The sequence below is a fragment of the Equus przewalskii genome, chromosome 9, assembly GCF_037783145.1.
Source record: "Equus przewalskii isolate Varuska chromosome 9, EquPr2, whole genome shotgun sequence".
Classification (NCBI taxonomy): domain Eukaryota; kingdom Metazoa; phylum Chordata; class Mammalia; order Perissodactyla; family Equidae; genus Equus; species Equus przewalskii.
The window spans coordinates 14,022,417-14,158,407 of record NC_091839.1 but is presented as its reverse complement, the minus strand read 5'-3'; the positions used below and the strand labels follow the sequence as shown (position 1 = coordinate 14,158,407).

The 135,991-nt window shown below is 53.0% G+C and overlaps 9 protein-coding genes and 2 long non-coding RNA genes across 29 annotated transcripts; 6 read left to right on the top strand and 5 right to left on the bottom strand.

Annotated features, from left to right (window-relative positions):
- Nucleotides 1–20,497: 20,497 nt before the first annotated feature.
- Nucleotides 20,498–34,048, top strand: PLAUR (plasminogen activator, urokinase receptor). The gene is made up of 7 exons (XM_008520069.2): nt 20,498–20,722; nt 22,602–22,712; nt 24,144–24,287; nt 29,861–30,013; nt 30,583–30,717; nt 32,520–32,666; nt 33,489–34,048. Exons 1-7 carry the CDS (start codon nt 20,653–20,655, stop codon nt 33,731–33,733), a joined length of 1,005 nt encoding a protein of 334 aa, XP_008518291.2. The 5' UTR covers nt 20,498–20,652; the 3' UTR covers nt 33,734–34,048.
- A 7,738-nt stretch (nt 34,049–41,786) lies between these two features.
- Nucleotides 41,787–56,993, top strand: CADM4 (cell adhesion molecule 4). 2 transcript variants are annotated; one of them, XM_070632805.1, is made up of 9 exons: nt 41,787–41,942; nt 52,083–52,229; nt 52,626–52,778; nt 53,048–53,182; nt 53,564–53,728; nt 53,854–53,944; nt 54,318–54,490; nt 55,282–55,410; nt 55,961–56,993. In XM_070632805.1, the coding sequence occupies exons 1-9, from the start codon at nt 41,879–41,881 to the stop codon at nt 56,068–56,070; spliced, it is 1,167 nt and encodes a 388-aa protein (XP_070488906.1). In that variant the 5' UTR covers nt 41,787–41,878; the 3' UTR covers nt 56,071–56,993. The 2 variants fall into 2 exon arrangements, with proteins under 2 accessions (XP_070488906.1, XP_070488907.1); XM_070632806.1 differs by lacking the exon at nt 41,787–41,942 and adding an exon at nt 47,768–47,905.
- On the bottom strand, nt 47,606–59,757 carry LOC139085468 (uncharacterized). Of its 2 annotated transcripts, XM_070632812.1 has the most exons (5): nt 59,348–59,757; nt 57,743–57,848; nt 49,239–49,345; nt 48,749–48,911; nt 47,606–48,305 (listed from the first exon to the last, which is right to left on the bottom strand). In XM_070632812.1, exons 1-5 carry the CDS (start codon nt 59,645–59,647, stop codon nt 48,241–48,243), a joined length of 741 nt encoding a protein of 246 aa, XP_070488913.1. In that variant the 5' UTR covers nt 59,648–59,757; the 3' UTR covers nt 47,606–48,240. The 2 variants fall into 2 exon arrangements, 1 of the variants encoding a protein (XP_070488913.1); XR_011543784.1 differs by lacking the exons at nt 57,743–57,848; nt 59,348–59,757 and adding an exon at nt 50,352–50,481.
- A 2,558-nt stretch (nt 59,758–62,315) lies between these two features.
- Nucleotides 62,316–68,232, top strand: ZNF428 (zinc finger protein 428). Its single transcript, XM_070632817.1, has 2 exons — nt 62,316–62,450; nt 67,555–68,232. Exons 1-2 carry the CDS (start codon nt 62,375–62,377, stop codon nt 68,058–68,060), a joined length of 582 nt encoding a protein of 193 aa, XP_070488918.1. The 5' UTR covers nt 62,316–62,374; the 3' UTR covers nt 68,061–68,232.
- Nucleotides 68,233–74,867: 6,635 nt separating this feature from the next.
- Nucleotides 74,868–78,344, bottom strand: ZNF576 (zinc finger protein 576). 5 transcript variants are annotated; one of them, XM_070632802.1, is made up of 3 exons: nt 78,141–78,344; nt 77,228–77,328; nt 74,868–75,598 (listed from the first exon to the last, which is right to left on the bottom strand). In XM_070632802.1, exons 1-3 carry the CDS (start codon nt 78,200–78,202, stop codon nt 75,171–75,173), a joined length of 591 nt encoding a protein of 196 aa, XP_070488903.1. In that variant the 5' UTR covers nt 78,203–78,344; the 3' UTR covers nt 74,868–75,170. The 5 variants fall into 5 exon arrangements, 4 of the variants coding, with proteins under 4 accessions (XP_070488903.1, XP_070488905.1, XP_008518285.2 ...); XM_070632804.1 differs by lacking the exon at nt 78,141–78,344 and adding an exon at nt 77,929–78,060; XM_008520063.2 differs by lacking the exon at nt 78,141–78,344 and adding an exon at nt 77,820–77,960.
- Nucleotides 78,345–78,347: 3 nt separating this feature from the next.
- Nucleotides 78,348–85,730, top strand: IRGQ (immunity related GTPase Q). The gene is made up of 3 exons (XM_070632801.1): nt 78,348–78,482; nt 78,781–79,312; nt 80,483–85,730. The coding sequence occupies exons 2-3, from the start codon at nt 78,783–78,785 to the stop codon at nt 81,816–81,818; spliced, it is 1,866 nt and encodes a 621-aa protein (XP_070488902.1). The 5' UTR covers nt 78,348–78,482; nt 78,781–78,782; the 3' UTR covers nt 81,819–85,730.
- A 1,995-nt stretch (nt 85,731–87,725) lies between these two features.
- On the bottom strand, nt 87,726–92,932 carry PINLYP (phospholipase A2 inhibitor and LY6/PLAUR domain containing). Of its 4 annotated transcripts, none has more exons than XM_070632816.1 (6): nt 92,008–92,932; nt 91,532–91,665; nt 90,401–90,517; nt 88,543–88,695; nt 88,155–88,298; nt 87,726–87,970 (listed from the first exon to the last, which is right to left on the bottom strand). In XM_070632816.1, the coding sequence occupies exons 2-6, from the start codon at nt 91,587–91,589 to the stop codon at nt 87,816–87,818; spliced, it is 627 nt and encodes a 208-aa protein (XP_070488917.1). In that variant the 5' UTR covers nt 91,590–91,665; nt 92,008–92,932; the 3' UTR covers nt 87,726–87,815. The 4 variants fall into 4 exon arrangements, with proteins under 4 accessions (XP_070488917.1, XP_070488915.1, XP_070488916.1 ...); XM_070632814.1 differs by having other exon boundaries at nt 88,089–88,298; nt 92,008–92,024; XM_070632815.1 differs by lacking the exon at nt 92,008–92,932 and adding an exon at nt 91,858–91,976.
- Nucleotides 92,788–119,428, top strand: XRCC1 (X-ray repair cross complementing 1). 4 transcript variants are annotated; one of them, XM_070632800.1, is made up of 17 exons: nt 92,788–92,922; nt 93,359–93,451; nt 101,663–101,773; nt 110,382–110,540; nt 111,487–111,561; nt 111,645–111,747; nt 112,165–112,274; nt 112,355–112,460; nt 112,933–113,191; nt 113,482–113,598; nt 115,962–116,055; nt 116,221–116,353; nt 117,152–117,203; nt 117,298–117,437; nt 118,549–118,639; nt 119,012–119,087; nt 119,192–119,428. In XM_070632800.1, exons 1-17 carry the CDS (start codon nt 92,872–92,874, stop codon nt 119,303–119,305), a joined length of 1,884 nt encoding a protein of 627 aa, XP_070488901.1. In that variant the 5' UTR covers nt 92,788–92,871; the 3' UTR covers nt 119,306–119,428. The 4 variants fall into 4 exon arrangements, with proteins under 4 accessions (XP_070488901.1, XP_070488899.1, XP_070488900.1 ...); XM_070632798.1 differs by having other exon boundaries at nt 112,349–112,460; XM_070632799.1 differs by having other exon boundaries at nt 111,642–111,747.
- Nucleotides 104,916–111,113, bottom strand: LOC139085471 (uncharacterized). Its single transcript, XR_011543786.1, has 2 exons — nt 111,036–111,113; nt 104,916–110,130 (listed from the first exon to the last, which is right to left on the bottom strand). It is a non-coding gene; the product is annotated as an uncharacterized lncRNA (long non-coding RNA).
- On the bottom strand, nt 118,436–126,203 carry ZNF575 (zinc finger protein 575). Of its 7 annotated transcripts, XR_011543783.1 has the most exons (5): nt 125,997–126,180; nt 125,643–125,752; nt 125,027–125,138; nt 118,746–118,822; nt 118,457–118,574 (listed from the first exon to the last, which is right to left on the bottom strand). XR_011543783.1 is itself a non-coding variant. In XM_070632808.1 (4 exons), exons 3-4 carry the CDS (start codon nt 125,106–125,108, stop codon nt 123,882–123,884), a joined length of 741 nt encoding a protein of 246 aa, XP_070488909.1. In that variant the 5' UTR covers nt 125,109–125,203; nt 125,643–125,752; nt 125,997–126,203; the 3' UTR covers nt 121,888–123,881. The 7 variants fall into 7 exon arrangements, 4 of the variants coding, with proteins under 4 accessions (XP_070488909.1, XP_070488908.1, XP_070488910.1 ...); XR_011543781.1 differs by lacking the exon at nt 118,746–118,822 and having other exon boundaries at nt 118,436–118,574; XR_011543782.1 differs by lacking the exon at nt 118,746–118,822 and having other exon boundaries at nt 118,436–118,574; nt 125,027–125,125.
- On the top strand, nt 120,781–122,464 carry LOC139085470 (uncharacterized). The gene is made up of 2 exons (XR_011543785.1): nt 120,781–120,898; nt 122,137–122,464. It is a non-coding gene; the product is annotated as an uncharacterized lncRNA (long non-coding RNA).
- Nucleotides 126,204–135,991: the final 9,788 nt, after the last annotated feature.

Below are 135,991 nucleotides of genomic sequence, written 5' to 3'. Positions count from 1 at the left end.
ACTCTTGGCCCCTAGAGGATTTCTACATGGCCCCCTCCAACTTCAAGCCAGCAATGTCACATCCTATCCTTTTCACGCTTCAAATCTGACTTCTCTTGCTACCAGCCAGAGAAAGCTCTCTGCTCTTCAAGGGCTTATCTTACCAAACACAGGTTCGTTTTTGCCTGTTGTCTGGAAAGCCAAACACAGAGACGACGAGATTGCAGCAGAGAGAGGGTTTAATTACAAGGCAGCCAAGTGAGGAAATGGGAGAATGAATCTCAAGTCCACCTCCTCGAAAATGGGGACTCAGGGGTATTTATGGGGTATGGGGCAAGGTGGTCTGAAATGTGGAGATGGATGATGGGAGGTGAGGTAATTGATGATCTGTGCAAGCATAGTCAAATCGTGCCTCTTCGTACGACGCATGTTCACAAAATGGTGGTGTTAGCACGATTTGAGTTTTTACCCTCTTGACATCAAAAGGTCATTTATCAGACATCTGCGAGGGCCCAGTTGATGGGTTGGTGGTCTCAACCAGCCTGAAGTGGACGAGGGGTTCTAATTCCTGAAAAACAGCTCAAACACCCATTGCCATGGTGACCCAGGCTCCAGGGAGCTGTTCCTATAGGAACCTAGTGGGGGTCAATAGCATATTGCCTAAACAGCACAATTACCAATGGCTGGATTAAACAGCAAAAAGCTATAATCAATAATTGCAAAAAGGAAAAAGAACTTTAGTTCCTATCTACTTGATCATCAATGGTTAACTCTTTACCAGTTTCACTTATGTGAGTAGATCAAGCTCACCCAGATAATCTCCCTTTTGATGATCTCAAAGTCACCTAACCAGTACCCTTAATTACATCTGCCAAATCCCTTTTGCTGTATAACATATCATCACGGATATCGTGTCTCATGGCATTCATGGTCCCAGGGACCAGGGTGGAAATCTTCAAGAGCCATTTTAGAATTCTGCCAACCATAAGCCAAAACCATGTGTCGTGAGGTGGTCCAAGTCATGCAGAGAAGCTCCCTATGAGTGTCCAGCTGTGGCCCCAGGAAAGGTCTCAGCCGTCACCCTGCATCACCTGTCAGACTTGCAAGCATATGAGCCTTCAGGTGGCTCCAGCCCATGCACCGGACATCATGGAGCACAGACCGCCATGCCCAAATTCCTACTCCTGAATTGTTTTGTGCCACTGGATGTTGGGGTGATTTGTTACACAGTCCCAGTAACTGTACCACACTCTCCTCTCTGCCCTCCAGCTCCCCTCCTTCCCTCCTCTGCTCTCCCAGCTGTTCCAACACAGTGGAAGCAATCCCCTGTATGAAACTCCTTCTGTTGAAACACCTGGGGTGCCTCTTCTTTTCCTGACTCATCCCTATGGATCTATTTCCCCTTCTTCTTTGCTAACAGAATCCCATTTTGACCAGAATTTGGGGCAACCATGTACTTTGTGAGAGGTTGGGGCATCTCTCAACCCCGGGGACTGAATCTTGATTTGGCAAAGTCAATCGGGATAATCCATCCCCTTGCCAGGGACTGGCCAGCTCAATTCTGTTCAGTGGGACATGAGGGAAGTCTGCTAGGGGGTGGGGTTTCTGGGAAGACAAGGATGGGAGGCCACTTCTTCCAGCTTTGAATGTGGTTGTAGGAGGGTACGATGCTGGAGCTCTGGCCATCATCATGCAAACACCAACATGCTGAGGATGGCAGGGCAGCAAGTTAGGTCCATGAGCCCTGGGTATCCCCTGCTCCCATTCCTTCTGTTTAGTTGTATAATATTAGCTGCTCTTTACTGGCCTCCAGCTCAGGGCCCTTGTGTTTGCAGCTCTCAATGCCTGGAACGCTCCCTCCCCTCCACCCCAGATACCTGCACGGCCCTCTCCCTTGCTCCCTTCAGGTCTTTACTCAGGTGTCACCCTACTGAGGACTTTGAACCCACCCTATATAAAAGTGCACCCCTTCCACAGTACGCCCCGTTCCTCTTCCCTGCACTGCATTCTCCCCAGAGCACTTGCCACTAGCTGGCATGTTATACGTGATGTTTATGATCTTCCTCCCCCACTAAAACATAACCCTCCTGAGAACAGGGAATTTTCTCTACTCTGCATCCTACAGTCTAGAACTGTGCTCGAGGCATGGGATGGGATGGACATTTGTTGAATGAGTGCTGAGTGAATTGTTTCAGTTCTTTTAGTTGGACTTCCTATTACTTTCGGCTGAAGGCAAATGCTTCCTGGCATTCTGCCTCCCGTGAGTTCCCCATTTTTACCTCTCTGCTCAATCCTATGGGTCCAATGCTTGCCCTAAAATGACGCTCACCTCAGACTGAGCGTTTGATCTTACGCCCACCCTGGCTCCCAGACGTTGTCATCTGCAGGTGCCCTCAGGTCCCAGAATCACCAGCCCAAGAGAGCCCTGGCTTCCCTTGGCCCCAGAGGAGAGAGTAGACCATATCGGGGCCCTCTTTGAGGCTGCAGCATCAGAAGAAGGAAACCCAAACCACTCGGCACTGTGGGATGCCATTCATTCCGATTTGGTGACAGCCGGGACAGTGAGCCCAGATTGCAGAGGGCCTGTGGAGGGGGTGGCAGTGATGCGGGGTCAGTGAGCCGAGGAATCAAAAGAAAGATTTCTTAGACTCTCAAGATCTGGCAGTAGTGCTCTTTTATTTAGAGAATAGTATAGAATAGCATGGGGACAGGACCCATGGGCAGTCAGAGCTTCTGCTGCCACCGCTTCTGCTGCCCCCGCTGGCATGGGGACAGGACCCACGGGCAGGCAGAGCTGGTGTGTGGGGAAAGGACCCACGGGCAGTCAGAGCTCCTGCTGCTGCCCCGAGTTGAGGGTTAGGGCTAAATTTAAGGCATGGGTATGTGAGTCATCTCTTTACGAGACAAAGGAAAAAAAGTTAAAATGGTACCAGTGCAGATAGGGTCCGGCCATTGGGCGGTCCCACAACTTTTTTTTTTTTTTTTTTTTTTTTTTTTTAAAGATTTTATTTTTCTCCTTTTTTCTCCCCAAAGCCCCCCGGTACATAGTTGTATATTTCGTTGTGGGTCCTTCTAGTTGTGGCATGTGGGACGCTGCCTCAGCGTGGTCTGATGAGCAGTGCCATGTCCACACCCAGGTTTCGAACCAACGAAACACTGGGCCGCCTGCAGCGGAGCGCGCGAACTTAACCACTCGGCCACGGGGCCAGCCCCCGGTCCCACAACTTTTAGATAAGAATCAAACCGGATTGAGTAAATGGCAGAAGTCACCACTCAAATATTATCTTCAACTAAAGACAAAGGAGGATTTTGGGGTGGGGGGTCAGTTACATGAGGTTGCCAGACAGTAAACAACTTAAGTTCTTGCCTTCCCCATCAAGAGTTTCCAGAGATAAGGCCATCCCCACTTCAGAGAGGGAGGCATGGAGATTTCCTTCACAAATGCAACTGTCTCTGATCAAAGGGCAAGCAAATTCCACTCCTCGGAACCTGCTTCTTATCTGTAGTTTTAAAAGTAACCAGCCTAAAAATCCTCATCAGCAGGGCCACTCTAGATGCCTGGGAAGGGGGTGAATTTTGTCCTCAAGCCCCACGTTGGCCGCACGGGACTCTGCTCGACCCTAAAGAGGGAGACAGGCAAAAGAGGATTTGCTTCCCAACGTTGGGAAGAAGACGCCGCCCTACTCTGAGGAGGCAGCCTGGAGTGGGGGACCCCTAGTTTGAGGAAGGAGGCTTAGTCTTTGAGGCCCCCAAACTGAAGGAGAATGTGGAACTGTGGAGGCGTCTCTGAGGAAGGAAGACACACAGCCTATCTGAGGAGGGAGGGACAGCCTCGGGGCCCCAGGGTGAGGACAGAGGCCGGCCTCGGGGAAGCCCTAGTCTGAGGGGGGAAGCTCCCTCCTGGTTCCTGACTCTCTCATCAGACGCTTCCAGGCCCCCCGCCCCTCGTAGAGGGACCAGGGCGCCACCTAGCGACGCGCGGAACAAGCCGGGGGTCCCCCGGGCGAGGGTGGTCGAGACGGGACAGCTCAAGAGAGAGCAGCGCGAGGCGGAGCCCCGGCGTCCCGCCCGAGTGGCACTTGGAGCCCCCGATGGCGCGCTGCCTGCGGCTGCCGTGCATCGTGCGCACTAGCGGGAGGCTGGGGGGGCGGCGCGGGGAGCCCTTCGTCCCCGCCGGGACACCGCACAGGTGGCCGAAGTCGCAGCCGCGCACGCTGCGTCCCGGCCGCCTCCGGAGACGGGTGGGGACCGGGACGCGAGGCCGCGCGCGGGCCGGTGTCACCCTGCAACGCGCTCCGGCGCATGCGCACGTCGGCACTGGCACCAGCCCCGCCTCCCCGGCCCTAAAACCGAGCAACTTTCCAGAAGCGGCCTCCAGACCCGCGGGGCCGCCTGTTTGGCCAGCTCAGAGCTTTGGGATCTGCCAGGCTCGCTGAGGTCTCGTAAAAGAAGAGATGTTGTCGCATAGAAAAGGAAACACGAGGAACAGCCAATCTCGGGGGGGGGGGGGGGGGCGGGGGCGGGGCCGGGGGTGGCAGTCCTGGAATTTATGTCCTTCGGGGAAAACTCTCCAGGAATCTTCTGACCCTTGAGCTGGGGCCTGGGGCCTGGCCAGGCTGTCCTTTCATTGTTTGTACCTTACATGTGTGTTACAGATGTCCTTTTACTTGTGTTCCATATTCATAAAAACTGACACCCGGAGGCTACTCTATTTCCCACACTCCTCCAACCGGTCTAGTGCACAATTTTCTCAACTAGTCCCTATACTTCCTCAGAGCCACATATAATATAATATAATAGGATACGATGTGATATATTTAGGCACGAATACTGTATAAACATAACCAGTTTATTGAGGACTCAATGGGTGCTATGAAAGTGAAGAGTCTTATTTTACCAACGAAAAATACCTCACCACAATTGTAGGTTATTTTTAAGTCTTTATCTTTTGTGTGTGTGTGTGTGTGTGTGTGTGTGTGTGTGTGTGAGGAAGGTTGGCCCTGAGATAACATCTGTTGCCAATCCTCCTCTTTTTTTTTTTCCTCCCCAAAAGCCCCAGTACATAGTTATGTATCCTAGTTGAAGGTCATTCTAGTTCTGCCATGTGGGCTGCCCCCTCAGCATGGTTTGATGAACGGTGCTAGGTCCACACCCAGGATTCGAACCAGCAAACCCCGAGCCACCAAAGCAGAGTGCGTGAACTTAACCACTCAGCCACAGGGCCAGCCCCCGGAAGGTTCTTTTTAATGGCGGTAAAAAACACATAATATAAAATTTACCCTCTTAGCCATTTTTAAGTGCACGGTTCAGTAGTGTCAACTATCTCCGCATTGCTGTGAACAGATCTCTGGAACTTTTTCATTCTGCAAAACTAAAACTCTATACCCGTCAGACAATGACTCCCTATTTCTCCCTCCCATGAGCCCTTGGGGACCACCCTCTACTTTGTTTTTCCATGAATTTCACTACTCTAGGTTCACTCTAAGTGGAATCACATTGTATTTGTCCTTATGTGACTGGTTAGGCCACTACGTCCTGAGGTGGCTTGTTATTCAACAATAAATAACTATAACAAAAGTGACATCAGATTTTAAACTCCCATCCTGCACTGCAAGCAGCCCCTGTCCTCCGGGGCCAGGAAAACGTTATGTGGCTGGAGTGGAGGCTGCAGACATGGGGAGGGCAAGGAGAGGCTTTGGTCTGTCGCAGGCACCGTTCCTGCCTCACCTTCCCAATCCTGTCTCTGGGGAAACTCACCTCTGATGCCCGCTGGCTGAAGGCAGGGGTCCCTATCTACCTGGCGGGGGAGGGGGTCATAATGGTAGATGTCTGAGCAGGTGAAACAGCTGGTGACCTCTGCCTTGGTGTGGGTCGCAGTTGCTTGGGGACTTGGGGAGAGAGGAAGATGAGCTGGCTGGAGGCCAACCTCTACCTGTGTGTGTGTGTGTGGGTGTGTGTGTACATTTCTGGGCACGTTGGTATGTGCCTGTGGCTGTGCAAATGTGTTACATGTGTGCACTTCTGCGATGATGCATTGTGTGTCCAAGCACGCAGACCTGTTTGTCTGTGTGCATGCATAGTTGTGCATGCCTGTGTTGAACTCTGCATTCTGGGACTGTCTGCGGAAGGGTGGGGCTGTTTGTGTGCACCTCTGTGGGCAGGTGTCTGTACATCTCTGTGAGAACAGAGTGCATGTTTGTGCATATGTGTCTAAGGCTGGTTCTGTGGGTCTCTGTGTGTTTCTATGTCTGGGTGTGTCTGTGTTTCCAGCAAGGAGTGGTGGGCTTGCATATATACATCAGCGTACAGATGAAACGCTCGTGGCTGTTAGTAAAGTGTTCCGGCATGTCTGTGTCTATTTTGTGCTTTTGTGTGTTTGTTTCTACCTGTCTCTTTCTCATTCCCATTTGTTCTATGGATCTGACAACCAAGGTGTCCTGCACAGATATGTTGTAAGTTCACAGGGATTGTACACACAAAAATTCCATGTCCCGTATTCCAGTTATTAGTAATCCTATTTGCCCTATTTTTCCTTTCCGTATTTTAAATGTTGAGATCCCAGTCCCCCTTTTTTTCTTCATTGTGATCATTAATTTAATCCACTGCTTGGTTTTGAAAAGTAAAACTCCTAGCAGCTGGCAATTGGAGGAAGTGAACGTAAGACTGTTCCCACTTCGCCTGCAGGCTCAGCAAACACACCCTCTTCACATCACAGGACTGTCCTCGCCGTGTGGTTTCTAATAAAAGTGTCTTCTATGTTGTCCCCCGAGCTGAGGGAAGGCTGCTCCATCCAGGTTTGAAAACTGCCTTTCTCATCTCTGAAACGTCCGTCATTCTGTTTAGTTGTCTCACTTAAAAAGCTGTTGGCCCAGTAAACACGATTTCCGTTAGCATCTCTCTCTTCTGGAGGACAAAAATCATCGCTAATGTTCTCTGTTAGGCCAGAAGACTGTTAGCAAACCTGTCTTCTTTCACAAGCAAGGAAGTGAAGAAAAGAAAGAAAAAGACCATCACATTTCTTATTTAAACCGAGTTTGGATCTCTAGTCTCACTTACACAACAGGATGTTCGTATTTAGAAATGCGTGCTCGGGGCCGGCCCCGTGGCCAACTGGTTAAGTTCGCTGCTCCGCTATGGCGGCCCAGGGTTTCGCGGGTTCAGATCCTGGGCGCGGACATGGCACCGCTCGTCAGGCCTCATTGAGGCGGCGTCCCACATGCCACAACTAGGAGGACCTGCAACTAAAATATACAACTATGTACCGGGGGGATTTGGGGAGATAAAGCAGGGAAAAAAAAAATAGATTGGTAACAGTTGTTAGCTCAGGTGCCAATCTTTAAAAAAAGAAAAGAAAAGAAATTCATGTTCCTCTGTAGGTGGATGTTGGGTGCTAGGATATAAATGTGGATGTGTGGATGTGTGCTTCCAGGGGTTTTCTGCTTCCAGGCGTGTCAGGGTGTGTGTGTGTGCATATGGGTAATTGCACTCCCTGGGAGCATGATGGTGGGAGAGAGGATATCCTGGGAACACATAGGATTGGGAAGGGCATGTGGGGTCCAGGGAGGGAAGAGAGGGGAGGGTCTCAGAAAGCACCTGACTGGGTGGGAGGAACCACGTAGTTGCATTCAGGTCTGGTAGTGAGATGAAATCCAGATGCTTCCGGGCCCAGAGTGGTGTTCGCTTGCAGCTGGCAGACCTCTGGCATAGCACAGCCCTTGAGGATTTGGGGGCCTCCTGCAGAAACAGGGGGACTCTGCAGGGGGCACTCAGAGCCTGAGCCTTACCACCTCGATGTCTTGTTTCCTTGTGCGTTTCATGGGCTCGGATTGTGAGCTCATGTTTGATTGATGTTAATCTGTGGGAGTCCTGGGGGCTTTTCCCTGGAGAGGATTTGCTTTTGCTTATACTGAGAGCCAGGAGGTGCTACCAACCTGAGATCAGTTCAGCCTCCTCTCAAGGCCCCTGGCTTATGTGGGAATCTGAGTCAGCTCCCCAGCCACCCCAGCTCTGCAGACACAAGATCTCATCATCCAAAGCAGGCTGTTATCAGCATTCACTCTCAGGGCCACTGTGCCTTCCATGTTTGTTCACTGCCCTCCTTCTGATTTCTGCTCACGTTTTTATTTTATAATTTTAAAATTTTTATTTTTTCCTATTTTCTGCGTTCTTTTTTTTAATTTTAATTTTTGTAGCAGTAACATTGGATTGTAACTTTATATAACTTTCAGATGGACACCATAATCTGTTTCGAACTCTGTGTAGCTGACATCATGTTCACCACCCAAAGACTAATTACAATCCATCACCACACACATGTGCCTAATTACGCCTTTCGCCCTCCTCCCTCCCCCCTTCCCCTCTGGTAACCACCAATCCAGTCTCTGTTGCTATGTGTTTGTTTGTGTTTGTTTTTATCTTCTACTTATGAGTGAGATCATATGGTATTTGACTTTGTCCCTCTGACTTATTTCACTTAGCATAATCCCCTCAATCCATGTTGTCACAAATGGCCAGATTTCATCATTTCTTATGGCTGAGAAGTATTCCGTTGTGTATAAATACCACACCTTCTTTATCCATTTGTCCCTTGATGGGCACCTAGGTTGCTTCCAAGCCTTGGCGATCGTGAATAATGCTGTAAGGAACATTCTGCTCCCGTTTTTATTTTGTTTGGGGACCCTTGGAAATTCCCCTAACTTCCTGTACACCCCAAAAAGCATGGAAAATATATTTGTACAGCATCTAGTTCATCTGTAAACAGTGGCATACCAAAGGGAGGTGGTGGGAGCAGTCCATCCTGGAAGCAGGCTCCTAAGGGGTATATTGCCTGTAGAACATTTAAAAACAATAATAAGATCAACTAAAAGTCAATCTGCTTTTTATTATCACCATATTCCAGCATTTCTGAAAAATGGCAGTGATAAAAGACGCCTCCCCACCAGGATGGACGACTCCCACCACTCCTCACCTTCCCAGCATGCCACTGTTTCTAGCAGGAAGACCCTTCAGATGATCTGTCCACCTGACTGCCAGGAGCAGAAGCCCAGACCACTCCTCTCTGGCACTCTGTTGGCTTCGTAGTAAGTCTATCCTCTGGTCGGTATGGTTCTCTTCTAAGCGTTTTGCTCAAAAAGCCTCTGCTCCAACCATTTGCAAACACATAATGGTGATTTTTTAAAATATCCACAAATTCTTCTACACACCAAGCGATGAGGGTCTATGCCTCCCCTCCTTGAAACCAGATATACTTCTGTGATCATTTCAACTACGAACGCATGGTAGAAATGACATGATGTGACTTCCAAGGTTAAGTCGTAAAAGACCATGCAGCTGACACTTTGTTGGGATATGCGTTCTTGAAGTCTTCAGCCGCCGTGGAAAGATGCTGGCAGCCATGACGTGAGGAAGTCCAATCTAACTGACGTAGAGAAACCACAGGGAGAGGCCCTGAGATTACATGAAGAGAGATAGAGAGATGCCCAGCCAGCCCCAGCTCTGCCTTGTTTGCTACACTCTTCCGTACAGAAGTCTTCAGCCTCCATTGAAAGAGCTCCAAGGTGGCCATGCTGTCTGGAAGTCCAGTCTAACCGACGTGGAGAGAACACATGGAAAGGCCCAGAGTCTGCATTGGTGAGATGCCGAGAAAGCTCCTAGTCGCTCTTGGCCCTGCAGTTTCAGCTCCAGGCGCCCTCTGACTGTAACCCCATGAGACCCAGAACTGTCCAGCTGAGCTCTTCCAAATTCCCAACCCACAGAGACTGTAAGAGTTGATGAAATGATTGTTGTTGCTTTAAGCCACTGTGTTTGCCAGTGATTTGTTAAATAGCAGTAGATAACCAGAACACACATGCAAGTGAACCTCAAAACTTCTATGTGCAGGTGGGAGGGAGGCCCACCATGCAAATGACCTCCTGGAGGAAACCTTACCTGCACTCCATGTCCAGTTGAGGGTGAGACACACAGTCTGGTTCCCGGTGACCAAAAGGGAGTCACATGGGGCCGACTTGTCCCAAGAACAGTAGTGACACTTCACCCCATTGGGCTGGGCTTTGGGCCCTGCCTCTGGTGGGAGTGGGTGTCATTGGTGGGATAGAGGCTGAGAAATGCCCCCTCTCAGCCATCCTTCCCTCATCAGTCCTCTGTTCTTGCTGCTTCCACCCACCACAATCCAGAGCATTATCCTCCAAAGTGAGACCACCTGGTCCCAGTCACCTCCTTCCCGGCCCTGAAGACTTATTCTGAGGAGCAGCGAACCGAGCCAAAGGGGGCGCTGGCCTCACCCTGTTCATTTGTCCTAAACAAACCTTTGGGCTGGAGCCTAAGGGTTCTTATATTCATTCCACAAACATTTTTTGAGCACCTACTGTGTGCCAGGCCTCGTTCTGGAGACACAGCCCTGACCACACAGACAAAAGCCCTCCCTTAAAGACCTCAAATTCCAAAAGTGATTAAAAGGTGATCCTGTTATTTCAGGATTTAAGATATTGTGGCATTCTGCCAAAGAGCTGGACCGTGGGTTTCCGGGTTCTTCACCATCTGATTAATTTTCAGAGCTTTCTCAGAGATCTGAGACATTTCAGAGGAAGCTGTTTAAGCAAACTTTTCTGAGTCAAAACTAAGCCATTGGGCTGGCCCAGTTGCGCAGCGGTTAAGTGCACACGTTGCCAGTTCAGATCCCGGGTGCGGACATGGCACCGCTCGGCAAGCCATGCTGTGGCAGGCGTCCCACATATAAAGTAGAGGAAGATGGGCACGGATGTTAGCTCAGGGCCAGTCTTCCTCAGCAAAAATATGAGGTTTGCCAGCAGATGTTAGCTCAAGGCTAATCTTCCTCAAAAAAAATACTAAACCATGGGGCCTGCCCTGTGGCCTGGTGGTTAAGTTTGGCATGCTCCACTCGGTTCCTGGGCACTGACCTACACCACTCATCAGTGGCTATGCTATGGCAGTGACCCACATACAAAATAGAGGCAGGTTGGCACAGATGTTAGCTCAGGGCGAATCTTCCTCAAGCAAAAAAAAAAAAAAAAACCCAAACCATGAATGTGTGTTTATACTGAAACATTGGCAGATACAGAAAAGTGGACTGAAGTGGCCACGGTCTCCGTGTGCCTATCGAGCACTTGAAACATGGCTGGTTCCCTTCAAGATGTGCTGTGGGTGTAAAATACGCCCCAGATTTCAGAGGCCTAGTTTGAAAAAAGAAAGTAAAATATCTCATTCATAATTTTATACTGATTATATACATGTTGAAATAATATTTTAGATATGTTCCCTTAAAGAATATATATGATTAAAATTAATTTCACCCATCTCTGTACTTTTTCATGTGGCTGCTAGAAAAGCTTTCACTCCATATACGGCTCACATTATATTTGTAATGGGCAGCGCTGCCAAGGATGGCCCACAAAAGACAATTACTCTAAGTATTCCGAGCTGGTCCCTCCGATCTTTCTTGACACACAGTTTCTTTATGTAATTATCATCATAACTGGCTTTTATATACTGAATAGCATGCCACCTCTCAGCTTGGACCTGGCTGTTTTATTTGGTTGAGGTGCACAATTTAGGGAAATCTGAGTTGTCTGGAAGGATGGCCAGTAGCCCTGAGTGTGGAGCTGTCACACACACACACACACACACAGAATTCAAGAACTGGACTCAGGGCTGGAGGTGGGAGGGCTGTTGGGAGAAGATCGAGGACCACTTTCCTGGAGGAGTGCGAATGACGTCCGGTGGGCACGGCAGCGTGGGCAGAGGTTCGGGGGCGGCCTCGGCATCTCCAGGCTGGCCGTGCTGGCCGCCTCCATCTACTCCACCAGTTCTCGCCACCGAACTCTTCCTCCAAACGGCTCCCTCTTGAGCCCAGAACTGAACAGATGAAAGTGGAACTTCCTCCTTAGGCTGGGCTGAGCAGACTCCGTCGGTCCCGCCGGTATTCTTGGACTCCGGAGACGCCCCTCAGGTTCTTGCAAGAAACCTCAAGGCTCTGAGAAGCACAGTTTGAAAAGTGCTGACCTTGTCTCATACCTTCCTCTTATGGACGAGGAGACTGATGGTCTTAGAGGCTCACCCGAGGTCACACAGTGAGACCCTGGCAAGGTTCTAGGCCACTTAGTTCCCAACCTGGGTCACAGGTGGCAGAATTAGAACCAAAGGGGAGATAGGCAGGTAAGGTAAAGGAATAATAATAACTCTCCTGGCTATGAATAAGAGCCCCCCCCCTCCCCTTCAGACTGGTCTACTTCTGGTCTGATACTGTTCTAAGCTCTTAAAAAGCTCCTCAAACATATTAATTCAATGAATGCCCCCAACAGCCCTCTGAGGCAGGGTCATTATCATCCTCATTTCACAGATGTGGAAACTGAGGCACAGAGAGGTTAAGTGGCTTACCCAAGGTCACACAGCTCAGAAGTGGCAGCACCGGGATTTGAACCCAGGCAGCCTGGCTCCAGAACTGTGCTCTCAAACACTCCCTTCAGCAGTCTCTGCCAGACAGAAAGCCGAGGTGGAAAGAGCTGGGCTCAGATTCTGAAGCCAGATTCCCACCACCCATATGAAGATGGGCTGATCCTCTCGCTCAGAGGGACCACCCCCCCGTGCACCGACCTGCTGGGGCCACCAGCGCTCCCAGGAGCACTAGAGCAGGGAGGAGTCGGAGCACGATCCCGGCTGGAGAGGAGGAAGCAGGACATAGGTGCCCTGGCTTTTCACTCAAGGGCCTTGTGAGGGTGACAGCCCGGGAGGAGGGAAAGCAAATAGGCTGGGGAGATAGCATCCCGCTCGCCGTCCTGGCCACTGGGACACCTGCCGGGGAGTGGACTTTGGGAACATGGAGATGGGGAAACTGAGTCCTGAGAGGCATATGGGAGGAGGCCGAGGCTACTCAGGGAAGCCAAAGGAGGGATGGACGCGTTGTTATTATTATTACTCCTATTATTAACAGGTTGCCTGGTCAGTCCACGGAGATGTCAACTCCCTGAACCCTTACAGCGCCCTGCAAGCCATTATCATTAACCCCATATGGGCTATTCAAAACACGGGAGCATCAGTCAGCAGAGGCCTGGAAACTCTGCCCCACGGTTAGAGCAGCTGCCTGGTAGCCTCCACTGACCTGGAGTTTCCCTTTAGACGCTAGGACATGTGGGTGTCTGGGAGGCCCCAGAGATGCCCTGGCAGGAACTCAGGTCAGCAGATTTTTACCAACCAAATCCAGAAGTATCTCCATATGTGAGCAGCTGGGGCAGCTGACATGAGGCCTGAGTCAGAGCTGCTGAGACCCTTGTCCAAAGCCACGAAGTGAGGACGTGGCACAACCAGGATCTGAACCCAGGCCTCTCTGACCTGACCCCTGGGCTTCACCAAGGGGGGAGGGGAGGACAGCCCCCCCCGGATGAGGCCGGCATTGCTCTCCTGCCCCTGCCTCTGACTGGGCTGCCTTGATTTGCACACCTGTTCAATGGGAACAAGGTCAATCTCAGCCACTCCATGAGGGGCCTTCCAGCCCCGATGCCCGGTCATCACTTCACGCACATTAACTCCCCACCTGCCTCTCCTTTGAGGTGTAGCTCCTGGGATGTCCCTCCTCCTGTTTTGGGCCCCAGTGTGTTCATCCACTAAATTGACATAACGCAGGGCAGCGCTCGATAAATGGCGGCTACCTTAGGGGAGAGGGGAATTCATACTAGTGATGGTCAGGCTTCAGGGAAACCACACGCCCGTCCGAGGAGGATGAGCACTTCAGAGACAGACAGCCTGGGTTCAAGTTCCAGTCCTGCCACTTCAAGCTGGGAAGGCATTTCCCCCATCTGAGCCTCAATTTCCTCATTTGTCAAACAGAGAAACTAGGAGGATGTACACCCAGGGACTGCGGTGAGGGTTGAGTGAGCTGAGGCCCACAGCGTGCTGAGAGGGTGGTCTGTCAATCCTCAAGCATCATTTGGCAGCGTGCCTGGCAAGACTGGGTGGGCCTCTCCCCTGGGCTCAGAGGAGAGATCCCGAGCAAGAGAAAGGACCAGTCTAAGTTCAGTCCGCAGGCCTGTGGGGCTTCCAGGACTCCCGGGCGGGGCCCTCAGTCAGCATGTACATCAATCAAGGAGTGAGCTCCTAAGGGAGAAAGGGGGCAGGTTTTCCTGACGGGGAGCTGTGGCAGGGAGAGGTTGGGGAAAAGGCCCACCTCCTTCCTGGGTGGATGCAGAGCCGCTTGGTCCAGGAGACGTGGGAAGAAGGGAGAGCCGGTCCCCCAGTCTGGAGTCTGGAGTCTGGAGTCGGGAAGAGGGGAGTGGCTCCCGGTGCTTCCTGACGAGAAGCAGCTGGTGTCCTCAAAGGTTAGCTGGTAACCTGGGCTGGGTAACAAACATGAGTCATTTTGGGTCAAAGAGTGTGAAGGGCAGGGAGGCGGGAAGGGACGTCCCCCTGCCCTTAATTTGAAACCTGGAGGCGAGAGGACATCTGAGGAGTTATTTAATGAAGGTACAAGTAAATATGGGCACATGCACCCCTCTTTGACGCACAAACAGCAGCATACCGCTATAAACTGTTTTGCCCCTAGATGTTTCCATTTGACAGTAAATAATGCAACCTGAATTACATAGTTTCCTCTTTCTCTTTTCCGTTGGATAAATGTACCTCTTGTCCAGTTAGGTATTTTCCCACCACTTGGTCTTACAAACCGTGGTGCAACCAACAACTCTGCGCCCCCATCATTTCATACTCGCATCAAGTTCCCCGAAGTGGTGAGTCGTTTTGCAATGCCAAAAGGTTTTTCTGTGTTCCCAATTTTGAGAGCAGTTGCAAAATGATCCTCCACGAGGTTGGACCAATTTACACTCACACCAGCATGAAGAGGAGTGTCTGTTTCTCTGCAGACTTGCCAACTCCTTGTATCATCAAATTGTTTTATTTTTGCCGACCTGCCAGTGAAGGGTGTGGTAGAACGCAAATAACCACGAAGTCTGTGCAATTCCTTCCATCAAGAGGTGGTGTCTTGGGGCCGGCCCCGTGGCCAAGTGGTTGGATTCTCATGCTCCTCTTCGGCAGCCCAGGGTTTCGCCGGTTCGGATCCTGGGCGCCAACATAGCATCGCTCGTCAGGCCACGTTGAGGCAGCATCCCACATGCCGCAACTAGAAGGACCCACAACTAAAATATCCAGCTACGTACTCAGGGGTTTTGGGGAGAAGAAGGAAAAAGGAAAAAAAAGAGAGAGAGAGATGGTGTCTATTTGCCTCTCCTCATTTCTGAGCCCGGCTTGGAACTCGCTTTGACCAATAGAATGGGGTGGAAGCGATGTCGCCTGCATCCTGAGCCCTGGCCTCAGGGGAACTCGGAGCTTCTACTCTACATTTCCGGCTGCTGGAAACCCTTTTGCCACCGTGTGAACAGGCTTGCCTCATGTCGGATGGGAAGTCGTTCGGAGAGAGGCTCCGGGCATCCCAGCCAACCCAGCTGAGGACCTTTGCGTGACGCCATCCAAGAAGAGCCAGGCCAGCCAAGCCAGCCTCCACCAGCTGGGCCCAGCCAACCTACAGAATCCGGAGGCATAATGTTTGTTATTTTAAGCCACTAAGTTTTGGGGTGGCATAAAACAGCAAAAGCTAACTGAGGCAAACAGTATTTTACTGTCATTTTTCTAAGAGCCATTTGTGTTTCTCCTCTGTCCTCTGCTAATTTTTTCTATTGATTCATAGAAGCCAAATTCGTTTCCTTTGGCTGCAGCAACAAAGGACCACAAACGGGGTGGGTTAAAACGACAGAAGCGTATTGTCGGGCAATCTGGAGGCTGGAAGTCCAAAATCAAGGTGTCAGCAGGACTGCGTCCTCTCTGAACCCTAGAGGGGAATCTTTCTTGTTCCTTGCCAGCTGCTGGTGGTTTGCTGGCCATCTTTAGCATTTTGGCTTTGCGTAACTCCAATCTCTGCGTTTGTCAACACATGGCCTTCTCCCTGTGTCTCTGTCTCACAAAGGCGTCTTATACAGACACCAGTCACGTTGGGTTAGGAGCCCACCCTGCTCCCTGTGACCTCATCTTAACTGATTACATCATCGGCAACAACCTTATTTCCAAATAAGGTCACGTTCTGAGTCTTGGGAGTTGGGACTTCAATATATCTCTTTCTTTCTTTCTTTTTTATGGAGAAAAGGGTAGGGGGACACAATTCAACCCCTAATGGGAGCTCTTTATATATCAGCATCACCAGCCCTTGGATTGCAATGATGATTATTATTATTTCTGCTATTAGAGCTACGTGGTGAAACTTGAGCTACAAAGTGCTAGAGACGGGGAAACCTGTCTTCTTTGCACAAACTCAGCACATTTTTTCTTCTCTGGACTCCCTCTTCTCCCCAGGTCACCCCTAACCCCGTGAGGCTAGAGAGAGGCATGCCCAAGGGAAGTGGCGGAGGACGGGATGGAAAGAGGCTGGGGGCTTCCAGCTCCTGGTCCTGTGCCCCCAGGGAAGCAACCCTCAGCTGGGTGGTTATGAACGGGGAGGGAGAGCCGGACTGCTGGAGTCCAAATCCTGACTCTACTCACAAGTTGTCATAGGCGAGTGACTTATCCTCTTGATTAATTTCCTTTTGTGGCTGTAACAAATTATCACAAACGTAGTGACTTGAAGCAACAGAAACTTGTTCTCTGACAGCACTGGCGGTCATAAATCTGAAAAGAGTCATAAGGGGCCCACATGGAGGTGTGAGCAGGGCAGGGCTCCCCGGGAGACTGGAGGGGCGCAGTGGTCTCCTTGCCTCGGCACCAGCTGGAGCCACACTCTTCGCCCACCTTTGTTCCGGCTCCTTCCTCCATCTTCAAAGCCGGCAGCAGAGCATTCTCTCTCTCCGCTTCCGTCTATTGTCAGATGTCCACCTGCCTGCCTCTGATAAGGACGCTTGCGATTACATTTAGGGCCCACCTGGAGCAGCAGGATAATTCTCCCCATCATATGATCCATGACTTAATCAAGTCTGCAAAGACCCTTTTTCACGTAAGGTGACAGTCACAGCTTCCTGGGCATAGGACCTGGATGTCTTTGGGGCTGTTATTCAGCCAACCACTCCTCTCTATGGCTCGGTTGCCTCGGCTGTAAACAGGATACTGTGAGGATCCACAAATTATACAGACAAAGCGCTCAGAATGGCACCCTGCCTAGCACGAGCACTCAGCATTTGAAGTGTCCCCTCTGGGCCTTAGTTTCTCAGCCTGGAAATTGGGGGAAGGGGGATGTGGACTTCAGGGACTTAGCAGCTCTTTCACTCCCAGGGCTGATTCCTCTTCTTTGCCCCTTTTTGGCAGAGGGAAAGCCGAGGCCCTGAGAGGGGATGTCCCTGCATCCAGGATGGGAAGGCCACATTGGCGCTGGCTGTTAGGGCCCCTGGGGGAGGGGAGGAAAAGGCCACAGCCTGCCCTCACCATCAGCCCAGGCCAGAGGCCGTCACTGCTTCAGGCAGGTGGCAAGAGGCTGAGGAGGTCCCAGCTGTGCGCTCACACCCGCACGTGCACACTCACACGCACACACGGCATGTGATCCTCTGTGTCTCTACTTTTCTCTCTTTGAAGGCAGTTGGGTACCATTCTCTCTAACTCCCTCTGTCCATCTCTCGCTGTCTCTCTGCCCTCTGTTTCTCACCGTCTCTGTCCTCATCTCTCGGATGCTGTTTTGTCAGTCTCTCTCTCTCTCCTTCTCTGATTTCCCGAGTCAGTCTGTCTGTGGTCTCTCCTCTCCCCTCACTCTCCTCCCCTCCCCACCCCATCTGAAATTCTATCTCTCTGTATGTCTCTCCTTCCTTGTCTGTCTCTCCCTCTCTGTGTCTCTGTCTCTCTCAATCTCTCTCCCACTCTGTCTCTGCACAAAACTCTCCTCTCGTCAGCCCGGGGAAGCCCCTGAAACCTGTGGCCTCAGCCAGGACTCAGCAGGCAGGCAGCAGCCGGGCGAGGCCCAGGTGAGTCACAGGGGAGGAAGGAGCTGACATTCCTGCCGCATTTCTGGGGTTGTGCACTGGCCCAGCCCCCTGCCTGCCCCGCCCCCGTGACTCGTAACTGGACCTCACAGGTATGTGTCACATGAGGGAGAGACAGAGAGAACAAGTCAGAGACAGAGAGAAAAGAGAGAAGCAGAGATAGAGAGAGAGAAAGAGATAGGAAAAAAGAAGGAGAGACATAGAAAGAGAGAGAGGTACAGAGAGCGTGAGAGGCAGGGATGGAGAGAGACAAAGAGACAAGGACAAAGAAAAAGGACAAAACAGAAAGATAGGAAAAGACAGGGAGGTCAGCCCAGTGGCGTAGTGGTTGAGTCTGTGTGCTTCGCTTCAGCGGCCTGGGGTTTGTGGGTTCGGATCCTGGGCACGGACCTACACATGGTTCATCAAGCCATGCTGTGGCGGCATCCCACATACAAAACAGAGGAAGGTGGGCACAGATGTTAGCTCAGCACCAATCTTCCTCACCAAAGGAAAAAAGAAAGAAAGAAAGAAAAAGACAGGGACAGAGATTTATAGAGACCAGAGCAGTCTGAGGTGGGAACGAGTGGGCTCCTTCTTTAAATAAAAGAGGAAACTGTGGCCCAGAGTGAGGTCATCTTGCCAGGAAGTGGCAGCCGCAGACAATACAGCTCCGAGTGACCCCCAAACCGGAGCTTTCCTTTCCCTGAGAGATGCCTCCCATCCCCCACAGACCCAGACCCCCTCACAGCTGGGAAAAGGAAGGACCATCGGAGTGAAGCCACCTGCCCAGGGTCACTCAGAAACAAGTGGCTGAACTGTTTATTTCCCCATCTCAGATGCATTAATGGCTCCTTCCAACCCCGAGAAGGGCCCCGTTTTCGCCTGAGGAAACTGAGGCTTGAAAGGAGGCTACGTGTTGGCCCAGAGTGACCTAGTCGACAGCATGACAACCGCTGACCTCAGACTCATGACATGTCCCAGCCTCCCTCCCCACCCCACGAAACCAGGGCCAGAGTCTAGAGTTGGGCGCGACAACAATGACGATGGCAGTTACCGTTTTTTATTGAGCACTTAACTATGAGCCAGGCACTGTGGCAAGCCCCTTGGGTGCATTCTTCTGTATTCTTAGCACACCAGCTGTGGGAGGGAGGCACTTGGTAGCTCTGCTTTCCAGACAAGGAACGTGAGGCACAGGAAGGTTAAGTCACCTGTCCAAAGCCACACAGCTGGTGTGTCACTGGAATTCTAACCCTCACAGTCAGGTGCCAGTCCCCACACTCTTAATCACTAGGCTATACTGCCTCTTAGGAGAGTGAATTTCTTTGGGACCTTTCTTACCTTATTTTAAAATTACCAGCCTAAGGTGTCAATGAATTAACAAGAATAATAACAGTGTAATCATTATTATAACGGTAGAGGCAGCTGCCACTTACTCATTGCCTACTACTCTCTCCCTTCCCAATTCTGTTCCAGTCACACTGGCCTCTCTGCTGTTCCTAGATCTCTTCAGGTAAGTTCCCACCCCAGGGCCTTTGCACTGGCTGTTTCCTCTTCCTGAAACTCTTCCCAGACCATCTACCCAACTTCTTCCCTCCCCACATTCAGCCCCTTCTCAGAAGCTGCCCGCTCAGGGAAGCCTTCCTGGATCTCCTCACCTAAAACCGACCACGCCTTGCCTGGACCCTCGTACCTCCTGCCAGGTTTGTTTTTCTCCATTTTACTTATCACTGCCCGACAGCAATTTATTGGATAAAACATATTTACTCCCCACTGTCACAAGGTCAGGGACTTTCTTTACTTTCCTGTGTGTCCCCAGCTCCTGGACCAGTGCCCGAGACAAGTTAGGTCTTCTGTAAATGTTGAGGGAATTTGTTGAGCCCTCCCTGTGGGCCAGCGACTGTCTCGGGCCTGTCACCAGCATTTGCTCTGATTGGTGAGAAGTATCCTGAAATGGAGAGAGTATCTTATCTTTTGCATTTGATTTGACTTTTTTAAAAAAACTTATTAGGAACCTTTACAAACACATAGAAAAGAAAACAGAATGGCATATATCTAAGCTATCTTGATATAATTAATACAAATACTTTGCTCTTTTGCCTTTCTTTTTTCCTAAAGCATTTTCAAGTAAATGCAGACATCAGGGACATTCTCTTCTAAATATTTCAGTGAGCATCTGTAAAAAATAATGATTTTTTCCACAGAACCACAAAACCATCGTCATAACAGCTTTTTGGCTGGTGCGTTTTAAGGCAAGTTAGAGATCCTAAATGATTTCACCCCCAAATATTTCAGCGTGCATCTCTGGATGATAGACACTTTCCCACCTAACCACAATCCCCTTATCCCTCCGAACAAAACTAACAATAACCCTAACATTCTCTAACAATCAGCCACGAATTTCCCATTGGGAGGAGTTTTCATCGGAGGGCTGGGGTCCCAGAGCAGGAAGAGAGAAAACTGGAGTTGGGACCCCAGCAGTCTGGGGACAAGAGCTGTGACCACAGCCACGTTGAGTCAGAGCGGAGCGAGCCCCCTCCTCCCGGCTGGCCACGCCCAGGTAAAGGAAGTTTTGGAGCAGGGAGGTGACGTGGGGGAGGCGGGGGAGGCGCCCACGCGTCTGAGGGTGACTCGCTCTTTCGCAAACCCTCTGGGAGGAGCCCCCGGGGCCACAAAACTGTCTCCTTCCCCGGGCCAGCCTGAGAGGGTCAGGGAGGCCTCGGACAGGAGCGCTGCAGACATGGGCCGCCCGCTGCCGCCGCCGCTGCTGCTGCTGCTGCTGCTTCTGCTGGTTCAGACCTACATTCCAGGTAAGGGTTGGGCGCCCGGACCTGCGCCGGGAAGCGGGTCTGCTGACCGGGAAACGGGGAGGGCAGCGGAGGGGGGCTCAGAGGCTGATGAGGTGCAGGAGGAAGGCTCGGTCCCCAGCTCCCCGGCTCCGATAGTAATCCTCCTGGTCTCTCCAGCCCCACGCGGCACAGCAGCTGGCACACGGTAGGTGCTCAGGAAATATTAGCTGAGCGAAAGCATTTGACAACAGTTCCCCTTTAGAGAGTGCGCTCTTTATTCCCAGCGCTTTTCTAAGCTCCTTCTTGCAATTTCAAACTGGGTGGGCAGGACTATTTTAACCCCCTTTCACAGAGAAGGAAACTGAGGCACAGAGAAGCTAAGTAACTGGTCCGAGGTCACACAGCCAGTCCTTGAAGAAGTGGGATTCTGACCCCGCGAGGGCGTCCCTCCAGTCTGTCGGATTCCCCCTTCTCCCGCTTGAAAGACAGAAGGACAGCGCCTCATTTTACACAAGTTGGAAAGAGAATCAGGCCAAGCATGGCAGAGCCAGGGGCTGGGGACCCAGGGCTCGTCCCCAGAGGACCCTTCCCTTTCACTACCCACTAGCCGTAACCCTCTCACCTCCTTTTTCCGGAGAATGTAGGGAAAGGGTAGGGAAACGAGAGGAAACTGAGAAGGAACTGAGTCAGGGTGGGGCGAGAGCGGGGGCTGGGGTTGGGAGGTGGTTCGGCAATGAATAACCCGGAAAGCTCTGCGGACCGCTGGAGGCCGGGGTGAGTAATGGCCCTGCAGGACTATGAACTCGCGGCGGGGCAGGGACTGCCAGGGAGCCTGGGGGCGGGGCCAGGCCATGGGCGGGGCCAGTGGGTGGAGCAATGGCCTCGGGGAGGCGCTGGCGGGCGGGGCTAGAGCGGGGAGGAGGGGCTGGCGGGCGGGGCTAGAGCGGCGAGGAGGCGCTGGTGGGAGGGGCTAGAGCGGGGAGGAGGGGCTGGCGGGCGGGGCTAGAGCGGCGAGGAGGCGCTGGTGGGAGGGGCTAGAGCGGCGAGGAGGCGCTGGCGGGCGGGGCTAGAGCGGGGAGGAGGGGCTGGCGGGCGGGGCTAGAGCGGCGAGGAGGCGCTGGTGGGAGGGGCTAGAGCGGCGAGGAGGCGCTGGCGGGCGGGGCTAGAGCGGCGAGGAGGGGCTGGTGGGCGGGGCTAGAGCGGCGAGGAGGGGCTGGTGGGCGGGGCTAGAGCGGCGAGGTGGGCGGGGAGAGAACCTCAGGGAGGGCTAGTGGGCGGGGCTAGAACCTCGGGAAAGATGTGGCAGGCGGGGCTAGAGCCTCTAGGAAGAGTTGGTGGGAGGGGCTAGGACATCGGGGAGGGTCTGCGGCAGTCCGGGTTACAGCACCCGCCCACTGGAGGGCGGGCTTAGAACTTCGAATGGACTGATGCGCGGGGAGAGGACGCTGGGGAGATGCTGCGGAGGGGGTAGAACCTGTGGGAGATAGTTAATTGGGGGGCACTGGGGTCCGGGGCAGAACGTAAAGATCCACTGGAGTCAGGGAGGATAAAGGAGAGCTTGCAGGAGGAATAGACCGCGGGCGGGCGGTGTGGGTTTCCGGACCAAGGTGGGATCGACAGAGGGGGTGGGCTAGGACTTTCAGGATAGGCGCGGCGCGGACAGAATTGAAGGCAAGACGAGCGAGGGCAAGACTTCTGGAAAGGACTGGTGGGCGGAGATAGAACGTGGGGCTAGAGATAGACCAGCGTGGAGCCCGGGGGCTGGCAGAACGTGGAGCACGAACCTGAGGGCACGGGGCCTGGAGACTTGGTCCTAGTATTGGAACATGAGGGGGCCAGAGGGGGATCCTGGCACGGAGCGATAACCACCTCTCCTCTTCTCTCCTCCCTCTCCCCCCAGCCTCCTGGGGCCTGCGGTGCATGCAGTGTGAGAAGACCGGGAAATGCCAGGTGGAAGAGTGTGCCCTCCGCCAGAACCTCTGCAGGACCACCGTCCTGCGCATATGGGAAGGTGAGCTCCCCAGCTCCAGCGCGACAGGAAAATGGAGGGACCAAGGAACCTTATCTCACCAGTAATCAGGGAAATCCAAGTGAAAAAGACCAGGAGACCCTGGTTCGAGGCCACCAGATGGACAAGCGCTTAAAAATCTGACTATCCTGGGGTCAATGAGAATGTGGAGCTGCAGACCCTGCTTTTAGGGGGCAAATTGGTGCACCCAACGGACAGAGTGATTCGGCAATATCTAGTGCGGATAAAGATTAGCATACCCATGGGGCCAGGCCGGTGGCGCAGCGGTTAAGTTTGCACGTTCCGCTTCTTGGCGGCCGGGGTTCACCGGTTGGATCCTGGCTGCAGACATGGCACCGCTTGGCAAAAGCCATGCTGTGGTAGGCGTCCCATGTATAAAGTAGAGGAAGATGGGCATGGATGTTAGCTCAGGGCCAGTCTTCCTCAGCAAAAAGAGGAGGGTTGGCAGCAGATGTTAGCTCAGAGCTAATCTTCCTCAAAAAAAAAAAAGATTAGCATACCCTGCAGACAGCAGTTCAACTCCTAGGAATACAGAAACCCCAAAGGACTTTGGTCACATGTGCCCGGGAACACATGTATAAGAATGTTCTTAGCGGTAATATTTGTGATATGGCAAATTGGAAACAACCTAAAGTCAGTCTTCAGCAGAGGAGAAACATTATGGTGTAATCGGGATGGAATGTTCCACAGCAGTTTAAATGAAGGAGCTAGAGTTGCAGGCATTAACGTGGATACATCTCAAAAACATAAGGTTGAGAGAAAAAAAGCAGGTTGCGGAGAATGATATCTTTTAAAATAAATAGTGTATAACAATATACGATCACTAATAAATATACAATATACAATAAATATACAAATAAACAATGGTGTATATTGTTATGCATACATAGTGTGGGAATTACCTACACCAGTGTTTACCTTTGGACGTTGTATAAGGGGAGTAAGATTAGGTGGGGCGGGGGAGGGGCGGTGAGCAGGAGGTTTTTAACTGTATCTTTTCAATTTAGTTTAGAAAAACATCTGAAACAAATATAGCTAAATGCTAATATTTTATAAAGTTGGGTGATGAATACACAGTATTTGTTATATCATTCTATTATACTTTTTGGTAAACTTGAAGGATTTTCCTTTAAAAATTTCTATCAGAGTCATCTTCCTGCTAAAATCACTAATCCGGGAGGGAGGGGGTACATGGATCCAGAAGGTCCCAGTGATGGTGTTGTCACTAAGAGAGAGTAGGCTCCTTGTGAGGGCAGATGGGGGAAGGGAGGATAATTTTAGAAAAGATAGTTGGACCCAAACAAGAGGGAAGGCAGGGATCAGCCTGGGAGTGGGTGAGCTTAAGATCAAGAACGTTAGAGGCTGGTTGGGCCCAGGGGAGCCTCTGGAGTTACCAAGAACCATTCCTCACAGGAGGCGAGGAGCTGGAGGTGGTGGAGAGAGGCTGTACCCACCCCGAGAAGACCAACAGGACCATGAGCTATCGAATAGGCATGCAGGTCATCACCCTCACAGAGACCGTGTGTGGCTCAGACTTGTGCAACAAGCCCCACCGTGGTGAGTAGGGCAGCCCTCGCCATGCCCAACCCCAGACCATCCTCAACTCACCCTCATCATCATCATCATCCCAGTTTTATCCCCAGTCCTATGCCGTGCCAACCCCAACTCCATAGCTTATCCCGGGACCTACCCCAACTCAAACCCTTTCTTATCCCAAACACATCTCCAGCCCCGCCCCATCCTCATCCCCAGCCCCAACTCAGCCTCACCTCCAATCCTATCCCCAACTTCATTTACCCCCAACACCCTCCAACTCAAACCCATCCTCATTCGGAACACATCTATAAACCACGCCCAAATCAACCCCATCTTATCTCAAACTGTCCCCAGTCCCGCCCCGAACTACAAGTTCATCCCCATCCCTAACCCTATTCCATCCCGTACGTGTGTTTGTTTTTATATTGGTTGTTATGTATAAGTTGTATGGTTGTTATGTATAAGATGCAACGCCTGCCCTTGAGAAGCTACACTCGCATACGCCTGCTTGAGAGCTAGAGGAGGAATCTCGCTGATGCTTTGCCATCTCATTTTTCCCATGGGGTAGGAGGTGGTTCAGGCAATAGGTGGTAAGGGACCAAGATACAAAGATCAGAGACACCAGAGACTCAAAGTTCTTAAGGGAAGACAAAAGAGGAGGGGACCAGACAGGCTGCAGTGGGCTTGGGAAGTTCTAGAAGAGACGGTTCTTGAGTTGGGCAGTGAAAAAGAATGTGAAGACACTTCCATAAGCCCTTTGGTTGAGTTTCACGGCTTTAGGATCTGGTCATTTTAAGAAAAAGACTTAGAAAGACTCCTATTCCCTGAGTTCCCCCCAGAGATGAAGGGTGGGGAAGGAATGGACCCATGTTGCATGATCGGGCAGAGATTCCTCTTTCTGGTGAGGAAGGAAACTGGTTCAGGCTGGTCTAGTCACAATGACGTCAGGAAGCAGAGCACCTGCGTTCGCACTGGGTTTTTCTGGTTCTTCGCCCCTCCTGCTTCTGCCTGATCGTCATCCATCCTGACCTCATTCATCTGTTGGCGGGAACTGAATCAGATGCTTATTTTCAAAGAAGTGACAAGAGAGAGGACGCTGGCTTCCCTTCTCCGTTAGATGTGCTTAAGGAAAGCACTAATAACTGAGTCTAAGTAATGCTTCCAATAAGAGATAAAATTCAAAATATTTAACACTATCGATCAGTGCTGAAGGCATTGATCAATCAGAACAGACCTCTGGAGGCCCCTGCTGGGCCTGGCGTTACCTCTTTAGCGGACGGATCTTGGGGACGTGAGGGTTCTATAGGGAGAGTTGGGAGGGGTCAGAGGTCCACCAGGGAGTCAATTCAGTTATTTAATAACTCATATGCCTATATCAGCCCCATTTCTATGCCATCTTACCCTGCTTGTGGTGACTAGAATAGTTGGTTAAACCACATCCTGTACTTACGTGATACTGGGACACGGCAGTGACCAGGACAGCCTTGGACCCTGCCCCCGTGGAGTCCAGTGGGGAGGTGACAGACCCATCACCGGACCGTCATTGCCCAGATCAGTCAGAGCCAGGATGGGGGAGCACAGGTAGAGGGTCAGGACCATGAGAGGGGAAACAGAGACCAGGGGGGTCCGAGCTGTAATGGGGAGGCCCAGTCTAGAATGGTCAGGGCCGAGATGGAGGAAACAGAGGCCAGAGCGATCAGGGCTGGGAGAGTGAAGAGTGGGGCTGTGAGACCCTAGAGGGGAAACTTGAATCAGGTCTGGGAAGGTTTCCCACAGGAAGTGGCAGCTAAGCTGGATCTTGAGGGATGAGTAGGAGTCAGACTTAAAAAGACAGTGGAAAGGGTTTTCCAGACAGAGGGAGCAACAGATACAAAGGCCCAGGGGTGAATGAAAGTAGTATGGCTGGAGGAAGGGAAAAGTGGGGCGAGAGGAGCTGGTGCAATTGGTAGGATCGTATTACTCAGGGTCTTCTGGGCTGGGGTGAGGAGTATAGACGTTATCCAGGGAACAGTGGGAAGTCATGAAAGGGTTTTAAGCAGAGAGTGTCACGATCGGATTTGTATTTTTAGCAAATTATTGTAACTTCAGAGTGGAAGAGAGATTGGATGGAAGCGAGAGTGGAGGAAGGGAGACCAACTCGGAGGTGGGTGAGGTTGTCCAGATGAAGAAGATGGTGGTTGGACCAGAGTGTCAGCCTGCAGATGGAGAGAAGTGGATGGATTTGAGAGCTGGTTAGCACGTCGATGAGCAGGACTTAGTGATGGGTTAGATGTGGGAGGTGGATTTGCAGTTCTTGCCACGGTGGAGTCGCTTGTATCAGACTAGCCCCCCTGCCAATGGCCGCTATAAAAGCTGGACAAATTGTAAACAATCATTTGAAGTTACTGGAGAGGAACAAATGAAGAGAGGAACTTGAGTGCTACAGTCTTCGAAATAAGGGAAGCACAAGAGTGGAGTCCCACAGACAAGCTGGCTTTTTTCTCGAGTGCACTTTCCAGTTCACTGTTGCGAAAAGGAAATAGAGCCAAAATAGAAAGAGATCATCGCTAGACTGGGAAGAGAGAGGTTGGCGTCTGGGGCTGCCAGAGTGTCTGGAAAATGAGAGGTGAGATCCTGGAATGCATGGAACCACAGAAAAGGGAGTCCCCAAATCTACAGATTTCCTTCAAGTCATTGGCAAGCTGTACATGCGTAGGGTGAGACGCCAAGAAGCTCAGCAGAAAATAGTATCTGGGAAGCTACAGAATTGAGCAAGGATTCCAGCGGGCATATGATGCTGGGGAGGCTGAAGTTGCCAAGTTGGAGAGAAGTCTGGACCCCCTCAAGCTTTCCGCTAAGACCACACCCTAGGAGGAAGGGCAGAACTGAAATAGACTAGCCCTAAAAATCCCTACATCTGGCCTTCAGGAAGAAAACTTAACCCTCTTTGGAAGAAATAACATCATTTAGAGGCTTTACAAATTTTCATCTATAATGTCTGGCATCTAATCAAAATTTACAAGGTATCCTGAAGAAAATTAAAAAGACCGATTGACTGGAAGCCAAGAGAAAAATCCAACAATAGAAACAAACTCATAATGATTCAGATACTTGGGTAATTAGACAGGGAACTTTAAAACAGCTATGATTAATATATTCAAGAAAGTAGAGGAAAGGAAAAATGTTAGCAGAGATCTGGAATCCATTTTTAAAATGAGTCAAACAGGAAATGTAGTACGATGACTGAAATTAAGAACTCAACAGATGTGCTTAATAGAAATCAGAAACAGGGGCTGGCCTGGTGGTGCAGTGGTAAAGTGTGCATGTTCCACTTCAGAGGCCTGGGGTTCGCCGGTTCAGATCCTGGGTGCGGACATGGCACCGCTTGGCAAGCCATGCTGTGGTAGGCGTCCCACATATAAAGTGGAGGAAGATGGGCACGGATGTTAGCTAAGGGCCAGTCTTCCTTGGCAAAAAGACGAGGGTTGGCAGCAGATGTTAGCTCAGGGCTAATCTTCCTCAAAAAAAAAGAAGAAGAAGAGCGACATAAGAAGAAGAGTCCACAAAGGAGACCCATGGGTGGTAAGAGACAGCTATCTTGGCAATGATGCCAATTCACGTTTTCATTTTCATGGAAGTTCATGTGTGAAGTCATGGGTTGTAGGCCTTTTAGTTATTTTCCTTTGTGGCTGAAGATTTGGCTTTTGATGTAATATGATTCACCTAATTACAGCAACTGGCCTGCCAGTTTGAGAGCCTTGGCGGGACAGCCTCTCACTTCTCTAAGACTTGGCCCAAACTCGACTCAGGTATCTGGGGTCAGGAAGAGGAGGGCGTGCCAGGCTTGGGAATGGTGTGAGCCAAGGCCTGGGCAGAGCAGTGAGTGACTCTGGTGAATCCAGAGAAAAGTAACTCCTCCGCTTGGCTTGGCCTGGAAGGTCCATGTGAGAGGCAAAGTTGACACAGATCAATCAAGCGAGGCTTCGACCCCTGACATAATTGGGTTGTTATTAATTAGCTATTGCTGCCTTACAGAGTGTCCCAAAACTTAAAACAAAAATAAGTATGCGTTATTTCGTGACATTCCTGAGGGTCAAGAATCCAGGATTGGCTTAGCTAGGTGGTTCTGGCTCTTTCATGAGGTTGCGTCAAGATGACACCTGGGCTGCAGTCAGCTGAAAGCTTCCAAGATAACTTCACTCACATGGAGGATCCACTCCATGGCCTTGGCAAAGGCCTCAGTTCCTCGCCAGACGGAGCTCACCATGGAGGCTGCTTGAGTGTCCTTACAACACGGCAGCTGGCTCCCCGCAGAGCAAGTGATTCAAGACAGAGCCAGGAAGAAGTTGCAATGTCTTTTCCACTCTAGCATAGAAGTTACACCCCGATATTTCCACAATACCCTATTGGCTACACAGGTCAACCCTATTCTTTTTTTTCCTCCCAAAGCCCCAGTACATTGTTGTGTATTCTAGTTGTAGGTCCTTCTAGTTCTTCTATGTGAGACGCCACCACAGCATGGCTACTGACAGACGAGTGGTGTGGTTCTGAGCCCGGGAACGGAACCCCAGGGCACCTAAGCAGAGCAGGCCAAACTTCAACCACTAGATCATCAGGGCTGGCTCAAGTCATCCCTATTCTTTATGGGAAAGGACTACACAAGGGCATGAATACTAGGAAGCAGGGATCATTGGGGGCCGTCTTGGAGATTGGCTGCCACAGGGAACAAAAGAAAGGCTTCATGCAGTTGTTCATTAATTCATTCATTTAGTAAATATTGATTGAATATCTTCTCTGGCCCTGACCCTGTGCTGGGTGGCGTTGAGACACAGTAGTGACCAAGACAATGCTGACCCTACCCTCCTGGGGCTCAGAGTCCCATGAAGGAAACAGACCTGTCACCAGGCAGGGACAACCCAGAGTGAGTGGCAGTGGGATTGGGGAGCCCAGAAGGGGTACCTGATCCAGCCTGGGAGGTCTGGAGGGGCTTCTTGGAGGAGGTGAAATTGGAGAAGATGATGCCTGAAGAATGAGTAGGAGATAGGGAAAGTGGGTGCGAGGGAAAATGCTCTAGGCAAAGGCAACAGCACACGAAAAGGCCCAGACGCCAGTCAGCATGTATCTTCGGGGACTGTGGGAAGTTGTGCGGAGGAGAGTCTGAGGGGCTGGTGGAGGGAGATGAGGCAGGAGAGGTGACCAGGACCCAGTCTTTGATGGGCCTTGAATGCCATGCTGAGGATCTTGGGGTTTATTCTAAGGGCAGTGGGGAGCCATGCTGGGGTTTTGAGCAGAGGAGAAGCAGGGTCAGATTTGAGTATGGGAAACATCCTTCTATGGCCCTATGGGGATGCACTGGTGGTGGGAGGGGGGGGGGGCGGTGGGACAAGAATGTAAACTAGAAGGCCAGGGAGGAAGCTGGTATTAAAGGAGATCTAAGCTGGACTTGGTCATGGAGCTGGAAAGGCAAAGATGGATTCCAGAAAGATCCAGAATGGCCAGGGCTTGATGGTTGGCTGAAGGCTGGCAGAAGGAGGAATTGATGTTGAGTCCTCAAGGGAGCTGGATCTCCAGGACTCTCCCCAAGGAGTCTCGCCCTCTTGCCCCTCCCCAAACAGGCCGGGCTTCCGTATTTCCCCGAAGCCGATACCTCGAATGTTCTTCCTGCGCCTCATCAGACCTGAGCTGTGAGAGAGGCTGGGACAAGAGCCTGCAATGCCGCAACCCTGGAGAACAGTGCGTGGAGGTGGTCACCCACCAGAACCTGGAAGGTGAGCCCCAACCTGCCAGGAATTCCTCCTCCCTCCTTTGCTTCTCCCCAAGGTTGCACTTAACAATGACCTCAAAATAGCAGTGATTTAAGCAAGGTAGAAAGTTAGTTCTCACACACAGAAAAAGTTCAGTGATAGGAAGTCCAGGGTCACTAGGACAGTTCCACAGTTACTAGAAACCCAGATGCCGTCTCATTTCTATCATTCTCAAGATTGCCTCATAGTCCAAGATGGCTGCCAGAGCTCCAGGGCTCATGTCCAAGTTCTGGGAAAGAGGAAGGGGAAAAGATGAGGCAAAAAAAGGGGCACCTCCCCTTTTGTAAGGGTTCTCCTTTCTGGAAGTCCCATAAAACCTTTCTACTCATATCACATTGGCTAGAATTTAGTCACACGACTATCCCTACGGAGGCTGCAAAATGTGAAATATCCTTTGGCTAGATATATGGCTGCCCTAAATAAAATGAGGGTCTTATAATGAAGCAGAGAATGGTCAGGTGACTGCCGTGGTGGGCAAACCCCAGTCTCAGCCTCTCATCAACAATCTGACCTCTCTCCTCTGCCCGCCACAGAGGGTCCGGGCGATGAGCGCTACACCCGCGGCTGCGGCACCCTTCCTGGCTGCCCAGGCCCCACCGGCTTCCACAACAACCACACCTTCCACTTCCTGCGGTGCTGCAACACCACCAGATGCAATGAGGGCCCAGGTAAGGGGCAGGGGACCCAGCGTGAGGCCCGCGATCAGGGCGGGGAGGTGCACTGGCTCACAGGCAAACCCCTCCTCTCTAGGTCTCTGTTTCTTCCTCTGAAAAAGGGACAGATCAAGCCCTTCCTCAAAGAAGGATTTTGTGAGACTTCAATGAGGTTATGAAACTATTAACTCGAAAAGCATCAAAATGAGTTTATTTGGGAGTAGCCAAAAGAATTACAACTCAGGATGTGTGTGGAGGGCAAAGCCTAGGCAAATCCAGCAGATGAAGGAGGGGAGCGGCTTTTATAGAGAAAAAGGGGGAGTAGGGAGGGGCTGTCCTAAAGGAAAGTCCATTGGGGGAAAGTAACAGTTCAGGGCAGCAACAGCTTCTCATTGGCTGAGCTGCAGCACTTCTCATTGGCTGAGCTGCAGCACTTCTCATTGGCTGAGCTGTGGCGTTTCTCATTGGCTGAGCTGTGGCGTTTCTCATTGGCTGAGCTGCAGCGCTTCTCATTGGCTGAGCTGCAGCACTTCTCATTGGCTGAGCTGTGGCGTTTCTCATTGGCTGAGCTGTGGCATTTCTCATTGGCTGAGCTGCAGCGCTTCTCATTGGCTGAGCTGCTGCTGGGTGGGGAGAGAAATCTTCCTTCAATGGTAAAGTTTTACTTCTGGAGGAAGATGCAGCTGACCGTCTCTTCCCGGTTGGTGTAACTGACACGTGTGATAGGGCGTGGGAGCTCGCCCTGAAGACCTTCCCCACTCCGGTTATTTAGGTTTCTCTTACCAGTTTCCACAAAACCTTCACCAAGACCCATGCTTTATGCTTCCTACATCCTCTTGAATCCTTCCACTGCTCCCGCCTCCTCTGCCCCCGCGCTGGTCCGAGCCACCATGACCTCTCGCCTAGATTGTTGCAGGATCACCCTCTGGAGGGTCCCCCTGCTTCACCTCCTGTCACCCTAAGGCCAACGTTCACTGCAGCAGCGAGAGCCATTTCTTAAAAATGTAAATCAGATCATGTCACTCTCCTTCCTTAGGCACTTTGACAACTTCCGCATGCTCTTAGAATAAAATCCAAAGGCCCTACTATGCCCTGTGTAATCCAGCACCCGTCTGCCTTAGTTTCTTCATTCAGTTTCTTTCTACAACTGCCTCCAACCATCCAGCCTCAACAGCAGTACCCTTCACCAGGAACACGTGTCCCCTAAAAGTTCACCTGGCTGGCTACTTCTCATTCCTTAGCATTAAAGTCTCGTCCTCAAGGACACTTTCCCTGTCCCTCCCCTCCAATAGAATCTAGATCCTATGTGTTATTCTGTCTCTATAAACCAGTACTGCCCAACAGAACTTTCCACACTGATGGAAATGTTCCATGTCTGTCCTGTTCAATATGGTAGCCACTGCCACATATGGCTATTGAGCCCTTGAAACGTGAACTGAATTTTGAATTTTATTTAATATTGATTAATTTCAACATAAACGTCAACAACCACATGTGGCTTACTGGCTACCAGATCGCACAGCCTAGCTTTAAATGGTAAGTTCTGTGAGGGTAGGGCCTGTTTCGTCTTACACAGCTGCTTACCCAGTGCCTGGTCGGCTGGGGGCTCATGGGGAGCCAGAAGCTGGCGTTTCTCTCCCAGGCCCCACAGAACCCCCAAAAAGAGAGTGCCGTTCCAATGCCTGACCACAAGGTGGCTCCATGACATCTCAGGCTGAGAGTTGGGAGTCCTGGAGGTAATGCAAGGAAAGAGGACACCCCCCATCCCCTCCCCCCCCCTTCGTGCTAATTTCCCCGGTTTCTTGTCTTCTCCCAAGTGCTGGAGCTGCAAAACCTGCCGCTGAACGGCCTCCAGTGTTACAGCTGTGAGGGGAACAGCACTCACGGGTGTTCCTCTGAAGACACTTCCCTCATCGCCTGCCGAGGCCCCATGAACCGATGTCTGGAAGCCACAGGCACTAAAGGTGAGGCCCTTCAGGAGGCTGGGAGAGGTGCTTATGGGCGGCTGGGGTTTGCAAGAGGTTGGCTGCCAGCTAAGCTGGACTTCCTTCATGAGGGTGCAAAGTGTCCTAAGGAATTAGGACTTGTTCACTAGGAAATGGATATTTTTGGGGCTTCCAATAAGTGGGTGGGACTTCCTATGGGCATCACTGGTTTCTATTCTGTGACATCCTGGGGAAGTCTCTCTATTCCCGTGGGTTCTCAAAATTTCTGGTCTCAGAATTCCTTCATGCTCTTAAAAGTTGCTGTCTATGTCAGTTGTATCTATAGATATTTACTGCATTAGAAATTAAAGCTGAAAAAATTTTGAAGATGTGTTATTAATCCATTTAAAAATAACAATTAAAAACTTGTGACGTGTGAAGATATTTTTAAGGGGAAAAAATGACATTTTCCAAAATGAAAAAATTTAATGAGAAGATGGGCATTGTTCTACAACTCTGCAAATCTCTTTAATGTCTGGTTTAATAAAAGACAGCTGGATCCTCATGTCGGCTTCTGCATCCAGTGTGATGCAACATGACTTGGTCCTGGGGTTTCTGGAAAACCCCATTGTACACTTATGAAAGCTAAAAGGCCAAATGATATCTTAGCATTATTATGAGATTAATTTTGACCTCACAGATCCCCTGGAAGGTCTGAGGGACCTCCAGGGATCCCTGGACCACGCTTAGAACTACTACTTGCTCCAAGTGGCACCCACCACAAGGGGGCGTGTCACCCAGTGAGAACTCCAGGCCCAGGGCCAAGAGCCGGGAGTCTCATCCAGTTTTCTCTCTCCGCAGGCCGGGGGAACTCAAGCTACACAGCAAGAGGCTGTGCAACTCCCTCATGGTGCCACAGCCTCCCCGTGGCTGAGGCCTTCAGCCTGACCCATGTCAACGTCTCGTGCCATCCCGGAAATGGCTCTAACTACGCATTCAAGTCCCACATGGGGGGTGCCCCTCGGCCTGGCCCTGCCTACTTCAGCCTCACCGTCACCCTGCTTATGACTGCCAGACTCTGGGGAGGCACTCTCCTCTGGACCTGAACTCCACACTCCCCCTGCCTTGGCTGGATCCAAGGGCCCCCTTTGCCCTTCCCTCAGCTCCCAGCCCTGCAGACTTGCTGTGTGACTTCAGGCCAGTGTGCTGCCCTCTCTGGGCCTCAGTTTTTCCAGCTGTCAAAACACCTATCTCGCAGAGTTGTGAGAAACAGGGGAGAAAAGTTGGAGAAAGGCTGCAGGCCAGCGAGAGAGCTCTTTTTATTAATGTTATTGCCGCTGTTGTTATTATTAATTAATATTTGAATATTTGTTTTATTTAATATTTTATACTTGAATAAAGATTTTTGTACCACTGAACAAGGCCAGATCTGCTCTTCTCCATAGTGTCTGTCTTTGGGATGGTGAATGGGGGCACCTTTCCACGGGCTTCTGGAATTAGGGGTCACATTGTAGGAGCCAGGCATTCAAGGTCCCAGCCTTGCGAGCAGTCCCACATGGGCTTTCACCCTAAGCTGCCTCCACGTCTATTTCTGGGCTCCAAATACAACCTTCCAACTTTCTCACCCAAGCACGAACCTTCCAGTCTCTTCTCCCAAACTCCAAATGTCAAGACCACTTTGTTGTTCTAGGAAGGCACGTCTACATTTCCTGAGGGATTCTGAGACAGGGAGATGAATAGGAGATAACGTGATGGCCAGAACTCCCTTCATGCACTGCAGTGAGGAATAAGGACAGGACTACATTTCCCCTGATGCTCTGGGACAGGAGATAAAGGCTGGGCTGTATTCTCTAGGATGCCCTCAGACTGATGGGGGAAAAGACAGAACTACGGTTTCATTGGCACGCTTGGAGCTCAACATTGAAGTTTCTCATGGTTCGCTGAGGGAAACCCATAGAGACAAAATTTCACTCTCCATGAAGCCCTACGGCTAATGAAGAAAAAGATGGGACATCTTCCATGGTATTTGGGGGCAGGTGAGGGACAGGGTTTCTTTTTTAGGACCTCCTCAAGTCACATATCACCAACTGTCATGGTGGTAGCTTAAAGAGGTGGGGTGTGTCCCCACCTCTTGAACATGAGTGGCTCTGTGACTTCTCTGACCAATAGAACGTGGTGGAAGTTACGCTGTGCCATGTTCTTTTGGAACAGGCTTTTGGCAACTGTCTGGCCCTGAGGACGCCAGCTGCCATGGAAAAGTCCTCCTGTACTGAGACTGCCATGCTCTGAGGTCCCCCAAGCTACTCAGGAACGGATGCCATATGGAGAGAGAGCCCCAGACGTTCCAGCCGTCTCAGCCCAGGTGCCGGACAAGTGGGACCTGCTCTGGACATTGCCACCCCAGCAGATGTCATGCGCAGGAGAACTAGGCAAGCCAGCTGTTTTCGTTTCGTAGGGCTGACGTAATAAATTACTACAAACATACCAACTAGGGGCCTTCCCCAATAAAAATGTATTCTCTCAGAGCCCTGGATGCTACAAGTCCGAAATGTCTCTGGGGAGGAATCCTTCCTGGTTTCTAGGGGTTGCTGACAATCCTTGGTGCTCCTTGGCTTAAGGCTGCATCAGGGGCCGACCCGGTGGCAGAGTGGTTAAGTTCGCACGTTCCACTTCTCAGTGGCCCAGGGTTGGCCGGTTCGGATCCCGGGTGTGGACATGGCACCGCTTGGCAAAAGCCATGCTGTGGTAGGCGTCCCATGTGTAAAGCAGAGGAAGATGGCCATGGATGTTAGCTCAGGGCCAGTCTTCCTCAGCAAAAAGAGGAGGATTGGCAGTAGTTAGCTCAGGGCTAATCTTCCTCAAAAAGAAAAAAAAAAAAAGGCTGCATCACTCTCATCTCTGCCTCTGTCGCCACGTGGCCTTCTTCTCTGTGACTGTGGCTATGCATCTCTGAACCTCTTTCTCTCCTTAGAAGGACACAGCCATTGGCTATGGGGGCCCACCCTAATCCAGTATGACCTCAGCTTACTCACATCAGCAAAGACCCTATTTCCCAATAAGCCCACATTCAGAGATCCTGGGGGTTAGGACTTCACCGTATATTTTGAGGGGACACGATTTACCCACACCACCAGCCAACAGTCAGAACCAAGGTTTCAGATATATCGCCCTGGATGAACCATTGCATCCATCTCCAGCTGTTCAAGCCAGCCCATTCCGGCCCCCGTCCATTGTGGAGTAGATACGCACTGATCCCGTTGTGTCTTGCTCAAATTCCTGACCCACAGAATCATAAGATGCAATGGCTGTGTTTTCACATCACTGAGTTTGGGGGCATTTTGTTACGCTGCAGTGGTTAACGGGAACAGTCTTTTTTTTTGCTAACTCTCGCCACTCTAACCTCCATCAAGGGCAAGGTCTTTTATTTGCTCACTACTGTATTCTTAGGACCTCGAATAGTCCTGGGGCAAAGCAGGTGTTGAAGCAAGAAAGGAGGGAGGGGAGGAAAAAAAGACTACATCTTACAACCAAAACTGGGCTAGGACTATCTCTGCCACGATGCCCGACAGCAGAGATGAAACTAAGGTGATGTTTTCTGAGATGCCCTCTGACTAAAATTAAGGATGGCTTCACCTTACCCATGATTCCCTACAGCAGAGATTGGAGGCTGGGAATAAATTCCCATGATGCCTCACAGCAGGAATTGAGGCTAGGACTGCATCTCCCAGGAGACTCTATGGCAGAGGTGGGAGGCTAGGATTACATCTCTCATGATGCCCTACAGTGGGGATCAGAGGATAGAAATACATGTCCCATGATGCCCTACAGCAGAAATTGAGGCTAGGAAGTAGCCAGCCCGGTGGCACAGCGGTTAAGTTCGCACATTCCGCTTCGATGGCCTGGGGTTCACCGGTTTGGATCCCAGGTGCGGACATGACACCACTTGGCAAGCCATACTGTGGCAGACGTCCCACATATAAAGTAGAGGAAGATGGGCATGGATGTTAGCTCAGGGCCAGTCTTCCTCAGCAAAAACAGGAGGATTGGCAGCAGATGTTAGCTCAGGGCTAATCTTCCTCAAAATAAATAAATAGATAAAGAGTACACAATGTATGATTCCAAAAGAAAAGAAAAGAAAAGAAATTGAGGCTAGGGATAAATTTCTCATAATGTTCTTCACCAGAGCTTGTGATCAGGACCTCATCCTTAATGGCTCTCAAGTTTTTGTTCAGGGATCTTGGTTGCAAGAAATAAAATCTGTTTCAGCTGACTCAAGCAAAAATGACAACATTATTGGAAGTTTAGGATCCAAGCAGGAGCTAGGTCTCCGGGCCTCACCAGGGACAAGAAACAGAACTGAAAAGCTGTATGAAATCAAGGTTGTCTCCCTTTTGCAAAATCTGGCTGTCTGTCTGTCTCTCTCTGAGTGCATGGTTTCCCTCGTGGTCTTCCACTTTATCTCTCTGTCTCTCCACAGACTACCTTCTTCTGCTTCACACAGAGTAACCAAATCTGCCCTCGAAATGTCAAGCACCAAGTGATGCAGGCTCAGCAAGCCGAGGAAAGAAAGAAAGATTTCTTGGACTCTCAAGGTCTCGCAGTAGTGCTCTTTTATTCAGAGAATAGCATGGAGTAGCATGGGGACAGGACCCACAGGCAGTAAGAGCCACAGGCATGGGGACAGGACACACGGGCAGTAAGAGCTGCAGGCATGGAGACAGGACCCATGGGCAGTAAGAGCCACAGGCGTGGGGACAGGACACACGAGCAGTAAGAGCTGCAGGCATGGGGACAGGGCCTATGGGCAGTGAAGAGCTGCAGGCTTGGGGACAGGACCTGTGGGCAGTGAAAAGCTGCAGGCGTGGGGACAGGACCCAGGGGCAGTGAAGAGCTGCAATGGGTTGAGGGTAGGGCTAAATTTAAGGCACAGGTATGTGAGTTATCTCTTTAAAAGACAGAGGAAAGATTATGTTAAAAAGTCATTAAAATGGTATCAACGTAGGTGGGGTCTGGTTATTGGGTGGTCCTATAGCTATAGATAAGAATCAGATCCGATCAGGTCAGGACGTCCTCTGCTGCCCGGAGGATGATATAGATCGGTATGTAGGGCAGGTCACCTTGGGCTTCTCTCCTTGGGGCAGCCTTGATCCTCTTCACCAAGAATTACTTGTGTCCCCTTGTTCTAAAATTTTAACGGACAGATTCTGACGGGGTCCAGATTGGGTCAGGGCTCTGCCTATGGCCCCCTCTGCTACAGCCAGGGAAGTTCACATCAAAGCCGCCACATACAGTTGTTCAGGTTGTAAACAGGCATCCATTGCTCCTGCAGTTCTTGCGGTATGCAGCCCACTCAGCCAGAGGTGGGAAAATAACCTGTGTGAAAGAGATCCTCCCACGAGGACGGGGGAGCAACTGAAAAAGAAAACTATCACTTAGAGTGCTTTAATCTGCAAGCAGGGCTGCCTCCATGTAGTCTATGCAAATCACAGGCAATATGGTGGCCAGGGCTGTAAGCAAGGGAATACCCAACTCGAAATGGTTGAAACAAAGAGGAAATTGATTATCTCACAGAACGAGAGATCATGAGTTAGGGCAGTTCCTGAGTTGACTAATTCAATGTTTCCACTATGTCCTAAAGGATCCATTCAGGCTTGTCCACCTCATGGCCTCAAGATGGCCGCTGCAGTTCCAGGCATCACACCCACATTCACAGGCCATAACAAAGGGCCATCTCTTCTTGGGTCTCTTTTTTAAAACAAAGAAAGCTTATCCCAAAACTTCCAGACTGACTTGCACTTACTTTTTATTCACCAGACTTGTTTCATACACCCATGCCTACAGCAGTTACTGGAAGGGGCCATGGAACCACATTATTTGGCAAAGTATACTCAGACCCCACTGCTGGGCTTCCTGCACATCATCTGAATATTAAAGAAAGGTGGATGCCTGAACAAAATCAGGGTTCTCTTAGGCAGGAACAAAGGGAGAGGAAATGTGTGTTAGAAAAAAAAAATACCCAATCTTCCTCCTGTACAGGGAAAAACCTAGTTCTTCCATACTATATTTTTCTCCTGTGTGTCTCCTTACCTTTCACACTACTACCACACTCACAACACTTCTGGTCACCAAATGTGTGTGTAGAGGGGTTTCCCACACCAAGCAATTCTCTGTGACACCAACTGGGTGTTCTACAATTTAACTCAATTCTGCCCCTATCTACCTGGAGAAAGCGTCAAATTCCACAGGTGAAGGGCTCAGTCCCACAAGACCACTCCCCACTTCAGATGACAGTCACCAAGTTCAGGTTGTCACCTGTGCTTCTGCCTGATCAGCTGTAAATCAGGGGTTCCCGTGACCCCCTCTGCAAGTTCAATTAATTTACTAGAGTGGCTCACAGAACTCAGGAAGACAGGAATGTACGTTTATTGGTTTATTATAAAAGGATATGACAAAGGATCCGGTGAACATCCAGATGGGAGGGATGCATAGGGCAAGGTATGCGGGCAGGGGCCGGAGCTTCCACACCCTCTCTGGGTACATCACTCTCCCAGCACCTGTACACGCTCACAACCCAGAAGCTCCCTGAACCCGGTACCACTGCGATTTTATGAAGGCTTCCTCACGCAGGCACGATGTATCATTAACTCCACGGCCAGCCCTTCTCCCTTCTCAAGAGAACGGGGGGTGGGGCTGAAAAGGTCAAGCTTCTAATCATGGCTTGGTCTTTCTGGTGACCAGCTCTCCTCCAGGAGTCATCCAGGAACCCACCCAGAGTCACCTCATTAGAACAAAAGACACTCCTATCACCCAGGAAATTACAAGGGTTTCAGGAGCCGTGTGTCAGGAACCGGGGACAGAGACCAAATATGTATTTCTATTATCTCACAGAATGATACTGAGAAAACAACTAGCAAAGTCCTCACCATCCCAAGACCAAAAAGTCAAGAATGGTCAACTCTTGGTGTGCAGCCCACTCCCTCCCCCCACCCCACCCCTCCCCACACAGCAGGCACAGCAGCTGTCTCCCCAATATCATGTCTGTTTCAGAAAGCTGATTTCTCCTCTGACTCAGGGATGGTGGGAGCCTGTGGTCCAAGTCTAATTTAAACAACATAATCTCATGCCCTGGCCATTGATATTGGTTCAGTGATAGGCAGCTGGCCTCCTCTGGACCAACAAGACACAATGGAAGGTTTTTGGGGGGGCTTCTGGGGAAAAATATTTCCCCACTCAGCTGAGGGAGCTTGTTAAAGTCCCTCTCTTCTCTTTCCTCCTCTCAGTTTCCCTCAGTCTGGCTCTTTCTGTCTTTCTCTCTGCTCCTCTCCAAATGTGAAGGAAAAGTGTGGCCCCAAGGGAATTTGCCAGCCGTTTTGCAACATGAGGGAAGCCATCTATCCTTAGGACAAGAGAGATAGACAGACTATCCCAAAGCCAGCCATGCCCAAGACTTTTTAAATATGAAACAATTCTCTTAAGGCAACTGAGTGAGATTTGCTGTCACTTGCATGAAACCCCTAATGGATAAGGTACTCTGGAGTAGGATGTGGATGGGACCACCTCTCTCGTGATGTCCCAAGGTGGAAGAAATGGTGGGACCCAAAGAAGGCAGATAAGAATCCAACCAACATCTCCCAGGGTGTCCTGCAGCTGGAGCAGGAGAAATTGGTTAGAGCCATGAGCAAGGGGATTTATAGGTTCCTGGGAGAAAGACCACCATTAGCTAGCCCCTAACCCAGTGTCTCAAATGCAGATTGGACACCTCTCTCCCACCTATCCTAACACACAGACTGTGAGCCCTGGAAGGATTAGAGGTTACCCAGCCTGACCACCTCTTTCCTCAGTTTACAGAAGGATAAACTGAGAATTGAAAAGGAAAGGAGTCACTCAGAGCTGTGGTTCTGGCGACACAGAAGTTGATGGGAGCTTCGGTCCTGAAGACAGAGAGGATGCTAGGAGCCATGGAGCTGGGGATAGAGGAGTTGATAAGAGTCTGGGTCCCGAGGACAGAGAGGATCCTGGGAGTAGTGGTCCTGGGAATACAGAGGTTGATGGAAGATTTGATACTGAGGACAGAGAGGATGTTGGGAACTGGGCATGAGGACAGACAGGGTGTTGGGATGATAGACTAAAGTCCCTTGGTGGACCTGGATGTAGAATTTTTTGGTGGTGATGGAGATAAAGAGCAAGGATTTTCATAGTTGGCATACCTCAGTTTACCTGATTGTCACAGTCATGGGAGAGGTTGAGGTCTCCTACCTTCCATGGTACTACTCTTCCTGCGTCCCAAAGGTGATAACCCTGCACCAGGCTACAAGGTCCCACAGAAGGGGGCTCAGGGAGACCCACTCCCCAGGAGGGAGAAGGGACCCAAGTCTTGAAGGGTGAGTCAGCACCAGCGATGGGAGGGAAGTGGGAACAGCACATAGAGAGACAGGGACACAAAGAGAGACCGAGGCAGGAAGAGTAGGGGGGTGAGGTGGGGAAGCTGGACCACAGGGCCCGGGAGGCGTCCACAGGAGCCCCTCTCTCCCACGGAATGATGCAGAAACCCAGCGTTTCCAGGTCAGGCCAGGAGGGAGGGTGGGACCTGACCCCATCTCAGCCCTGCCCTGCCCTGCCCTGGAGAGCCTGGACCTGCCCAGACACGCGGCTGCTGCCCTCCCTCTCAAGGTGGCTCAGCTCACGGCAGCTCACGTGACACTCTCACCCTCACACTCACCTTTCCCACGGGACACCCCCCTCCCTCCATGCTCACACCCTTACCCAACACTCTCCCCTGCACACACCCGCACACACACCCACCCCCTGACAGTTACCTGTCCCTCACACCCTTACCCTCCCGCGACACCCGCACCTCTTCATAGCCTTCCATCAACACCCTCACACACTCCCCTCTCACACCACACACTCACTCTCACACTCACGCTTTCACAGTGTTCTTGCCTTCACACACACCTGCACACTCTCACTTCTTTGCACGGCACCCACAACCTCTGCCGTCACCCAGCACGCTCGCCCACAGCCCCCGCCTCTCCCGCCTCTCCCCCCGCAGCCCTCGCCCGCCTAATCTCGGGCCCCTCTGGGCCCCCGGCCCCGCCTCCCAGCGCCGGCCCCGCCTCCAGGCCCCGCCCCACCTCAGCGCCCCGCCCCTCGGGCGGGCAAGGGGCGGGGCCGGGGGCGGGGCTGGCGGCGCGGGCGGTGCAGGTGCCGGGCCGGGAGCAAGCGGCGGCGGCGGCGGCGGCGGCGGCACCATGGGCCGGGCCCGGCGCTTCCAGTGGCCGCTGCTGCTGCTGTGGGCGGCCGCGGCGGGGCCAGGTAGGGTCGGGGGCCGGGGCCGGCCGGCCGGGCCGGGGCGGGGGGCGCGCCGCGGTGACAGCCCGGCCGCCGCGGGGCCGCAGAGGCCGAACAATGCGCGCGGGGCCGGGCCGGGCCCCCTCCCCGGGACAAAGCGCAGCGCGGGCCGGCGCCGGGAGCCGCGAGGGGGAGGGGGCGCGGGCCCCGGCCGCCGTGCCGCAGCCCCCCCACCCCGCGCAGGCCGGATCCCGGCGGGGACAAAGGGCCGGAGACCACCCCCCTCCCGAGCCCGCCTTCTCCAGGCCGGTCCTGCTGTCCTTCTGTCCGCTCTCTGCGTCCCTCTGTCCGCCTGCCTCTGAGTCCCTCAGTGTCTCTCCTTGTCCCCCTACCCTTGTCCTCTGTCCCTCAGTCTCGAAGTCCTGTCCCTCCCTCTGTCTGTCCCCCTTTCTCCTTGCCTCCCTGTCCCCCACCTCTCTATCCTGTCTTTGTCCCCCACCTCTGTCCCTTGGCCTCTGTCCCTTTTTACTGGGTCACTCTGTCCCTCCATCGTCCTCTCTGTTCCCCCTTCTCTGTCCCTCTATATTGCGCCCTCCCTCTCTGCCCCGGTTCCCCCTCTGTCTCGCTGTCACCCTTGCTTCTCTGTTCCCCATCTGTCTCATCCCCTTGTCTCTCTGTCCCCTGTCTTTCTGTCACGCCTGTTTCTCTAGCCCCCTCTGTCACCTGTCTCCCTCATCCCCCCCCCCCCGTCCCACTGTCTCCCTGTCCCCTGTCTGTCTGCCCCCCCTTACCCTTACCGCCTCCATCCCGGGATCCCCCATCCCCATCCTTCCTTCTTCCATCTCTCTATCCCTCTGCGCCCCTGGCGAGGAATCGAGTCAGGCAGGGCATCCTAAAGGGCCCTGGAGGGAAATGGATTGGTGTATGTGTGCGGGGAAGTGTGTGCGGAACCTCAGCGTGTGGGCACACACGTGGATTCAGCAAATGCCTGCCCAGTGCAGCCCCTCCTCACCCATTCCCACGCCCAGGCCATGACTGACACGGAAGCCCCCTCCAGAACAGCCAGGGAGCCGTCCACACACGCTGCTCCCACACTGCAAAAAGCTGGAGACCTCCAAGATAGGGTGACCCTGAGACTGGGGACAAGGTCAGGAAATGTCAGCCACACACACACACTCTCACACTGTGTGTGCCTGAAACCTGCCCCAGGTCACCCCGTCCCTGGTGGGGAAAGCCACTCTTGGGAGAAACGGATGATTGGGAGGTGGCTGGGCAGAAGTGGGAGGGCCGGGCATTCTGTAGATTTGGGGGAGCCGTGTAACCAGATGGCACCGGGCTGGGGGCCTGCCCGGCTTTAAATCCTGGCTCTTGCCGTTTACCACAGCAGCCAATGGCAAGCACCCTCTCCCTGGGCTTCTGTTTCCCTTTCTGTAGATGAGGATGTTGAACTCAGTGACCTGAAAGAAAAAGAACTCCAGCTGGGAACTCTGAAGGGCTTTCTGGCAAGCGGGGTGCAGTCACACCTTCCCCACCCCACGGCTGGAGGCAGAGCCCCTGTCTCCTTGGGACAAGGCGAGGGGCAAAGCTGACCCCCCACCCTCCACCTTGCTCTCTTCTATCGTCTTCTGCCATCGCCTCAGAACTTTCATCATGACTTCTTTTCTTTGCGGCAGACGTGGCACAATTTCCCAGATGAGCACTTTAGAACTTTAGCCACATTTCCATTCAATTTTATTTTTCCTTCTTTATTTTTTAGGCCCTAAAAACCAGGCTCATGGAACCCTAGAACCAGGGAATTCAGTAAATAAAGAGCCTGAGGGTATTTTAGAATGTTGACATCTTTCAGATTCTAGAATCCCAAAGTCTTTAGACTCTTGACCCCTTTAAAATTCTAGAACCTCGATGGCGTTAGCCTTCTAGCCTCTTGACATCTTTAAAATTCTGAAACCTTGACCTCCTGGAGATCCTGAATCTTGACACCTCTGACATCTAGAATATTGACAGCGTAGATTTGTAGGACTTTGGAGTCTCAGAATCAGAATATAGTCTAAGACGGCCACCTGCCCAGTTCAAGAATCTTTTCTCCATCCTTTCTGGGAGGTAGCTCGGCAGGCGTGTCGCTTGTTTGGTTTTAAAGTCACTGCTTCCTGGTACCCTAATCCCTTCTGTAAACTTCCCTGGAATTAAATGGCGTGGGGCTTTATAAGTTGGGAGAGAGCTAGGTGTCATGGGAAGCACTCTGCACTGGGAACGAGGGACCAGGCCTCTCCAGTGTAATTTTCTGTCAGCCACTATCCCTCTCTGTGCCTTGCTTTCTCCTTCTCTAAGGCATGGGGTAGGAAGCCGGAGTACATGGCCTCAGAGGGCCCTGCCTACTTTCCTCTTCTTTGGACATTTCCGAATGGCCTTGGCCACCAGATTTTAGGGGTCTCCATGGTCCCCACCTTTCCCTCTTAGTCACCCCCATCCTCTCTCACCTGGCCCAGCCAGCAGGAGTGGGGATGGACGATGGGGTCCATTTGTGCCCTTTCAAAAACGTGTTCTCTCTTTCCTGGCTCACTCATCTGCCAAGAATACCAGAAGAAGATGAGGAGGTTTATGAAAAGAAAGAAAGAAGGGTCCAGGATGGGCAGGCGAGAGGGAGTGAGAAAGAGAGAGAGATGGGTTGCCTGCCCAGAGACGCACACAGGCAGAAACCAAGACCCGCAGGCCAGGAATTGGATGGAACAGAAAGGAGCCGAGGAAACAGATATCCAGATCCGAAGAAAAGAGAGAGAGGCTGTTAAGAGTTGGGGGGCCTGGCGGAGGGGGAGGTGTGGATCCCGAATAATGTTTCCCTCCCAAGTGACTCACTTTCTTCTGCTGAAGTTCTGCCCGGCTACTCTGAGAATAGGGGACCTTCCCCCCCAGTGTGAGTCACCCCAGGGTACAGGTCTTAGGAGGTTTCTCTCACTGACCCCCACCCACCCAGGAGCCGGGGGCTTGAGTCCCCAGAGCGGAGGTCAGGTTCCGCCATGGATTCCAAGACCTTAGACGCAGCAGGGCTGGGGCCTGGGGTGGGTTAATGTCGTGCGAGCCTGGCCTGTCCCCGTCTTAGGGAACACAAAGGCAGCTTTCTCTCTCTGGGTGGGGTTGGGGGTGCTTGGAGACAGTCAGACTCGCCAGCGCCCAATGGCCTGTGGCACCAGGACCCAAGCACCCACTGGTTCCTGCCTGTGCAGACGCCAGATCCGTAGGTCCTCGGGAACCAGGTTGCAAGGCTCCTCCACTGGCACCCACTGGGGCAAGGGGACAGCGGCAGAGCCTGGGCTCCTCTGGGACCGGGTGAACAGGGCCCTGAGGGTGGAGGGTAGGACAGCGTGCACTCAGTGCAGGCCCGTACCCTTCCCGGAGCAGGAATTCCTTCCCTGACCCCACACCCAGGGGGAACCTTCTGAGGACTCCCCCACCCCCTGGCTGGGCCTGAGGCCCAGAATCCAGGGAGTTCCGAATATCCCAGGAACGCGGGGGCCACAGCGGGGACTTTGTGTGTGAGGCTGCTGACTCACCCCTACGCCCCCACCTGATGCTTGGGTCCCCAGAGAGAGGGGGACAGAGGGCTGGGGGAGGGCAGGACTGTGGTTCTGGGGGTTGAGGAGTGTGGACCTGGAGTCAAAAGTTTGCAGGAGAGAAGAGGGCCAAGGACCTGGACTCCTGGGTGTGAGGGAGGAGGGGCTGGGGGCCTGGACACCTGGGTCTGAGGGAGGAGGGGCTGGGGGCCTGGACTCCTGGGTCCGAGGGAGGAGGGGCTGGGGCCTGGACTCCTGGGTCCGAGGGAGGAGGGGCTGGGGGCCTGGACTCCTGGGTGTGAGGGAGGAGGGGCTGGGGGCCTGGACTCCTGGGTCTGAGGGAGGAGGGGCTGGGGGCCTGGACTCCTGGGTGTGAGGGAGGAGGGGCTGGGGGCCTGGACTCCTGGGTCCGAGGGAGGAGGGGCTGGGGCCTGGACTCCTGGGTCCGAGGGAGGAGGGGCTGGGGGCCTGGACCCCTGGGTGTGAGGGAGGAGGGGCTGGGGGCCTGGACTCCAGGGTCTGAGGGAGGAGGGGCTGGGGGCCTGGACTCCTGGGTGTGAGGGAGGAGGGGCTGGGGGCCTGGACTCCTGGGTGTGAGGGAGGAGGGGCTGGGGGCCTGGACTCCTGGGTGTGAGGGAGGAGGGGCTGGGGGCCTGGACTCCTGGGTGTGAGGGAGGAGGGGCTGGGGGCCTGGACTCCTGGGTCCGAGGGAGGAGGGGCTGGGGGCCTGGACCCCTGGGTCTGAGGGAGGAGGGGCTGGGGGCCTGGACTCCTGGGTGTGAGGGAGGAGGGGCTGGGGGCCTGGACTCCTGGGTGTGAGGGAGGAGGGGCTGGGGGCCTGGACTCCTGGGTGTGAGGGAGGAGGGGCTGGGGGCCTGGACTCCTGGGTGTGAGGGAGGAGGGGCTGGGGGCCTGGACCCCTGGGTGTGAGGGAGGAGGGGCTGGGGGCCTGGACTCCTGGGTCTGAGGGAGGAGGGGCTGGGGGCCTGGACTCCTGGGTGTGAGGGAGGAGGGGCTGGGGGCCTGGACTCCTGGGTGTGAGGGAGGAGGGGCTGGGGGCCTACACTGACCCCTGTGTCTGAGGGAGGAGGGGCTGGGGACCTGCACTCCTGGGTCTGAAGGAGGAGGGGCTGGGGTCCTAGACTCCTGAATCTGAGATAGGAGAGGACTAGGGGTCCTGGACGTGTGTCAGAGGGAGCAGGGGGCTGGGGTCCTAGACTCCTGGATCCTGAGGGAGAAGGAAGCTTGGGATCTGTACTCCTAGATCTTGAGGGAGGGAGGGTTGGGGGTACAGGCTTCTGAGTCTTGAGAGAGGAAGGGGCTGGGGTCCCACTCCAGGTTTCCGAGGGAGGAGGGGCTGGGACCCTGACGCCTAGGTCCTGCGAATACAGGCTCCTTCACAAGGCTGAGCTGGGGAAGAATTGATGCTTTGTGCGAGGATGTTCGGACTCCGCCATTGATGGGGGGCAGAGGGGGGGTTTGATCAGGGCGCAGGGATGTACCACGTCCTTAGGGGAGGAAGTGGGGAAGGAGGCATGATGCCACAAGCCCCCTGGGGAGCGGATGCAAATGGGGTGGCTGTGACCTTCCCGGAACCGTGACCTTGAGACTCCCTTGGGTATTCGCTGACTCAGGACCCAGGAAGTGCTCCCCCACCCCCCTTAGTCTCCGTGGAAACATCCACCAGCTGTGTACTCTGGGCCCCTGGCTCCTGGGTCCTGAAGGAGGAGGGGGCTGGAGGCCCAGACTCCTGAGTTTGAGGCGGGAGAAGGCTGGGGGCCCGGGACTTTGGGGTCTGAGGGAGGAGGATGCTGAGAACCCAGCCTCCTGGGTCCTGGGGAAGGAGGGCGCCAGCTAGGAGCCTGGACTCCCAGGGGAGAGGAGGCAGTTGGGGGCCGGATTCCTGGGTCTGAGGGAGGAGAGTACTGGATTCTGGGTCTCTACACATCACCTGCTCAGCAGCTCCTTCCCAAACCCTCCCCAGTCCCTTTTTCCAGGCACCATCCCCATGACGACTCCAGGCTGTCAACACAGTTTAAAGGGCCAGTGCCCCAGTCCCAAAGCTCAGCCCCTCTCTGACCAGGAAGTCCCGCCTCACCACCCCCCAACCCCGAAACAAAAGCTCCTGAGACATTAATATTCAAGGCACACACACTGTTGGTTACTGACTCCTCAGGAGGGGGAGGGAATAAGACAAAAGCCCCCCCACCCTCATCCCACGTGCACCCTCAAGCAGAGAGCAGGGGATAAATGTGGGGGAGCAGATCCAGAGGTCCTGATGGCTCCCAGGAGATGTTGAGTTTCTGCCACTGACTTGCCTGGGACTCCTGAGCCTCATTCTCCACATCTGTAAAATGGGGGGCTAGCATTGGGCTAGCCCTGAGGTCCAGGATCCATGGATAAGCTTCAAGATGTTTTTTAAAAGCGCCAGATGTGCAGGTAGGCCAGTTTCCATGTGCATGGGCATGTTTCCTGATGTTGAAATGACAGAAGCTCTGCAGAGAGGGCTCCCTGAGCTTCTGGCACTGGGCTGATCCCCACGAGGCAGGCACTGGCATCCTCATTTTACAGACGGGGCATCTGAGGTTCAGAAAGGTTAAGCCACTTGCCCAAGGTCACACAGCAGGCAAGTGGTCCAGCTGGGATCAACCCAGATGTTTAAGATGAGAATAATGATGTCACAAAGTCGTTGTGAGGCTGTAACGAAATCCTGCCTGACACACACAGTTCATTCATCAGTCTCCCCAGACATTTGTCAAGTGCCGGACACACTTCTAGGCACTCAGGGTGCGGCAGGAAACCCAATGGCTTACATCCTCATCTTCACGGGGTGTATATACTAGGGATGGGGGCAAACAGACAATAAACAAGGAAGCAAATTAATAAAATAATGTCAGAGAAGTTTCCACAGAGGAAATAAAACAACGGTGATGACATAGAAAGTCTGAAGGTGAAGGGACGAGGAGCGAGAGAAATTCTGAGGATGTGTTGATATGAGTAGAGACCTGAATGAGAACAGAAGGCAGCCCAGAGATGATTGAGGGGGAAGAATGTTCCAAGCAGAGGGAAGAGCAAGTGCAAAGGCCCTGAGGTGGGATCAAGCACAGTACGGCTGAGGGACATCAAGGCCCTGAGCCTGGAGTGAACTGAGTAGCAGTTGGAACCGTGCTCAGAGAGGGGCCCGGCCACATAGCGCCTTGACTAGGAGTCTAGATTTTGTTCTCAGTGTATCAGGCAGCCTTTGGAGGGTTTTAAGCAGAGAGGTAACTTGAGCTGATTTACCTTTTTGAAAACTCCGTCTGGCTGCTGTGTGGAGAATGGCCCAGGGGAGGCAAGCACAGAAGCAGGGAGACCCTTGAGCAGTTCTTGAAGGTCCAGGCAGAGATGGTGTCGTTGGACTAGGGTGATGGTAGAAGAGGCGCACAAAGGTGATGAGATTTGGGATCTGTTTTGGAGGTAGAATGGATACATCTTATTGATGGAATGGATGTTAGAGGGGAAGGAAAGGGTGAGAACTTGGATCATTTCTAGGTTTTTGGCCTGAGCAACTAGGTGGATGGTTGTGAGATTTACTGAGATTGAGAAAACATAGGGAGGAAAATATTTGGGGCAAGGATTGGACATTTTAAGCTTGATATTCCAAGAGGTGCTAGATAACCCCTGAATAGTGACTTAAATACACAAAGCACTATATTCAAACATAAAAGAAGTCCAGAAGTAGGCATCCAGGGTTTTTATGGGAGCTCTACATCATCACCAGAGACTCAGGCACCTTCCAGCTCTTTGTTCCACCATCCCTACTGCCACTGTCCTCATGGTCCAATATGGCTGCAAGAACTCCAGGCATCACATCCGAGTTCCAGGCAGCATAAAGGTGACCTGGTGGGAAAAAAAGACTTGTCCTCTTTCTTTAGGAAGTCCTCCCGAAATTACCACATGACACTTTTTCTTATATCCAATTGGACAAAACTTTATTACATGGCCTCACTTAGCTGCAAGGAAATCTGGGAAATATCTCTTTATGCGGGACACGGGGAAACCACAACATACAATCAGGGTTCTTTTACTAAGGAGAAAGGGAAGAATGGATGCAGGGTAGGAAGATAGCTGTCTGCCTCCATCCCCCAGAATTAATCTTTTCCACTCTTCAGCCCCCAAATCAGGTCACCTATCCCTCTTACAGGAAACATAACGCCTTTGATGGGATATTACAGTGTTTATGTCTACCTCCCCATAAATCTTTTTTTTTTTTTTAAGGATTGGCACCTGGGCTAACAACTGTTGCCATTCTTTTTTCTTTAAGGATTGGCACCTGGACTAACATCTCTTTTTTTTTTTTTTTTTTTTTTTTTTAAAGATTTTATTTTTTTCCTTTTTCTCCCCAAAGCCCCCCGGTACATAGTTGTGTATTCTTCGTTGTGGGTTCTTCTAGTTGTGGCATGTGGGACGCTGCCTCAGCGTGGTCTGACAAGCAGTGCCATGTCCGCACCCAGGATTCGAACCAACGAAACACTGGGCCGCCTGCAGCGGAGCGCGCGAACTTAACCACTCGGCCACGGGGCCAGCCCCTGGACTAACATCTCTTGCCAATCTGTTTTTTTTTTTTTTTTTCTGCTTTATCTCCCCAAACCCCCCCTGTACACAGTTGTATATCTTAGTTGCAGGTCCCCCTAGTTGTGGGATGTGGGACACCGCCTCAATGTGGCCTGAGGAGCGGTGCCATGTCCACGCCCAGGATGCAAACCCTGGGCCGGTGCAGTGGAGAGCTTGAACTTAACCACTCAGCCACGGAGCCGGCCCCTACCTCCCCCATAAATCTTGAAGGCCTTCCACGACAGGGGCCTCATCTGACTCATCTCGGGGCGCCCAGCCCCTGAAAACTTACCTTGAGGCCCTTCGCTAGCACGTCCCACACCCCCTCCCCAAGGCTGGATGCTTTTCCCCCAGACAGCCAGGAGTGGATGTGGATGCAGGCCGTGGAATCGGAGAGATCTCGGTGCCGAGCCCGACTTGGCCACTCTCGGGCTGTGACCTTGGGCAAGTCATTTCCTCTCTCTGGACCGATTCTCTCATCTGTAAAATGGGAACTGGAAGAAACCTGGGGATTGTTAATAGTGCTACCTTATTCTAGTAGGGTGATGATTAAATGGAAAATATATAGGTGATGCCCTTAGCACAGAGCCTGGCACAGCCAGTGTCTAATTAACCGTAGCTGCTGTGGTTATTGTTATTTTGAAGATGCCTGCGACAGTGATGATGGTGATGCTGATGCTAATCAGTCTCAGCTCTGAGCTTTGTGTTCCCTCTGCTGGAAACACCCCCTCAGTAATCCCCTATCTTGTTCCTCTGATGGATTAATCAGGGTAGGGTAACTGCTGTTAACAACAGCGCTGAAACCTCCATGGCTTAACCAAAAACTGTTATTTCTTGCTCATGTCACAGTCCTGTGCAGGCCCCGGGTTCCTTCCAGCTTGTGGTCCTGTCCTCCTTTAGGCCCTTTAAATTCCTCTCTCTCCAGCCAGCTTGATTGTGAGTGAGATGAGCCAGGCTGGAAGAGGTGTTTCTCTCTTCCACCTACATCCCCTTGGGCAGAAAGCAGTCACGTGGCCCCACCGCAGTACAAGGGAACCTAGGAAATGGATCTATTCATGTGTTGAACCAGTTAACTTTAGTGGTGTCACAGACCCTCCAAAACGTAGTGGCTTCAAACAACAGTCGAGTCATTTGCTCGTGGCTCTGGGGGCAGCAGTTTGGACTGGATCTCTTGGTCTCAGCTGGGGTCACTCAAGTGGCTGCAGTTACCTGGTGGTGTAACGGGGGCTGGAGGGTCCAGGATGGCCTCACCCATGTGACTGGCGGTGGGGGCTGGAGGGTCCAGGACAGCCTCACTCACATGGCTGTTGGCAGTGGGGGCTGACTGTTGGCGGGGCTTCCCTCCGTGGTCTCTCATCCTCAAGGAAGCTAGTCCTGACATCTGTACCTGACAGTCTCAGGGCAGCAGGAGCCACGAGGCTTCTTAAGGCCTGGGCTCCAGAACTCACAATATCACTTCTATCAAATTCTGTTGGTCCAAAGGAAGTCCCAAGGCCTGCCCAGATTCTCAGGTCAGAGTGCCTCCTTGATGGGAGGAGCAGGGAAGTCAGCTTACAAAGGGCATGGACAGGGATGGGAAGGCTACTGTGGCGATCTCTGCAGAGAAGCTGCAACAGGTGCCAGGTGTGAAAGATGGGGCTTGGCAGACAGAGAGCAGTTTTCCACACCTGGTGAACTTCTGCTCACTCTGAGATCTGGATCCAGTGGACCTTTCTTCCAGAACCTTCTCTGATCACCCATCTCCCTAGGTAGTCTTAGTCTCCCTTTCCTCTGGGCTCCCAGTGTGCCCTGTGCTGCCCGCATTAGAGCGCACACTGCTGGATCTTGACTGCAGCTCCTCAGGAGCAGGGAACAGGTTCCCTTCGTCTCCCAGGCTCCAGCCCGCAGGAACTGTTGGGTATCATGAGCTGAATGAGAGGGGAAGGAGGGGGATGGGAGGTTTGGGTGGGAGAGGCACAGAGGGAGAGAGAAAAGATTGAATTGCAGCCCTCAGTGAGTCTCCTTCTTCTGTCTACTGGTGCAGGGGCAGGACAGGAAGTACAAACGGAGAATGTGACAGTGGCCGAGGGTGGGGTGGCCGAGATAACCTGCCGTCTGCACCAGTACGATGGGTCCATAGTTGTCATTCAGAACCCAGCCCGGCAGACCCTCTTCTTCAACGGCACCCGAGGTGAGTACTGGCATCCGGATTCTGAGTCTTGAGGGAGGAGAGGGCTGGGGCATGACTCCTGTGTCCTGAAAGAGGATGGAGCTGAGAGTCTGGACCCCTGGGTCTGAGGGAGGAGGGGCTGGGAGCTGGGACCCCTGGGTCTGAGGGAGGAAGGGCTGGGGGTCTGGACTCCTGGGTCCAAGGGAGGAAGCGTTTGGGGCCTGGACTCCTAGTCCTGTGGGCGTGAGGGCCTGATTCATTATGAGTCTCCAAGGGAGTAACTAGGTGGGCGCCGTAGACACACAGATATGACTGGAGAAAAAAGGCGGAGGACTGGACTCTAAGCTCCTGGAGGAAGGGTGGGACCCCTGAAGCCAGGATTCCCCAAGTTCACTCCTTCCGATTCACTCTCTCTAGCCCTGAAGGACGAGCGTTTCCAGCTTGAGGAGTTCTCCCCGCGCCGGGTGCGGATCCGGCTCTCAGATGCCCGCCTGGAGGACGAGGGGGGCTATTTCTGCCAGCTCTACACGGAGGATACCCACCACCAGATTGCCACGCTCACTGTACTGGGTAACAACCTCCCCCTCCTCGGACCCAGCCCCTCCTCCTTTCTCCTCTGCTTATCCCTTATCCTGAGACCTGACCCTGGCAGTTTTTAGCTTCCTGGACATCTGGCCCCAGTAAATATGGCCTGTCTTCATGACCTCTGACCCCTTACTTGACCCTGTCACCTGGGACCCTTGTTCCCTTTGGTCCCTGGGATCCCGCAGCCTGGTGGCTTTGAGCGCATCTCGGTGCCTCCCCTGACACCTCCCTTACCCCCTTTCTCCCTGCGGCAGTGGCCCCCGAGAATCCGGTGGTGGAGGTCCGGGAGCAGGCGGTGGAGGGCGGCGAGGTGGAGCTCAGCTGCCTCGTGCCGCGGTCCCGCCCGGCTGCCACCCTGCGCTGGTACCGGGACCGCAAGGAGCTGAAAGGTGCTACTGAGGTTGCGGTGGGGTGGATGGGGGAGGTGCCGGAGGGGGCGGGGCCCGAGAGGAGGTGGTGTTCCGGGGGCGGGGCTTGGGCGGGGCTGATTTGTATGTGGGCGGGGCTTGGAGAAGAGCGCACAGGTTCCGGCAGACCCTAGCCGCTCCAAATGCAGCTATTGAACGGATTGATAGACGAGAGGGCGTGGGAGTGAGAGGGGGAGGGGCTTTGGGAAGAGGCAGGTGCGGTGGTGGGCTGGGTTCGGAGAGGGGCGTGGTTTGGAGGGCAAGGGGCGGGGCTTTGCAAATAGCTTGCTTTGGGATTGGCTGCGGGGGAGTGGGCACTCCTCGGTGGGCGGAGCCTGACAGTATCCCGGCGGGGCGTGGCAGGAGTGAGCAGCGGCCAGGAAAATGGCAAGGTCTGGAGCGTGGCGAGCACAGTGCGGTTTCGCGTGGACCGCAAGGACGACGGCGGTATCGTCATCTGCGAGGCGCAGAACCAGGCGCTGCCCTCCGGCCACAGCAAGCAGACGCAGTACGTGCTCGACGTGCAGTGTAAGTGCCCGGCGGGCCGGGACCCGAGGGAGGAGGGTCCCAACGCCAGCCGCCTACCCCCGGGAAGGCTCCAGCCCGGCGTGATGACCCGGACAACCACTCTCCCATCTCACGTTTGCCCACAGACTCCCCCACGGCCCGGATCCATGCCTCCCAAGCTGTGGTGAGGGAGGGAGACACGCTGGTGCTGACGTGTGCTGTAACGGGGAACCCCAGGTGAGCTCTGGGGCCCGAAGAGAACAGGACTGGCGATCTGGACACCTGTGTCTCAGGAAAGAGAGGGCTGGGGCCCGAGTCCTGAGAGAGGAGGGATCTGGGGGCTCTGACTCCTAGATCCCAAGGAAGGAGGCTGTGAGGTCCAGACTCCTGCATTCTGAGGGTGGAAGGGGCTGGGGGGGGCGGGGTCTAGGATTCCTGATATCCTGATGATGGATGGAATCTGAGCCCAGGACTGTTGGTCTTCTAGGCAGGAAAGGGTTAGCAGGGATTCTCTTATTTGGAGATGCTGCATGTCTAGATTTCTTGAGAAGTCAGAATTGGGCGCTGACACCTGCGTCTCTAACTCTCATTATACTTTACCCCCGCCCAGGCCAAACCAGATCCGCTGGAATCGCGGGAATGAGTCTTTGCCGGAGCGGGCCGAGGCGGTCGGGGAAACGCTGACGCTGCCCGGCCTGGTCTCAGCGGATAATGGCACCTACACCTGCGAGACGTCGAACAAGCACGGCCACGCGAGGGCGCTCTATGTGCTCGTGGTCTATGGTGAGGGAGGCTGCGGCGGGCCTGGGGGCGGGGCGTAAGGCAGGGGCGGGGCCTCCAGGGGGCGGGGCCTCGCGAATGGGCGGGCTGGATTGGATGGTCCCAGGCCTGCCGGGCCTTTGAGGGCGGGGCCTGTGCAAAGAATGATTGGGGGTCAACAGTCAACAGAGTTCTTATAGTTCAGATTCGGTTCTGCAGCATTCTATTGCGGGTAACTTAGTTTACGTCTTAGTTTCCTCATCCGTAAAGTGGAAACAAACATAGCACCTACCTCATAGGGTTGTCGTGAAGATTATATGAGCTAAATATATAAAGCAGTTGGAATGGCCCCTAGCACAAAATAAGTGTGATGTGTTTAGCTCTTATGACGGTGGGGCAGGAATTTTGGAAGTGGTTGGGCCCTAGCCCAGCATTTTAAATGCCTGGAGCATTTCAGACGAGATGGGAAGGGACTTGGACTTGAGGTTCCGTGGCCAAGAAACAGTGAAAAGAAAAGAGGTGTGCTTTTTCTCTTCTCTGGAGGGTGGGAAAAGGAGGCAGGGTGCACATTAGCAAAATGATTCAGGGGCCAGGTCGGGCCGTGTACAAACCAACACGCATTCCTTTAGAAAGTGAAGCATCAGGAGAGTGGTGCCAAGAGAAGGGACCACGAGGTGTCAGTGATTTTCGAGGGGCGTGGCACATAAAAGGGAGCGGTTAGATGGGGTGTGCGCAGTGGTTTAAGAGGTTGGCGGCGATGGCCAGGCTGGGACCGTCCTCTGATGACCTGGTCTTGCGCCCTGTCCCTCTGGCAGACCCCGGTGCGGTGGTAGAGGCTCAGACGTCGGTGCCCTACGCCATCGTGGGCGGCATCCTGGCGCTACTGGTGTTTCTGATCATCTGTGTGCTGGTGGGCATGGTCTGGTGCTCGGTACGGCAGAAGGGTGAGTGGGGCGGGATCTGAGGGTCCAAATTTAGCGAGGGGTGTGGTTGGTCGTGAGATTCGGAAGGGGGCGGGGCCTAGAGCCTGGATTCGATTGAGGGCGGGCGTAGAGCCGGGATAACAAGGGGGCGGAGCCTAGATCCAGGATTTGAAACCCAGCGGGACCTAAAGCCAAGATTTCCAAATGGGCGGGTCTTTCGGCCCAGGACTGTAAAAGGGGTGAAAAGTTCAAGTTGAATTAAGGCCACGGGTTTGAATAAAACAATTTACCTTCCTAATTGCTGGATTCGTCGGGAGCGGAGCAAGGGGATTCCACCAAGAGAACGGATAGGGGTTGATCTTTGCATGAACTTTAGGAGTCTTCCTAATTCTGCTTTACGTCTTTCTCTGCCCCTGTTCTGCCCTTCCCTGGACTTGATTCCTTCTCCCGGTCTGTTCCGTTTCTCCCTCTTCCTTCGTCTGGTATGTCTCGTCTGTCTCCCTCTCCTCCTATATCTCTCTCCAACTTCTGGGTCCACATACATGTCGCCTGGGGATGTGTCATCTCTCAGGCTCCTATCTGACCCATGAGGCCAGTGGCCTGGATGAGCAGGGAGAAGCAAGAGAAGCCTTTCTCAATGGCAGTGACGGACACAAGAGGAAAGAAGAATTCTTCATCTGACCCCACCTCCACCCTAGGCGTGGGCCTGGGCTGGGGTCCACCCCACTGCCAGCTGCAAAGACATTTACCAGAGTCTGGGATGGTGGGCTTCCCCCACCACTAACACCTCAGACACTTGGGCAGGGATGGGGGTGTCAGAAGCCTGAGGCTCTGCAAGGGCCAGAAGCAAGGGCCCAGAGGTCTGGGTCCCCCAGGGGGTAGGGCCCAAAGGTCCAGACCCCCCAAGTCCAGGGAGGGTGGTAGGGATTGGGTTGGGGGAAAATAACTGGGGGAAGGCCAGGGCCCCTAGGCTGCAGAACCAGGTCTTGTGGGAGGGGATCAGATTCTGGGAAGGGCAGGGTGGGCAGGGAAGGGGAATGCAGATTTCTTTGGGGGTCCCAGACCCCATGCCAGCCATTGTAGGAGTTCCACAGAGCTCTGGGCACCTCTTTGCAAAGCCATGTTTGCACGGTGGGGGTAAGGGTGGGGGGAGGGCGTGGAAACAGGGATTCTGTGTCTTTGTGTCATAACTTTGATGGGAGCGGTGAGGGAGACAGCCCCGACCCTTTTCTCCAATTCCCCTCCCCCCCCCCAGTTCCTGGGCTCCCCTTCCCTTCTCCCCCTCCCCCTACATCAGTCCCACCCATTTTTGTCTCTGTCCACCCACTCCTGGGGGGGCCTTCCCCATCTCTCCTCCAGGCCCCCCGGGGAGGGGGAAAGGAGTTTGGGTGGGTGGGTTGGTCTCTATGGTTTTATATATAATATATTAAAAAAAAATCAAAAATCTGTATGAAAATATCAGATTGTGCCCCCCCCATTCCTAGCTTTTGCCCCTTTTTCTTGTTTAAAAAAAAAAGCAAACACATTTTGTACGGGGCCGGGAGGGGAACGGGGAGGGGGTTTGGCAATCCCACTAACCACCATTAAACTGAGGAGAGAACAAGTGTTTGGGGTGGCTGTGTGTCTGTCCCTCTGCCCAGAGCTGCACTGTGTTGGGAGGGGGACGGCCCTAAGGGAGGGGGGAGGGAGAGGAGTGGGATGGTTGCTGGTGGACAGTCTAGGCCAGGAGAGGGTACTTACCTCTCCAAGGATACCTCCACCCTTCTAAGAAACCGGGGTGTTTCCTGGCCAAAAGTCACGAGTTTTGTCTCTTCAATAGACTCCGAGCTACCCTATCCCCAACCAATGACCTTGACCCTTCCCCTGGCTTAGCCGCACCCCTGACTGCACTCTCCAGAGAAGCTTTCAGTTACTCACAGCTCATCCTGCCAAACCCGTCCCCGCCCTGCTCAAAGCCTTTCCCTAGCCCCCATCACCTCTAGATCAAGTCAGAGCTCCTTAGCCCAGCATTCCAGCCTCCTCATTCATTCATCTAAATTTTAGATGAGTGATTCTAACTTTCGATTCAAAAATACATTGACCTCGGGGCCGGCCAGGTGGCACAATGGTTAAGTTCACACGTTCCGCTTCAGCAGCCCGGGGTTCTCGGGTTGGGATCCTGGGTGCGGACATGGCACCGCTTGCCAAACTATGCTGTGGCAGGCGTCCCACATATAAAGTAGAGGAAGATGGGCACAGATGTCAGCTCAGGGCTAGTCTTCCTCAGCAAAAAGAGAAGGATTGGCAGCTGATATTAGCTCAGGGCTAATCTTCCTCAAAAAATAAAATAAAATAAAATACATTGACCTCTTACCTTGTGCCAGGTGCTGCTCAAAGGTGATGCCATGGTAAACAGAACAGGCAAATGTTAGGCGTTCCAGACAGTTGAGTGCTAATCTGGAACTTGATCCTGTTAGGCACTGAGGCCCCAAAGTGAAAAAGGGTGACTCCATGCTTACCCTCACAAAGCTTTCATGAGGAAAACAGACTACAGCAAGGAAGCCAAAAAGCTTAACTTCAGATTGCCATAACTACTATTAAGGTAAAATGCAGAGTAAGGGGCTGTAGGGTACCATTTTCTTTTAATTTACTATGGAAAACTTGAAACATAGTGTAGACAGAAGAGGATGATGAAGCCCCATGCACCCTTCACCCCAGCTTCAACAACTATCAACTCATGCCCAATCCTGCTTTATCCACAACCTCGCTCACTTCCCTAAAGCAAATCTGGAGGTGCTATCTTAGGAAGATCCCGAAAGCCTGTCAGACTGACATCTGTGCCAAGATATGAATGAGCGCACAAGGAAGATCAGAGGAACAAGCATTTACAGGCAAAAGGAATAGCATGGGCAGGGCCTGAGATGGTAAAGAGATTGGCGTGTTTGAGGGGAAGTGGAGCTAGACAGGAGGTCTAGAGGAGAGGTGGGTGAGGCAGAGATCAGCTGGGCCAGACCCTGTGGAGAGCCCCTGGGCCATGGTAAAGAGTTTGAGGTTTTTCTAAGTATAATGGGATATCATTAGCAAGTTTTAAGCTGGAAGGTAAATCACTTCCAGGAAGCCTGGGATGCTGCAATAGCTTTCTATACTCTCAGCATGAAGTCTGAGCTCTTAACATCACCTGTAGGAGCCTCTCCCCTCTATTCCAGGCATACCACACTGCTTTCACTTCCTCAATCAAACCTCGCACTTTTTTTTTTTTTTGCCTCTAGGCCTTTGCCCTTGCTGTTCCTTCTGCCAAAAAGACTCCCTTTCTAGTTGGCTTCTATTCATCCTTGGCTTAAAGATCATCTCCAGGAAGCCTTTCCAGGCTGGGGCAGGCGCCTCCTCTGGCTCCCATAGCTTCCTTTGCTCCACTCATCCCAAGTCTGACCACTCTGGCTTGTGGTTCTGATTACGTGTGGATCTCCTTCCTTTGACTGGGGCGACATGAGGAGAGGGGCTGTGTAGGTCTTGTTCACTGAGGAAACCATAATTCCCACTAGCACAGGGCCTGACACATAGGAGAGCAGTAAATATTTATCCTGGTTCGGGGGATGGAGGCTTAGTAATGGTCCTAGCCCTCGTGCCCGCTCTGGGGATGCAAACCGATCCTGACTGAGACAAGGCTCCTCGCTTCGCGCTAGTCCGCAGTCTCCGTGCGCACGCGCCTGGCTCAGGCGCCCCCCACCCCACATATGCTAATCACTGCGCTCCGAAGTGCGGCCTCTCCCGGGAATATGCAAATCAGCCCTTTCAGCACCCCAGGCCTCCTATTGTCCCGCGCTAAGATTATGCAAATGAGCAGGCGTCAGGTCCAGGACAGTGGCCGAGCTGGCGCCCCCCACCCCCAGCGCATGCCGTTTTCTATAAAGCGCGTTCCTGCTGGCTCACGCACGCGCCAGGCTTGCAGTGGCTGGGTCCGTCGGGCTGCGGACCGTACCAAGTCAACCGGGACGGCGAGGGGCACAGCCGGGAACCCCCTGCGCGGGGCCTCGTCGACAGCCCGACTCGGAGAGCCCCTCTTCCCACTGTGCGACAGGAATGGTCCATCTCTCCGCGCAAGCGCCCTAGGCTCTGCACGCCCCTCGCTCTCCCTCCTACCCCGCTTGCAGCGCAGGCGCAGAGCCCGGGCGTGCAGCCGCCGCCGCCGAGCCGGAGCGGGGCCCGTGGGCGCCGGTGAGTGTCCGGGATGGAGGCGCGCGGGGCATGCTGGGAAGCGGGCGCTACGGCACCGCTGCATGACGGGAGTGACGGTTCCCGCCACCGAGGAGCGGGCCTCGGGCTTGGGCCGTGATGGCCTGAGGGCGAGACCCAGGCTCCCTTTTCTTCCCCCGCGCGGCACCGTGCAGCCCTGGGCATCCTGGGAAGACAGGACGCCGCGCCCTAAAGCATTGTGGGAGTCGGTCTGCTAGTCGTTATGAGCCTGATGCCTGGGGGAAGGATTGTCTCTGCTCCTTGTGGGGAGCCGGTCCCTTTTGTCACACACCTTCCGCTGAGCATCCTGGAAGGTGGTCATTATAGGCCCGAGGCATCCTGGGAAGAATTGTCGCAGAGCATTGTGGGGACTGGTCCTTATTGTTCCATATAAGGTTTTGCTTTGGCCTCCTCGCTCTAGCATTGTCGAAATGAGTGCCTATTATGTTCGCGCAGGGCATCCTGGGTGTTGGTCGCTATAGGCTTAGGACATTGTGGAGTCTTGGGCACTGTGTTTTCCTTATGGTAGTGAGGGAGCCCCGTTTATGCCCCTGTAAGATCGTGGGAGCCAGTCTGGCTGCCATAGTCGTTGTAGGAATGGGAGTTGTGCACCAATGAATTGTCTCCACCTGACATCTGGAATACGCTGCAAGGGCCCTTGTGTGTTGGGGGTTTGGGGAAGGGTGGGCTGGATTGGTGAGCCATGTCTCCTTGTAATCTCATGGGAAGTTCTGATTGCCCGTGGTGTAGGGTTGCCAGTTAAAACATAGAATGCCCGGTTAAGTTGAATTTCAGATAAACAATCTTTAAGAAATGTCCAATTTAACTGGGCGTTGTCTGTTTTTATTTACTAAATCTGGCAAGCTTATTCAAGTGTGAAGTAGGATTTCCAAATCAAATGGGGCCGAACAGGCAATAGGATATTTTGAGAACTCTCTTCTGCCAATTAGGAATCTTCTCTCTCCAGAAAGCCCAGATCCAGGTGTCTTTAGAAAGCTCCCCACCCTCGATGCCAGCCCTCCCATGCCCCGGCCTCCTCCAGGCTTCGGTCCTAATCTTTTTCTCTTTAGTCCCCAGCATTAAACTTGACCTCCAAGCTTTGAAGGGATGGTGTACTTTCCACCATTGTATGCCCAGTGCCCAGCACAGGCCTTGATGTATAAGAGGTGCAGCTCAGGCTGCCAGCCCCTTCACTGACTTGCCTTGCCTGGCTCTTTACTGTCCGGGAGTGCAGTGGGAGACAAAAGAAGCGCTCTGTGTGTGTGTTTGTGTGTGTGTGTGTGTGTGTGTGTAGGGAGCTATTGGTGGAGAGGGAAAGGAAGGAGAGGAGTCAGAGAAGGCTTCTTGGAAGAGGCAGAGGTGGTATTGGGGTTGGGAAGAAATACAGAGGTTCTCGTGCTTGAGGTGGGCTTTGGAGGGTGAGTAGGAGTTCTCTAGGCAGACAAGAGGAAAGGAGGACATTCTAGAAAGCAACAGCAGGATTTGCTAAGACCCACAAATGTGAAAATCCCTGGTGTGCGCGGGGAGAGGTGAGAAGTCTGGAATGGCATTTATAGAGGGTTGGGGGTGGGGGGAGTAACAGCCACTGTTAATGGAGTACCCAATACATACCAGCAGTTTATATGAATGAGCCTACTGAATCTTCAAAAAATCTTTTCAGAGGCCGGCCCCGTGGCCGCGTGGTTAAGTTTGTGCGCTCCTCTTCAGCGGCCTAGGGTTTTGCCTGTTCGGATCCTGGGCACAGACATGGCACCGCTCATCAGGCCATGCTGAGGCAGTGTCCCACAGAGCACAACCAGAGGCACTCACAACTAGAATATACAACTATGTACTGGGGGGCTTTGAGAGGAAGGAAAAAAAAAGAAGACTGGCAACAGTTGTTAGCTCAGGGCCAATCTTTAAAAAAAAATCTTTTCAGCCAAGGGATCTTTTTAAGAAAAGTAGCTTTCTTATGACACGGCTTCAAATCCCAGTTCACCTACCTAGCTACCAGTTGGTGTGAACTTGGGCTACTTGTTAATCGTCTTTGTGCCTCAGTTTCCTCATCTGTACTAAGGAGATAAGAATCTGTCTCAGCATGGTTATGAGGAGTACATGAGTTAAGCCCTGGAAGCTCTCCTTGTAACTGAGAAGGAGACAGGCTCAATTTAGGATTGAAACCTAGACAGCATCTTGCCAAGGTATAAATTGATACAGAACTAGGGCTGACATTCACAAACTAGTGCAGGCATTACCAGTCATTTAAATATTGAAATTCTTCTAGATTGATTGGTATATAACTGGTACACAAGGTAATCCCTACCCCCAGCCCCAGACTTTCCTACAGTCCAGCAAGTGAAGGGTTAATGTCTGGCCTAGGACCATGTTCCGCTCTGGTTCTGACTGAACCCATGCTAGGACCCGCTGTTAAATGTTTGGAATGTTACCCTTCTTCACTCCAGTGAATAAGAACCACAGACAGCTTTGTTGCCCAGATGGGGAAATTAAGGCCTACAGAGGGGCGGGGCCTGCAGCCAAGGCCCTGTAGGCAGTCAGGGACAGAGCTGGGGCCTTCTTTGCCTTGTCTCCAATACTGAGCACACAGCTGGGCCTGGGGAGGCAGATGCTATGTAGAAATTTATTGAGTCACCACAGGCCTTTCATTCCCCTTTGCAGCATCCCTCTCTACCTGCCAACATCCTGCATTAGAGAACTTGTGGCTGTGGAGAGCTGGCCAGGGAGGGACGCTGCCCAGCTGCTGCTCTGCTCCTGTCTCCTGTCCCCTCCCCTGGCCATGACAGAGACCCGTGAGCCAGCTGAGACTGGGGGCTACGCCAGCTTGGAAGAAGATGATGAGGACCTCTCTCCAGGTGAGGCAGCCTTAGAGGTGGTGGTGTTGGCTTGAATATCATCCTGGCCTGGGATTGGGGCTCCACTAAGAAATCTTGATGGGGAGTGGCTTCTTGTCTCGCTGGGTATTTTATTCTGATCGGGACTCTCTGCCCTGCTAGGGGATCCCTTCCGGTTGAAACTTCTGGGGGTTGTAGATTGGCTGGGATTGCTCTCCTTGCTGGGAGTTCTAGATCGGCTGTGGTCTCTCTTGCTAGAGATTCTAGGTTGTCTGTGATGCCTCTCTTTTCTGGAGATTCTAGATTGGCTGTGGGACCCCTCTTTTCTGGGAGTTGTAGGTTGGCTGTTCTTGCTTTCCTTGCTGGAGTTTCTAGATCGGTTGTGATCTCTTTCCTTGCTGGAGATTCTAGATTCGATGTGATAGCGCTCTCTTCTGGGAGTTCTAGATTGGCTATGATCTCTTTCCTTGCTGGAGGTTGTAGATCTGCTGTGATCTCTCTCTTTTCTGGGAGTTCTAGATTGGCTGTGATCTCTTTCCTTGCTGGAGGTTCTAGATCGGTTGTGATCTCTCTCTTTTCTGGGAGTTCTATATCGGTTGTGATCTCTTTCCTTGCTGGAGGTTCTAGATTGGTTGTGATAGTGCTCTCTTCTGGGAGTTCTAGATTGGCTATGATCTCTTTCCTTGCTGGAGGTTCTAGATCGGCTGTGATCTCTCTCTTTTCTGGGAGTTCTAGATCGGCTGTGATCTCTTTCCTTGCTGGAGGTTCCAGATTGACTACAGTCTTTCTCCCTGCTGGGAGTTCTAGATGGGCTCTGATCTCTCTCCTTGCTGGGGCCCCTTGACTGGCTGTGACCTTGGTCTCTTCTGGGGGTTCTAGATTGGTTATAATTTTTCCCTTTGCTGCAGTTTCTAGACTGGCTATGTTTTCTCATCTGGCTAGGACTTCCCTTCCGGGTAAGACTTCTTGCCCTACTATGATTTCTCTTCCAACTGTGACTTCTCATCCTGCTATGAGCCCTCTTCTGACTGCAACTTCTTGCCCTTTGAGGTGTTCTAGACCGGCTGTGACTTCGGGTCCTGCTGGGCGTTCTAGACCGGCTGTGACTTCGGGTCCTGGTAGGGGTGCTAGACCAGCTGTGACTGTGGGTCCTGCTGGAGGTACTAGACCAGCTGTGACTTCGGGTCCTGGTGGGGGCACTAGACCGGCTGTGACTTCGGGTCCTGGTGGGGGCGCTAGACCGGCTGTGACTTCGGGTCCTGGTGGAGGCGCTAGACCGGCTGTGACTTCGGGTCCTGGTGGGGGCGCTAGACCGGCTGTGACTTCGGGTCCTGGTGGGGGCGCTAGACCGGCTGTGACTTCGGGTCCTGGTGGGGGCGCTAGACCGGCTGTGACTTCGGGTCCTGGTGGGGGCACTAGACCGGCTGTGATTTCGGGTCCTGCTGGGGATGCTGGACTGACTGTGACTTCGGGTCTTGCAGGGGGCACTACTCTGGTTGTCACTCTTGACTCTGCTAGACACTTCAGGTGGGCTGGAACTCCGTTCCCTGCTAGGGGTGATCATCTGACTGTAACTCTTCACTCTCCTCGATGAGGATGGAGACTGGCTGGAGCGTTTCTCCTTGAAGGGAGTTCTAGTGGAGCTGTAACTCTTTGTTCTACTGGTGGCTACAGCCAGCCTGGAACTCTTCTCCATACCTGAGGCTCCTGGTGGGCTGTGATTCCTCTCTCTGCTCATATTTCTAGGCTGGCTCTCACTCCTTTCCTGGTTGTTGCTTCTAGACTGGCTGTTACTCTTCCCCCGACTCTGTTTTTGCTGGGAAGTAGGAGTTCTCATCCCGCTGGGCATACCTGGTCTGGCACCATGAGTTCTCATCCTCCTGGGAGTGCTGGCCCTGCTGGGTGACCTCTTGGAGCCACGGCTTCCCCTTCTGCCAGGAGTTCTGCCACGGCTGTGTGTTCCCCTCCGCTGGTGGTGTCTTACCCTATTGGCCTTGCTAGATTTGCTGGCTCTGGTGTCGGTGCTGGCCCTGGTGTCAGTGCTAGCTCTGGTGTCGGTGCTGGCCCTGGTGTCGGTGCTGGCCCTGGTGTCGGTGCTGGCTCTGGTGTCGGTGCTGGCCCTGGTGTCGGTGCTGGCCTTGCTGGATGTTCTTGCTCTGCTGCGGGCTTGGGACCTGCTGCTGGGCTGGTTAGAAGGGGTTGGCTTTGTACCTGTCCCTTTGGTAGACTTGGAACTGCTCGGGCTCATGAGCAAGTTGGGGGCTGTCAGTGGCTTGGTGGGCACTGAGGAGCTGTGGGGCACTGCTGATTTGGTGGTCTTCAAGGAGGCGGGAGGCTTGGGAGACGCTGTGGGCATGGAGGGTCCAGTGGACTCCGGAGACATGCTGGGCTTGGAGGATCTTGTAGGTGGAGAAGGCATGGTGGGCACAAGAGGGCTTGTGCTCCTAGAAGTCATGGTGTGCATGAAAGACCTGGTCGCTGTGGACAACGACCTTACTGCCTTTCACAGGCCAACTGCGTGAAGTCATAGTGGGCATTGAAGACCCTGGAGGGTGGGTGCGTGAAGTCAAAGGTTGGAGGATAAAGAGGGATGGGGCTCCAGCCCACGGCCAGAGATATTTCCTCTGTGTTTTGCAGCCATTCAGCAAAGGTTTCCTGAGGCTGACTCATACTCAGCGTCTCTGGGAACACAGAGATGGGTCAGACTTAGGGCCTGCCTTCCAGGAGTCTCCAGACCCTGACAGTGACTGCCCAGCTGGTCAGGATGTGTAGGGGGCAGGGGCAGGGGAAGCCCAGAGGAGAGAGATACCAACCACCTGGGGAGTCAGGGAGGACCTCACAGAGGTGGTGACGTGGGCCTTAAAGGGGAGCAGGAGTTTGCTAGTAGAGAAGGAAAAGGTGCCCCAGGTGGGAGAAGAGCAGAGGCAAGGGCCTGGAGGAGGGAGATGAGGGCCTTGGGGCCACCCTTGTTCATTCGACCCATATGTCCTGTGCTGGGTAGTGTTGGGGACCCCAAGATGAGTCAGACCAGTCCTTGAGGGGGTCCCAGTCTGATGGGAGAGACATACTGGGGCACAGATGGCTACAGCCTCTAGGACTGCCACAAGGGGAGGTGCCGGGCCAGGGGGACCAGGGGTGACTTCATAGAGGAAAGAGCCTGTGCTGGGTCCTGAAGGATGAGTAGGAGGTCATTAGGTGGAAAGAGTGGGGAACAGTGTTTCTGGCAGAGGGACCAGCCCACGCCAAGGCCTCAGGAAACATTTATTAAATGGCAGAGAGAAAGCAAGACAGAGACAGGAACAAGTAAGAGACATTCAGCAAACATTTCTAGTCTCTTCTTCTGGGCTGGGTGATGCCGGGGACCCAGCAATGAGTCACACCAGGCCTGCCCCTGGTCTGGTGGGAAAAGACTATGGACGGGCACAGCCCTGACGGCTTCAGGCTGCGACAGGCGGAGGGCAAAAGGAAGTGACTGGCTCCCTGGGCTGAGGAGATCTGGGATGGCCTCACCCCGGAGGGAGGCCTCCTGTTGGGTCCTCAAGGATGATGGGAAAATCGAGGGCGAAAGGGTCTCAGCAGAGGGAACAGCATGGCCGAAAGCCTTAGAAGAGGTTAGTCAGATTGAACACCAGACTCAGAAATTGTTCTAGATGCTAGGGACGCAGCCATGAGCCAGAGTCCCTGCTTTCAGGGACGGGCAGGAAACACACAAGGAGATGTTGTATATGATAAATTGAAGGGAAACTGAAGCAGTTAGGGGCATACGGAGTGCTAGGGAGGGACTGCTCGTGAGATGGGGTGCCTAGGGTGTCACTGAGAAGGTGACACTTGAGCAGAGACGTGGCAGAGGGCAGGGAGCGAGCCCTCCTGCCTGCAGAAAGGGTGGCGAAGGCCCTGAGGTGGGTGCGTGGCTGGGGTGTTGAGGGGCAGTGAGGAGCCTGGCGTGGCTGGCCCAGTTTTAACGGGATCCCTCTGGGCTGCCCAGGGAAACTGAGGACGGGGGCAGGATGGACGCAGGACAAGGCCGTCACGGTCCTAGGAGGTGCTTTGGCAGGCTTCTGCCACCTTGCCTGAAGAAGCTGGTGTTTCCCACTCTGCCACTGTCATGGAGACTCCCCCATCGCCAACCAGTGCCCCTGTACGCACCCCATACCCACTGCTGCTGTCACTCTTTTCCTGTACATCAACTTCAATTTTTTTTCCTTTTTGTAACCCAAAATTCTCCTAGGCATGTTGTTCATACCCATGAAATCACAGTAATATATTTATATTTATAAATAAGTATTTTAACTCACTTAACTAGATATTTACATGTATATATAAAACCACATGTAATGGGGCCGGCTGGTGGTGTAGTGGTTAAGTTTGCACGCTCCATTCAGGGGCTGGGGTTCGCCAGTTCGGATCCTGGGCGTGAACCTGAGCACCACTTAGCAGGCCATGCTGTGGCAAGCGTCCCACATATAAAGTAGAGGAAGGTGGGTGTGGATGTTAGCTCAGGGCCACTCTTCCTAGGCAAAAAAAAAAAAAAAAAAAGAGGATTGGCAGCGGATGTTAGCTCAGGGCTAATCTTCCTCCAAAAAAAAAAAACCCACATCTGTCAAAGTGCATATATATGTATGTGTTTTAATTTGCTGACATACCTGTTCACATGTTGAAATGTTTGTCCATCTCCCCACAGTGATCTAGCATAGGCCATCACCCACTTTGAGCTTTCCCTGTTAGAGCCGTGTAACTGGAAACGATTGAGCTGCCTAATCTCTCTATGCCTCAGTTTCCCCATTTGTCACTTAGGCATAATAGTACCTCCCTCAAAGTGTTGTTGTAAGGATTAGGTGAGTTAATATATAAGAACAGCAGTGATGCTTCTGTTGTTTTTATTATTCCTGCTCCTACTTGGTCCTCATTAAACCCCTAAGAGGCAGGTCTTGCAAGACATTTGTTTCCTTGACACCTGGATTCTGGGCACCTACTGTGTGCCAGGCACCTATTCCATGCGACGGGGATGCGTCTGTGGGGAAGGGCAGGGCGTGCCCAGGCGACCCTCTCCATAGTGTGGCCTCCATACTGGGAGGGCACCGCCCTCTGTCCTCTGATGTCACTCTCTTTCCCTCCCCGGCTCCAGGCCCCGAGCATTCCTCTGACTCAGAATACACTCTCTCAGAGCCGGACTCCGAAGAGGAAGAAGATGAGGAGGAGGAGGAAGAGGAGACCACTGATGACCCTGAATATGATCCTGGCTACAAGGTGAAGCAGCGCCTGGGCGGGGGCCGGGGCGGTCCGTCCCGCCGGGCCCCCCGTGCAGCCCAGCCCCCGGGCCCCCCAGCCCAGCCCTGCCAGCTCTGTGGCCGCTCGCCCCTTGGGGAGGCCCCGCCAGGCGCCCCACCTTGCCGCCTCTGCTGCCCCGCTACAGCCCCCCAGGAAGCGCCAGCCCCTGAAGGCAGGGCCCTCGGGGAGGAAGAGGAGGAGCCGCCTCGGGCTGGGGAGGGCCGACCAGCCGGGAGGGAGGAGGAGGAGGAGGAAGAGGAGGAGGAGGAGGGCACCTACCACTGCACGGAGTGCGAGGATTCCTTCGCCAGCCTCGGGGAGCTGCATGGGCACTTCATGCTGCATGCCCGGGGGGAGGTGTAGGCAGAGCCCCACGCAGGCAGCTTGGTGGGGGGCGGAGGGAGGAGGGGGCTGAGGAAATCGGGGTGGTCGGCGTTCCGGGGGGGGGGGGGAAGGGGTACCGCCGATCTGTGTCGTCTTAGCAGTAGCTGTGTGGAGGCCAGAATAAAAGCCGAATTCTGTGTGTGTCGGTCCAGTGTGTGTTTGGTGTCCGTATGTGTGTACACTGGAGCGGGTGAGGCATGCGCCTGGGCGTTTATCCCACCATCCACCTGGGCTCCTTGGGGGAGCCTTAGGATGGCTGTTGCTGAGATAATTAGCATTAAGTGCTTGAGTTCAGCGTGGTTTCCACGTATTTGCTCATAGACCCCATCATGCACGGGCTCAAAGATGACAGAGTTTCGTTTCTCACTCACGTAATAGTCCAGGGTGGGTGTCTCAGCTTGGCGGGTAGCCCCTCTCATATGGTGATCTGGGGCGCAGGCCATCCCTTAAGCCTGTGGTCATCCACGTGGTCGTGGCTCAGTGGCCTTGGCCTGGGTCCTGCTGACGGAAGAGGAAAGGGAGCCTGGAGAGGTACACATGTTCCCTCACCAGCCCTGATCAGAGGTGGCACGGAACTGCTTCCATTTACCTTCCTTAACGAGAGTTTAGTCACACGGCCACGGCTCCCTGCAAGGGAGTCTGGGAAAGGTGGTCAGCCAAGTGCCCAGAAAGCAGAAAAGAGTTTGTGGAGGACAGCTAGTGCTCTCTGCCTCTCCCTCGTCATCCAAGAACCTTCACAAAGAGGACTTTAATTATAGTCACAGCTATGCTTCCTGGGCCACCTCCTGGGTGCCAAGTGCCAGTCCAAGAGCTTTATATATTGACTCATAGAAGCTGTGCATCTAGGAACTTACAAAAATAGAATCTTAATTATAATTACAGCTGCCATCTTCCCAGTACTTACAGCGTGCTGCATTTTATTTGCATGAGATCATCAGGTCCTCAGAATAACTGTGAGGTAGGGACTGGGATCCATTAATTCAGTTAACAGATAGCTTTTGAGGACCTGCTGGGTGCTAAGCGTTGCAAAGACACCAGTGGATAAAATAAAATCCTTGTCCTCAGGGAGCTTCCATGGGGGTGGGAAGGGGCCACTGGTGGGGACGGACAGTAAACCAGTAACGTGTAGCAGATGCTGCATGGGGTAAAGGCTGTGAACAGTTCTGGAATGGGGTTTGCAGTTTTACATAGTGTGCTCCTCCCTGAGGAGGTGACAGCACTAAGCCAAGACCTGAAGGAGGGAGGGAGGGAGCCATGCACATCGGTGGGAAGAACGTTCTAGGTGGGAGGAGGCAGGAGCCTGCCTGCCTGTCAGGAAGGCCAGAGTGGCTGGAGCAGAGAGAGGGAGGGAGGGCAGGGCTGGAGGGATGAGGTCAGAGGGGAGCAGAGGGCTAGCTCGTTACAGCCTTGCCGAAACTTTGGCTCTCATTCTGACATGGGAAATACTAACTCACAGAAGTTTGGCACTGAAGCTCCTTTGAAAATAGAAGCCTAATTATAATGCTAGTTACCATTTATTGGGTATTTACCGTGTGCCAAGCCCTGTTCTAAGGCGCTTTACGTGTGTTAACTCATAGAAGCTTGGCAACTAAGAATCTTCGAGAATAGAACCCGAGTTACCGTAATGGCATCATTAAGTCAGCGCTCGCAGTGGACCAGGCCCTGGGCCAAGCACTTTATATGGACAGTCGCATCGGATCCTTATGAGGTAGGGACTGTTATTTATTTACTCATTCATTCAACAACGATTTACTGAGCACCTTCGAGAGGAAGGCCCTGTTCTGGGAGCTGGGAATAGAGCAGTAAACACAGTGAACAAGACTCCCTGCCTTTGTGGAGGTCACATTGTAATGGGGAGACAGACAGATCCGTAATTAGATATTTACGTCAAATGTGTAGAATGTTAGGAGGTAATAAGTGCTGGGGAGGAAGACGGAAGGTGGGTGGGGAAGCTTGTGTGTGTGTATGTGTGAAGCAGTTACAAATAGGGTGGTCAGGAAGGCTTCACTGAGAAGGTGACATCAGAGCCGAGATCTAGAGCAGGGAAAGGAGTGAGCCATGTGGCTGTCTGTGGGAACAGCAAGTGCAAAGGCCCTGAGGCGGGAGTCTGCTTAGGATGTTTGTGAAAGAGCACACGGGGCCACAAGGCTGTTGCTGAGGAAGGCAAGGGGAAGACAGGTGGGAGGGCCAGGTCACATAGGCCATTATACTGGCTTTGGCTTTTCCTCTGAGTTGTCCTCATCATAATCCTTAGAGGCACAGGAGCTATTATCATGGCCACTTTAGAACTGCTACCACTGGGGCACAGAGAGGTTGAATTATCCACTAGAGGTCACACAGAAGCAGAGCCCAGGTTTGATTCCAGACAAGTGGATGCAGGGTGCACATTCTTAGCCACTGAGCCACCCACCAGAAATAGGAGTCTGTGGTCCACAGCCACCATCTGACTTGGAGGAGTGTATTTGGTCTCCACAGTGTTACTGAGGTGTTTTAACCATGTTGGTTACCAGCCTTTAAAAATGGACAGATTTCACATAAAAATGGAGATTTCTGGCTTCTCTTAAAAAATTGTGAGATCTCGATTGCTGAACCCACAATCCCATGGGGCGGTAGTTTGCTGTGCAGGGCCATCCTGTTAATGGGCCATTCTGTCCCACGTGCCCAGTCCCCACCGTCTTGGATCTGGACCCCACACACCCTGCTTGCTTCACTGATTTATGGTACCTACGTGGCCCCAAAGAGTATTTGCATTTTGATACCTGTTACAGTATCTTAGACCAGAGCATCTTTGAAAACCCACACTTTTCATCCTAGAAGCTCAGAATCTCAGAACCTGCCATTTATCCCCCACCTTGAACTGAGACTTTCAAAACCACTCTAGCTTACCCTCACTGAATCTCAGAATTGTCAAAGCAGAAGGTCATTGAGACAACATGGATGGATTTGATTTCCTGGGGCAGCATGCCTGAGCCCCCTTCTGCCCTAAGACAGGGCTTTCTCAGCACAGATGGAGAGAATTAGCCTTTCATCAGCAAAAACTCCCAAGGATCACGAGCGACCGGGAACCAGGAGACCTGCTCTGCTCCCAGTGGGCCCATTCGGTTCCTTAGGGCCCCATCAGGATGTGGAAGCCAAGCTGGGAATCCCACAGAGAGGATTTTGTACAGGGAATTGGTCACACCGCTGTTAGAAGGCTGAAAGCTCAAAGGTGGAAGAGAGGTAACCGAGAAATCAGTGTGTACAAGAAGCTCCCACCTCCAGGACTGGGATACAAAAAGATTACCAGAACCCGTAGGAGCTCGGAGGGCAGGCTGCACGCGGCTGGAGCAGGGACCAGTGACAGGGTGCCACACAGCTGGTGCCCAGACCTCAAGAGGGACCTGGTGCCTTCTGCTGGGAGAACAGAGCAGTACTAGAGCCCGAGCTGCTGCTGGAGGGCTGCTAGCCGGAGCCCAAAGCAAGGTGAGTCTTCCTGCCTGCCCTCTGCCCACACCTCTCATGGGCAGAACTTAAGGAAGCCAGCTCTCAAGGGGGTCGGGGAAGCATAATGTGGAAAGGCCAGCGTCACAGAGCAGTGTGGAAGGGCTGGAGGCTGACAGACACTAAGGGTATTTTTTGAGCCTCATGGTAAGCGCTGTCCCAGGTGCTGGGGATGAAGCAGTGAGGGAGACGGGACACGCCCTCGGGAGCTTGCATTCCAGCGTAAGGACACGGATAATGATATAAACAAAAGTTGGGTAATTCCACGTGTTGAAGAGTGCTAGGAAGAAATTCAGTCAGGGTAAAGGTTGGAGGTGCTACGTTCGCCAAGCAGGTCGAGGAAGGCCTCTCGGAGGAGGTGGCACGTGTTGAGACAGCCTTGCAAAGTTCTGGGTAAGAGTACTCCAGGCAGAGGGAACAGTGAGTACAAAGGCCCTGAGGCAGAAGCCAGCCTGGCCTGTGTGGCGGGAGTGTTGTGAAGAAGACAGAGCAGGGAGGGAGTTGAGGTTCTTAGTGGGCTGGGACCCAGTCACTGTGGAGTCTTGCGGGCCTGGATAAGGTCTTTGGACCTTATTTATGGGATGCCAGTGGAGGGTGTTAAAGGAGGAGGGATGTAAGCTGATTTACATCCACACAGGGGGTGGTCTGTAGTAGAGACTGGAGAGGGGCAGTGGTGGTAGCAGGGGGAACAGTTAGGACAGGAGGGCTGGGGTGAGAAGTAGTCTGCTCAGGAATTTAGAAGTAGACTGCACAGTTTACCAAGGCAATGGTGGTTGTGGTGGGGTAGGGGGCTGCAGGAGTCACGGTGACCCATTTTAAGTTTGAGATTCCCATTCATCATCCAAGTGGCTGTGTCTCGTGGGGAGGTCTGGGGTTTGGGCTGAAGATAAAGATTTGGAAGTCACCAGTGATGCTATTTAAAGTCTTGGGAATCTGTGAAATCTGGAGAGTGCAGAGAGAACAGGAAGCCACAGCTGTACTCGGGCGGGCTGCTGTGTACCTTGGGGGAGGATGTGGGATTAGATCCTTAGGTTTGGGTTTGATGGGGCCCCTGCGGGAGTGGTGTGAAACATCTGGCTCAGAAACTTCTGGGCTTTCACCAGGTGCCAGAGGAAATATGTGGCTTTGGTGAAGCTGGTATCTTGGAAAAACTTGTTGGCCAACCTCTTCCAAACCAGTTTCCCCATAAATCACCCCAGCAAAGAGATCCAGGTTAGATCCCTGCCCCAAATCCTACACCCCGCCCACCCCCCTCCCACACACACACTACTCCTGCTAGACTCCTGCTAGAGGTGGTATTTCCAGGCGGGAATCCCTGCTTCCAGGCTGAGAGTAGGTTGTATGTCTAAAGTTAGACGAGGGGTCGGCAAACTTTTACCGTAAAGGGCCAGATGGGAACTATTTTAGGCTTTGTGGGCCATACGGTCTCTGTTGGAACTACTCAAGTCTGCTGTTCTGTGCGCAGCCACAGACAATACATAAATGAACAAGCGTGACTGTGTTGCAGTAAAACTATTTGCAAAACCAGGAGACAGGCTGGATACGGCCCTAGTGTGCTGACCTTTGCCTTAGGCTGTAAGTTCCGCTGCATGTGACGGAGACCCAAAACTATGGTGGCTTAAATGAGACAGAGGTTTATTTCTCTCTTACAAGACAGTGTGGAAGTGGATGTTCTGGGGCTGATATGATTGATGGCTTTGCTCCATCATGTCCACCAGGGACCCAGGCTCCTGCTCTTATTGCTCTGCCATCACACGTGTTGCTGTCATGGTCCAAATGGCTAGATACCGTGTCCACATTCCAGGCAGGAAGGTGGAGGAAAGGCATGTCCCTTTCTGAAGCTTGAGGACTCTACCCAGGAATTTGGCCGGAACTCAGTCTCATGGCCACATCTAGCTGCAAGGGGCTCTGGGAAATGTAGTCGTTGTAGCCACCATGTGCCTAGCTAAAAAAAGGGAAACAGCTATCAGTCTCTGCCACATCCATCTCACCTGTGGGCTTTAAAAACACCCCTCAGGGGCCAGCCCCGTGGCTGAGTGGTTAAGTTCGCGTGCTCTGCTTCCGCGGCCCAGGGTTTCACCGGTTCAGATTCTGGGTGTGGATGTGGCACTGCTCATCAAGCCATGCTGAGGTGGCATCCCACATAGCACAACCAGAAGGACCTACAACTAGAATATACAACTATGTAGTGGGGGTCTTTGGGGAGAAGAAGAAATAAAGAAGATTGGCAACAGATGTTAGCTCAGGTGCCAATCTTTTAAAAAAAATTTTTTTTTTTTTTGAGGAAGATTAGCCCTGAGCTAACATCTGCCACCAATCCTCCTCTTTTTGCTGAGGAAGCCTGACCCTGAGCTAACATCCGTGCCCATCTTCCTCTACTTTATATGTGGGATGGCTGCCACAGCATGGCTTCACAAGTGGTGCCATGTCCACACCTGGGATCTGAACCAGCGAATCCCGGGCCTCCAAAGCAGAACGTGCAAACTTAACCACTGCGCCACCAGGCCGGCCCCTAAAAAAAATTTTTTTTAATAAAAATAAATTTTAAAAAATCCCTCAGTTCAAATAGAGTCTATGGTTACTGTATGCAGGGCATCAACCACTGTCTCTAGGCTTAGGGCAGGTAATGCAAGGGAGTAAAACTGGCCCACCTGGGCCTTTCAAGAGCTGAAAATAGGATCTGAATGGGAAATCTTCCAGTGTTGGCCACATACAACAGGAAACAGAAGGTATCTCTGTTTGATTCCAAACCAGTTTCCCCACAGGGCCAGGCCAGCTCTGCCCTGAGCTCCCCCTCCCCGTGCCCTTCTTATGTTCTCTGGGAAGTCCTGCTCAAAAGCCAGAGTTCCTTGTTTAGACATTTTAATATAGACCTGTTCTGTTTTCAGATACTATTTCTGTTAGTTTATTCATGCCATCTTTCCTACGCATATAAAAAATATCCCATGGCCAGAACGGTACATAAACTTATCTAAATGGGCAATAAATTATCTGGGGCGGGGAGCAGTGGCGGCAAACCCATCCACTGCCACGGCCCCTCCTTGAGTGGGAAAGGCTGGCGGGTGGGGGCGGGGGGACAAGAACTGGAATTGCAACCCCCACATGACTCAGAGGACAGCTCCCAACTTTGCAGCCCCATCCCCAAAGGCCCAAGTTGCTCCACATCTGGAACCCATCTGCGGGCATTACAGGCCAGCAACACCTCACCTTCCCTGTCCCCATTCAGGCACCAATCCAGGGCAATTTGCTCCTATAGCCCATGGCATCCATCTGGGAAGAAATAAAGGTGATTACACAATCTGTAGCTAGTTGTGATTTCAAAATATTTAATTGGGAATGAGGGACATACAAATAACAATTTTCCCTATCTTGCTCATTCTTTTTTTAAACAAAAGATCTCACTATTGTCTGATTACACTGTTTCCCTGAAAGCCTTTGTGTCCTCCAAAGACTGAAGCTCTAAATAAGCATCTCGTGGGTCCTATTTCTCAGGAGCCCTTTGCCTTTCCAGGGAGGGGAGCAAATCCCTCCAAGGCTCCCAGCCCATATCAGAGGAGGGTCCTACCAGCCACAGAGCCCCCACTGCCCTGGGGAGTGCTGAAGCTGCACTCAGAGCTCCCCCCGGGCATGCCGGATGTAGTGTTGATGCAGCCCAGCTTCCTGGGCAAAGTCCTGGCCACACTCAGTGCAGGCGAAGGGGCCAGGAGGGGTGCTGGCCTCGTGCGCCTGGCGGTGCCGCCTCAGGGAAGCGGCCAGCCCAAAGGTCTTGCCACAGTCAGGACAAGGGAAGGTGGGCTGGCTAGTCGTCGGCGCAGCCGGTGGGGAGGGCCTGGTGGCTGGACCATGGCTGCGCTGGTGGGTGATCAGGGCCTTGGAGGAGGGGAAGGAGCGGGCACAGGTGAAGCAGACGAAGAGGGCCCCCTGCAGCTTCTGGGCCACGAAGTCCGCTGGGTGCTCCCGCTTCATGTGACGCTCCTGGAACTTGGAATCGGCGAAGGTGATGAGGCAGCGGGTGCACTGTGGGGCCCCCAGGTGGCCTGAGGGACGTGGGGAGAGGTCGGGGGAGGCCAGCAGGAGTCTCCAGGAACCTCTCCCAAGCCCCGGAATCATGCCAACAATGAACATTCAGTGCTCACTACGTGCCAGGTTCTATGCCAGGGCTGGACAGCAAGCAGTACAGGCAGACTCCTATTGGACCTTTTTATGGATGAGCAGACTGAGGCTCAACAAGGTTAGGCAACTTGCCCACAGTGATGATGCCAGGAAATGAAAATGTTGGAGTCCAGACTGGAACCCAGGGAGTCTGCCCTTCCGACAGAGTCCTGTGATTAGAGCACAGCCCCTGGGCCCAGGCTGCCTGGAATTGAGGAGTCCAGCTCTCCTACTTCCTGGGCAAGTCCAACAGTTTCCTCATCTGGAAAATGGGGTAATAACCATCTCAGTATCTACCTCATAGGGTTGTAGGAAGGAGTAAATGAATGAATTTTCTTATATATATAAAGTGCTTAAAACAGTGCTACACAATGGTTTGCAATTATTACTATGGAGAAAGAAAAGCAGCAGGACAGCCGGGAGCTGGCCTCTGTGTTCTCCTGTTGAACATAAACAGTTTCACGGAACATCATCGGAGCAGGCCACGCCATGACTGAGATGAATCAAGACAACAGGACCATGCCATAATCACGTCTGAACACAGACACAACTGTGAATGTTGTCCAAACGCCCCCCATCCTGGCTAATAGGAGTGCCTGCTGCTGCTTTACCACAGTTTGCACTTTGCTTGGTTCTGCCCTCCTTCTAAGAGATTAAGATACCAACCATGCAACTACCGCTGCTTCCTGGCAGCAGCCAATCCAGAGCAAAATCCCTCTTCCTTGACCCCGCCCCAAATCACCTACCAAAAGCCCAAGTCCTCTAAGTCCTTCCTAACCCTCTGTTACTGAGATGCCCCACAGTACCCCATCGTGTGTGTTCTTCCTCAGTGCAATGAGCAATAAACCCAACTTGTTCAACTGCGGGTGTGTTCCTGGTGGTCTCTGGCTGGAGGGCGTTGACACTGGCTCCAATTGTTACAAATACTTAACTTCTGTTTGCCACAGTTCCCTCTTCTGAAAGTGATAACCTATTTCACAGGGTCTGTTAGGAGGACTGAATGGGATAATGAATGTTAAGCTCTTAGAAGGCGTCTAGCACATAATAAGCATTCAGTAGAAGCTGTTGCTATTATTATAGGTCAAACTAGCGACCTTCATTAACATCAAGCTTTCCCCTTTTTTTGCTGATAATCCCCTTAACAGCCCTGTGAGATGAGCAATAGCAACCCCTTTTGACAGATAGGGAAACTGAGGCCCAAGTCACACTGGAAAGTCTGGGGCAGAGTTGGGACTGGAACCTCAGGGCTCCTCTCACGGTCTCTGCCCTTTCCCAGCCATATCTCCCGAAGCCTCTCCGGATGCCACTCTGTCCCTCTGAAATGCATCCCACTCATGCTTACGTGGACAGAGTGGGTACATCTGAGCATAATGAGGGTGACGGTGGGGAGTGGCACCTCCTGGTAGGGCAGCTCCCCAACAGGCAAGTCCCTGCGACGCCTTGGACGTTGAAATGCTATCGAAATCTTCACATCAGCTTCTGCACCCCACCCTCCTCTGGCCAGCAGTACTCACAGATGTCGCCTCTTGGACTGCCAGGACTCCTCTCCTTGGACGAATCCTGCTGCTCCATGAGCTCTTCAGAGTGCGGGTCCTCCATGGTGACTGGTACCCCTCTGGTCAAGAGAGGAGAATGCATGATAGAATAGTAAATCAACGGAAGTCGCTCGACTGTCACCAGCCATAGAGGGCCCGCTAATCCTATGACCTTTGACACAGAGGTTCTCCTTGCCAGCCTTGGACCCCCACGAGATACCATCTCCTTGAACTCTAACCTGATGGAGCTCCCTCCAGAGAAGCTTCAACCCTCCCTAAAGATTCGACTCCCCAGGTTTGTGACTCCCCTTAGAGCCTTGTCACCTCTGTGAGACCTATGACCTACATCAAACTAACTCCCAGCACTCAGAGCGCGGGACCCTTGATCTTTGACACCAGCCTCATTCCCGTCTCTCCCACGTGTTTTGAGGCAGGTAGTGTTACCCACGCTTTAGCCCGCCCCCACCCGGGAGACATCCTTCCCTGACATCCCGTAACTCCTGTCCCACCCACAACCCCCCGCCTCCCACGCGCGCTCTCAGCCGCTGTGTCCCGCTGCCCCAAGCACTGCCCTCGGCTCCCTCCTCCCGAGGCGCGTAGCCCAGGCCTCTGCTTTTTCTCCAGACAGCACACGGGTGCCTTTCGTGGCGCCTGTCAGTCGCTCGTCACAGCGCCACCACCCGGAGGGAAGCCAGGTAGGGCCCACCGAGTCTCAAAGTCCAGGTGGTTTTCACGCCCTTTCGCCTGATGAGCTTCTCGGAACCGAGATCCTGGATTGCCATGCGGCAATGAGGCAGTCGGGCCAGCCCGGTCCTCAAAAATAACGGGAGGGGTCCTTCTCTGTACTGGGACGCGTTATGATGACGTTGCAAGCCACCCGTGCCGTACAGACCTAAGCTTCTCGCGCAGGTGTGGCTCGGCGCTCCTGGCGCGCAGGCGCTTTGGCTCCCTCATTGTTTTAGGCTCTGCGGCAGTCGGAGCTGGAGAGCGAGCACGCTTCGGCCGTTCTGCGCAGGCGCCGCGAAGGGCTGTGTCCCCGAGTTCACGCTCCCAGAACACACCCCTTCCTAAGAGGAGTGACGTCAAGTTAGAGTCCCCGGAACGTGCCTGGACATCCCCAAATCCCCGCGCTCTGCCCTCTTCGGCCTCCGTCCGCCGGACCCCAGGGGCGGGGCTTCTCAGCGGCTGACCGGCCGCCGTCGCCGCGCTCTCCGGTGTGCCGCCTGTTGGCTCGGTTAGTGATTTGGGAGGGAGGAGGGAGGGTGAAAACATCTGTGCCCCTGAGGCAGGAGGGGGCTGGAGGCCGAATTTCTCAGTTTTCGGAGCAGAAAGAGAAACACATCCAGAAAGCGAGCAGACAGGATCCTGGGTCCCTGGGGAATAGGGTCTGGGCGCCAGATTTGTAGGTCCCTGGGAGTGACGCCCGAGAATGGAAGAAGGGAACAGGGTGGAAGACTGAAGGCTGAGGCGACTAGAAAAGATGAAGGCTGGGGGCTCGCTGACCCGAGGCTTCCCCACCCCTTGCTTTTCAGCCATGCCTCCGCCGCGGGGTGACGTGACCGCCTTGTTCCTGGGGCCTCCGGGCTCGGGAAAGTCCCCTCTGATCGCAGCGCTGTGCGACAAAGATGTGGAGATGGTCGAAATCCCCGACGGACGGCCGGACTCCGGGATCCCCAGCCTGCGAGCTGCGGGCCCAGGCCTCTTCCTGGGCGAGCTGAGCTGCCCACCTGCAGCGCCGGGGCCCTGGGCGGCCGAGGCCGACGTGCTGGTACTGGTGCTGCCCGGCCCCGAGGGGAATGGGGAGCCCCTGGCCCCCGCGCTGGCCGAGGCAGCGCGGGCCGCCCTGGCCCGAGGGACCCCGCTGCTGGCTGTGCGGAACCTCCGTCCGGGGGACTCCCAGAATGAAGCCCAGGCCCGGGATCAGACCGCGGCCCTGCTGGCCAGCGCGGGGTTGGGAGCCGCGGCTCTCTTCGTGCTGCCGGCGGACTGCGGCAGCAGAGACGGCTGCGAGGAGCTCGAGCGCCTGCGGGCGGCGCTGCGGAGCCAGGCGGAGGCGCTGCAGAGGTGAGCGCAGATTCTCTGGGTGGGTTGGGGAGGCCTGGGCCTTTAGTCTAGACCTCACACCCCTAACGGGCTCTTTGAGATCCGCGAGACCCCTCCCCCAGTGAGTTTGGGGCCAGCCTTATCCAGATATCTGCCTGAGGCCCTGCTCCCTCATCCAGGTCGCTCCTGCCCCTCTGGGCAGGTTTTGAGGTCAGAGAGGTTCCACCCACAAGTTTGACCCTTTTCTGTCATCTAAGCCCAGCCTCAGCCAAGGGTCTGCTGAAGATCCCAAGCCGTCATCCAGTTCCTGCCTTCTGCGAGGTCACAAGCGCCCCTCCCGCGCCCCTCCCTAGCCAGAATTCGAAGGGAGGCGGGGACCTATTGCCCAAATACTGCCCCGAGGCGAAAGCTTGAAGGAAGGCTCAGTGTCATCACACAAGCTTGTGATCCCCGTGAAAATTTTACCCGAAGGCTTTCGAGTCTTCTCCGTCCCTCCTTCCATCAGCTTGGTTCTCAATCAACCGTGCTCTCAGTGAGCTTTGTTATTTCTGGGCGCCCTCCTCCACCTCCTTTCTCTAACCCCTTCTCACTTCTGTGCCCACTTGCTGACTACCTCCTGAATTGTCTCCCCCGACCCGGAGCTGCCTCGTTTTGTAGATGTCAAAAATGAGGCTCAGAGAGAGGCAGCCTCCCCTCCAGGTCCACTGCTCATCTTTTCTCCTTAGCCGTAGCCCCTTGGTAAGGACTAGTAGATGAGGCTTCTCCCCTCACCGGCCCTTGCTCCCCTCCTCGCCCTAGTCTCAGGAAGGAGCGCCCTTCGTGACCTCTCCCATGTCGACTTTCGGTTAGTCCACGGTACAGTCGCGATTGTGTCTTTGCTCCCAGCCCCACCCCCTGCGAGTTTTGCCCCGCTCAGCCCAGCCTTTTCTTAACCCTGCAGGTCCCTCGGAAAAGCCCCGCCCCAAAGGCTGTATCCGAGAGAAGTCTGAGCAGGGTTCCCATTTTTATCAACTCCCCTCCCCCACAATCCCTGCTTTAAGTCCTGGTTTCTGTTTGCTGTGCCGTCACTCTGCCTCCTCCCTTTCCTGCTCCGGCCTTCCTCGGGGATTTTTCGGAAAGCTCTGCCCTTGTCGTCGTAACCCAGTCCAGCCCCTCTTCTGCCCTTGACCCCATCCCTCCCTGTCCCCGCAGGCTCCTGCCACCGGCTCAGGATGGCTTCGAGGTGCTGGGCGCAGCAGAGCTGGAGGCTGTGCGCGAGGCCTTCGAGACGGGTGGCCTGGAGGCCGTGCTGTCGTGGGTTCGCGCGGGCCTGGAGCGACTGGGCAGTGCACGGCTGGACCTGGCGGTGGCCGGCACAGCTGACGTGGGCCTGGTGCTGGACATGCTCCTCGGTTTGGATGCCGGCGACCCAGGTGCGGTGCCTGCTACGGCTCCCGCGGAGCCCACGCCTTACCCGGCCCCAGAGCGCCCCAATGTGGTGTTCTGGACCGTTCCTCTGGGCTCTGCGGGCACTGTGGCCGCCCCCCACCCAACCCACTACGACGCCCTCATCCTTGTCACCTCTGGGGCCCCCACGGAGAAGGACTGGGCCCAGGTCCGGCCCTTGGTGCTACCAGATGCGCCGCTGGTCTGCGTGCGAACAGACGGCGAGGGCGAGGATCCAGAGTCTCTGGAAGAGGAGGAACAGGCGGAGAAGCCCAGCGGCCAGAGCTTAGAGAACGCAGGCGGAGGGGGGTTGGAGAATGCAAGTAGTGAGGGAGGAGAGAAACTTGGCCCTGGATCGCAGAAAGCAGGCAACGGGGAAGGGTCAGAGAAAGCAGGCCGCGAGAGTTCGCAGGAGGTTGGCGTCGGCGTGAAGAAATCGGGCGGTGGGGACTCGGAGCGGGCGGCCGCCTTGAGCCCAGAGGACGAGACGTGGGAGGTGCTGGAGGAAGCGCCGCCGCCGGTGTTCCCGCTGCGCCCGGGCGGCCTCCCCGGGCTCTGCGCGTGGCTGCGGCGCGCGCTGCCTCCGGCGCAGGCGGGGGCGCTGCTGCTAGCGCTGCCGCCCGCGTCTCCCGGCGCGGCCCGAACCAAGGCGGCGGCGCTGCGGGCCGGGGCGTGGCGGCCGGCGCTGCTGGCTAGCCTGGCGGCGGCGGCGGCGCCCATCCCGGGGCTAGGCTGGGCGTGCGACGTGGCGCTGCTGCGGGGTCAGCTGGCGGAGTGGCGGCGGGCGCTGGGGCTCGAACCGGCGGCGCTGGCACGACGCGAGCGCGCGCTGGGCCTGGCACCCGGGGAGCTGGCCGCGCGCACGCGCTTCCCCGGGCCGGTGACGCGCGCCGAAGTGGAGGCGAGGCTGGGCGCCTGGGCGGGCGAGGGCACGGCTGGGGGCGCGGCGCTGGGCGCGCTCTCCTTCCTGTGGCCCGCGGGCGGCGCAGCGGCCACCGGCGGCCTGGGCTACCGCGCGGCGCACGGCGTCCTGCTGCAGGCACTCGACGAGATGCTGGCCGACGCCGAGGCCGTGCTGGCGCCCCATGCGCCCGCGCACTGAGGAGTGGGACGAAAGCCGGGGCTTCTGGGGGCGCCGGGGGCTCCAAGTCCTGGTTAGAGGGAGGGGGGCTGAGGGTCCAGACTCTGGCATGGGACGTCTGGGCCTCTGAGATAACAGCGGGGGGCCACCACGCGGAGTTCTGGATGCTCGAGGGGGAAGAGGGCTCTGACTACTGGTTGGGATGTGTGACTTTCAGTTACCCGGATTCCTGGGTCCTGAAGGGGAATAGAGTCTGGGGACCACGGAGCATGATGCCCAGACTTGTATCCTGAGGGAGTTGAGGGGTGGACTCCTAGAAGGGGGATATCTTCGTCTCCAAGGGAGTAGAAACTGGGGCTATTGGAGGTCTAGTCTTGCATGGGGAGAGGGAGTGGCAGCTCTGATTCCTGATGAAGGGGTGTCTCCATCACACTGGGGATCCCAGTGTGGAGAACGGGGTCTGAGTACCCTAGGGAGCTGGGACTCTTGGGCTTCTGAGTCACAAAGGGATATAGAGTCTAGGTTTCCTGGGGAAAATGGCCTGTACCTCAAATGGCCAGTTCCTCAAGAGGCAGGGGGCTTTGAATCGTCACTGGGGGGAGGGGTGGTCTCTGGGGTCTCAGACTCCTGGCTCTCAGGAGGGCTGTGGACCTTGGTTCCTAATTCCTAGGTGGTGGGAGGGCTACATCTAGAGGAGGGAACAGAGCTGGAGACCAATTGGTCCCTCTTGGTCTAATATTTGCTTCTTGGGGGGTGCCTGGTGACCCAGACTCCTTTCCCAGCTGTTGTGGGGAGGATGGTCCCACAAAAATGAGGGGAGGAGGCAAGAGGGGTGTGGTGGGCTCTGAGGAAAGCCAGAGACCAGGAATGAGGCCTGGGTATGGAAGGGGAGGAAGCCATACCTCGGAGGAATCTCCCACACACCCCTAAGGGATGTGGATCCTGGCAACTGCCTCTCTCTGAGTTTGCCCCGGAGGGGATATGACTACCCCATTTTGTAGGTGCTGAGCAATTCACCGGCTCTCTGGGGATTCTGTTCCTCTGTCACTCTCTCCTTTAGGGGTTTCTATCTTTTTTTGGTCTTGGTTTCTTCTATCATTAAACCTTAACCCTTTCTGGCCTTGGTATTTGGCACACCTGCCTTTCTGGAAGAGCAGCCATATTGCTGCCCTAATTCAGACGTTTCTGTGTTGGCTACCTCAGGTATCCCTAAGAGGCCCCGCCTTGGAGTACCCAGCACCCACAGAACATCAGGGCAGTGTTCCAGACCGTGGGAATGTGCCATGAGTGAGGCAAAGACAGAAACCACAGTGCTTGGAATGTTGTAGGCTGCCAGCTACATGCAGAGGAGAAGCCACAGGTCACAGAATTCTTCAATGTCAAAAACAGAAAGCGGGGACCTGAGGGGCCATCCAGTAGAATCTCTTTTATGATAGATGCGGAGAGCAAAGCCAGGAGAGGGCGGGCTCTAGATCCAGCAGCACACAGCAAGGCCCTGTGTGGTCTGGCCTCTGCCTGTTCTCATTCTCTGCCCCACCTCATCCTCCAACCAGCTTGACAGATCTTCCTTCTGATGCTTGACTGTGCCATCTTGGGTCCTGCCTCAGGGCCTTTGCACTTGCTGTTCTTTTTGCCTAGAATGCCTGGCTCTGTCCTGTCAGTTAGGTCTCAGCTCAACTGTCCCCTCAGAGAGGTCTTCCCCACCGCTTTTACTGAAGTAGCTCACACACCCCATCATTCATCTCAGTCGGTTAATTTTCCTGATAGCAATTATTACTATAGAAAATCACCTTATTTATTTATTTATTTGTTTATCAGTTATTATCCCTTGCCTGTCTTGTTCCCTGCTGTACCCCCAGCACCTAGAATAGTGCTTGATAAGTGCTTAATAAGCACAACAGGTGCTTATTAAATAGTATTTTAATTCATTTGTCAATGGCAGAACCAGGTCTGAAATGTAGATTGCCAGCCTCTTGCCACCAGACAGGGGAAAGAAGCGAGATGGGGAGAAACAAACCTCTCATGGGAGAGAAAGCCCTTGTCTGAGGTCAGGGGACCTGGGAAGCAAGCACAGCTTTGCCACTGTCACTCTGGGTGACTTGGACCAGTGCCTTATTTTCCCATCTGTGAAATGAAAGGGCTGGATGAGAACCACACGTGTATCCAAGATCCTCTTTCCTCCAACAGCTGAAGACCAGGGTCACCAATCTGAGGGGCAGACGCTTGAGGGATGGTACCCCCGTCTCCAGCTTGAATTCCCACCAGTGGCCCAATTTGTCCCATCAAAGGCGAGAGGCCCATTGCTCTGTACCGAATGGCTCCAGCATTGGCCCCCGAGCTCTTGCAGCCTTAGGGTAATGTTGTTCATCTGGATCTGTGATACTCAGTACAGCACCGTCTCCCCTCTCCTCAATCTAGCCTTCAGGCCTTCCCATCAAGCGTGCCAGAGCGGGAGAGCCACCGAGCGGCACTGTCCAGTCGAAACAGAATGCAAGCCACATATGTGATTTTAAATTTTCTTGTAGCCACATTAAAAAAGTAAAAGGAAACAGGTGAAACGAATTATCATATGTTTTACTTAACCCAATATATCCGAAATATTATCATTTGAACATGTCATCAATGTAGAGAAGTGTTAATGAGATATGTTGCATTCTTTGATGCTAAGTCTTTGAAATCTGGTGTGTATTTTATACTTACAGCCCATCGCAATTCAGATGGTAAATTTTCATCAGAAATACTTGACCTCTATTTAGATTTCCTAAAATTCATATTTGGAGAAGGAGATTCATATACCCAAGTTGTCCCAATTATATTGAATAGTTTTCCGATAACTGAGATGAGTATCAATTTTTAAGCTAATTAAAAGTAAAATGTAAAATGCACTTTCCCAGTTGCACTAGCCACATTTCAAGGGCTCAGGAGCCAAAAGTGGTGAGTGGCTATAGCACTGGACAGCACAGACCTAGAACATTTCCATTGTCACAGGAAATCCTATTAGCACAGCTCTAGCCTCACACAGTCCTTCTACTGACCTTGGGAGTGACCTTGGGTGAGGCACTCCGCAGATGGCATCTACCTCACAGGGTAATTGTGAGAACATGGTGTGTGTGCAAATATACATGCATTCCCCCTCACACGTCAGCATGCTGGAACCCCTCCTGAGAAGGCTGGTGCACTGGGAGCTCAAAGGTTAGCCTCCTTGCCCTTGCCCCCATGCCCTCAGCCCCTGGCAGCACCCAGGCGACTCTAGTCTGGGCACCTTCTGTCTCACCTGCATGCCTTTGCTCACAGAGTGCCCTCCTCTATTTCTGCTACTTTGACGCCATCTCTGGTTTGGTCCTGCGTGACGTCTCTGCCCTCACGCCAATGGCGATCGTGCCAGAGGTGGTATCTGAGAAAGCAAGACCCACTTTTGTTTGCATGGCTCTGTCCATTGGGGAGTGCTGATTGTGTTTATGTAGTTATAGGCCAGCACTCTTGGGTGTCACGTCTACTTTTTGGGGTGGTTGCCTTTTAAATCGTGACTTTCAGTGGGATTGAATTTTAGGCTTTGTGGAAGCATAAAGTTGCCAGTGAGGCATCTGTCTCTGGGAGCATCCAAGCAGAAAAGACTAAGACTCCCTTGTGCACTGACCGCTGTCTGCCGTCAGGGTGTGAATATGTGGCACCTCAAGGCTGGAAGACCCTCGAAGGCAAGAATTCAAAGAAGCGTATGATGAATCTTAGCATTGCCATCGCTAGAAGCAGAATAGACACAAAAAACTCAAGTAGATGAGACAGTCTCATCACCTTAGCTGAGTTTCGTACACTTCTGGGTAACGATGGAGGGACTTGTGTCCACTGGAGTGGGGAACCATGAAGGGCAAATCAAGGGTGTGGTTGGCCTGTGGTGCTTCCTGGAGGAGTGAATAAAAATGAGTAGAAATCCCATTGTGTGTTTGTTCTTTGGGGATTTGAAAGGAAAAAAAGATACTTGGGATTCGACTGGAGCTGGAAGCCTGGACTCCTGGGTCTGAGGGAGGAGCGGCCAAGGGTGGGGACTCTTGGGTTGTGGGAGAGGAAGGATGATGGGGGTCTATACAGGAAAGACTCCTTGGGCTGGAATTGAGGGACTCTGAGTTTTTCCACCCTGGGAGGGGGCATGGACCAGGGACTGTTTAGACCTTGCGGGCTTGTGATGGTAAAGCATCTTAGCTCTGGAACCAGCCTGGCCCATTGATGCCACCAATTTGTTCAGCTTCTCTGTAGCCACGTCCTTGGATAGTGCCTTCTCATCCTAACTCCAGACTTGGCCATGTGATTTGCTGGGCCACTGGGACAAGAACAAACATGATGCAGAGGCTTGGAAAGTGCCCGTGCCTTGGGGCTTCCTCTCTAGCTGCCCTTGGGGTCCCTGCCACCACTGCCATGTCAAGAAGTCCTGGCTAACCTGCTGAGTAATAAGAGATGTGGCCCAGTTGGCCGTGACGCCCCAACCCACAGCCAGCCAACCCTCTGAAACAGAGCTGCCTAATGGACAGAGAGCTGAACCCAGCAGGGACCAGGAGAACTACCCAGCTAATCCCAGACCAAATTGCCAACCCGTAGAATCCTGAGCTAAATGATAACTAAGACAGGCGTGTTCCCTCTCTCTGTGATGTGGTATCTTTCTCCCCCTCAACACGACCCAATAAATCTCAAATCTCAATCTCTGCCACTTTTTCACTGTGCAACTCCAATGTGACATCCCTTCTCTGAGCCTCCGATTCTTCTGAAAACCTGTGATAATAATAGTGCTGATCACATGGAGTTGTTGTGAAGATAAAATGAAAAACAGCCCCTCGGAGGTCATGGTGGCCATTTGTGCTGTTTATGAAACATGTCCATGTCAGGGCAGGATTGCATGTCCTGGGCCCCGTATGCTTTGGTGGGGCCGTGTGAGTGGTCCCATCCAATGAGTTGTGTCAAGTCACTTCTGGGTAGCAGCGTTTAATCACCTATGTGAGACTTCCCTGTGCACAAAAATTGGCAGCGTTCAAGTGTGGCTGCTCTGTCTGTTATGGAATGTTAGCACACCTGACTTCATCAGGGACCTTAAATACAGTTGGCCTCTGTGCTCCTGTGATCTCTCATGAGAAGAACATTAGCCAGGAGCCACTGATCGCAGAAGATTGTGGAATCCCATGGAGGAGAACTGGAATCCTCTTCCCAAACTGGAGCCAAACCAGCCAATAAACAGCCAGAAGCAGACCCACCCACAAACCCCTAGAAGGAAAAATGCTTGTTGTTACAAGTCTCAGTTTGGGGATGGTTTGTTACACAGTGTTACTGCAGCATTAGCTGACTAATGCAACTTTGTCATTTTAAACCACTGAGATTAGGGGCTTTGTTACCGTAGCATAATCTAGTCTGTCTTGATTGGTGATGATGTTTAGCACCTGCCAACTAATGGCCACCCAGTAAGTGGCAGCTATTATGATGATTATTATTTACTCAGACATATTGTCTCTAGAACTGCACTAATTGCTTTTTTGTTTTTCTTTCATTTGACTCTTAAAACAACCCTCTGAGATTATAACTTAATATCCACATTTTGCAGATGTGAAAACAGAGGGAAAAAGAGGGAGAGGTTGTTAGGAGAGGTGATCGTGGACTCAGGAGTCTGACCCTCCCTAGCAGTTTGACCCAAGACAAGCGAACACCACCATCTGTGCCTCAGTTTGTTCATCTGTAAAATGGGGATAATAATGTCAACTACATAGAGTTGTGATTCTGAAATGAGGTACAGCATGGAAAACAGAGCACAGGGGCCCAGCTGAGAGTAATCCTTCAGTAAAAGGTTGGGTCTTCCCTCTCTTCCTTGCAAAGAAGGGGTTGCCAAGGGTTGAGACCTCTGCTTTCTACATCCTACTTCCCCAGAATGCATCCCCTCACAAGGACTCAGGCTTGCTTTATTAACCTGTTTAATTTATAGGCACATGGGGAGCTGTCGGCCGAGGACTAATGGGGACCTCAAGCCACATTTTCCTCACTTCTTCACTCAGCCCTGCCAGGGGGCTGGGGTGCTGGAAGGCAGTCTGCTCGGCGGAGGAAGTAGAGATAGGAGGCTGAGGGCACCTCGGCCCCCTCCTTGGCGTAGCAGGCACTCTCTGTAGCACAGCCCCGAGTGGCAAATTTGGTATTGATGATACCTAAGAGGGGGGTTCAGGCTGGAGTCAGGGCTTCCAACCCCTCCCTCCTATGACCCAGGAGCCTTGGCCCCTGCCACCCCCTCGCCCAGTTCCCAGGAGCCACCATCCCCTCTAGAACCTGGAAGTATTAGCCTCCAGTGCTGGGGCCCCAGTCCTCTCCTCCAGAGATCTAGGTGTCCCTCACCAGCCTGCACGTTGCCAGCAAAGTAGACGCAGTGGGTTTCCTGGCCAACGCAGCGGGCTGCCTGGGTCCCCGGGCATGTCTCCTGGAAGGGTACGACGCAGGCGGGGCACTGGAGGCCGTTCTCAGTACGATTGTTCTGGGGTGCTGAGGATGAAGGGGCAGTGTAAGGTGACAGGGTCCTTTAGACCCTTCCCCAAGCTCGCAACAGCCTGGGGAACAGCGGTTGCTAATGGACACTGCATTTCACAGGCGAGGAAACTGAGGCTCAGAGTGAGCAAAATGCTTGCCCAGTGTTACAGCATGGGTCAGTGGCAGGTGACAGCACACACAGTGGGCTCTTGGGGCGGGCTGGAAGGGACTCCCCATGCCGGGCTGAGCTGGCACTTACGGGGCACGGAACCTTGGTTGCAGCCTTCGCTCTGGCAGCAGTACGTGTAGGACACCATGTAGTCCTGGGAGCCCATGGTGGTTGATACGAAGCCTGAATAGCAGTCGCTGAACTTCATGCAGCCCTTGTAGGTGTTCACTGAGTGGCGGCCCTCTGCAGGATGGGGGACAGGAGGGAAGGGCTCGGTGGCGCTGGCTGGCCCCACCCTGGCTTCCACCCTGGCCTCAGGGTCTCTCCCAACCCTATACCTCCCCCACCCTGCGACTGTCTAGGGTGGTCTCTTCCAACCCCTCAACCACGCTCCCTTATCTCCCTGGGGTACGGTCTGGAGTGGATTCTTCGATACCTTCCCCTCCCCCCACCCTCGCTGTTGCCATAGCCCCCAGTAAGCCTTTGATGGTCTCTTGCAGCTCCCCATGGCCAAACCCACGCGCCTGCCTGTCGTGGTCCCTTCCGCCCCGCCCCACCGCACCCCACTGCCATCCTCGAAGGGTCCAGTGCCCCGCGGTCTTTTTCAGGCTTCCTATGGCTGCCCCCATGCCTGTGTGAAATGGTCTCTTCCAGCCTTCCCGACTTTTGTCGTCCCAGCATCTTGGAAGTCCCTTCCAACAAACTCTGGGATGCCACCCTCACCCCCCACCCTGCAACACCCATAACCCTCTCTGTCTAAAGTGGTCTCTTCCAGATTTCCCCATGGTCACTCCCTAGACCTCCCACCGATGGTCTCTTGCTACCCTCCTAGGCTACTTCTAGGTCTTGCCTGAAGGGTCTCTTCCAGTCTCCACCTCACTGTGGTGGTCTCTTCCAACCCAGTCTAAGAGTGTCCTCCTCTTCACCCCACTGAAGGGTGGTCTTTTCCCACCTTCCTCTCCTCCTGGGCCCAGGGTCCGTATCTCCCTTCTCTATGTCTGGGTGGTCTCTTCAAGCTTTTCAGGTGCTTCCCCTACCTGCCAAAGCTTGCTAGGTGAGCAGGGCTGCGTGCAATCTTCTATCCCACCTTCCTTACACACCCTCTCCTGTCGGGATGTTTTCTCCTTACACTCAAGGTTTCCCTTCATCTCCTGTCACAGCCTTCTTCCCGGCGCCATGCCCCATCATCTCTCCTCCTGTGACTAATGGTCTCCTTCAGCTTCGAATGAACACCTCCCACCCCGTGGTCTCTTCCATTGCTCCCCTTCCCCGTCATCCTTTCTCGGGTCTGGGATGATCTCTTCCATTTAAGTTATGCCCCTCTTCTCCCATTTTACTCACCGGCCTCCCCCTGCCCCGTCTCTACTCTTTGCGATGACTTGCTCCATACTTCTCCATACTTCGGGATTATCTTCCCTCTCCTGTCTGCTGTGCTCCCTTCTACGTGTCTCCCCCTACCCCAATATCATCTCTCCTCCTCCTGTCAGGAATGGTTCCTTCCAGCCCGCACTACCCACACTTCCACCTGTGGTGGATTCCTCCTGCCCGCCCAGAGTGGTCAACCTGATCACATTCCTCCCAGCCTACCTCAGTCTCTTCCTCCCCTCTGCCCCGCTCCCCTTCCTCTATGCCTATTAGATTCTTCCCCTCTATTTCTCTGTTCCCCCGTGTCCTTCCCTCACCCCTCCCGCCTAAGAAAGTCTCCATATCTGCCCTCCCATCTTCTCTTTCGGAGGGTCTCGTTTTCTGAAATCCCTGACAACAATGGTATCTGTCTTCCCATTAAATTCACTTCCCTCCATCCTCCTCCAGGTAGTCTTTCTCTCTACTCTGCCCGCCCACCACGGGACCGTGACGCACCCCCCCCCCCCCCCCGCCCCCGGCTCCGCGTGGTGGTATCTTCCACCCTGAGGGCGCGAGGGTCTGGCGCCATGCCGCGAGGACCTACTTGTGCTGGACTCCCCCACGACGATCACGCAGGCATCCTTGCCCGCCTCGCAAGTCTTGATTTTTCCGCTGCACGTGGGCCCGGAGCCCCTGCACATCTCACAGCTTAGCGGGCACCCTGCAGTGAAGAGGGCGGGGCTGAACGCATGGGTAGTGTGGTCTGGGGACCACAACATTGACTGCAGAGTCCAGAGGGAGATGGGGGCAGGGGGGCCGGGCTTTTGGGTCCTGACGGAAGAGGGACGGGTGTCTCCCTGACTGTTCATGGGCGGGCATTGACCGCTGTCCAGGAAACTGTCCCGAGCTCTGACAGGGACGCGGTGGTGATGCCAGCAAAGCTGCTTCCAGGGGCGGGAAGCGACTCCGCCAGGGAGCCTGTTTACCTAATTACAAGGCTGGGAACTTTGGACGCTAGGGTCCTCTGAGAAAGCTCAGGGACAGGGAGTGGTCCTGGCGAAGTTTCCGTGGACTTTTGTGAAGCTTCATGTCCAGCTGGTTCTTGGACGTGGGACCCTCCGCCTTGTAGATACCGCACACAGCTCTCGTAGACAGTAGGAGCTCAGGCAGGGGTACCTGAGGCTGGGGTGCGCATCCCAGATCAAGACGGGAGAGCGAGGACCAGGAGGGCTGAGGGCATGTACTCCTTGGTCCTGAGAGAGGAGGCAACTGGGGGCCCAGACACCTGGGTCCTGGGGAAAGTGGGGCTTGCTCGAATTCCTGCTTCTAAGGGAGGAGCGTCTGCGGGGGCCTGAACTCCCCAAAGTCCAAGGAGAAAGGAAATCTCTCCTCATCTCCGTTTTTTGTTTTTTTTTTAAGATTTCCCTTTCGAGTCACGCTCTCTTAGGATTTTCTAGAATTCAGATGTCTTATTTCGAGACCCTGCATGGAGGACAGAGAATTCAGAGGCCCTGAGTCCCCTCCTTTCTCAGGGACCCCATCAAGTGATGGGGCTAGTCCTTTTGAGCTAGTCCTCTCCTGGGGCCCCAGGCTTTCTCTTCCTTGAGCCTCTGCCTTCGCCATGAATCTGAATTCCCACGACACCTCCTCTTTTCCCCTTGAGGACCTTGCTGAATGCTCTCTCCTAGTCCTCTCTTTCCTGAGGGTCCAGGAGTCCAGGCCCCCAGTCACTTACCGAGACCCAGCAGGGTGCAGAGCAGCGCGGAGGCCAGGAGGAAGGTAGAGGGCTTCATGGTGTGAGAACCTGTTGTCCTGGGTCCCAGCCCTTATAGGAAGCTAAGGAGGGGCGGGTCTGGACCCACCTTCACCCTGGGGTGAGAAACAGCTGAGGTAAGATCTCAGGGCAGGCCTCTGCGGCTCTGGGTTTGGGAAGTGGAACCAGAATCTGAAAGGGACGTAGGCCTCTTGTGCTCAACCCCTCTTCCATAGGGACCCCAGGAGTCTGGGCCTCCAGCCCTCTCTTCCATCAGGACCCAGAAAGTCACTTTCCAGTTTTCTCACATTCTCACCGCCCCTCCTTTTTTTCCTGGCCTGACGCCCAAGGTCAGAGTCAGGTAACTTGATTCCTTATAGGTGTAGAGCAGCTGCAAGGACTGAGATCCCGTCCCTTGTCTCTTCCCAAGAAAGCGCCCAGCGTGGGTGGGGCCCTACCTGGGAGCGCCCAGCACGTCCAGGCTCGTTCTGCGGGGGCCCAGAGCCTCGTCTCCCTTTCCTTCTCCGGGTTCTTGGCTTCATACTCTCTCTTCTGTGTTTGTGCGGGACCCCGCCTGGGGCTGCATCCCTGGGTCTCACGGAGACCGAACAGAGGGGTGCCTGTCAACGGGCAGGAGCGGGACGTAGTAGGAGACAGATGCCCACAGGTCACATTGGGAAACTGAGGCATGGGTGGAAGCACTCTAGACTGGGTGTGTGTGTCTGGTTTGGGAGCATGCTTTGTGTTTTATTTAGGTCTTTGACCCACTCTCTCTTGGCCTCAGGCATAACCCTGAGAGAGATCAGAGGGTTTTTTCGTGTGAGTGAGGTTGTGGGGTAGCGGGGAAGAGTGTAGCCGCAGGAACCGGTGGAGGGGGTCCTATTGCCATAGGTTCCAGGATCCCAGAGAAAAGACTCAGGTTTGCTGTCCTCTTGCTTTCTAGGCTTCGGTTTGGGCGGTGACTACGTCGTCCAATGAGAATGGCGAATTTTTTCTAGGGCCCAATCGTGGGGGGCCGCTCCTGTTGCTAGGCGCCCAGAAAGCAGGGTGTTTACGTCACCGGGAGCGGGGCTAGAGAGTGGCGGGGCCAATGAGAGGCGGGGCTAGAGGAAACGCCGGTTGCTAGGGGACTCGGCGCCTTGCTCCGGAGAGGCGCGACTGGGCCTGCGCGGTGTCGACGCGAGCGCGGGCGCGCCGCGGTTTGAAAGGCCCAAGCCTCGCGCGCTTGCGCACTTAAGCCCGCGCAGGGAGCAGCGGCTCCCCGCCCCCCAAACCCCGACCCTACTTCATCCTTCGGTCCTGGCGGAGCCCACGACGTTGACATGCCGGAGATCCGCCTCCGCCATGTGGTGTCCTGCAGTAGCCAGGACTCGGTGAGGGACTGGCGTGGGGGAGGTTGGATGACGTAAGGGAATTCTTGCGGGGGCGCTCTATAAGAAGTTTTGGAGCGTAAAAGGGAACTTCATGGAAGTCTGAGAAGGGTCACGGGGGAATTTCCAGGGGGCTCTAGGGAATTCTGGGGGAGATATGGAGTAGAGGGAGATCTGGGCGTCTGTGGGACTTCCGGAGAGAAAAGGAGGAATAGGGGAGCTTCCTTGGAGAGCCCATAGGCGACCTTCCAGGGCAAGATGCTGTAGGAGACTCAAGGCGGGGGGGGGGGGGGGGGCGGGGGGGGCATTAACGGGGAAACTTAAATGTTGGGGGGGGGGTCTCAGGGGACTTGGGAGGACTCCGAGGAATAATCTGAGGGCTGGGGCCCTAGCCCTCATCTCTGTACCCTAACTTTCCCGTTCCCACTCTTGTCTCCAGACTCACTGTGCAGAAAACCTGCTCAAGGCGGACACTTACCGGAAATGGCGGGCAGCCAAGGCCGGCGAGAAGACCATCTCTGTGGTGCTCCAGGTGATCCTGTTCCCCACTCTCCATCTTCTTAATAGGAGTCTGGGGACCCAGGGCCCAGACCCAGCTCTTGAGCCAACTGGCAGTGAGTTGAGGCACTTTCCCTTGTGAGCCTCAGCTTCCTTACCCGGAAACTGGGAGTCTGATCACTGTGCCCCTTAGCAGAGGAGAAAGGTGATCCAAGGCCTGGGCCAAGGGTGACCATAGGAACCAGTGTGTGGCCCCAGGTTGCTTCTACTTTCTGGGCCTCGTTTCCTCCGCTGGAAAGGGTGAATCATTGCCATCTATCCTGCCTTCTAAAGTCATTGAGCTCTGGGCTGGAGGGTGTCTCGGAAGATTGTCTGAGCCAGTCAACCTCATTTTAAAGACGGGGAAACAAGCATCGGGAGGGGAGAAGTGGCGTGGCCAGTCTAAGCTACCATTTCTGGCATGCTGGCCAGGCTCTTTCTGAGTGCTTTTGTCCATGGTCTCACTAAATCTGCCCCACAGCCCTGTGAAGGTGGAGGGAAGCAAAGAGGAAAGGGTGGTTTGACCGGGGATGGGTACAGAATTCCAGACAGGCTGTTCTTGTCAGGGATAAGCAACCGGTGGGAAAAGAGAGCTAAGTGTGTTTTAAGCATCTGCTCTTTGCCAGGTGCCGGCCTGGGTGTCCTGCCTGCGTGATCTCACTCTTCACAAGTTATTGCCATTAATAAATGTCGGTGCTGAGACCTGAACCCATTGTTGGTGCTCTTAACCACTCTGTCACACTGCTTTGTGTTCATACATTGGCTTTCTTGATTTTGGCCGTATTCCTTATTTCTGAACGTAGGGCTGTTTGGGGAGGGACGTTGGGGGGGCAGGCTTACATGCGTGTGCTGAACATCGTCTTGGTCTCTCTGTTGCCCTGTGGTTCTGAAAAAGTTTTGAGTCACAGAGCCTTTGAGAATTAGAGAGAAGCTGAGGATTCACTTCCGAAGAAAAATACTCAGACCTACAAGATTTTCTGAATGATTTTAGGACTTTAAACATCTCCTAGGTCCCTAACGTGGCAATAGTAAGGAGAACTAACATTTATTCAGCGTCACAACTGCCAGTCACCATTCTAAACACCTCACGTGGATTCACTCATTGAATCCTCATAAAAACCCCGTGACCCACAGTCTGTTATTATCCCCATTTTACAGATGAGGAAACTGAGGCCCAGAGAGGTTATGCAACTTGCCTAGAGCCAATTTTGCAAACTGAGGATATAAGGTTGCTGACGATTTAGTCTTGGGACCTGGATTCAAGTCCCCAGCTCTCCCTCTTACTCACTCTGTGACCTCAGGCAAATTGTTTGATTTCTCTGAACCTGTTTTCCTATCTGTCCATTGGGAATAAGGAGGTCTAAGCCCAGGGCTGTTGTGAAAATCTGGTGACATAATGCCTGCACAAGTGCTCTGTCAACATGTGAGTGTTTGTGTAAAGGGAGGGATTCATGTTTTTATTACCGAGTGATGATTCTGCTGGGCTCTCTTATGATCGGGTAACCTCAGGAAAATCACATTCCATTCTGTACCCCCGCTGCAGTGGGAACAGAGACATCAGAGGCAGAAGAGACAGCACATGGAGAGAGGGAGCCAGAGAGGCCGGGAACAAGACACAGCATGCTCTGGCCTGGGAGCCTGAGGGAGACATTGCAGCTGACACATTAGGTTGGGGTGTCCGGGTTTGACGTGACTTTTGGACATCCAAGGGGCAGCATCCAGGAGGCAGTGAGGGCTCAGACGTGAAGCTGGAGACAGAGGCGTGGAAATTGTCAGCACAGGGACAGGACCTGTAGACTCAGGAGTGGATAGATTCATTCATTGAATAATTATTTATGAGGTGCCTTCTATCGGCCAAGCACTGTTTTGGGCACTGGGGTGATATAGCAGTGGACAGACGGACAAAAATATGTCCGTGCTGTGGAGCTTTTGTGTAGTAGGGAAAGACTGACAAATCGGTAAGTAACATACGTCAGATGATGAGTGCTGTGGAGGAAAATTAAACAGGCAAGAGGAATGGGGAATGCCTCAGCTGGGGGAGCAGGCAGTGACAAGAGGTTTTTATTTAAATAGGGATCTAAGAAGGCCTCCTCAAAGTGACATTTTTGCAGAGTGAGCTATGCAGATACCTGGGGCAGAAACACAGACTCCAGGACGAGCTGGTGCCTGGCGTGCTGGAGGAACAGCAGGGAGGCCAGTGTGGGTGGCGTGGAGTCAGCCAGGGGGAGAGAGGTAGGAGGTGACATAATGGGGTGGCGGTGGAGGGCCCCCAACACACTTAGGGCCTGAAAACCATTGTAAAGACTTAGGCTTTTACTCTGGACCAGATGGGAGCCACGGAAGGGCGCTGAGCAGAAGAGGAACAGACTCTGACAGGTTCTTGTGGAATCCTCTGGCTTCTGTGCTGAGAAGAAACTGCAGGGGGCAAGTGCAAGAGCAGACAGCATCGCAGCCATTGTTAATTTATCTGACGTTAGAGACCCTTTGGAAAACATCGTTGCATTTGGCGCTGGCCAATATGCAGGGTGACTCCAGACTCACCGAATGCTAATTTTGGTTCTTTTCAAGCAAGTGATAAGGCAGGAATTTCCAGACCCCAAGACATGTAGACTAATCTGTGGGTTTTCCTGCTACCCTGTATTTTCTCCTGCAAACAATATTACACCACATCCGGATGTTACTACATAGGGTTCAGCCCTCTACTTGTGACAGCCCCACACACCTTTTTTGTTTGTGCTAGCCACAGGAGGCTCTGTCGCCAACTTGTCACCTGCTCCCAGGAGGGGAGTTCCAGCCTCTTTGCCAACCGCTCCTGGGCCGGAGGGGAGGGCTGGGACGTGGTCCAGGTGTAACTCTGGTGCCCCACTGGAGGTGTGTTCTTTAGAAGAAACGTTCAACAGCACGGTGACAAATGTTTTGTTTTTATTTTTCGGTGGTTTTCTAATCACTCAGTCTGCCATCGTGGTGTTTTAAATTTGTTTTTACCTTCTTTTGACGTGTGACGTGTGTACAGCAAAGAGCACGGTTCAGTGAATCCTCACTAGCTGTAACCTATGGACCCCACACCCAGATCAAGTAACGGAACATGCCCAGCCTCCTGGCGCCCCCTGGCACTACCCCCACAAGGGTAACCACGATCCTGATTTTTAACAGCATAGATTCGTTTTGCCTGGTTTTGAATTTTATGTAAATGGAATCATGCAGAATATGCTTTTGTGTCTGGCTGCTGTCACTCAACATCATGTTAGTTTCATTCGTGTTGTTGGTTCATTCTATTTCTATAGTATTCCATTGTGGGAAAAAAACATTGTTTTATTGACTTTACTTTTTGAATGGGTATTACATGCATAGGGTGCAAAATTCGAAAGGCACAAAGAATATCCCCTTCCACCTGCCCCCATCCTCTCCTGCTCCCTCCTCCGACTCCTGCTACCCAGTTCTTCTCTCCTGAGTCAGGCACTGTTAGTGGTTTCTCGGGTGGCCCTCCCGGGTCACTCTGTACACATATAAGCATATCCATCCCCCTCACCACTCCTTTTAAAGTACATAGTATATACACTATTCCTCCCTTTGCTTCTTTTCAAATAACAATATATCTTACTGATCCACTGTCATTGCATAAAGTTCTTCCTTATTCTTTGAAACGGTGTGTCATACTGCCTTTCGTGGATGTGGAACAATTTTGTAACAAGATGTCTCCCAGGAACTTTGCTAGCCTTCCGAGTCCCGTTTGTTTCGCTGTCATGAACCGTGTCTTCCTGAGAAAGGTGCACACAGACCCGGGCCACAGATGACAGTCATCTTGTGCCTAAGCCCTTCTCTTCACAGCTGACGTTTACAGAACACTCACTTCTTTTTTGAGATAAAATTCACCGTATTAACCATTTAAAGGGTACAGTTCAGTGGTTTTTAGTATATTGATAATGTTCTGTGATCATCAGCACTATTCAATTCAGAACATTTTCATTACCCCAAAAAGACACCCCATAACCATTAAGCAGTCCCTCCTTATTCCTCTCTTCCCAGGTCGCCCCTGGCAACTACTCGTCTACTTTTTGTCTGTGGATTTGCCTGTTCTGGACATTTCATATAAATAGGATCATACAATGTCTGGACTTTTGTGTCTAGCTTAAAGGTTAGCGTGATGTTTTTGAGGTGCCTCCGTGCTATACCATGCATCAGTACTTCATTCCTTTTTACAGCTGAATACTGTTCCGTCATATGGGTGTGTATACCATACAGTGTGTATCCATTCATAAGTTGGTGGACATTTGGGTTGTTTCCATGTATAAATGTTTTTATCAGAAATTTTTTATTTATCCAAGAGAAGAGATACAAGGGAACATATATATGTGTTTAAAGTAGAAGTAGTTATATAGGCACTACGAATCAGTCATTTAAGATATGGATACTACAGTTGTCCTCCCTTACCCGAGGTTTCACTTTCCTCGGTTTCAGTTACCCATGGCCAACTGCAGTCTGAAAATGTTAAATGGAAAATTCTGGAAATAAACCATTCGTAAGTTTTAAATTTCACGCTGTTCTGAGTAGCGTGATGAAATCTTGCGCTGTCCACTCCATCCCATCCTGGATGTGAATCGTTCCTTTGTCCAGTGTATCCACACTGTATATGCTCTTCGCCCATCAGTCACTTAGTGGCCGTCTTGGGTATCAGATCGGCTGTCATGGTATCGCAGTGCTTGTGTTCAAGTCACCCTTGTTTTACTCAATAATGGCCCCAAAGCATGGGAGTAGTGATGCTGGCAACTCAGATATGCCAAAGAGAAGCCATGAAGTGCTTCCTTTAAGTGAAAAGACGAAAGTTCTCAACTTAATAAGGAAAGAAAAAAATTGTGTGCTGAGTTGCTAAGATCTACGGTAGTTTTTATTGCAGTATATTGTTGTGATTGTTCTATTTTATTATTAGTTATTGTTGTTAATATCTTACTGTGCCTAATTTATAAATTAAACTTTTTATCCTTTGTATGGATATAAAGGAAAACATATATAGGGTTTGGTACTATCCATGGTGTCAGACATCCACTGAGGGTCTTGGGATGTACCCCCCGCGGGGGCTACTGTATATACAAGGCAAAGCTGGGGCCTTGTGCTTATATTGTGGGAGAGGTAAAGATGTTGAATTTATACCTCAAGGACTGAAATAGGGGAGTTGAGAAAGGGTTTTAGTCTATAGTCAGGCAATTGGTCCAAATTTCTCTGCCAGTCATTTGCTTTGTATGATGTGTGAGCTGTTTATTAACCTGTCTGAGCCTCAGTTTCCTCATCTGTAAAACCAGGAGGGTAACAGACCCTCCTAAGGTGGTTGTGAGGGTTCAGTGACGTCTGGCCCAGGAAGAGCTTAGCCAAGTGTGGTAGACAGAATAATGGCCCCTAAAAAATGTCCACATCTTAGTGCTCAGAACTTGTGAATATGGTCCCTTACATGGCAAAAGGGACTTTGTGGATGTGATGAAGGGTCTTGAGACAGTGAGGTTATGCTGGCTGACCCAGGTGGGCCCAATGTAATCTCAAAGGTCCTTGTAAGGGAAAGAAGGAGGCAGGAGTCAGAGTCGGAGGAGGAGATGTGACGATGGAAGCAGAGGTCGTGTGATGTCATTGCTGGCTTTGAAGAGGGAGGAAGGGGCCATGAGCCAAGGAATGCAGGTGGCCTCTAGAAGCTGGAAACAAGGCAAGGAAACAGCTTCTCCCCTAGAACCTCCAGAAGGAACGCAGCCCAGTCGACACCTTGATTTTAGCCCAGTGAGACCAAATGTCAGCCTCCTGACCTCCGGATCTGTAAGGTGTGTTGTTTTTAGCCGCTGAGCTTGTGGTGTTTGTTACAGCAGCAGTAGGAAACTAGGGCATCAAGTGCCTGGCACAAAGAATCCGAAAATGTTAGCCCTTTGTGATGGATGGGGACACTGAGACGAGTGACTCGCCAACGCCACTGGTCAGGGAGCACAGAGCCAGAGTTACAACCCAGGGGGCGTTTGTTCCTTTGTCAAACGGTTACTGGGGCTTCCCGTCCATCTGTGTCCATCACTGCGGAGAGTATTGAAGGCCTTCTGGGATAATAGTATCAGCTGCCACTTGGGGCGCATTGCTCTGTGGCGGGCTCTGTTCCAGGGCCTTTGTGTGCATTCCCCATTTGAATCTTCCCAACTCGATGAGGTAGAAGTTGTTACTTACGCCATTTTACAGGTTAGGAAACTGAGGCCCAAGGAGTGAATTGAAACCATTTGCTCCAGGATCACACAGCAGTAAGCAAGCAGCCCTGGGAGGACTGGACACTGTTCTTGGCGTTGGGGCTACAGTAGGGAATGACCCAAATGTTGTCCCTGCGCTCATGGCGCTTGGAAGTCTAGTGGGGGAGACAGACGCTAGACAAAGACAAATAAAACCTGTAACTGTATAATATCCAGTGGTGACAATGAAGGAAAATAAAGCAGGGTTAGGGACCAAGAGTAGCACCTGGGAGGAGGTGAGGGAGGCTACTGTGGTTGGTCTGAAGAGGTGACAACTGAGCACAGACCTGAGTGATCGAAGGAGCAGCCCTGTGAAGGTTTGGGGGAAGACTGATCTAGGTAGGGGGATGGCAGGTGCAAAGGCCCTGAAGTGGGAAGGAGCTGGCTTATTCTTGGGAAAGAAGGAAGGCCAGCATGGCTGGAGGGGAGCGATCAGTGTGGCAGGAGGCTGAGAGGTCACACTGGGCACCACCACACACCAGCCCAGGGCTCAGAGCTGGGAGCAGTGGTGGAGGCAGGGGAGTCCCCAGGAGGCCAGCTCAGCACAGCCTTGAGAAGAGCCTCCCCTCAGCACCGCCTCTTTCTGCAGCACACCTGGGCTCTGGCAGCCTGCCTGGGCTCCCATCCCAGCTCCGTGCTCACCAGCTGTGTGACCCGGGGACATTGCATAACCGCTTCCTGCCTCCGTGCGTTCATGTATGAAATGGAGATAATAATAGCCCTGCCTTGCAGAGCTGTTGCGAGGAGAGACGACTCCGACGCACATGTGACTCGTCTGGCACATCGTGAGCACTTTGATGCAAGCTGCAGTTGTTGCTGTGGTTGTTACCGTTGTGTCAGCCCCCTGCAGAAGGAGGCTTATGATGACAACCCTCCCTTTTCACACTGAGGAGGCTGCCGCTCAGAGAGGTTGTACCTTACCCAGGGTTGCACAGTTTGGAAGTGGCAGGGCTGGATCTGAGCCTAGCCTTGCCTCACCCCAAGCCCAGGCTCCTTCCTCCCACCTGGGGGTGCTCCTGTTTGTAGCAGTGTGCAGGCCGTGTCTCGCGGCCTCCTGACTGGGAGGTGAGCAGGCACGTAATGGGGACATTATGTGGTCCCAGGGCCAGGGCAGCGTCGGTGGTGGACTGGGTACCTTGGAGGGTTGTAATAACTTGTCATTCTAGGATCTGAATAAAAGCCCCAACAGGGGAAGTGGGAGACTTGCCTCAGCTGTTCCTAACTGCCTTCTGCCCCTGCACGGCTTTCTGTGCCCTAAGTGTCAGAAGGGAATGGCAGGTCCTGGGGGGAGGCCACCTGCAGGTGGCTCTTTCCTTCTTTCCACGAGTAGTTATCGAGCATTGACTAACAGTGCCCCTGACTGACAGCAGTAGAGTGCCTGCCACATGCCGGGCCCTGTGGCCACAGTATTCATGTGGGTAATCAGATCTGGTGATCGTCCCCATTTTACAGATGAGGAAACTGAGGCCCCACGAGGTTAGCTGGCAAGGCCATATAGCTAGTGTGTGGCAGAGCTGGAATTCAAACCCAGGAGTCGATGGTGAGCAAAACCACACCAGGCCCCTACCCTCAGGGAGCTTCCATGGAGTCCTTGTGATGGGGAGGGAGGACAGGTGTGCCATCTGTCTGTATGATTATTTGAATAAAGTCATGACTCTGGCAAGTGCTCCCAAGGAGTGCTCCACGGCGGCACGTCATAAGCCGGTCCAAGCTGGTCCGGCAGAGTCTGGAGGGGTTTTATGCATTCATTCAGGGAATGCTTTTCGAGCTGCAACTCTGTGCCACACCTTGTGCTGTGTGCAGGGGACACAGCGGTACCACTCAGGCCCGGCCCCCACTGTCACAGAGTTGACCTTACAAGGAGATATGGCGGCCCCGATGGGGGTCCTCCCACCCCTGAGGTCCCACAGCGAACCCAGGGGCAGAGCAGGCCCTGACAGTGGCCTTCCTCTCTCCCGCAGCTGGAGAAGGAGGAGCAGATACACAGCCTGGACATCGGGAATGATGGCTCGGCCTTCGTGGAGGTGCTGGTGGGCAGCTCGGCCGGAGGGGCCGGGGAGCAAGACTACGAGGTAAGCCGGGCCCTGAGATGGGCCCCATGCTGATCCGAGATAGGCTCCACGTTGATCCAGGCCCCAGGCGCCCCCGGGGCCTCCTGGGTGTCAGGCCGGGTCGAGGATGGGTCGGGGATGAGTCACACGTCAGTTTGGAATGCCTCTGTTAGTCACTGTTTGCAACAAACGTTTACAAGAGGGAATGCCTTTTGCTCTACTATGAATATTAAAAAAAGTCGGCATCGTGCTTTTTTACTGGCTGAATTCGTTAGAGCTGGACTGGTAAGATCATAGTTATCCAGCTGGTTAATCAGTGAAATGTTTTTGGGTAGAAAATAAACCTACTGTGACAAAGAGAGTTTACAATTTTAAGTGATCAAACCAGTTTCTGCAAGGTGTGTTTTTTTTCCTTTTTCTCCCCAAAGCCCCCCTGGTACCTAGTTGTATATTTTTAGTTGTGGGCCCTTCTAGTTGTGGCATGTGGGACGCCACCCCAGCGTGGCTTGACGAGTGGTGCCATGTCCATGCCCAGAATCCGAACCGATGAAACCCTGGGCCGCCAAAGCAGAGCGCGTGAACTTAACCACGTGGCCACTGCCAGCCCCGGCAAGATGTGTTTTTTTCTTGCGATGAGAAGTTGTTTTTAACTGAGCCAATGTTTTACATTCAAAACAATGCACAGGTCAGAGTTTTGACAAATGTATCCACCTGTGTCCCTGTCCCCAGATGCAGACATGGAGCACTCCAGCTTCCCTGACGGTTCCCTCCTGACCCTTTGCGGTCACTCCTCCCTCCCCCAGCTCAGGCAACATCTCTCCTCTGTCCCCACAGACTAGTTTGGCTGGTCCTAGAATTTCATATCAATGGAGTTTTACAGTCTGTGCTCTTTTTTGTGGCTGGCATCTTTCACTTTGAGATTCCATGCAGTGAATACGTCAGGGGCTGTTCCCCTTTGTGCTGAGTCGTGCTCCACTGTAAGCACAGACCAGTTTGTTGATCTGTTCTCTTGTTGATGGCCATCTGGGCTGTTGCCACTTTTTGACTATTACGAATAAAGCTGCTGTGAACATTCTTGTACAAGCTTCTTATGGAGATCTCTTTGGGGTAAATATCTAAGAGTGGAATTTCGAGGTCTTGGGGTAGACATATGTTTTAACCTTATTGGAAATTGACAGTTTTCCAAAGTGGTTGGACCATTTCATATTCCCTTCAGCAGTATATGAGAGTTCTAGGGCTCCATATCATTACCTTTACTTGGTGTTGCCAGTCTTTTTAATATTTTAAACCCCAGCCGTTGAAATGGCACATAGTGGTATTTTATTATGGCTTTAATTTGCATATTCTTGACAAGTAAAGGTTAGAACGTCATGTAACCTTTCATGTACTTATTGGCCATTCATTTATCTTATTTTATGAAGTGTCTGTTCGAGTCTTTTGCTTATTTTTTATTGGGTTGTTTGTCTTTTTGTCATGGGCATGAACATGTATTTTTTTCAGGGTTTTTTTCCCCAGATATGTTTGTTGCATATTTTTCCCCCAGTCTATGACTTGCCTTTTGATTATCTTAAACAGTGCTCTTTTTGGCTTGTTTGTTTGTTTTTTGTTTTGTTTTGGTTTTTTGGTGATGAAGATTGGCCCTGAGCTAACATCTGTTGCTAATCTTCCTCTTTTTGCTTGAGGAAGATTGTTGCTGAGCCAACATCTGTACCAATGTTCCTCTCTATTTTCTGTATGTGGGATGCTGCCACAGCATGGCTTGATGAGTAGTGTTTAGGTTCACGCCGGGGATCCCAACCCGTGAACCCGGGCTGCTGAAGCGAAGCACAGGAACTTAACCACTATGCCACTGGGCAGGACTCTTGATGAGCAGAAGCTGACGAAGTCCAATCTATCAAGGTTTTTTCACAAATACTTAGTGCCTTTTGTGTCCTATAAGAAATATTTGCCTGTCCCAAAGTAATGATGGTAGTCCCTGTATTAGTTTCTTATTGCTGTTGTAACAAATTACTGCAGATGCAAATTCCTGCTAAAAACAATACAGATTTACTGTCTTACAGTTCTGGAGGTCAGGAGTCCAAAATCAGTCTCTGGCCTAAAATCATGGTGTCAGCAGGGCTGGGTTCCTTCCTGAGGCTCCGGGGGAGAATCCATTTCCTTACCTACCCCAGCTTCTAGAGGCCACCTGTGGGTCTAGGCTTGTGGCCCTTCCTCCATCTTCAAAGCCAGCCATCACATTACTCTAACATCTGCTTCCACCGTCTTTCCTCTGACTCTGACTCTCCCGCCTCTCTCTTTCTTATAAAGACCCTCGTGATTACACTAGGCCCACCTGGATAATGCAGGGTAATCTCCCAATTTAACATCCTTAACTTAATCTCAAAGTCCCTTTTGCCGTATTCACAGGTTCTAGGGATCAAGATGTAGACGTCTTTGGAGGGCCGTTATTCTGTCTACCACCATCTCCTGTGTCTTCTTCTAGAAGCTTTATATTTTTAACTTTTACCTTTAGATCTCTGATCCATCACAAATGAATTTTTGCATATTATGTGAAGTAGCAGATGAAGTTCATTTTTTTCCCTTTTGTTTTTTATGTTCTTTGAAAATACTTTTTTTTTAAAGACTTTTCTTTTCCCATTGAATTGTTTGGTTCTTTTGTTGAAAATTAATTGACCACATATATGGAGGTTTATTTTTGTACTCTCTATTTCATTCCACTGATATGCATGTTTATCTTTATGCCAATACCACACTGTCTTAGTAATGAACATTGATAGTATGGGCCGGCCCCGTGGCTGAGTGGTTAAGTTCGCGAGCTCCACTTCAGTTGGGGTTTGCCAATTCGGATCCTGGGTGCTGACCTAGCAGCGCTCGTCAGGCCATGCTGAGGCGGTGTCCCACGTAGCACAACCGGAAGGACCTACAACTAGAATATACAACTATGTACTGGGGCTTTGTGGAGAAAAGAAAAAAAAAAGAGAAAGATTGGCAACAGATGTTAGCTCAGGGCTAATCTTCCTAAAAAATCCAAAATCTTAAAAGAATTTTTTTTAAATATTGATAATAAATATTGATAGATTGTGTTGAACTTCCGACTTTGGTTGTCAAGATTCTCTTGGCTATTCTAGATCCTTTGCATTTATTTCCATATAAATTACAAAACCAGCTTGTCAATAACTTTATTTCAGACCTACAGAAAAGTTGCATAAATAGTACAAAGGATTCCCATATACTCTTCACTCACATTCCCCGAATGGTAACATATATGTACATATTTTTTAATGAACTGGAGGTAAGTTGCATACATGATGTCCCTTCATCCCTACTGACTCCACTGGATATTTCCAAAAAACGGAGACATTTTCTTACCTAACCCCAGTACAATTATCAAAATTAGGAAATTAACATTGACATGGTACTCTGTCTTCTGATCTCAGAGCTTATTCAGATTTCCTTCGTTGTCCCAATAATGTTCTTTATAGCAAAAGAAAATTCAGAATCATGCATTGCATTGATTTGCCGCATCTCCTTGGTTTCCTTTCAGTGGGTACAGTTCTTGCGACTTTCTTGGTATTTCATGCTGTTGTCATTTTGGAAGAGTAGCAGTCAGTGATTTCGTAAAATGTCACTCATGGTACAAAATGTCTGACGGTTCCTCATGATTAATTTATGTTATACACCTTTGGCCAGAATACTGCAGAAGCGATGTTGTGTTCTTGGTGCATCAGATCATGAGGCACATGCCTCTGACTTGCTTCATCACTGGTGTTAGCCTGGATCATTTTGTTAGGTGGTGTGGGCCAGGGTTCTCTGCTCTGAAAGTACTGTTTTGCCTTTTGTAATTCACAAGTATCATGTGGGGAAATACTTGGAGACTATGTAAATATCTTGTTACTCCTCAAACTTGTTCTCACTAGTTATAGCATCCATTATTGATTCTTGCCTAAATTATTGATGCTATCGAAATGATTTTTTTTAAATTTCCTTTTCCAGTTGTTGGTAGCATAATAAAGGTACGGTTGATTTTTGTATATTGATCTCGTATCTTGTGACCTTGTTAAATTTACTTATTAATTCTCGTAGGAGAGTCCCTTGGGATTTGTGTAGCTCTCTGGGGATTTTCTACATAGACAATCATATTGTCTGTGCATAAGGACAGTTTTCTTTCTTTCTAATCTTTATGCCTTGTTTCCTTTTTCTCATCTTATCACACTGACTGGTATGTCTAGTACCATGTGGAACAGAAGTGTGAGGGCAAGCATCCTTCTCTGGTTCCTGATCTTAGGGGAAAGTGGTGAGCCTTTCACCATTGAATGTGATGTCAGCTGGAGGTTTGTTTATAGGTGTCCTTTGTCAGTTGAGGATGTTCTTTTCTAAACCTGCTTTGTTGAGAGCTTTTCTCCATGAATCTGTGTTGAGTTTTATCAAGTGCTTTTTCTGCTCTACAAGGTACATTTTAACAAATGAGGTTTGCCTTCAACATTCTTAGTCTCAAGGTTATATAAGTGGTAAAAAGGTAAACTGAGGCACGTTAAATTTTAAAGAGTTTACTTGAGCAAATGATTCAACTCAGGCAGCCCAAGCTGAAAATGGTTAGGGATGCCCTGTGGGCATGCCAGAGCAGAGGTTTTTATGGAGAAGACACGGAAGCAAAGCAAAGCAATTATTTAATTGGCTGTAGCTTAAGTGGTTACCTTATTTGGGAAAATCTAGTTATTCATCTATTTTTTTAATTTTTATTTTTTTGCAGGGAAAGATTGGCCCTGAGCTAACATCTGTTGCCAATCTTCCCCTTTTTTTTCCTCCCCAAGGCCCCAGTGCATGGTTGTGTATTCTAGTTGTAAGTCGTTCTAGTTCTTCTGTGTGAGCCGCTGCCACATCATGGCAGTTGACAGATGGATGGTGCGGTTCTCCACCCAGGGGAACCCAGGTCGCTGAAGCAGTGAGCACCGAACTTTAACCACTAGGCCATCAGGGCTGGTTCTGTTTGGCTATTATGATAGTTGTTCTTGCATTGCGTTTTCTCAGATTCGGGAACTTCAGTTGGTTGTATATGATGAATTGTTCTTGCATTTCATTTTCTTGGATTCGAGTGCCCTGACTCTGGCTTAGATTTTGGTTTGTTTACATAGGTCACCAAGGCACTAGAGTCACTCACTCTAATGGCCTCTTTCTTTAATTGCTTTAACAAAGTCAGTAGTCTTTGGACTATAAAAAAAAAAGTTTGCTGTTCTTAGCAAGCAGATCAAAATTCTACTTTATAGAGATGAAAGCAGAATAAGTGCGTTCTTAGCTAACATTTTATTATATCCGGTTTATTATTCACCCCTTTATCTATCTAGCAAGATGGAACGACCTGCTCAGGGCTTTGTCTTTACCAAGTCTGAAAATGCCTATGCCGTTAGTCTCCCGTTTGTTCAAGGTTTTTAATTAAACTTCTGCTGGAGCCTCGGGTTTTTGTTACAATTTCCAGCCAAGACTGAATTAAAGACTTTGGGGCTTATAATGTTTGACTTCCACCCAGAAACTAGATAGGGCTGGAAGAGCCAAGAAAGAAAAGGAAAAAGGATGGAGCAGGGCTGGTCGACGTTGATGTCACCTATACAAATCAAGCGTAAGGCACATATTGGGATAACTAATACCATTTTATACAAAATCAACACGTTCTTGTTTCTCCCCTCCAAATTCTACAAAGGAGATACGTAAGCTTTCGAGGTTAACACGGCCTAGAGAATAAAGGCTTAATCCTGGGACCGTAAAGACAGTGTTAGGTAATAAGACAGACTGATACCTAGAGTTATTTTCTTTTTCTGATGAATGGGAGGAGAGTGTATTCAGAGGAAATCTACCTCTTATATAGGGAGCAGCTGCCCGCCAGAGTTTGTGTTGCCCCTTCATTTTAGTCACTAGGTGATAAATTCACCTCCCCTGTCAGCTCCCTTGTCAGCTCAATCAGGCCTTTTATAAACAAGTATAGTCAAGGCCAGGGAAATGGCTTCCCTTCTGTATAATTTTCTTTGTCGTTTCTTTTTCATAATCAGAGCTGAGCACAAAGAGACATGTAGTTATGTTCTGGTTTTCTCAGCAAAAGGCTTTTGTTTTCTAATTTCACAAATTTCACAGCATGTCTGTTAGAAAGGAGACTAAGTAAGAGATATACCCAACTAAAATTGGCTTACTGCATAAGAATATTTATTGTTTCTTTGGGAGGGAAGTCTGGCATTAGGCAGACCCAGAGTGGATCTGGCAGCCTAACAAAGTCAGTGTGGTTGGTTGGCATCGCTTGATTCTTTTGGACTTGCCCTCGTGGTTACAGGATGATTGCTGCTGCTCCATCCATCACTTAGTAGCATCCAGTGCAGGAATTGGAAGAAATGGAATGGCAGAAATTCAGTGGCTCTCTTCCATCCTGTGTTTCTCTTTAATGAGGAAGGAAAATCCTTTTCAGAAGCCCTAGCAGTCTTCCTCTTAAAATCACATTGGCCAGAACCAGCTCACGTGCACATCCTTGGACTGGCCATTGGCAGAGGGAATTGAGTTTTTAGACAATCATGATTCATCCCTTAGTGTTGGATGTACAGCTATTCCACTGTTTTTCAAAATGGCCTGGTCAGTTTTGATTGTCATTTGTTCCATCATACTGTCAGTATCTTCATTTATCTCTTTAAACTATTAAACATACTTACTTTTATATTGTATGTTCAATAATTTCAATATTATGCAGCCTCTGTGGGTCTGAGTCTGCAGTTTGTGGTTTCTGCTGACCCCGAGTCATGGCTGTTTCCTCCTGCCTCATGGGGTGTGTGTGTGTATTTCTAATTGTTAACGTCTGTCCTTTGGGACTGTGTCTCTGGGGGATCTTTGAGGACTTGCTTTGAAGTACATTCCTCCAGAGAAGATTCGCCCTGATGTCAGGTGATACTGTGTACGTGGGACCATTTAAGATGTTCCGCTTGAGTTTTTCTATGCAGTTAGCTAGTATGAATTTTTGCTCCAAATCCTTAGGAATTCTCCAGAGAGAATTTTTCATCTTTTCTCTGCTGTCGTCCAGAGCTCGGGCCTCCTCGTGACTCTCCACAAGGCACATTTTCCCATTTTACCCATGGAGGGTGTTGCCCATGGAGGGGGCCCAGCTCTGCATGATTTGGTGATAGTCTCTGAGATGCTCTTCTTTCTTGCTTGGAGCCCAGGCTTTGTCTTCTGTTTCCCCTGCCACCACCACCTAGGGTCCTTTAAAATCAAGCTCTGTGCCACCAGGGCAAACACCAATATCATTGCCACACACTGTATCAGCCAGGGTCCCACCAGGAGACTGACACCACACCAGTTATTTTAATGGAGAGAATTTAACATAAAGAATTAGTAACTAGGTACAGCTGCCCCTGCGTATCTGCCAAGGATTGGTTCTAGGACCCCCGTGGATACTCAAGTCCCTTATATAAAGTGGGCATAGTATTTGCAAATAAGCTATACACATTCTCCTGTATACATTAAATCATCTCTAGATTACTTATAATAACTCATGCAGTGTAAATGCTATGTAAGTTGTTATGCCATATTGTTTAGGGAATAACGACAAGAAAAAAAAAGTCTACGTGTTCAGTGCAGACGCACCCATCATAGGCCTTCTGATCCGGGCATGGTTGAATCTGCGGATGCCGAGCCCACGGACGCGGGGCGACTGTACTGAACTGAGGGGGCCAGGAGACTAAGGCACGATGAAGAAGGAACTGCAGGGAGCAGCTACCACCCCGGGGGTGGGGGAACAAAAGGAAGGGGTTGGAATTATTGAAACTCAGCTGTTTGGAAGCTTGGAGGTGGGGTCCAGAGAGCTGAAACTCAGATCCTGAGGAGGGGGCCCTCGGCGGCTGGCGCTGGTGGCCCGGAAGGAGGTGCAGTGAGGCCGGTTCTGCGAGTTGGGAGGCTCCAAACAGGATTCATCTGCCACCGGGAGAAGGAGCCTCTGCAGGAGCACAGGCGCCCGGTGGTGCTGCTCACGGGTCGGGGAGGAGGAGCAGGGGGAGGAGGAGCAGAGCCCTCCCTCTTCCAGCCTTGCAGCCTCTCCCGCGCCCCCTGTTGGCAGAGCCTGACAAGGAGAAGCTGAAGCGTCCCTGCCCGGCAACCCAGAGCTGAGCATCCGAGGGGGCGCTTTAGCCGACAGACACTCAGTCAGCCGCTGGTGCAGCTCCCTGCCTCTTTGGATCCTGTGCTCTCAGTTCCGACCTCCGATGACCTCCGATAATGCCCCTGGCCTTTCTGCTGACTCAGCCGTGCTTTTCCCAAAGGTGTTGGACCATTGCGCCTGTCGTTGTGAATATTCTCTGCTGGGAGGGTTCCTGAGGCCCTGTAGCCTACCATTTGGCCAGATAAGGGAGACTCTTTGGAAGAATTGAGAAAGGATCGATCAGATCTGGAAGTAGAGGGCTCCCTCTGGGGCCTGTGTCAGGGGAGGACTGGCCAGAGGCCCAGAAACAAGAGAAGAGTCTAGAGACCTTGAGGCACATCGCAGCGCGAGCTGGATCTGGCGACTACCTGGCCCTCACTCAGGCCCCCTGCCCCCTTCCTAGCCCCTAGGAGGTGTCATTTAAACCAGCCAGCCCCGGTTCTCATTCACTGTGCCTTCTCCCAGGTCCTTCTGGTCACCTCATCTTTCATGTCCCCTTCCGAGAGCCGCAGTGGCTCAAACCCCAACCGCGTTCGCATTTTCGGGCCTGACAAGTTGGTCCGGGCAGCGGCCGAGAAGCGCTGGGACCGCGTCAAAATTGTTTGCAGCCAGCCCTACAGCAAGGTACCTAGGGTGCGGGCTAGGGGCGTGGGGTCCTTGGTCCTGGGCAAGGAGAGAGCTGAGGGGCCAGTGTTGAGTTGCAGAGGGCTGGGAGGATGGGGAAGCTGGTCTCCCCATGGGACTGTGAGGAAGCTGGGTCCTGCCGTCCCCGAAGTGGGTTTGAGATCCCCCCATAATGGGAGGCGTTGTTTCCTGGAGGGAGTACAGGGAGGGTGAACTGCAGGACCTCCCAGGGGAAGTGGAGGAGGGGCAGCTGACTTGTTAGGGGGTCTGGTAGAGTGGGCCTGGGAATTAACATCACGAGATCTGGAGTCAGGTGACTGGGTTCAAAACCTGGCTGTACCACTTCTCAGCTGTGTGACCTTGGGCTGGTGACTTAACCTTTCTGGCCTCAGTTTACAGATCCTTATAGGGTTGGCGTAAGTTAGGGATGCTAAGCTATGGTAACAGTGACACTGAGTATGTCATGACAACACACGATAGAAGTATACTTCTTACCCATGGAACTGCCCTGGGAGTGTTCAGCCGGTCATCCAGGGACCCTGGCTTCCATCTCATGGCTCTGCATCCAGCTATTGGAGGGGGAAAGAACCTGGAGCATTTCTGTGTTCCAAAAGAGGCACATGGCGTCCCCGCCCCCCGCCATTCCACAGGCAGGAATTGGAGCACGCGGGATGGATTCGCTTGGACACCCAGCAGCCTTTGCCTGTTGCTGTGAGACTGGAGGAGCTAATGCACAGGAAGGGCTTAGTGCCGAGCCCGAGCCAGAGTTAGGGCTCAATAACAGCTTGATGTTAGTAGAGTCGTCACTGTCATCTGGACACCTCCGTAGACATGTGTGTCCATAAGAGGGAAAGAGCCAGAAAGGGGTTTCCCTAAGTGAAAGGGGCTTGGGGAGCAGGCCTTTGTCCTTGGCCAGACTCCCTGACTCCCAGCCCTCCTTTCCCAGGACTCTCCCTATGGCCTGAGTTTCGTACGGTTTCACAGTCCCCCAGACAAAGATGAGGCAGAGCCCTCACCCCAGGTAAGCTCCACCTGCCACCCCCAGAGCCTTCTCCCTACCTCTTCACCCCTGACCACTGCACTGACCTTGCGGGACCTTAGAAGGTGACCAAGCTTGGCCAGTTCCGCGTGAAGGAGGAGGATGAGGGCGCCACCTCCCTGAGACCTGGGGCCCTCTTCTTCAGCCGGAACAATAAGACTTCCACAGGTGAGTGCGGAACATTGAGTCCTGAGTGAGTATAGGGCTGGGGCCTAGACTCCTGGGTCAGAGGGAGGAGGGGCTAAGGGCCTGGACTCCAGGGTCTGAGGGAGGAGGGGCTGGGGGCCCGGACTCCTGGGTCTGAGGGAGGAGGGGCTAAGGGCCTGGACTCCAGGGTCTGAGGGAGGAGGGGCTGGGGGCCCGGACTCCAGGGTCTGAGGGAGGAGGGGCTGGGGGCCGGGACTCCTGGGTCTGAGGGAGGAGGGGCTGGGGGCCCGGACTCCAGGGTCTGAGGGAGGAGGGGCTGGGGGCTCGGACTCCAGGGTCACTGCAGGGTTTTGGGAACAACACTCTGTCCCATGGATAGGAGCTGATGGGTCTGAGGGCCTATCTCTCTCATCCTGGATCTACTTTGTTCCTCTGTAGCCACAGCCAGTGACCCAGCAGGACCCAGTTATGCAGCTGCTACACTACAGGCCTCCAGTGCCGCCTCCTCAGTGTCTCCAGTCTCCAGGGCAGTAGGCAGCACCTCCAAGGTGAGATCATCAGACCCTGGTGGGGTGGAGGAGGAGGAGAGAGGCTAGAAGGCTCAACTTATCCCTCTGCCCAGCCTCAGGAGTCCCCCAAAGGGAAGAGGAAGTTGGATTTGAACCAAGAAGAAAAAAAGACCCCCAGCAAACCATCAGCCCAGCCCTCACCACCCGCCCTCAAGAGACCCAAATGTGAGCAAACTGGATTCCTTGTTCCGATAGGGTCCTGTGCTCTGTGTCCTAGGGGAGGAGTTGCTGGGGGCCTGGACTCAAGGTCTGAGGGAGGAGGGGCTGGGGGATGGACTCCTGGGTCTGAGGGAGGAGGGGCTGGGGTCTGGGCTCAAGGTCTGAGGGAGGAGGGGCTGGGGTCTGGGCTCAAGGTCTGAGGGAGGAGGGGCTGGGGGATGGACTCCTGGGTCTGAGGGAGGAGGGGCTGGGGGATGGACCCCTGGGTCTGAGGGAGGAGGGGCTGGGGGATGGACCCCTGGGTCTGAGGGAGGAGGGGCTGGGGCCTGGGCTCAAGGTCTGAGGGAGGAGGGGCTGGGGGATGGACCCCTGGGTCTGAGGGAGGAGGGGCTGGGGGATGGACCCCTGGGTTTGAGGGAGGAGGGGCTGGGGTTTTGTTGCAGTAGTGCTGACTGAATCTACTCTTTGGCTTCTCCAGTGCCAGCTCCCACTCGATCCCCAGCCACCGCCCCAGTCCCTGCTGCAGCACGGGGGGCAGTGCCAGGGAATTCCCGAGGAGAAGGCAGCGAGCCCAGGGGACCCCGAGCTGGCCCACAGGAGCTGGGGAAGATCCTTCAGGGTGTGGTGGTGGTGCTGAGTGGCTTCCAGAACCCCTTCCGCTCGGAGCTCCGGGACAAGGCCCTAGAGCTGGGGGCCAAGTATCGGCCGGACTGGACCCCAGACAGCACCCACCTCATGTAGGCCTGGGCCCTCCTCCCGTGCTCCCCACTGCTTCTCCTCCGTCTCCTCCATCTTGCTTTCTCTCTCTCTCCTTGTCTCTTCAGCTCTCTTATCCTCTGCCTCTTTTTCTCTCTGATTCTTCTATCTTTCCCTTAGTCTCCCTGTGTCTTGTTTCTTTGTCCCGTATCTGTCTCTTTATCTCTCACTCATGTCTCTTTCTCCCTCGCTCTGTCTCCCTTGTCTTCCTCTTTCCCCTTCACCCCTTAGATCACAGCTGACCGACACCCTCCATTCTGCTCCCCCATAGCTGTGCCTTTGCCAACACCCCCAAGTACAGCCAGGTCCTAGGCCTCGGAGGCCGCATCGTGCGGAAGGAATGGGTGCTGGACTGTTACCGCATGCGTCGACGGCTGCCCTCCCGGAGGTGAGGCCTCACTGCACGCGTGTGGTAGACATGTGTACACACGCACACACATACACACACCAAACCTGCCCCTTATCCCCATGCTGGGCAGTGCCGGAATCTGGAGAGAAATCAGACTGGGGCCTGCCGGTAGAGGACACTGCAGCCCAGCCCAGAGTCAGCTGACTTCTGAGAGGAGGGGGGCCCTTCCGGGGGCTCTGGGAAGTCTGCTCAGTGGAGGAGGAAAAGAACTTTGCAGGCTGTTCAAACAGCATGCGCAGAGGTTCAGGCGGGAGAATGGAGTGTTGGGGCCTGTTTAGATTCATTCAAAGCAAGCCCCTGAAGCTCCTGCTTGGTCCCAGGCTGGGCTGCACGATGCTGGGCCCCCGGATGTCAGGTCCTGCCCTTGAAGCCCTCTGACTTTGATGAGGGGACCAGACTTGTTATAAAACAGTATGGAGGAAGGCCCAAGTGGAGACCACAGGGGGTGGGCCGTCTTCCAGGACAGGAGGTTTTCCAAGCCGAAGAGAGGCAGAAAGCATGCTGGGTGGAGGAGCTGAGGTTGGCTCAGCCTGGTGTGTGCCCCGAGGAGTGGCAGGTGGGGCTCAGCTTGCAGTGGGAGCGGGAAGTGGCAGGAAAACGAAGCTGGGGGCAGCAGGAGCCACGGAAGGCTTTTGAGCTGAGGGCAGGGTCAGATCCAAGGCCTATGGATTGGAGGGGAGACTTGAACTGTGAAAGAAGACAAGACCTGAGTGTGTTCAGAACTGGGCCTGCGCCTGGCATATTTCAGAGACAGTCTGCGTTGGGGAGAGGTGGAGTCAGGGAGGCGGGTGGGGTCAGCTGAGAACTGGGCTCCATCCAGCTCCAGAGACACCTCATCTGTCATATGGGAATCCAGACATCTCTGGAAACAAAAGTGCTTTTCTAGGTTTACCACAAACTCATTTGGCTGGACGATCATCCTGAACTGATGTGGGGCTGTTTATGGACTTTATTTATCCCATTAAGTGCATCAGCATATTTATTACAGAAATATTAATGGATTGGATTTACGGGGCACTCCCTTATACTCCACTCAGGGGTGTTATGTAACAATCTATACGCCTGCCACTTGCCTCTGTCAAGTCTGAAAAATTCAAAATTCTGAAACTCATCTGGCTCCAGGGGGTTTCCTCTGTGAGCAGTGGGAAGCCACAGAAGGTTTGAGGGGAGCAGAGCCAGGCTCTGCTGTGAGGGGTGGAGGGTCAAGGAGAGGCTTCAAGTGGGGACCCCAGAGGGGGCTGGGGCCTCGGGTGTGGAAGGAGGGATAGGATGGGGATTTCTTTAAGGACAGAGGAACTGGGTTCGGATCACTGTCTGCCTGGGAGGTGAAAGTGTGCAAGGAAGAAAAGGCAACTAGACAAACAGTGTTGGATTTGCCACTGGGTTTCGACAAAAAAAAAAATTCAGAAAGCACTTTATATTTTTAAAAATTGACGATAGAAGGACGACGCCGGGGGATGGCTCTCCTCACAAGAATCCCAAATTGAGACTTTGAAAATCTTTTAATTCAAAGCATTTTCAAGAACAAGCTTAGTAAACCTACCATTGATTCCTCAATCAGCGGCTCCACTTACATCCTCTGAGTTTCCCATGAGCCACCATTTTACAGCAAGTGTGACTTCCCTGAAGAGCGTTTCAACAGCTTTGAAACAACCCTCCAATGCTCAGAAGGGTCTTAACGTGCGCACCATGAGAGGGGAGCCAACTTGTTCATTTGCTTCTGCCGCATGCTGCTGCCCTGTGATTAGGGGCCAGTTGATTAATCTCTCTGGGCCTTAGTCTCCTCATCTGTAAAATGGGGCTGAAAATAGTACCTACCCCAGGACTCAGTGACTCCGTTTGTTGTACGTGTTCAGAACAGTGCCTGGCTCATAGGAAGTCACATGTAAGTGTTAGCTGCTGCTGTTATTATTGGAACCAGGAGAATTCTTTTCCCGGAGTGTCAGCGGCTTAAGGAACCATGAATATAGTGTCAACATCTTTACAAATGTATTTGCTTTTGAGAATTTTCCCTTAATTGGTACACATTCCCCTAATGAAAAAGTGACTTTAATTCTGAAAGGGGAAAATTATTTGATTTTTTTTCCTTTCTGCAATGGGGCATTTCTTCCCCAAGAGGGAGGGGAAGGCAGGGAGTCTCAGGTCCCTGGTGTGGGTGGCTGGGGTGGCTGAGGGTCACTGGGGCCCTTCCGGAGCTGGGAGGAGGGGCAGGCTGGGAGAGCGGCCACGATCGTGACCCTGAATATTTAGTAAATGCTAGTGGCTCTTGCTTCCTGAGCACCCTCCCTACCTCCCCCACAGGCCACGATATGCTCTTTGTCTGAGGCCGATTCCTCCCCTAGGTACCTCATGGCAGGGCCCGGCTCCAGCAGCGAGGACGAGGAGGCCTCTCACAGCGGCAGCAGCGGGGATGAAGCCCCCAAGCTTCCTCGAAAGGTCTGATGCCCCCTGCCTGGGGGTGGGAGGGTGTAGTGGGAGGAGGACGTGGGTCTGTTGTGGTACCCCAAACCCTCCACTCCTGCCTGCTTCGGGCACACACCCCAAACACACTCACACCCACGCTGTTCCTTCCCTTCTTACTGACCCACCCTCCCTCCCCAGCGCCCCCAGACCAAAACCAAGCCCCCGCAGGCAGCAGGACCCAGCTCACCCAAGAGACCTGCAGCCCCAGAAGAAACCAAACCAGCCTCACGGGGGCCCCAGGAAGATACCGACACTGATGGGGAGCAGTCAGGTCAGCGCCGGAGGGAGGAGGGGCTGGGGGCCTAGACCCCTGGGTCTGAGGGAGATGGGGCTGGAGGCCCGGACTCCTGGGTCTGAGGGAGGAGGGGCTGGGGGCCCAGATCCCTGGATCTGTGGGAGGAGGGGCTGGGGCCTGGACTCCTGAGTCTGAGGGAGGTGGGGCTGGGGGCCTAGACCCCTGGGTCTGAGGGAGGAGGGGCTGGAGGCCGGGACCCCTGGGTCTGAGGGAGGAGGGGCTGGGGGCCCAGACCTCTGGGTCTGAGGGAGGAGTGGCTGGAGGCCCGGACCCCTGGGTCTGAGGGAGAAGGGTGTGGGGGCCCGGACCCCTGGGTCTGAGGGAGGAGGGGCTGGGGGCCTGGACCCCTGGGTCTGAGGGAGGAGGGTCTGGGGGCCTGGATCCCTGGGTCTGAGGGAGGAGGGGCTGGGGGCCTGGACTCCTGGGTCTGTGGGAGGAGGGGCTGGGGGCCGGGACTCCTGGGTCTGAGGGAGGAGGGGCTGGAGAATGGACTCTTGGCTCTGAGGGAAGAGGGGCTCGGGGCCTGGACCCCTGGGTCTGAGGGAGGAGGGGCTGGGGCCCTAGACTCCTGAGTCTGAGCGAGGAGGGGCTGGATCCCAGACACTGGACGTGGGGGAGGAGGAGGCAGAGGCTCTGTAACTGGATCTGGAGGGCAGTTGAGGCTGGGGGTTGGGATGCCTCCTTCTGTGCTAGGGTGTGAGACTGGGAGGGGGGTTTACCAGTTTTCCCAGGAGACAAGGCGGCCCCTCCCGTTGACTAAACTTCCACTCGCAGGCCAGGACAATGGGGCGGATGATTCTGGGGATACTGAGGATGAGCTGAGAAGGTAGGGTGGGGGTTGGGGGTCAGGGTGGCCCTGGCCTTGGGTGGAGGGGGATCTGGTCTGCATGCTCTTCCCCAACCCCTTTTGGCTCCTCCAGGGTGGCTGAGCAGCGGGATCAAAAGCAGCCGCCTGGCCAGGGGGAGAACGGTGAGGACCCATATGCAGTATCCACGGATGAGAACACAGACAACGAGGGTCCCTCAGAGTCTCCTGACCTGCCCATTCCTGAACTCCCAGGTAGGAAATCCCTCCCTCCCTCTGGAAGAGGGATTTGTCCCTCAGTTCTTGGCTGTAACTTAAGCCCAGCAGCCTTGGGATCTCTGCTGTCCCCTGTGACTTGTGTCCCCTGATGCCCCGGAACCCCACTACCTGCCTTTGCCACCTCTTTGCTCTCTTAGGCCTATTCCCTTCCCTTTGGCATCCTCTTATGACTTTCCTCTCTGTCCCCTTCCTGATTTCCTGCTGTGACTGCCCCTGTCACAGTCCAGTGCCAGCTTGCCTTTCCACTCCACTGTGAATGGCCCTGCCTCACTGGCCCTGCATCAGGGCTTCGCCCTCCCTAGGCCTCAGATCACCTGGGGGGCTTTTAGAATCTGCAGATGCTCAGAGCCCACCCCCAGGTTCAGTTTTGTGGGTGTGGGGTGGGGCCCGGGCACACAGGTGACTGGGCAGTGATCTCTGTTGGGACCTAGGTGGTGGTGGCATTGTTGTTTGTCATCCCAGACATGGATGCAGGGGGCATGGGATGGTGGCCGGAGTCAGAGCCACTGCTGGTCGCAGATGGAGGCAGTCACGGGGTCTGAGTGGAGGCCAGATTCAGCGGCCACTGGAAGAAGCCATTTTCCCCTGGTTCCTCATGGGTGATGGGCAGTGAAGTCCCTTGATCCTCCAAAGCCCCATAAGTGGCAATCAGCAAATTGATGGCCTGGAAAGTCATGTCAAAAGAGAGAGAAGGAAGAAAGCCAGAGAAAGCACTGGTTGAGAAGGCCTGAGCCAGCCCGGGAAGAAGGGGCAGGCTCTGAAGTTCCTACCCCAGGCCCAGCTAATGAAGGGGCTCCAGCCCACCTGTGATTTAAGAAAAAATTTGCAGATTTGTGTAAGAAATATGTTGCAATAATAGTAATTGTGTCTTTTACCATTAAAGCAAAGAAAGGGGGGAAAAATCTCCCAGAAGGCTCTGGTGGGCCTGGCCGAGAACCACCGCTGTCACCCCGCTGGGTGTGTGTGAACGCCCCTGTGCAGCCACTGCACTGGCCCTCCTGTCTTGCCTCCAAGGGTTCTGTGGCTCCAGCTGGTGTCCGGAACTCCAGGGGTCTCACACTTGGCTCTTGCACCGTTTCCCCTGCAGACTTCTTCCAGGGCAAGCACTTCTTCCTGTATGGGGAGTTCCCTGGGGATGAGCGGCGGAAGCTCAGACGCTATGTCACTGCCTTCAATGGGTCAGTCTCCAGGGGTGGGCAGCGGTGGGGAGGGGATGCTGAGTCCAGGGGAGGGGGTGGGAGGCTGTGGGAAGGAAGGCAATGGGAGGATGGAGCAGGGGCCTACCCTGCAGGATGGGCACAGGGCAGCCACGGATGCACGGCTTCGCCTCAGTTTTCCCTGCTCAAAGTGAGGCTCCCCACCTGAAGGATTAGGGATGAGGGAGCTATCGGTGTTGTGGCTGGGCAAGACTGGCACGTGGGAGGATGGGGGTCCACAGGCAGCCTTGGGGGACACAGTGGGGTTGGAGAGGACAGCCTTTGAGAATCACTGGGGAGCAGGATGCTAGAAGAGGGGACGCCAATTCTCTGCCTCTTTTCTTTTCCCACCAGGGAGCTTGAGGACTATATGAGCGACCGAGTCCAGTTTGTGATCACGGCACAGGATTGGGACCCCAGCTTTGAGGAGGTGAGTCCCAGAGGGGCAGGGAAAGGGGGACCCAAACCCCCATGCCTCCCCTCCAACGCCCCTCACTCAACGGGTTCCCATATGCACCCCACCCCACGCTGCAGGCCTTGATGGACAACCCCTCCCTGGTGTTCGTCCGCCCCCGCTGGATCTACAGCTGCAACGAGAAGCAGAAGTTACTTCCCCACCAGCTCTATGGGGTGGTGCCCCAGGCCTGAAGTATGTGTTTGCGCACATGTGCGTGCACACATGCACACACACACACAGGATGCGTTTAATAAAGGTGACTTGGTTTGGAGCTGCTGTCCCTCTCACTTGGGACTCTCCCAGAACCTCCAGAAGGCCCATGGTTTTCTGTCTTATGTTTGGTTTTTGCTTCCCCTCTGAGCGCCAGGTCTCTGGGCTGCCTTAAGACTCCTGTCCTGGGGTCCTGGAGAGAATGAGGGGCCCCCTCTCAGGCGTCTGGTCGGGAAGGAGCTCTTTGCTACCTCTCCCTGGCCCCTCAGCCCTATGGTGGCAGGTGGCAGGGAACTGGGCATCTGACACTCAGCGCCCCGCCTTGGCTGGTTCTGACCCTCAGCCCATTCGTGCACGTGGCTGTCCCCGTGGGTCCTGGGCTAGAGGCTGGGATGCTCAGGAAGTGTGCCTCTCCTGAAGTCTCAGCCCCCCAGGCCAGGGACATCTCCCTTCCTCTGAGCGTTTCAGAAGGCCTGTATAACTGCTGCCAGCGTGGTTTGACATCACCTCACTTGGGAGGTTCACTGGGGGGAAGGGGCATTTGAATCAACCCACCCAAATGCTGTACCCCCTTCAAGGCTCCACCACACTTCCAGTGGGAACTGAGCTGGGTGTTGGAGAATCAGGGCAGAAGCAGGATGGTGTTCAAGGCAGGGCCATGGCGTGGGCAAAGGCCGGGAGCTGGGGCCAACCCAGTGCCTGGGGCAGTTGAGAGAGCATTGCCACCTTTGATGAAGAGGCTTTAGGGCCGAGGTGGCTGGAAAGGTGGACATAGCCCTTGCAGTTGTGCTGTCCAATGCAGGAGCCACTGGACAGGTGGCTATTCAAATTTCACTATAGTGAAATAAAGAACTCACTTCCTCAGTCACACTGGCCACATTTCAAGTGCTCAGTGGCTGCTGTACTAGACAGCACAGAGGGAACATTGCCATCACTGTAGAAAAACAAAGGACAGGGCTGTCCTGGAGGGCTGTGAATGCCAGGCCGAGAAGCCTAGACGTTATCCTGGGGGCGGGGGTCAGAAAGGGCTTTGAGCAAGGCAAAGGGCACGGGCAGAGCTGGGTTACAGCTTACCCCAAACTTAGTGTCTCAAAACAACAGAAATTTATGATCTTCCAGGTCTGGAGGGTAGAAGTCTGAAATGGGCCTCCTGGGCCAAAAATCAAGGTGTCGGCTGGGCTGTGTTCCTTCCGGGGGCTCTAGGGGACAGTGTGCTTTCTTGTCTTTTCCACAATCCACATTCCATTCCCCTTCCACGTTCAAAGGCAGCAGTGGTCAGTCGGGTCTTCCTCACACTGTGTCACTCTGACACTGAGCCTTTTGTCTCATTCTCCCACGGTTAAAGGTCCTGGTGGTTACACTGAGCCCACCTGCATAATCTGAGGTCATCTCCCCGTTTTAAGGTCAGCCAATTAGCCACCTGAATTCCTGATGTTACCTCACTTCTCCTTTGCCACGTAACCTATCCATAGGTTCCAGGGATTAGGATGTGGACATCTTTGAGAGGCCACCCACCACATGTGAGATGTGAGTCACCACTCTGATGGGGCTGACCTTCTGCTGGGGGAGAGACGGTGAGTGTGTCCTGCAGCGCTGGGCAGTGCTCAATGCCGTGAGACAGATAGAGCAGGGCAGTGTCACACGGTGAGCAGAGTGAGGGGGCAGGGCGGGGTAGTTCAGTTGGGTCATCGGGGAAGGCCTCTCACAGGCCTTACCCCTCTGCAGAGACCCGGGAGAAGTAAGGGAGCATCTGGGGGAACCATTCCAGTAGAGCAGAAGCAAGTGCAAAGGCCCTGAGGCATGTGCAAGGAGCAGCAGGGCCTCGGGATCCACCCTGACTCAGCACTGTCCCACTGTTTGGTTGCGGGCAAATCCCATCGCTCCTGGCCTCAGTTTCCCCATTTGCACATGGTAAGGTTGGACCGGATCAACACCTCTCGAATGAGTTCGTGCCCTTGAAACTTTGACCGTGGTGTGGTTGCTTTGGAAGAAAGTTTCCAGGACAGCTCTATATATAAACATGGATACCAGCCATACTGCTGGGTTTGGAGGAGAGACTGGAATCCTTACCCTCCCCCGGCCCTCCCCAAGGCCTTTCTGAGCAGCCTGCAGTCCAGCAGCCTGCTAATTTCCATCTGCCTGCTGGCTTCCCCCCCTTACCCTGGGTACTTCCACAAAGCACCTCTCAGTCCATCTTCCACACCTTTCAGATCTCAGCTCAAACATCACCTCCTCAAAAAGGTCTTCCCTAACCTCCATATAACAGGATGTGCCAGGTATACACTCTTACAATACTGCGTGTCTGTCATAGTTGTAACTTGATTAGTTTATGGTCAGATTTACCAGTCTTTTCCTCTACAATTTGCACTTTTTGTATCTTAAGGATACTTTCTCTACCTCTGAGATGACTAAGATATTCTCCTTTATTTCCATCTAAATGTTTTAGAGTTTTGCTTCTCAAATTTAGATCTTAAATCATCAGAAATTTGTTTTTGTGTATGATGTGAGGTAGGGGTCTGTATTAGTTTCCTATTGCTGCTATGACAAATTACCACAAGCTTAGTGGCTTTAAACAATACGACTTTATTTTCTTTTGTTCTGGAGGTCAGCAGTCCAAAATCAATCTTTGTGGGCTAAAATCATGGTGTTATTAGCAGGGCTGTGTTTCTTTTGGGGGCTCCAGAGGAGAATCCATTTCCTAGCCTTTTCTAATCTCGAGAGACTGCCCTTCCTTGACTCTTGGCCCTGCAGCACTCCAATCTCTGCTTCCATTGTCACATCTCCTCTGACTCTTTCACTTTCCTCTTCCCAGTATGAAGACCCTTGTGATGACATTGGGCCCACTCGAACAATCAGAACAATCTCCTCTCAAGATAAGACCCTTAATCACATCTACAAAGTTCTTTCTGCCATGTGGAAGCTAACATACAGGTTCTGGGGGTTAGGATGTGGATATCTGTGGGGGACCATTATTCTGCCTACCACAGGGTCCCATTTAATTTTTTCCATATCTCTCAGCTCACTCACAGATCAGCCTATCCATTCCCCACTCGTCTACAGCAGGGGTCGGCAGACTATAGCCCAGAGGCAAAATCCAGGCCACCTACTGTTTTTGTAAATAAAGTTTTATTGGAACACCGCCACACTCATTCATTTATGTATCAATGTGTACGGCTGCTTTCGTGCTACAATGGCAGAGTTGGGTAGTTGTAGCAGACACAGTGTGGCCTGCAAAACGTAAAAATATATACTGTCTGGCCCTTTACAGAAGTTGTTTGCCAATCTCTGATCTACACATGGGGACTGTCACATGTCAGGACCTCCTATAAGCACAGGTCTGTTTCTGAGCTCTCAGATCTCTTCCACTGGCCTGTCCCCAAGTCAAAACCACAGGTGTCATCACTACAGCTTTGTAATAATTCTTGGTGTCTGGTGGGGGGCGGGGGGCAAGGCTCCCCTTATTCTTCAAAACAGACTTGACTTCCTTACTTATTTTTTTGCCTCCACTTGATTCGTGTCCACTTCCTTCCCTAGACCAGGTCTGTCTTGTTCACTGCTGCGTTCCTGATGCCCTGTGCAGGGCCCAGCACACAGTAGGTGCTTAATTCATGTCTGGAGAATGATGAGCAGTCCACTGTTAGCTCGACCATCCTTATTTCATAGCAGGAGAAACAGGCTCCAAGAGGGGAGCTGACTTTGCCCGAGAGGGGGCTTGTGCCCTAATGGAGGCCTTCAACACTCCCATTTTATAGATAAGGCCTCTGGGGCCAGAGAAGTGACAGCTTCTCCAAGCCCCTCTGTTCCTAAGTAGTGGGTCAGGACCGCCTCCAAAGCTTGGGCTTTACAATGTTTTCATACTATCGGTAGTACCACATTTGTTCTTGCTTTTATCCTTTAGTATATCTCGTGAATCTTTCCATGAGTACATACAGAGCTGCCTTTTTTCCCTCCAGCTACATACTCCATTCTGTGGCTGTGTTCTGATTCATCAGCCACTCCCCTATCTATGGGCACCTGGTTGGTTCCCATCATTGGCCCCAACCATCCCGCTGCAGTGAACATCCTGCCTCTCGTGCCTGTTTCATGTACTCGAGTTTATCTACAGGATCAATTCTTGGAAGTGGAAGAGCTGTCATGAGCGTGTGTGCATTTTCAATTTTTTATAGATACAGGCAAATGGCCAGAGTGGAGGCGCTCATTTAAGCTCACAACAATGTGGAGAGGGCCTGTTCCCCACCCTCCTCACGAGCCCGCTGTAGGGGCCGTCTTTTTACCTTTGCCATAAGAAGGGAAAACCAGAGCCAGGGCTCCCAAACCATACCTTCAGGTTCATGGTTTGGGGCCCAGTGCTAACTCTCTCTGGGTGATGCCTTCCCCTCCCCCAAGCAGGTGAGCAAAGAGTTCCTCCAGCTTCTAAGCTTGAGCCCAGGATGAGGGGCCAACCTCCCTGCCAGCCAGCCGTCTGGGAGCAGCAAGCCCATACAGCCTGGCTTAGAAACACCGCCTCTGTATTGACGGGGCTGGCGGCAGCGGGGGCCAGGGAGCCCAGGGGAGGGCTCACTCTGGCTCCCCCTGGCTCTCAGCCGCGGGGTGGCTGCGTTGATGAAGGAGCAGGAGGCGTTTTTGGCCAAACGCCTGGCCGCAGCTGGAGCAGTGATGCCGGGCCGCGGGCTGGCTGCCCGGCGCGGTGGGGGGGTCGTGACAGAGGCGATGGGCAGCCAGTTTGGAAGGGAATGAAAAAGCCTTGGGGCAGTGCGGGCAAGGGTAGGGGCGGGCGTCGGTGGCATGGTGCGTGTGGCGGTGGGCCGCCAGCTTGGAGGGGTAGCAGAAGGACTTGGGGCAGTCGGGGCACGGGTAGGGGCGGGCGGGCGCGTGGGTCCAGAGGTGGGCCGCCAGCTTGGAGCGGTGGCCGAAGGCCTTCGGGCAGTGCGGACACGGGTGCGGGCGTGCGCCGCTGTGCGTGAGGCGGTGGGCCGCCAGCTTGGAGGGGTAGGAGAAGGCCTTGGGGCAGTCGGGGCACGGGTGCGGGCGGGCGCCGCCGTGTGCCAGCCGGTGCGTGGCCAGCTTGGACGGGTACGAGAAGGCCTTGTCACAGTCGGGGCAGCGGTGCGGGCGCTGGGGCGGGGGCCGCCGGCGGGGTCGGGAAGGCGCCCCCGCGGACAGAGCGGGCCCTGGAACCGACTGGCTGGGCGTCTGCGGCGGGCCCTGGTGGGGAGCTAGGGGACAGGAGAGCTGGTGGGCTCCAGGAAGCAACGCCCTGAGTCTAGGCCAGCCCCCGCCCGCAAGCTTGATATATTCGAGTGTACGTGGACACCTCAAGGGTCATACTGAGATTCCCCAAGTGACATGTTCCTACTCCCCACTCCCCCCATGCATCATCCTAAAGGGCTCCAAAGGGTTACCTAACTGGAACCCCAAAGCCACTAAGGTGTCTGCTTCTAGCATCTTCCCAAGTAATCACCCTAAAATCCCGCATGTCGTCCCCTCGTCCCTCCTGTAATTTTCTGAGCCCTATAAATGATCACTGAGAATCCCCAAAGATAACCAAGTGGGTTTCCCAGAACGCCGTGTTTTGGGGACCCCAAAAGGTCATCACCCAGAGCCTTCAAACTTTCACCCTGAGATCCCCTCAAAATGTGATTCTTTTAGCCCCAATTCCTGGAGAATGCCCCCTACCCACCCACAGGTGGCGCCGCTCTTACCTCCTCTCTTGGTCACTGGTTCCTTACCAGCGGGACGAGGATCGGTGTCCCCGGCCGCGGACTCTGCATCTCGCTCCAGCATCTTGCTGGCCCAGGAACCTAGAAGGAGGGCCTAGGACGGGGAAGGGGGCCACGCCGCCGGTGATTATCAGCCTGATGGGGCTGGGGCTGGAGTACCTAAAATCAGGGGTCAGTCTGATTCGGAGCGGGGTCTACTTAAGCCTGGCGTCCTAAGGCGAGGGCGGGCTTGAGAGAAGGCGGAGCTTAGAGCACCATGGGCGGGGCTTATACAAATCTGACCAAGAAGCAGCTCCTTTTGCAATTTAGACCCAGACTTGGATCCTTCTAGCTGACTTGGCGGGGCCTCTACAACTTAAGCTCAGCGGCCGTTCTGAGCGCCGAGCTGGCGGAACCTCCCCCACCAGAACCACGCGGCCGGGGAACCCAGGACAGGAGTGGGCGGACGTATACAAATAGGACCCAAAATCGGTTGCTTAGCAACTCAGGCCCAGGGGCGGGGCCTTCGAGCGGAGTGGGCGGGCCTTGTCCAACGCTGTCCCGGAGGAGGGGCCTGTGAGCTCAGTGGGCGGGATTTCACACGGAAAGGTAGCTTTACCCGGCTCTTGGGTTGGTCTCAGTCCACTGACGCCGCGTCAACTGCTTCCTTCTTGTCGCTAAGTTTCATCCCCGGCATGAGGCTGGGGCCGTGAGGGCTAGACGGGAGACCTGGAGGAAGACAGAAGGAACGTGGCGTGTGTTGCGAATCAGAGACCTCTAATGGACTTCTCCCTCGGGGTCCCAAGGGTCCAGGCCTCAATGCACCCTCCCAAGGCCCAGACACCAGGGCAGCCCCTCCGGAACCTATGCATCAGGACCCCAATCAACCCCTCTTCAGCAGGTCCTGGCGTGCTGTCCCCAGTCCACTTCTCGAAGACCCACGGGTCTGGGCCCGGACCCCTGCCTCGCTCACCTGCGGGCGGCCCCTCCCCGGGGGCGGGGCTCCGAGCCCCTCCCGCGGCGGCCACTGCAGCTGCGGCGCTGCCCTCGGACCTGGCGGAGCTGCACCGCCCGGCGCGCGCCCAGCGGTGGGAGGGGAGGGGCGGGAGCGCGCGCGAGCTGCCAGGCCCAGCCTTATTTCCATCCCCTCCTCCCACGCCGGGCCCGCGGGGGCGTCAGTACGCATGCGCTGTCGCAGCCAGCGGAGGCTGCTGCAGGGGAGAAGGAATGGAAGGAGGGGGTGAGTGCGCAAGGCAGGGAAGGTGGTGAGCAAGCGCCAAGCTATGGGCCGAAGAACGGGGGAAAAATGTTCAGCGGCTCGTGGGGCCTACGGTGGCTGACTGGAGTCAAGCACGTGCAGGCCCTAACACGGGGAAACTTCGCTTAGAGATCATCGAGACAGTGCCCGGCATATGCACCTTCCCTTTTCTATGTCCCGCTTCTTTTAGAGAATTCCACTGGCGGCCTGAGTTGCGGCTCCGAAGTCAGTTTCAAGAGCCAGCTGCCCATTTCACCCCTCAAGGCGTTTGCAAAAAAGTCTGGCCATTTCTTCGAGAGAGGGCCGAGGCGGGACGCAGGGCTAGAGCCAGCTGTCGCCCAACAAAAGGCCCGTTATTTGCATAGCGCCCCAGCACCCTTCGCTATTGGGTGATTCAAGATTCTCAGCCTCTCCTACCCCAATGCGAAGGCCCTGGCAGGAGGGGGAGTCCTGAGGGGACCAGGCCCTTGTTCCCCCACCCCCACCCCCGGAGGGCTGGAGCTCCTGGTGCCAAGCCCTGGGTGGCATGCTTGGCACCTTTCCCTGGGCAGTGACGGTTCACTTTCCCACCCAGCACAGAATGACCATGAGGTACCCGTAGGAGGAGGTCGTCAAGAGGAAGTGACTGCAGGTTGACCCTTGAGCTGGACCCGGGCAATTGGAGGTTCCTCACCCATCCCCTGTCCTTGGACTGTGCATTCTGCTTGCCTTCCCTGCTCCCAGAAGCAGCCCCAAGGATACAGTCTTGAGATAGCGATGTGGTGATGTCTGTCTGGACTGGGTCCTGGACTGAACCCAGTTAAGGCCTCTATATACACTTTTAAGACTTGGCGGGTGGGTGTGGAGATCTCTGCGTCTTGCAGCTGCCCAAGGTGAGCTTCAGGTCAGTTCCCTTGCTTATTAAACCTGCCACCCACCAATCTGGAGTGGTCTGCCTCTTTCTTGGGTCTCTCCCTGCCCTCCAAGTAGGGGGATCAATTTCAGATTACACCCAGAGAAGCTCCCTGAGGAGGTTTCGAACCAAAAATTGGTGAGCCGGCCAGGAGACCAAAGAAATGGATGTTGGAAAAGAAGCATCCTCGGTGGGACTCCCAAGCCGGCTTTTGAGCTCTAAGTGGGGAGGGGTGGCCTGTATGTTAGATGCTTGTGGATCGCTGTGTGAGTATGGGGATGCCCCAAGAATGCCAGCTGGTCTAATGTGCTTGTTTGAGGAATTGCGCGTAGCACACTGCTGCAGTGGGCTAAACTCTGCTGCGGGCAGTTTGGCTGGCCACCAATGCCCAACTAGAGGCTGAAGTTGGAGTCAGAGAGTTGGAAGAAGAGCTGAAGTTAGAGAAGAACACACGGTTGGTCCACCAGTCTACTAGCTTTGGGGCTGGCAGACAGGGTAGGAGGGCACGACATGCCACAGAGTGAGGTCCGAGCGCTGCGATGAGGCCTGATTGGGACACTAAGAGCTGGAACCCCTGGGAAAGCGATGACATTGAAGAAGAGGATGTTGTGGTGATTGATGAGGAAACAGACGAAAGGTCCTGTGCTGTCGGGCCCCTCATACAAAGGCAGCCCCTAATTGAGGAGACACTCATGATGAGAGAGTATGCTCACTCAGAGCTTTGAGATGTAGCTGCCCAGATCCAGCAAAAGGCCCGGCAAGTGTCCAGGCGTGGTTAGGGCCGCTCTGGGATAGGAGGGGAGACGGCATCTCCCTGACAGGTCTGGAGACAGAGAAAATGAGCAACATCACCACACACCTGCCCTCTGGTAGCACCTGCATGGCCTCAGGGGTTCAAGGGACTCACTCTCTTACAGTCCGGATTATTCTAGCCTGCAGGGAGGCATGGCCCAAGGAAGGGGATCTCCTTGGGCATGTGGGATACTGGAAATCTATAGAAGAGGTACAAGTTCTTAGGGAGTTGGGAATGAGACAGGCCATCCATGACCCTGTCTTTGAAGGCTCTGCTGGGGCCACATTCACTACAGGAATGAAAGCCAAGACACTCCAGTCTGTCCCCCGCAGCTGGTATGGGACGCTGATACCCATGCGAGCCCAGTTGTGGGACAAGACGTTTATGATGTTGGGCAGTCCATTGCTGATCTGGTGGAAACTGACGAATCCCGGAAATGGGTACAGGCTGTGGGAAAGACCCGGGACAGGGAGCTCAAAAAGCCAAGGAGCTATCCCAGTTGCTAGAAATGGTCCCGTGAAAGTAACCCGGAGGCAAATGTGGTTTGACCTCGTGCTGCCAGGACCCCACATGAACAGACAGACCAGCAACCCAACACCGTGCTGGTTGGCCTGAGGCAAGCCGTAAAACCTGAACAACAGTTCAGACCTGGTCCACCTGCCCCTGCCATCCCTGAGGCCCCGCCTGCTCCAGCAGAGGCCTACAGGGATAGAGTCCTATTTGGGGTGGGTGCCTCCCGTGGCCCAGGTGTAGGATGCAGGCCAAGATGGCCTCCAGGTGAGGGCCACTGGGGGCGATCGACGGCCTCATGCTGAGCTCACTATTCACTGGTCCTCTAGAAATACAAGCTGACAGCTCTGGTGGATAGTGGAGCTGAACGTTCTCGAATATATGGTAACCCTCAAAAGTTTCCTGCCCTGCCCCCCCACCATCAATGGCTATGGGGGGCAAACGGTGATAGTCAGGCAGGTCCTTTGGACCCTGCAAGTTGGATGTCGTCATTCCCTCTACCCCCTCCTAGTAAATGAGGTTTTTATCTCTCTAATACCAGAGAACATATTGGGCATTGCTGACCTACAAGGTCCAACTCAGCAAACCTCTATTGGTGGTTTCTGCCTCCCAGTTAGAGTAATCGAATCAGTGCTGAGGGGAAACGCCACGGGGAACCAGTAAGCCTACCGCCCCCATGAAGAGTGGTAACTGTCACTCATATAAACTGCCCAGGGGGGCATAGGAGGAGAGGAGAAACTACCCAAGAGCCACACCGAGTGGGTATTGAACACCCTGCTCATAGTGTTTTCAGCAGCCAGGTATGGCCGGTAGAAAAGCCAGATGGCTCAGGGCAGATGACCGTGGACTACAGAGAATTGAACAAGGTAATGCCTCCCATCCATGCGGCTGTGCCCAACATTGCCGCCATCTTAGATGTCTTGGCCACGGTCCTAGGAGTATACCATGCCATGCTGGACTTAGCAAATGCTTTTTTTCAGTATACCCCTGGCTGCTGAGTCACGAGTTCAGTTTGCCTTCACGCAGGAGGAGCAACAATGGACCTTCCAAGTGCTTCCCCAAGGCTCCCTGCACAGCCCCACCGTATGTCGTGGGATGGTAGCCTGAGACCCGTCCCTGTTCTCCTTCCCCACATCAGTGAAATGGGCCCATTGCGTTGATGATATAATGTTAACACGTGAAGCCCGGCCTGTGCTGCAGGGCACTGCAGGCCTTGCTGGAACATCGGCGAGGGAGAGGATGAGCGGTGGGTGAACCCACAGAAAACTCAAGGCCCAGGCACCTCTGTAAAGTTTTTGGGAGTTGTTTGGTCAGGTGAGATGCGCGTTGTTCCCAGAAGCTGTGATTGAGAAGGGGCAAACCTATGCAACCGCTAAGAAGGTGAAAGAGGGACAAGCCTTTGTAGGGATGTGGGCGGCTTGGGGGACTTTCATTCCCCCCCCGGCACAGTGCCTCCGTCCCTTATACTGCCTGGTAAGGAGCGGGCACGTGTGGGACTGGGGATCAGAGCAGCCCCCGAAGACAAAGATGCTAGTGAAGCAGATTAAAGCTCTGGGCATCTCCCCAGCAGGGCTACCATTTGAGTTAGAAGTGGCTGCGACTCCCGAAGATTGGGTCGGGCACTGTGGCAGAGACAAGAGAAGGAGACAGCGTCCTAGGATTTTGGTGCCTGCTCTAGAAGGGGACAGAAACCCAACATACCCCTGCTACAGAGAAACAGATCCTAGCGATCGCTCCTCCAGCTAGAGCCTCTCGGGAAGGAACAGCATTTCATGGTAAGAACTTCCCTCCCTATCAAGGGGGGGTTGAGAAGATGTTTCATTGACCCACCTCTGCCAGGGCTCAAACCCCTACGTTGACGAAGTGGCATGCCTGTTTATAGCAGGGGAGCACCCTGTCCATTGGCCCACCGTCTCTGGAAATGCAGTGCTCCTAGGCCCTGTAAAGTATGTAGATACTTCAAGTGACCCCCCGCCTCTGTTCCTGTAGCAGCCCCTGAGGCCTGTAGAGAGGGAGCAGGGGAAATTCCCACTGACGCCTGGTATACAGATGGCTCCAGTCCAGGCTACCTGCCCACAAGGACTGCGGTCGGTATTCAGCCCAACACTGACACCATCTGGATGGAAACAGGAACAAACGGCAGCAGCCAGTGGACTGAACTCAACTGTCTCGCAGGTGATCACTCAGGAGCCCTGGCTGTTAACTCTTTGCACTGACAGTGGGCTCTTCTAAAGGGATTAACCCTATGGCATGGACAATGGGAAGCCAAGGGGTGGACGATTGTGAGTAAGGCCTTGTGGGCTCAGGATGCGTGGAGGGACATGTGGGTTCACCTACAAGAGCCTGAGGCAACCCTCACGGTCTTCTGTGTCCTGGCTCACATGGCGCTGACACCACCTGTCAATCAGGAAGCTGATGCCCTAACCCAGATATAAGCCCTAGCAACCAACCCTTCAGTGGATGGAGCGGTTTGGGCGCACAGAAAGAGCAGCCACCACAGTTCCCTGGGTGGAACGGCATATTGCCAAAGATGCCAGATTGCCCTTGAAATACAGTGGCTTGGTTAATGAAGTCACAGCATGTCCTGTGTGTTCTCAACAATGCCCAAGGCAACTGCCAAAGGAATCTAGGGCCATCCACTGGAGTTCCCAAGTGGTGAGGGATTGGCGGATTGATTCTGGTGGCTCCTCCCTGTGAGTGAGGGTTCTAAATAGGCCTTAGTTTGTGAGGACCCCGAGTCTGGTTTAACCCAAGATTTCCCTTGTCGTTGTGCAAACCAGGCTGCCTCCATTGGAGAATTAGAGAAACTGAGTACCATGTACAGATGCTCTCATCAACTAGTGATCAATGGCCACACTTCACAGGTCATGATGTGCAAGACTGGGCAAAAGAACATGACATTGATGGAGGTTCCATCTCCCCTATAACCTGCAAGCAGCACAGTTGCTAGAAAGGAAAAATGGAATATGAAAACAGAATAAATTACTGATACATTAGGTTAATACATTTGAATGATTGACCATATGTTGCCCCGTATGCCAGACTGGGGACCCCTGCTGAGACATCCAACGGGGTAAGGTTTGGAAATCACAGGAAATGGCCATTGCCCCAACTCTCACCGTGGATCCACGTGCTATGCTGAGGAGAACACCAAGCCCCATCATGCCTGGGAGAGGCATTATCTACTGGAATTTGTAATGGGACATCCCACCAGGATGAGTGAGTTACTTGGCATGCCTGGGTGAGGGGAAACTACAGATCCCCTTGTTCTACTGCAAGCCAGGCCCATGGAAACACATTCTACCTGGAATGGGACATGCAGCATTGAGAGAGGGGGATGGCAGGGGTCCTGGTCTGGCATATCCTACCCCCAGTTCATCTTCTCACGCCTGACAGGGCTGCCTCCCCTGGCTGGCATGTATATTTTGCACAGCTAGGTCAAGTTCCTAAGGCTGCCAACCTCCCTCTCCTCAAGGCCAGGTGGGCATGATTTGGCCACCATCTTTGTTCCTTCCCTTGGCCTGGAGGACGTTATAGCCCTTACTAAATTCACCCAGCAAGCCTTAAATGACAGCCTACAAAGCCTGTCCTTACTGAACACTGAAAAGTCTCTAGTGAGAAAAGCTGTCCTCCAAAATAGGATGGCCTTGGACATTATTACTGCCTTGCAAGGAGGCACCTGCGCCATTATCCAAACAGAATGTTATACATTTGTACCCGATGAGTCTGCTAATGTGTCATCTTGTTACCAAACACAAACGAGGGTCCTTTTATCCGCCACACAAAAGGGGCCAAAAAAGGCAAAACTGGATCGCCAGGCTTATGGCAAGGAAAGGGGCTTTTATTACTATTGAAAGGTGGCCAGATGAGGAGATGGGAGCTCCAACTCAAATCCACCTCCTGGAAGGGGAAAAAGGTAGGAGTTTTCATTTGGGGTTTTAGGTAGGGGAGGGGGAGCATGTGACCTTGCTGGTTGACACCTTCCCACCAGCCTGCGTTTGGCCTTGTGAGGCTGCTGGTAGGAAGGGGGATGGCAAGATAAGGGAATCTGCAGGTGAGCATTCTTGGTTGTCTCCCTCTGTGTTGGATGGTGGATTCTGGCACCAGAAAGTCAAGGAGTTGGGACCTAGGAAGCTTCTGTTTCTTGATAGTCTCTGGACATCAGTTTCCCTGCAATAAACTTCAAGGGCCTATAATTAACCAAAACTTTAGTGTGAGCTCTGGGAGAGGCCACCTGGGCTTTAACAAGCTGTAACTTCTATTTGGTTGTGAAGCTCAGGGATACAAAGGTTAAAGAAACTGATATTAACATATGAATGTAACTCAAGAGGGAAAGAGGATGGGTGCTTTTGGTTTTAACCCCATATATGCTGGGTTTAATGTAGGGGAAGCGAGATCAGGGCCAGTAACAATCTTTATTAAATCACATGAAGTCACAAGTGAATGCCCTGAGTGATCTGACCCCCGGCCTGAGGGACTTTAATAAATCAATGGTTCGGATCCCGGGGATCTTGGTGGAAAAAGTTGTCACTCACTTTGGGAATCATTGTCTTAATCTGTGTTATCTCTTGCATGTGCCTGGACTGTTGCTGTGGCATCTGTCCCCAGTGCGGCCAGGTACTCTCCAAAGGAGCCACATCTATGCTAGTGAAGTCCTTTGCTGATGGCTCAGGGCCCGTTGTGGAAGATGGGGGGTGTGAGATTGTAAGAGCTGGAGTGTTGGAGGATGTCATCAGGATGACGTGACTGCCACTTGACCCGCGAGCTGGACTGGGGCCATTGGAGGCTCCTCATCCCTCCCCTGTCCTTGGACTGTGCATTCCACTTGCCTTCCTGGTTCCCAGTAGCTGCTCCAAGAATTCAGCCTTTAAATAGTAACGTGGTGATGACCCAATCTGGACTGGGTACGTGACTGAACCCAGGTAAGGCCTCCATATAAACTTTTAAGATTCTGGCATGCAGGTGCGGAGAATTACGCATCTTGTGGCTGCCCAAGATGAACCTCGTAAGTAAGTTCCCTCACTTATTAAACCGGCCACCTACCCATCTGGAGTTGTCTGCCTCTTTCTTGGGTCTCTCCCTGCCCTCTGTGGAAGGGGGAGAGGCCGTTTCAGATTACACCCTGGAAACTCTCAAGGAGGTTGCCCTCCTACAGTGCCCATAAAAATCCGCAGCATGGGTGGCGTTCACCCTGATAACCTGCCAGGTCTGGCAAGCCCTGGGAGTCGTAGGAGTTATGTGGCGGGGTTCTTTTAGGCTTTGGAGCCAGACTGTCTGGGTAACCGGTTTGGAATCTTGGCTCTGCCATTTTCTAGCTCTGTGACCTTGGGCAAGTCACTTCACCTTTCTGGGCCTCAGTGTCCTCATCTATAAAATGGAAGGTTGTTAGGATTAAATTCAATAATCAATGGAAAGTGTTTAGAGCAGTGCCTACAGTGCTTAATAAATGTTATCAGTGTTGGTTTTTGTTTTTATTGTGTATTCAACTGGGCCTTCATGGGGTCACGGTTGCCCCAGGAACGGCAAATGCACAGACTTCAAGGTGGGAAGGAGCATGCTGTGTTTAGGGATCTCTCCTCTTGTGTCATGCCGTGTTCGAGATTCCCTGACCTTCCTTCCAGTTCTTGTACATGCTGTGGTCAATCCTACCTCAGGGCCTTTGCACTAGCTTTTCCCTCTGTCCCCAAGGTCCTTCCTCCATCAATTTGTTTTCCTGATTCCGCCCTCAAATATTACCACTGCAGGAGGCCTCCCCTGCCCACCCGAGCTCATGGAGCCCCCTTCCCTCCATGACTGTCGTCTCATCCCTCTTGTATGCACTTAACCCTGTACACGTGTCTTCTAGAATGCATCCTCTGTTAAGATGGACCACTTGTCTATCTTCTTCATCCCTCTGTCCCCAGCATCCAGAACAGAGCTTAGCACAGAATAAGGTGTTCAATAAATTTGTGTGAAATAAATGCTTGGAAAAATTAACAGCCAGAAGCCCCAGTGATGGGAGGATAGAAGGATGGGAAGAATGCAGAACTTGAGGTCAGGGAGTTGGAAAGAGGCTGATGCTGAGTGGGAAACCCAGGGAAGGTTTCACACACAGGAAGTGATGTGAAGTGATAAGTTTTCATGTAGTCTTTTTTTTTTTTTCTTTTTTGTTTACTATTTCTTAGGTTATGGGAAAATTCAAACATACACTAAAGGAGAGGGAGGGGGAAGATTATAACTAACCCCTGTAGACCCATTACCCGGGTGCAACATGGCCAATCTTGCTTCATCATCCCCCAACACCCCTCCTTGAATTATTTTGAAGCAAATTCCAGATATTTCATCCAGAAACACTTCAGTCTGTGTCTCTAAAAAAATAAGGTTTCTCTTTCTCTCTTTTGAACACAACCACCTATCATTATGACACGTTTCCAAATTTAGACTCATTTCTTCATGTTATCACACATCTCATCAGTGTTCAAATTTCCCCAATGGTCCATGTACATCTTTTTTTTCTTTTCCAAGCGCAATGTTGTATTTTATTTCAAACATACAGAAAAGTCGAGAGAATAAAGAATCGTTCTCTGCATTAATGGTAGAATTGGCCAGCATCAATAATTACCCAGGGGCCGGCCCCGTGGCCAAGTGGTTAAGTTTGCGTGCTTGGTTTTGGCGGCCCAGGGTTTCACCGGTTCAAATCCTGGGCACGGACATGGCACCACTCATCAAGCCACACTGAGGTGGCATCCCACATGCCACACTAGAAGGACCCACAACTAAAAATACACAACTATGTACCGGGGGCCTTTGGGAGAAAAAGGAAAAATAAAATCTTTGGAAAAAAAGACAAAACAATTACCCAGTCGTGGCCAGTGTTGTTCCCTCCCCCCACCCACTCCTCCCAAAGGATTTTGAAGCTGTATGCCAGACATCACATCCTATAAGTTTCTTTTTATTACTCTGGGTCTGTTTGAATCAGGATCTACACAAGAACCACACGTTGCTTTTGTTTGCTGTGACTCTTCAGTCTCTTTTCTATGGACCTTTTAAAAGGGTCACTCTGGTTGCTACATGGAAAGTGGATTGTACGGAGGCAGAGTGGAAGCCAGAAGCCCAATGAGGCTGCTGTTATATATTATAATACTAAGTACCACCTTTTATTTGGCACTTATTATATACCAGAAGCTGTCCTGAGTGCTTTATATGTATCCACGCATTTAATCCTGACAGCAAGCTTTTAAGAGTTGGCGTTACTATTATTCCTGTTGTATAGAAGAGGAAAACGAGGCACAGAGTGAGGAGGTCACTTATCCAAGGTCACACAGCCAGGAAGTAGCAGGGCCTGGATTTGAACCCCTGCAGCCTGGCCCTGGAATCCACGTAATTTGCATTTATGCTTTGCTGCCTGTTGCCTCCCACCTTGGGGAAGTTGTCTGTTGGAAAAGTGGCCGGATGGGAGAGGTCAGCTCATCAGGGCCCAGTGATGATTTGGGAGGAGGTGGTGAGAGGAGGAAGGAGTCCGGGATGGTGATGAAA

Coding starts and splice junctions, on each gene's coding strand:
- ZNF576 (XM_008520062.2), bottom strand. CDS start 77,471: ATGGTATCTCGTGGGGGTCCAAGGCTGGCAAGGAGAACCTCTGTGTCA. Junction 75,599..77,227: donor CAGTCCAAGAGGCGACATCT/GTGAGTACTGCT, acceptor CACGTCCCTCAG/GCCACCTGGGGGCCCCACAG.
- CADM4 (XM_070632805.1), top strand. CDS start 41,879: ATGGGCCGGGCCCGGCGCTTCCAGTGGCCGCTGCTGCTGCTGTGGGCG. Junction 41,943..52,082: donor GGCGGCCGCGGCGGGGCCAG/GTAGGGTCGGGG, acceptor CTACTGGTGCAG/GGGCAGGACAGGAAGTACAA. Junction 55,411..55,960: donor GTGCTCGGTACGGCAGAAGG/GTGAGTGGGGCG, acceptor GTCATCTCTCAG/GCTCCTATCTGACCCATGAG.
- ZNF575 (XM_070632808.1), bottom strand. CDS start 125,108: ATGCTGGAGCGAGATGCAGAGTCCGCGGCCGGGGACACCGATCCTCGT. Junction 124,541..125,026: donor ACCAGTGACCAAGAGAGGAG/GTAAGAGCGGCG, acceptor CCTGTCCCCTAG/CTCCCCACCAGGGCCCGCCG.
- XRCC1 (XM_070632797.1), top strand. CDS start 92,872: ATGCCGGAGATCCGCCTCCGCCATGTGGTGTCCTGCAGTAGCCAGGAC. Junction 111,748..112,164: donor GAACAATAAGACTTCCACAG/GTGAGTGCGGAA, acceptor GTTCCTCTGTAG/CCACAGCCAGTGACCCAGCA. Junction 117,204..117,297: donor ACTGAGGATGAGCTGAGAAG/GTAGGGTGGGGG, acceptor TGGCTCCTCCAG/GGTGGCTGAGCAGCGGGATC.
- PINLYP (XM_070632814.1), bottom strand. CDS start 91,589: ATGAAGCCCTCTACCTTCCTCCTGGCCTCCGCGCTGCTCTGCACCCTG. Junction 88,696..90,400: donor CGTGGGGGAGTCCAGCACAA/GTAGGTCCTCGC, acceptor CCCATCCTGCAG/AGGGCCGCCACTCAGTGAAC. Junction 88,299..88,542: donor CAACCAAGGTTCCGTGCCCC/GTAAGTGCCAGC, acceptor CTTCATCCTCAG/CACCCCAGAACAATCGTACT.
- IRGQ (XM_070632801.1), top strand. CDS start 78,783: ATGCCTCCGCCGCGGGGTGACGTGACCGCCTTGTTCCTGGGGCCTCCG. Junction 79,313..80,482: donor CAGGCGGAGGCGCTGCAGAG/GTGAGCGCAGAT, acceptor CTGTCCCCGCAG/GCTCCTGCCACCGGCTCAGG.
- LOC139085468 (XM_070632812.1), bottom strand. CDS start 59,647: ATGCAGCGGTGCCGTAGCGCCCGCTTCCCAGCATGCCCCGCGCGCCTC. Junction 49,346..57,742: donor TGAGCAGCACCTGGCACAAG/GTAAGAGGTCAA, acceptor TTTTCCCACCAG/GTCACCTTTATGCTGCCTGG. Junction 48,912..49,238: donor GTGGAACAAAGAGCTGGAAG/GTGCCTGAGTCT, acceptor CCTCCAAAACAG/ATCCCAAATCTCATCACCTT.
- PLAUR (XM_008520069.2), top strand. CDS start 20,653: ATGGGCCGCCCGCTGCCGCCGCCGCTGCTGCTGCTGCTGCTGCTTCTG. Junction 24,288..29,860: donor GTGCAACAAGCCCCACCGTG/GTGAGTAGGGCA, acceptor CTCCCCAAACAG/GCCGGGCTTCCGTATTTCCC. Junction 30,014..30,582: donor CACCCACCAGAACCTGGAAG/GTGAGCCCCAAC, acceptor TGCCCGCCACAG/AGGGTCCGGGCGATGAGCGC.
- ZNF428 (XM_070632817.1), top strand. CDS start 62,375: ATGACAGAGACCCGTGAGCCAGCTGAGACTGGGGGCTACGCCAGCTTG. Junction 62,451..67,554: donor TGATGAGGACCTCTCTCCAG/GTGAGGCAGCCT, acceptor CCCCGGCTCCAG/GCCCCGAGCATTCCTCTGAC.